Here is a 118027-nt window from a genome sequence, read left to right as displayed (position 1 = left end):
ATAAAAGCAAGAGACAAGCTGTTTCCAGCCCTTTTTGGACCAGCTTCCTAAGCTGGGCGGTCTACAGACCGACAGCGTGCCCTTTCGAACAGGCACGTGCCTCATGCCACTTGCTACTATGTGGGACAAAAGGCTAACAAACAGTACATACACTTTATACGCTTTCTCTCTCCATGAACTGGATTGACATTCTCACTCTTTCTCTCTCTATCTACTACTTGTTCCAGAGAACACCACAGCATAGCTGACGGCTAATATGGCGCACAGTTTAACTGATGTCAGCCCTCTATCTTTTTCTTTGTCTACACGCTGGACTATTATTCCCATTTTCCACTACATCACTCACTTCTCTTCCCACACGCGAACAAACGATAGTGACCCGAACGTGAGATGAACACACATTTCCTTTTTCCTTCTATACTACCAATCCCGCAACAAACAATGGTTACACCCACGCGGACATGAACACGTGTTATATCTAAAACATTCATTTTTTCAACAATAAATAAACGACACGTTTATCTATTCCAGCAATTGAGTCTTTGTTTCCTTCATTCCATTCGTTTCATTATTTTTCTTTTGTAACGGGATTAGGATTTATATATCCTAGTCCTCTACACATTCATGCCAGCGAGGAAATTATTAAAATCTTGCATATAAAATTAATGCGAAATCTGTAATTTAAATAAAAAAAAAGTAGAAATATTTTTGCTATTATAATTTTTTTTTTTTAAATATTAAATAAACAATGCTTAATTCAATGGTAATATAGGTAATTCAAGAAATTCATTTTTCTTCAAGTTATACCGAATTTATTAATACGGACTTTAGCGGCCTTTTTTGTAATGTTACTGGAGAAATTAAATTTTTTTTTTTTTTAAATTATAATTTACGGTGCTTTATTTTCATAAAAAAAGCAAAAATAAATTCTTTCATTTTTTTTTTTACTACAGAAAACAATAACTTTAATAAAGGTATTTTTTGTTTAAACAAAATAATACATTTCCACTAAGACTTAAATAAAAATAATAGGTTCATTATATTCCGTGATCATTATTTTATAAATACTGAAAATTTCATTAAAATTGGTTAATTTCCCGATTTTTGGTGAATTTTTAAGTAAAAGGAGGGGTCAAAATGTTTATACATTTCGAGCATCGGCATTCATTTTGTCCGAACCTAAAAAATATTACGAAATATCCTTGAGTAGAAATTTATTTGTTGCTTGTTAAGATATAGTCGACAAAGAGATTTTTTTTAATATATCGTTTTAAGCAAAAACAACAGTACGTATTTAATTGTCATGTGGAAAATAGTAATATATCTAAAAATTACGAAAATTCATCGAGTAGAAAAACTGCTATCATGATTTTAGTAATAAAAAAAAAATCTATAGCTACAGACAACAAATTTGGCGCCATGACACAATTGAAATATTCTTTTTGGAGTTATGTTCCATGTGTCTAGGCTTTTAGTGTCTACAAGAAAAATGTAATTTTAGCCAATTTTCCATAAAAATTACTTTTAACTATAAATAATTTTTTACTTGATAGATTTTCGTAATTGTTGGATATATTACTATTTCGTAATTGTTGGATATATTACTATTTTCGACATGTCAATTAAGTGCGTAACATTTAAAACAATATACTGAAAAAATCCATTTGTCGAAGTCTGAACTTATCCGATGTACCACGTCAGTGAGTTTGTGGTCACACTCACACGCGGTACACTTTAGAAGAGTACTAATAAAAAAAGAAGAAGAAGAAGAAGAAAAGCGCACACACACACGCACGCGCGTCGTCATATAATAGTACACTTTAAAACAATGACTGCTCCCTTTCACGCAATTTGGTCGAGAATAACATTTTTTTTTTCTTACAAACGAATTCGGAATAATGTTCAGATATTACTTTTTTTTTTTTTTAAATAAATAAATAAATTTAAACTTTTAATAAATTTCTATATTGATAAATCAATCAGAAATAATTATTATTTCGATAATCTCGCGAGAACGTGATCCAAAAGAAAACTGCTTCCGGTTTGTTTTCTCGTGTCTAAGAATACAAATATTGTTTTTGAATTTACTGAACCTGTATTTGGAGTTTTATCATATAAATATATATATATTTGTTTAAATTTTGCACGTTTAACACCTGAATCTTTTTATAATTTTCGAGTTTAATCTTGGAAGAATATGCCGAAGGTACGCAGAAGTAAAAAGCCTCCACCAGAAGGTTGGGAACTTATTGAACCGACTTTAGACGAACTGGATCAGAAAATGAGAGAAGGTTTGTACAAAATAATAATAATGCCAGGGAGAAGTAAATTGATTGAATAATAAAAATCTAGGTGCTTATTCAGAATCACACTTATATTTAAAAAAATACAGAAAAGTCTGTATGATGTAGGTGTTCATTTCAAAACGAAGATGTCATATTCCAAAAATTACGTAAATCGATCAAGTATTTTTTTGTATTTTTTTTTTTTTTTTTTTTGCAACTAAGAAAATCAAAATGTATGATTTTACTATTAAACTGTACTAGCAGTTCAGCCCGGATTTGCTCAGGCTCTATGTTCTGTTCATAACTTTATGTGCATATATTAAAAAATTTGACTCGTGTCCAGGTAACCTACATCTAAAATTTCAAGTGTTTAAACCCAAAATTGGCGGAGGAGTTTGGTAGAATCTACAAAGGTAAACTCTTTCAATTCTGACCTCTTCTTGGCAGCCAAATTTTCGTCCCCAAAACTGATTAAAAAGCTTGCTGCCTTCCTGAATACGTATTATGTAAAATTTCAAATGTTTGGACACAAAATTAGCTGAATAGTTTGCTAGAGACCACAAAGGTCAAATCTTTTTCATTTTGAGCCCTTGGCAGCCAAATTTTCGGCCAAAACCCGATAAAAAAGCTTGCCTCATGTCTGAATACACTTTATGTAAAATTTCAAATGTTTAGACTAAAAATTGGCTGAGAGGTCAAATTTTTTTTTAAATTTTGACCCCAATTTTGACCCTTAACATTTTTTAAATTAAAAAGTTTGATCCATCTAAAATTTCAAGTGCTTAGACCCAAAATTGTCGGAGAAGTTTGGTAGAGTTTTCAATGGTCAAATCGTTGAACTTTGACCCCTTGACAGCCAAATTTCTGACTAAAAACCGACTAAAAAGATTTTCCTAAATCTCAATACCCCTTAAGTCAAATCTCGAGTCTGTAGACTGAAAATTGACAGAGTAGTTTAGTAGGGAAATGTACACACAGACAATTTCACTTTAGATATATAGATTGAAGTCTTCAGGTACCTCTCCACCGTACTGTATACCGATACTCTATGGCTGACTGGGATAGCTTCCGTACATTCATATCCAATCTATCTCTCCATTCCATGTTTAAAAAGGATGTGTCCTCTCTAGTATCAGACCTGACTGAATGGTTAATTGTAGGCATATACCGATTCATACCAAAAAATTCCAACAAAAACCTAACAGCCAGCCATGGTTCTTCCCAGAATGTGCTGCTGCCATCGCGCACAGAAATCACTTTTTACATAGCTACCAACGTAATAGATGCACTGAGACTAAAGCTGCTTTTAGGACCTCCAGCAACCACTGTAAAAGAGTAATAAAAAATGCAAGAGAGCTATATGCTCAGTCTGTTAAATCCAAAGTAGCTGAGCAGCGGCTTGGTTCCCACCAGTTCTGGCAAATAGCAAACAGGATTCTGAACAGAAACGTGCGTTCTATCCAAACTATCATCAATGAACCTGAGGTCATCTCGTCAGCATCAGACAAGGCCAAACTATTTGCCAAGAACTTTGCAGCAAATTCTACCCTATGCGATGAAGGCCATCAACTCCCCGTATTTCCTCCTATAACACAAAACACGCTAGGTAACATACAAATATCTGTGCATGAGGTTGTCAAGCTAATCAAGAACCTTGATTCCAGTAAAGCAACTGGCCCTTACAGTATTCCAATTATAGTTAAAAAAGCTTCAACCAGAACTTGCCCCCATACTTACAAAACTGTTTAAGCATTGCCTTAAGGAGAAGTGCTTTTCAACACCCTGGAAAACCTCATCAGTATGCTCTGTATTTAAGAATTCAGGTGATAAGTCATCTCCCTCTCAGTACAGACAAATAAGTCTCCTGTGTGTCATGAGTAAATTGCTGGAATCCATATTAAATAGAGAAGTAGTCAACCACCTCAGCAGAAATAACCTTTTTAATGACATGCAATATGGTTTCCGTTCTGCTAGATCTACAGCAGATGTGTTTACGGTTATGTCTCATAGGATTAGCGAATCTCTTAACGACATATCAAAGGCCTTCGATAAGGTATGGCATAAACGCCTACTTTATAAGATTTCCAGCTATCGTATAACTGGAAATGTTTTCTCAATCATTAAATCATTTCTCTCTGATAGGCTCATAAGAGTAGTGGTTGATGGGCAGAAATTAGAGGCCCTCAGTATTAATGCTGGAGTCCCTCAAGGGTCCATCCTGGGCCCAACTCTCTTCCTGATCTACATCAATGATTTCCCAAAACATGTACTTAAATCATTCGTTGACATCTATGCTGATGACACGACCATCTATGTCAACACATCAAAGGCCGTAAATGACAATGTCCTCTCTGATTCTCTCTCCTCTGATCTTGAGCATGTGGTACAGTGAGGGAAGAGGTGGCTGGTTACCTTTTAATGCATCCAAAACCAAGCTCCTATCTTTACATCATAAACACTCTGATCCCCATCTGGCATCGATTGAAATGAATGGCTCTCATCTAGGGGAGGCCCCATGTTTTGATAAGCTTCTGGGTTGGACCTTTACTCCTGATCTGAAATGGAACACGTACATCAAATCTGTTGCTAAGGTCGCTGGGAAAATGGTGGGATCCTTCTACCGCTCCAGAAGATATCTCACTAATGATGCAATTCTCTATCTATATAAAAGCCAAGTACGTCCAAAGATGGAGTACTGCTGCCACATCTGGGCAGGAGCTGCTAAAAACAGCCTATCCTTCCTTGACAGAGTACAAAATAGACTTCGTGGCTTAGTGGAGAATGCCCTTTTCTCTTCCCTGCGACCTCTCTCCCACAGAAGAGACGTTGCGAGCCTGTCTTTGTTTTATCGTTATTTCCATGGCAAGTGCTTGTCTGAGCTCCAATCTCTGGTCTCCCCTTGCCGATCTTTCACGAAAAGCACCCGTCTAGCTGAAACCACTGTCAATAATTTTCCCCACTCTTTATCCGTGCCTAAATCAAAACGTAGATTCCATGAACAAAGCTTCTTTCTTAGAACTGCACACCTGTGGAACTCTCTGGCGCTTGCCTGTTTCCCTCCCAACTTCAACTTGGATGTCTTCAAGTCCAACAAACAAATTCCTGATGAACCGCCCCCTAAGTAATGACACTTTATCAAATCTCCAATACTAACGAATAATACAACACTACCCCATTAATTACTGTACACACAATAACCCGTATCCCCGAGTGGCTTCTGGGCTTTGATAAGTGGTGACCTCTATGTAAAAAAAAAAAAAAAAAAGGCTGATTTTTTTTTTTACCTTGACACTTCAATTTTAGTTGTCTCCCACTTATTTCATCATGGTTGACAAAGACACTACGGCTCACTTTAGTCGTAAAATTTGATTTTCTTGAACAAAAACTATTTGATCGATTTACATGATTTTTTAAATATGACGTCTTCATTTTCTAATGAGTATATACCATCATACAGACTGTTCTGTATTTTATTTAAATTCTTACTCACTTTCCACTTAAATATGCACGCTTGCACGTACAACAATCGCCATCACTTAAGGAATTACATTGCTTTATGTCTGGAAAACTACTTGTTTGGGGAGAATTTAAATGCGACATACCTTGAAAGCCTTTTAATAGTCATTTTAAAGGTGATTATAAAGATGCAAAGTATGTAAAAATTTATCTTTCTTTACTTTTAATTTCTGCCATAAGTGCAATTCTGAATAAGCACCAAAATCTATAACCACTCGTGCACGTGCTGTTTCCTTTATTTTTCTGCAATTTTTTGTTTTATTTCTGAACTAGTACCTACTTAAAAAATTGTTATTGCTACCCTTGACTTAGGGTTAATGTTGGGGTTTATAGAGGATATTTTTTTCAGCACTCGCTCGTTTACAAATTAAGATACTTATCCAGTTTATGGCTTGATCTTTGGCAACTTCTAAATAGAAAACCATTCTTAACATGGGAAAGGGGAATGCTGCATTTTGAATTTATCGTCTGTCTTAGCTTTAGCATCTTTCAGCTGCTTTCGTAATCTGTCAGATGTCAAAACAAGATTGCCGAAGATTGGGTCGTAAATTGGATAAGTAACCAAATCAATTTTGCAAACCAGAAGGATGCCCAACTTGGAGTCTGCAATAAATGATGCCTGATCAGATTTGGTTTTGGATATTAAAATACTTCTGGATAGCTTACTTTTGTGATTTTCCAAGTTTTGTACTGATTTTTTATTTATTAATTTATTAACTTGTTAGATGAATGTACAGAATGTTTAACAAAGCCTCCTCTCTTCATGTTAAGTATGGCTTTCTAAATAATCTGCAGTTTACTTACCGCGTTGAAATATTATTTAGAAAACCATTCTTAACATGGAGGTAAACTTTGTTAACTATTCTGTACTTTCCCCTAACAATTTATTTACGTTTTTTTTTTTTTTTTTTTTTGTACACATTGAAGGCCACTTTTATCTTTGTTAATCTCTAGCATTAATTCTAGTTTAAAGGCAGCTGTGTATGGAGCAAGCAAGAACTAAAATATTAACTAGATGCGTGATGCAAGATGAACAGAAACCATGTAGAACTTATGGCAGCTATTTTGAAGTGCTCCGACACAAGTAAAACTGAGCCCTTGTTATTGGAGACCAGCGTAGCTGTTACCTATGAGGCCCAAACAAGATTCCAATTCCTGTGCATGCCACTTTCAATAGAACCCACCTAAAATGCATCAAGTGGATTGCATCATTTACCTCCCTGATCAAAACAAAGGGTATTCCACCTGATGAATGGATCTTGAACAATACATGGTTCAGTTGCCTCGAAAAGCAAAAAAAGTATACTTACTGCTAAGAACAGAGAATGCCTGGACTGGTGCAATGAATATGCTTGTTCAGCAATACAGAATTTTGTCCATAATGGGGGAACATTTGCAATGGGCATTATCTCATGGAACTAGGTTCATAAGGATGAAGCGCTTCTTGTCTGACATTGCTGAAAGAGACCCAATCTGTCTTTTCCAAATTTCCATGTGGCTGGAGGCAGGGTTTCTAGGACTAAATTATAGCTGTGATAATGCAGTATATCCTTTAAGTTACCCTTGTCTAACTCGCCTTCTAATTCACTTCTGGTACTGTTGAGATTTGTTCTTTGGTTGCAGCAAATGCATCGCATTGGTCCATAGATCAACAATAGCAGAAGCATTTAGCACAAAGCTAAATGTCTGGCCAAAAGTCATTGAAAAAATTCTTGAGTTTGGTCAATGTTGAGTAGAGTTAGAAAATAGTCCTCTCTCTCTCTCTCTGGATTAATGTATAGTTGAGGATGAATGCGAGTAAGGCTGGAAAAATCAGTTTTTCTTCTAGAAATAAAGCAACCTTTGATACTCCCAAAATACATTCATGCAAACTAGCATGTTATCATGCACCATCATGAGCTAATTACATTACTCTGCCTCCACTTACATGGAAGTTTGGAAAAGACTGATTGTGTCTATAAGAAAATTACTGGCGGACCTTTCAGCAATGTCTGATAATAGGTTAAGCGCTTCATTCATGTGGGGGCCCTGTCGGTGGGGCATTAGAATACACTGACTGCCTCCCTGCAGAGGGTAAAAGTCCCTCAATGGGGGTCCTGGATATGACCTTTTTTTTTTTTTTTTTTTTTTTTTTACAAGGGTGTCATCACTTATCAAGGCCCAGAGGCCACTCGAGGATAAGGGTTAATAGGTATACATTAGTCATTGTGATTTTAGCATAGTAAACAGTGGGAATTTTGAAACTTGGATTACTTAGGGGGACGATTCAATTAGAACTTGTTCACATTGGACTTTTTCTTTTTTTTTTTTTTTTTTTCATAGGTATCAACTCATTATCAAGGCCAAGAGGCCACTCAAGGATAAGGGTTAAAGAGTGTACAGTAGAAATTGGACAATATAATAATCATTAGTAATGAAAATTTGTTAAATTTGATAACTTATATGGAACGGCTCATCAAGAACTTATTTACGTTAGACTTGAAGACAATCATATTGTAGTCAGCCGGAAAGCAGGAAAACGGAAGACAATTCCACAGGCGTGCAGTTCTAATAAAAAAGCTTTGTTCATGGAATCTACGTTTAGGTTTAGGCACAGATAAAGAGTGGGGGGAATTATTGATAGTGTTTACAGCTAGACGAGTGTTTCTTGTGAAAGATTTGCGAGGGGGGACCATAGATTGAAGCTCAGTCGAACACTTTCCATGAAAATAACGATACATCAGAGACAAACTCGCAACATCTCTTCTGTGAGATAGAGGTTGCAAGGAAGAGAAAAGGACATCTCCTACGAGGCTACGAAGTCTATTTTGAACTCTATCAAGGCAGGCCAAGTCCTTTCTAGCAGCTCCTGCCCAGATGTGGCAACAGTATTCCATCCTTGGACGTACCTGGCTCTTATATAGATAGAGAATTGCATCAGCAGTGAGATATCTACTGGATCGATAGAAAGATCCCACCATTTTTCCAGCGGTCTTGGCAACAGATTTGATGTACGTGTTCCATTTAAGATCAGGAGTAATGGTCAAGCCCAGAAGCTTGTCAAAACTTGAGGCCTCCTGAAGACGAGAGCCATTCATTTCAATTGATGCCAGATGTGGATCAGAATGTTGATGATGTAAAGAGAGAAGCTTGGTTTTAGATGCATTAAAAGTAACCAGCCACTCCTTTCCCCATTGTACTACATGTTCAAGATCAGAGGAGAGAGAATTGGAGAGAACTTGGTTGTTTACTGTCTTAGATGTGCTACCATAGATGGTAGTGTCGTCAGCATAAATGTCTACAAATGATGTAAGGATGTGATTTGGAAGATCATTAATGTAGATCAGGAAAAGAGTTGGGCCCAGGATGGACCCCTGAGGGACACCGGCATTAATACTGTGAGCTTCTGATTTTTGCCCATCAACTACTACTCTTATGAACCTATCAGAAAGAAATGATTTAATAATTGAGAAGACATTTCCAGCTATACCATAGCTGGAGATCTTATGAAGTAAACCTTTATGCCATACCCTATCAAAGGCCTTAGATATGTCAAGAGCAATTGCCCTAGAAAAGTTGCCTCCGTCGAGAGATTTGCTAATCCTATGAGATATAACTGTAAGCACATCTGCTGTAGATCTAGCAGAACGGAAACCTTAAACTATATCCAGTGGTGAGGCCCCAGCTTGCGGGCTTTGGGGAGTGTGGAGCCACCCTTTAATTATCATTGCTCCCAGGTCCACTCTGACCCGGAGTGGTAGTATCTGTTAGGGTTCCAACTATAGGTTAAATAGAAACCGACTTGAAAACAACAAATATATTCTATTAAAAAAATTTTCTTCAAAATCTTTGGATTCGGCATTAAATAACCCGAAGAGGGTTGATATGCCGTAAAACAAAAACAACGAACCAAATCATTCGTGTGGGCCTTGTTCAATGAGATAATGTCTACTGCAAATAGGTGACCATAAAAGTGATTCCAGTGATCTTTTCTGTTTTCTCAGATCAACTGCTGATTATAAAAAATAGGAATCATACTGCCTCCCCATGAGGGACTTGGTAAAGGAAAATAAACAAAGAAGAAATGGAGACAAGTTTAATCGTTGCGAAATCAGTTTTGAAAAAGATGGCAAGTAAAATACTTGCAGATCTACATAAATGCAGGAAATGGATATCAAACCAATTTCAAGGAAGACAACATCAGTATTCTCAAGGATTATCTCAAAGTCTGGAACCTAGCAAGAATCACTGATATCTTTTGAAGCTCCAGTTGACAGGAAGTAGTTGTCTTAATGGGAGAGCCTGTTGCTGATATCAGCAATCTTTTGGACAAGCAATTTCATAATTTAGTATTGTCGGTTTACTCTGCGGAAAGGGGAAATGTGTGACAATTGTGCTTATGTTTACATATTTGTAGATACAGGATTCATTTCTTAACTAACTGATCAATCATTATGAATTTTGGAATTCACTAAGCTTAATTATTTGTAATGTGGGATATATTTAGTTTTATGTAAAGAGGGTGGAAGCTGTCATGAAGATTGAGGTATCTCCAATTTTGTGAAATTTTCACCATAGGTATGTGTTGGACATTAATAAACATTCTTCAAATTTCAGTTTCTTTTGAATATTTTAAAGGCTTTTTAAGGGACATAATATGAGAACTAATTTGAAAATTAAAATCCATTTTCATTAGACACTAATTAAACAAGGTTTTCTAAGACACCTTAAGCTTAAAGCTTGTGAGACATTTTCTAGAAGCAAAACCATGTCATGAATTTTTATGAAAATTAGAAGAAGGATTCTAGATATAAATTTCAGTATCATTGTATCTTGATTTTCATCTTTGTAAGGGAACATAAACATGATGTAAAACTGTGCTTATTTAGAATTGCATCCTTTAACATTTCAAGAAAATGAAAATAAAAACCTGTATAGAAATGCACCTACTTGTCACGGAATGAAGATGGCGTATTCCAAAAATCACCCAAAATTGATCAAGTAGTTTTTTTCTCTTTTTATTTAGGAAAATCAAATTTAACGATTTTTACCGATTTAAAAGTTTCCATTATTTTGAATACAAACAAAATCTTTGTAATTTTTTTTTTTTTTTTAATTCCATTTTCACCCCAAACAAAGCACAGTGCCACTTTGATGTAGGGGGCTACTATCAGGGGATATAAGTTGCAGGGATACTATGTAGGGAGTTGAGCAGCAAGATGTCTGTTCACATTACTCTTGAACTTCTGCATGTCAGTACAGTTGGGAAAGCAGAATCCCGGAAGGGAATTCCAAAGTCTAGCAGTTTTGGGGAAGAAACTATTGAAGTAGAAGGCTTTCTTACATCTAGGAATCTCTACTGTGAAAGGGTGGGATTTTGCTGCTTGTCGGGTTTGTTGGGGATATTTATGTCGAGGGGGTACAAGTGCTTGTAGTTCATCAGAGCATTCACCATTAAAATATTTATAGAACAGGCAGAGGGATGCAGCATTTTGTCGATGGGACAGAGGCTGAAGCTTAGTTGACAGTTCAGGACCTATCAGGTGGGCGACTCTCTTTTGAACCCTGTCTAGGAGTGAGAGACTAGTAGCAGATTCACCAGCCCAAATGTGACAACAATACTCCATACATAGGTGAATGGTGGCCTTTTAGAGATACAGGATACTTTCAGGTGTAAGTAGCTTTCTAGCATGGTAGAGAGAACCTACCTTCCTTGCAGAATTGTTGCTCTTGAATTTTGGCAAAATTTAAAACATAGCGGCCAGTATTTTGTTTCATTCAGCTTGTAAAATTTGATTTTCTTAAATAAAAAAAAGAACTACTTGGTCAAATTGCTTGATTTTTGGAATATGCCATCTTCATTCTGTGACGGGTACGTACATCATAAAGACTTTTCTGCATTTTGTTTTGCTTAAAATTTTCATTATGAGTGCCAATCTGAATAAGCACCTGTAAAACTGTTCTGTTTAATGTTAACCGCCTTGAAACAGGTATTCTTTTTTAGCGTTAAAAGATGTTGACTATTTTTCGCTTTTAAGCAAAGTAAAATAATTGGAGAGTTGTCGTGCAGAATAAGGTCACAATTTCTTTTTACAAAGGAGATAACTGTCAACTTTAAAATGTATTTTTTAACGCATAAATGAAATGTATATTGTTTATGATACATATAATCATTTTGAAGAAGTGATTCTCGTGTTGCCTTCTCCACCCAATCATCTTGAGAAATAATTAAGACAAGCAGGGAGACCCGCAGTTGTCTGGGATTGAACAAGGATCAACAAATATTTCACCCTTCCATATTTTTATTGTTGTCAAAATCACTCATTTTTTTTATCAAATCGATTGATTGCTCTAGTTAAGGACCTCTTCCCCCCACGGTATAACAGGAGGAAGCTTCACATGCCTCTCTGCAGTGACTTTTTTTTATATGGTAGTCACCACTTATCAAGGCCCAGAAGCCACTCATGAATAAAGGTTACTGCATGTTCAGTAATCAATGGGATAGTACCGTAGTAATCGTTAATATTGGGTGTTTGATAAAGTGTCTTACTTAAGGGGGCGGTTCATCAGGAATTTGTTTATGTTGGACTTGAAAACATTCAAGTTGCAGTCAGGTGGGAAACTGGCAAATGGAAGAGAGTTCCACAGGTGTGCACTTCTAAGAAAGAAGTTTTGGTTTCGGCACAGATAAAGAGTGGGGAAAATTTTTGACAGTGGTCTCAGCTAGACGGGTGTTTATCGTGAAAGATTGGCGAGGGGGGACCAGTCCACAATACATTGCAGTCTCCATTGTATTGTAGAGAATCTACTGTTTATTTTATAAAATTATTTGTAAATAATGCCTTGACTTAGTTTAAAATCCAAAAGTCAACTATCTTGGTTCAGTTGTGCTCTAAACATTCAATTCAAACGCGCCTCTGTCATATCAAAGAACCAACTGTTAATTTTATGAAATTATTTTATGTAATCACTTGAATTAAAGTTAAACATACAAAAGTCAAGTATCATGGTTCAATTGTGCTCTAACAAGAAACATTCATTTTGGACACTACCCTGTTTTATAAACGAATCTAGAGTTAATTTTATAGGCTCGGTCTTTCTGCTTGTGCGATGATAAAACTTCTCAAATGCACTTGTGATGTTAGATTATATAAAAGTAATAACTGCGGTCAAAATCGGATTTTCTTTTTTCTAATCGGATTTTTTCGATTATGGATTTTCGATACTTATCAGACGCATTCCAATACAAACGCTACATAAAAACACTTCCAGATACATCAAGTACCTTTGTGTGAAATTTAAAAAAAAAAATCAGCCCAGCTGTCTCAGAGCCCATAAGGAACTCTCTCTCTCACACGCATGCACACACACACACACACACACACACACACACACAGAATTCCTTTTATAATAGTAGATAGATATAATAAATAAATGTAATGATTAAAGTGATATTGCCTTTGTTTTTCATTAAAAAAAAAATAATTGGACCTATTAAATTTAGAAGTCAGTGCTCAACTGTCTGACCAATTGAGCTCAACTAGAAAGCTGAGATAGAAACCTAGAAAGTTGGTTTATAAGGCAGATGGGATATTAGATTTGGTAGTCCATTCTCTTGGTTTTGATTGGTTGCTAGTTCATGTGGATAATCTATGATAAAAATATTGCACATTTGTGTATAAAAATTTAGTCAGCAAAAATCACTGTTAGATAAAATGATTACATGAAATAGAATGTGATGTGTAGTCCTCAAACACCACCATTTTGAATTTATCAGGGGAGTTTACTCAAACTTCTAAAATAAGTATGATGTTCAAAACCATTGTAAAATAGTCATTCCCAAACATGTGCTTTTATTTTTTTCTTAAATTATTGATAATTTCCTGTAATTTTCGGTGTCAGCTGAGATTGTTTGCTACCAAGTAAATTTTTCATGGCATTTTAAAGTCATTTTATCTAACGGTAATTTTTGATGGCTGGGTTATTATGCACACATGCCCAAAATTGCTTCATTCAAGCAAAAACCCATCAACTGTTTGGAGCAAAATCCTGTTGAAACACTGTTCCTCATTAGATTACTGAAGTTAAGCTACTTAGAGCCTCTCCAGTACCAGATGAGTGACCATTTGGGAATACTAGTCACTGTATGCCATCTTCCTATGTCCAGGATATACATGTGGTTGGAGACTGCTTGTGAATTTTATATTATCTGTAAACTTCCTCCAAAGGAGGAAGCCAACATAACTCTCACGGGGCCAATGCCACACTAGGTATTACCAATTTTTTTTATGTTTTGTTTTATTTGGACGCCTATATGCTGGTAATTGTCAATTTGATTTCACAGGACACTATTCTTGTAGATAGTTATGTTTTTATATTATCTTTTTTATGGGGCAAAATAATGGCTCATAAATGTTGTTTGACACTGTGATTGTATAATTGCAATTTTTACCATCACCATAACAAGTACCTGAAACTGGTTGATTGTATTTCATTAAGATTTTCACAAACCAGAAGAATATCCAAACCAAAGTCAGCAACAAATGGTGTTTGGTCAGGTTTAGTTCTTGATATTCCATTTCATTCATAATATAACTACTTGCAAGTATTTCAAGTTTTCAAAATTTATTTATTTACTAGCATGGGTGCCCGGCGTTGCCCGGGTGTTTGGATGTGTGTGTTGAGCAAAAAAAAAAAAGTGGTAGTAGTAGGAAGACAGATTTGAACCCGTACTGCGAAGGAGGAAAAGAATGTGACAAAAATGTGACGTCTTTGCTGTTACGACCACCACCAAACCAGAAGTGACGTAGGTTCAAATTAAGGCTAGTCAATCGAAAAGAGGGATGACTTTTGAAAATATCAGCGAAAAAAAAGCAACCCCTTCCTGTAGAAAAGTGCCTAGTTGAGAGTGAAGAAATTAATGTTTTTAGCCAATTTTTCAGTATTTGTTATCTGAAGGGTCGAGCTTCAAAATGATACTGATCTTGTGAAAATCCGTCGCCTCTGTCGAAAGTTTTAGGCAGACATGCAAACATACATACATAGATTTTATATATTTGTAGCTCAAATGTTCGACCCAAACCGATTAAAAAGCTTGCCCTATCTCTGAATACCCTTTATGTAAAATTTCAAATGTTTACACCAGAAATTGTTTTTAGTAATTTGGTAGAGACCGCAGAGGTCAAACTTTTAAAAACTTTGACTCCTATTGTGATCCCTTAACATTTATTGTTTTGGGTTCAGATCAAGTTATTAAGTTAGATCCATATCCAAGGAACCTATATATAAAATTTCAAGTGTTTAGACCCAAAATTGTTGGAGGAGTTTGGTAGAGTTCTCAAAGGTCAAATCGTTGAACTTTGACCCCTTAACAGCCAAATTTCTAGCTGACAACCGATTACAAAGATTTTCCCAAATCTCACTACCCTGTATATCAAATTTCGAGTCTGTAGACTGAAAGTTGACGGAGTTATTGTGTAGGGAAATGTACACAGACCCACAGACAGACACTTTCACTTTTATAGATATATAGATTAAATTGTTAGGTAAAAGTACATAATAGTTAACTCTGTGTTAAGAATAGCTTTCGATGCTTCTACACTATTCGGACAAGATTTTGTAGTCGATAGATGAAGTTTTCAGATAAAAAAACAATGGTTTCAACTGATTTTTTTTTTTTTTGTCAATTCTTATAAGTTACAATGGTAGCTTCCAATTATGCAGTCAAAATGACCTGAATATTAACTGAATTATTAAAAAAACAACTTTAATCATGTTAGCAGGTGAAAAATTGCCGCCATCTTGTTTAATTCGAACAGAAAATTACCTCCTTGTTGAACTCTCCTGAGTTTTATGATCGTTTTCATCAAATTCTATTTTTATTTCCTTTAATAAAATTTTTTATACCTTATCAATTTTTGTAATTTTTGGATATAATCTTCTTAAAAATACAAAGAATACATAGATACCATTGTTTTCATGTGAAATTCAGTTTTACGATTTCCGAAAATCACACTCCAATTATGTAGAAGCGCCTAGCTTTCTAAATAATGTTATTTCAGAACTGTCTGTAAACTGCAGAAAATTATTTAGAAAGCCATTCTTAACATGTTTAACTGTTTTGTACTTTCAACTAACAATTTAATCAATGAATAAATGAAAATTAGTATGAACATAAGAAACCAGAAGAGTAAGTGACTCAAAGCCGGAAGTCTTAAATATCAGGAACTAAATCTGATCAAACACAGTTTGCTGCTGAGTTAGAGTTGGATATACTTCTGATTTGCCTAGATTTCGTTTGTTTATTGTGGAAGAAGGCAATAAGCTAATGTGGTTGAAATATTTTGATGATTTTTGGAGTGAGAATATCCGTGAGAGTGTTGCTATAAATAATGTTAGATTTTTGTTATGAAAAGGAGAAATACCTTAAAATGTCTTTAAGCATTTTAAATTTGCTTTAATTTCAGCGGAAACTGAGCCCCATGAAGGTAAACGGAAAGTCGAAGCCTTGTGGCCCATATTCCGAATTCATCACCAGCGATCTCGATACATATATGACCTTTTTTACAGACGACATGCTATAAGTAGAGGTAAGCATTTCCTTTTTCCAAGTCGATTATTTATCTTTTTCTTTTCTTTTTTTTTTTTTTTTTTACAAGGGAGTCACCACTTATCAAGGTCCGAAGGTCACTCAGCGATAAGGGTTAATGAATGTAATGTGGTAGTGTATTTAATTATTAAAGGGGACGGTTCAGCAAAAATTTATTTTCATATGCAGAAACTCCTTCAACTAGAACACATTACACATGCCACTATGTTTGTTTGTTTGTTTGCCTAATGTTCACATCGTTTGACCAATCATCACCGTCACCAGATCTCATGTACAATATGAAAATGAAATTGGAATCTTAGGGAGATATCAATCATACCAAGGTGCCACAGGACTTATGAAGAAGAACCTGAAATCCTACCTAACTAATATTCCTGGTGAACCAAGTGCAAAAGAGATCCAGACAATTGCACTTAAGGGAACAGCGAGGATACTAAAAAGAGCTCTCGGTTGGTTTCAATAAAAAGCAGGGAATGTTGGCAGCTGGTTTGGCTGCCCCATACCCAGCGTTACAATCTTCAAAGAAAGAAAATTTAAAAAAAAAAAAAGAAAAGTGAAATTCCTGATTTTAACTTTTACTTTTACAAACCTGCATCTTAATATTACAACTCAATGATATACGTGAAAGAAAGGATTGATAAACAAACAAACCAAATGCCCCAATTCTGATGCTATCAGATTAGTCTGTCTGAAGATACTGGCTTCTGTGGGAAGCAAAGAGCAAAGATCTTTCTTGTGTGCACATGAAAAACTAGATGCAAGAATTTAACATCCAGTATTTTTATGGAGTGATTCCAGTTTCTGATTGGTTACTAGCAGAACATGGCTCCATTTTATTGGTCAGTTCCTATTGCCAGTGTCTTAAAGTAGAACCTTCTAATTTTCTTTAATCGTACCCTTCTATTATATCAAAAGTATTGCACCCCACTCTTATTTTTTATATAATGGGAACGTTTTAATGTTTAAGTAGAACCTTCCAATTTTCCTTAATCGTACTCTTCATTATATTGAAAATATTGCAACATTCAGCATTAAATAACTCTATATGCCGTAAAACAAACCAAAACAAACATCCTAAAACACCAGAAAAAAAAAAAAAACAATGTAAATAATTTCTCATCTCAAAAGCTTGGACAAAAATTTTGTTGGATTCTGATTTTTTTTCTTTTTTTTTTTCTTTTCTCCAGAACTTTATGAATATTGTTTACGAGAAGCCATTGCAGACAAGAATCTGATTGCCAAATGGAAGAAACAAGGTTATGAAAACCTGTGTTGTCTACGCTGCATCCAAACAAGAGACACCAACTTTCAAACAAACTGTATATGCCGAGTGCCAAAAAGCAAGTTAGAAGAAGTGAGTAGTTTTGTAATGTAGTGGGGGAGCGGGGGATTTTGTCTGTTGCATGTACAGTGATGATCATATTTATTGGCACGGTAAAATAAAAGTTAAATTTTGTCTAATAAATTCTAAAAAAGGGATTAAATTAAAGAAAATAACAAAGTATATTATGTATTTTTAACTGGCCTTTCCGATGCAGCAATCGGATTTTAGAAAAAATATAATATATAGCTGTATATAAATAGGTAAGTAAAATATAAATAAAATAAAAATATAATATATAGCTGTATATAAATAGGTAAGTAAAAATTACAAATGAATAACACCAAACATTAATTTATTAGAAACTGTTTAAAAAATACTTATACAAACTAGGCATACAAATGATTATGTTTGGGTCTTTGCTCTCTACTATATATGCAATACTTCAAAACTATGTTGTAAAAAAAAAAAAAAAAAAAGACTCCGTTTAGTCTTGTCAGACTATTGAAACCCACCGAAGGATGCCTGTGCTTGAAGTTTTGCACAATCTCCAACCACACTTCTCTTGAGTCGGCACTGTTTCAATGTCAATTGCAAATATATAATTTCATGACAACTGGAAACGATGCCTAGATAAGCAGAGAGCACATACAGTACCTAGCATTCTCAAATAATCACCCGTCTGGAACTGGCCAGGTTTAACTTTGGTGATTTGGTGAGAACTGGTATGTCAACGTGATTATGTTGTATATAAAACTGTTACATTACTGGTTCAAATAAACGAACATCCCAATTATATGCATATTCACAGAGTATATAAAGCTTTTTAAATCTATTTCTATTGAATTGTAATTTAAATTCTTTGGTTATTTAATTGATATTTTAAAATTGGAAAAATATTCAATATAAAGGTACTTGTACAGTTTAATCAAGACATTAAAAAATGAAAATATCGAAAAAAAAAAAAAAGGTTATATTGTACGTATCCGTTTTGGACTGAAGATCTCTGAAAAAAAATTTAATTTGATTGAGTATTTTTTTTTTTTTTACAGCGGAAAAATACGTTCTTATGAGAGCGCGTTGAAGTCAGCCATTATGGAGTTTGTTAAACATGCCACGGGGAGATAACTCCAGTTAAAGCACCGACACTCCCTCCCCATCTTTAATACTAGTTTTTCTTCTTAAAAATCAAACCTTTTGCTTGCTATCATAACAAATTGTTTTTTCGCTGTAAAAAAAAAAAAAACTACTTGATGAAATTAAGTGAATTTTTTTTTTTTTTTGGAGAACTTCGTTCCATAATGGATACGTGCAATATAACATTTTTTTTTTTTTTTTTTTTCATTTTTTAATCTCTTGATTAAACTGTACAAGTACCAATGTAAACTTTTTTTTTACATGTTTATTTTATTTCCCATCCCCTTTTTATATTTGGACCATCTAACAACTATGATTTTTGATATATTATTTTTCAATGTAGAACTTGCATTGTATTGGATATTAGCTAAATCTATTATTTTAAAAACTAATAGTTTTCATTTAAATTACTTCCCTTGAATCTTAATGGACATAATACTCTAAAAAAGGTTTTGGTAATTTATCCTTTTTTTTTTTTATGAAGTCACTTTAATTAATTAGAAAATTTTAGAAAATTAAATAATGGGATAAAATATTTTATAAAATGATTAAAATCGCTTTTTTTCTTCTTCTTTTCTCAGCCTTACGGTATAAGACACCTTTTTTGAAGAAGATTGTTTTTTTTTTTTATCATCTTAATTTTGTTGATCGTCCAACAAAAACAAAAAAAAATCTTTGAAAAAAAAAGGTGTCTTACACTGAAACTTTCAGAAAATAAAAATGATTTTAACCATTTAATCAAATATTTTGTAACTTTTTTTTTTTTTTAATTTTCAAATTAACCCTGCAAAATAATGTGCCTAAATTCTTTCTATCAATTAATGACTGTTAATATTGACAAAATCATACCATATATATATATATATATATATATATATATATATATATATATATATATATATATATAATCTCTTCTCTACTATTATATAAAAGGAACTTCTTCTTAGTTCGTTCCCTATGGACTCCAAAACTGTTGGGCCAATTTTTATGAAATTTCGCATGAAGGTACTTTATGTGCCTGGCAGTCTTCTTGATAGGTTTTGTATCGGAACGTCTTCGATAAGTATCGATAATCGAAATGATCCAATGAAAGAAAGGACAGTCGATTTTGACCCAAGTTAACACCTTACACAGCCTATTTGTTTACAGTGTATTTGAGAAGTTTGATTACCACGCAAGCTGAAAGGCTCGACATAAAGTCAACAGTAGGTTCTTTGATATGATGGGGGCACATTTGAAATGAATGTTTTTGTGTAGAGCACAATTGCAACTGACTTTTTCATTTTAAACTTTCATCAAGCCATTATATATAAAAAATTACAAAATCCACAGTAGGTTCTCTACAGTGCAATGTAGACTACAATGTATTGTGGATTAAGTCACTGCGTGGAGGCATGTAAAGCTTTTTCTTCTTGGTGTACCTTGATGGGGTCCGAACTAGAGCAGGCAAGCAATCTATTTGATTGAAAAATAAGCAATTTCACCGATTTCGATGACAATAAAATATGGGAGTGTGAAAAATTTGTTGATCTGCATTCAATCCTGGGCAACATCTGGTCTTCCTGCTAGTCTATATATCTATAAAAGTGAACGTGTCTGTCTGTCTGTCTGTGTATCTGTCTGTCTGTGTACATTTCCCTACGCAATAACTCTGTCAATTTTTAGTCTATAGACTCGAAATTTGAAATACCGGGTACTGAGATTTGGGAAAATCGATGTGACGGGTGTCAGCCAGAAATTTGGCTGTTAAGGGGTCAAATTTCAACGATTTGACCTTTAAGAACTCTACCAAACTCCTCCGACAATTTTGGGTCTAGACACTTGAAATTTTAGATATAGGTTCCTTGAACCTGGATCTAACTTAATAAAGTGATTTGAGCCCGAAACAATAAATTTTAAGGGGTCATAATAGGGGTCAAAGTTTTAAAAAATTAACCATTTTTTTTATTTTTTTGCTTTTTTTGCACAGCATACACCTCCAAACACCCGAGCAACGCCGGGCACCCCTGCTAGTATTATATAAAAGGAACTTTGTATGTGTGGGATCGTTCCTTATGGACTCTAAAAGGGCTGGACCGTTTTTTATGAAATTTCACATAAATGTACCTGCAAGCTTTCTTAGTTTGGTTTTGTATTGGAATACCTCTGATAAGTATTGAAAAATCGATAATCGAAAAAATCTCATTAAACTAAATACAGTTTGATTTTGACCAAATTTAAGTTTTATACAGCCTAACATTACAAATGCATTTGAGAAGTCTGCACAAGCAGAACAGCCCAGCATATAGAATCAACAGTAAGTTCTTTGATAAGACAAAGGTGTGTTCAAAATGAATCTTTCTGTTTAGAGCACAACCAAACCATGATACTTGACTTGCATTTTAAATTTTAATTCAACTTATTATATAAAAATAATTTCATAAAATCAACAGTAGATTCTATACAGTGCAGTGTAGACTACAATGTCTTGTAAAATAAGTCATTGCAGGAAGGCATGTTAAGCTTCCTCCTGATGCACTGCGATGGGTTCCTGACTAGAACAGGCAATCAATCAATTTGATGTAAAAATGGGCAATTTTACTGATTTCGATAATAAATGTGTTACAAGTGTGGAACATTCATTGATCCTCATTCAATCCTTGGCAACTTCAAACCTCTATGCTAGTATATATATATATATATATATATATATATATCAAACCTCTATGCTAGTATATATATATATATATATATATATATATATATATGTATGTATGTAGGAAAGTAAAAATTACAAATGAATAACAGTGAACGTTAATTTATTATTAAACTGTTTAAAAAGTAGTTATAGGCATACAAATAGTTATGTTTATATCGTTGCTCTCTACTGCATATACAGTATTTCAAAACTATATTGTATTGATTTAAATAAGTCGTTTTCGTGTTAATTGAGATATGATAGATGAAAAAGAACTTTGATATGCGTTTAGTTGCAATATTTATTGGTCCTCCGACTAAGGAGGGATTCGACATAGTAATTCATACCTGTCCGTCTGTTTGTTTGTTTGCACTTTTCTCAATAACCATCTGTTGAATTTTTTTAACTTTTGCACAAACATTAGTGATGGTGAAAGTAAATTTTTGCCAGAGCATATTTTCTGGGAGATAACTCTTGTTGGCCCCTCCTAGGGGCCATTATGAGGGTACAATTGCCCCTAAATCATTCATCCATTCATTTGTTTGCACTTTTCTTAATAACCACAATTTGGATTTGTTTGCAATTTTGCACAAACATTAGTCATGGTGAAAGTAAATTTTTTCACTCATAGATGGGGACCCTGCATGTTCAGCTTGTTTATTAATAATTTTGTCTTTGTAATCACTAATTTATTTAATTTTTTTTTTTCTTTCTTCCAGGGTAAAATTGTAGAGTGCGTCCTTTGCGGTTGCCGTGGATGTTCAGGTTGAAAGCTCAATATGATATCATATGCTGGAAAATACATAACATTGGATGAATGATTACCCTTGTACCAAAAAAGACTGTATATAAATTACCAAGCTGAATACGACTTTCTCTGTCGACTTTTGGCTGGCAGGTGCATCATAATTTTTGGGACATTGTCATATAATTTTTTTTCTTTGTATATCACCAAAAGTAATGAAACTTTTATCATCATCAATACGTCACAGGATTTCAATTTCTTTTTGGGGTTCTTGTCCAGAATTCCTCCTATATTAAAAACCAAAAATAAAAAAAATATCTGTATGATGTCTGTACATATGATGAAATGAAAATATAATATTAAAAAATCATGCTAATTGGTGAAAAAGTTTTATTTAAAAAAAAAAAAAATCAAATTTTATCAGAATCTGAAAAGTGACCGTCTTGTCTGCCATTTTGAAAAAAAAATTTTGGGAAACAAAGGGGGATAATTAATAGTTGGCCGAAACGTTGTGAGTAAACAAACCAATAAAAGATGAAAAACAACAACTAATTAAGATGAGAATAATAGTCCGAAATAAAAATAAATTAATATATATAATGCTCATCTCAAAAATGAATTCCAATTAGGAATAATATATAAAGGGGGATAACTCAATAATTTATACTTACTAGATTTATCTTGTAATGCCTACAAATTCCCATTAATTGCTTAAAAATAATTTTCTTTGAAAATAAAACTACTCCAAAAATCATGTAGATTGATCAAGTTTTATGATATATATATAGTAGTATAGTTTCTTTATTCAGTAACAAGGTTGTTAGTGGTTAAAGTACTTGGCTGATCACATTTGGATATGACTGACAGATTAAAAGAAATTTAAGCAAGAAAAATTGCTGATGAAAAAAATAGAATTTTTGATGGATTAACATTAAAATTTATTCAAACAAGAATATATAACAAGATTAAAGAAAATACTTAACCCATGTATTTTCAAAGATAGGCTTTTTTCGACAGGATAAACTTTAGTAAAACATGTATCACTGATTAGCACAAATTTAAAAGTACATAATGAAAAACTTTTTTGTGAACTAAAAGGCATTTTTAATAGAATTAAATAAAATCAAATTAATGTTGTACTTTTTAAAATTGATTCTATCCAATTTTATTGAGAATGCCATCTAAAAGTTTTTTTTAATTTTCAAATTCATGCTTATTAGTGATACAATTTTTACTAATCTTATGAGCAGAATGTATCATTGAGAATCCCTATGTTCAAGATTTTTATTATAATTCCTTGCTTGAATGTTTGATGGATTAATAAATATTGTAATTTATTTAATTTTTATTTTCATCAATTTTTCTGGATTTTTAATTGCTCTATCTAGTATATTGAGCTTTTTATTATCTCTTTATGTTCTAATATAAGGATAATATTTATCGCTGTTTTAATTATAAATTATATATTATGGAAATAATATTCCAACATGATGGAAAAAGGAAAGAACCAAAATTATTCATATATTTACTAACGTTTTGTCTTTATTTCAATACTTTCTAGAAATGATTGATTTGAAAAGAAAAAAAAACACTGATTCTAAGGAGGACTTGAAATATAAACAAAACGTTAATGAATATGTAATTTTGCGTTTTTCTGACTGAAGAGAGCTTGATATTGGTATCTAAAACGTTCCCTATTATCAGATTTGAAACCGACGGTACTGATGACTTATCTAAACTTTCTGTAGATAAAAATATAAATAATACGCTCTTATTTTCGGAATTTTTTCCTTATAATAGAGCACTCTGCTGGAATCCTTTTTTCAAAAAAAATATAACTAAGCATATATATATATATATATATATATACTTATTTATTGTTAAATAAACATGTTTACATCCCGCATTGAACATTTGAATAGTCAAGTCGCTGCCTGATGATATCTGTTGTTTGATTGAAACAAATGGCTGTTTGTAGCAGCAGGATGTAAACATGTTTATTTAACAATAAATAAGTATTATTAGCTCTTTTTTATTGAGCACTATCTAACAACCTCGTTGAATTCATTAGTTTATTACTTTTGAATAACAAAAACCCGAGTGTGTATATATATATATATATATATATATATACCATTTCGATTCATGTTAAATACGATTGTTTTCAATAACTGTTCCAAAAACAAGGCATTCAGTTGACCTTGTGAAGGACGACGGCAAAAGGCTCAAGAGACAAAATTTGACACATGTCAACAAAGAGACAAAATTTGACACATGTCAACAGAGACAAAATTTGACACATGTCAACAGAGACAAAATTTGACACATGTCAACAGAGACAAAATTTGACACATGTCAACAGAGACAAAATTTGACACGTGTCAACAAAGAGACAAAATGAAAGTAACAATTAGAATGCTGAGAGACTGAATTAGTTTAGAAATGAAACAAACTCATGTAAAATGTGATTCTTAAAAATAGCCAGTGTTAAACTCTCTCTCTCTGCCAGAATAATGTACCTAAGATATAATAAAGAAGTATATTTTTTGGCAGTAAATCTTTTTTGTGTCAATTGTAATTAATGGTAAACTAGCAAGACTCCTTGATACTACTAAGACAAAGATCCTTTCCTTCAACAATTACAAAGAACCTTTCCAGCTATTGATTCCCATCGATAATAACACCATAGCTGAGATTCTTACATTCAAATTCGTCAGCCTAAAATTCACAGGTAACATGAATTGGAACAAATGCATAGAAGACATTGCCAAAGCTGCTGCAATGAAGATGGGCTCCCTCTACCATGCTAGAAAAATACACCTGGCAGTATCCTATATCTCTACAAAGCCATCATTCGCCCATGCATGGAATATTGTTGCCACATATAGGAAGGTGTATTGGCCGGGCAATGCTGAAAGGTGTGCTAGTCGACGACTATTATGATTATTCAAGCCAAAAAATTTTGTTAGCTAAAATATATTTTAGAATAATCAAAAATATTTAGAATAAATATTTATTTACATTTAATATTTCCAAGGAATGTTAACTTGATAGATGGAATTTAAGCTAACAATAACAAAAACAAAGATACGTGATAAAGACTGCAAGGATCTTTAGGCTACATGTAGTGATGACATAATAAAAAAGATAGATTTTGGGACATGAGAGTTTCGTTATGAGGGAGACGATGGGGTTTTTAGACTTTCTGACCTGAAAAAGTCAGAAAGTGGTGACTTAGCAAAATGTACTCTTTTTTTTTTTTTTTTTTTTAAATTACATTTTCACCCCAAACAAGGCACATTGCCACTTTGGTGTAGGGGACTACTATCAGCGGCAGCAACTACTGGGGCACTATGTACTGATTTGGGCAGCAAGATGTCAGTTCACGTTACACTTGAACTTCTGCATGTCAGTACAGTTGGGGAAGCAAGGACCTGGAATGGAATTCCAGAATCTAGCCGTTCTGGGGAAGAAACTACTGGAGTAGAAAGATCTTTTACATCTAGGGATCTCTACTGCGTGGGGGTGGGATTTAACTGCCTGTCAGGTTTGTCGAGGGTGTTTATGTCGTGGGGCACAAGTGTCTGCAGTTCGTCAGAGCATTCACCATTAAAATATTTGTAGAACAGGCAGAGGGATGCAAAGTTTCGTCGATGGGACAGAGGCTGAAGCTTAGATGCCAGTTTAGGGCCTGGCGACTCTCTTTTGAACCTTGTCTAGGAGCGAGAGACTAGCAGCAGATGCACCAGCCCAAATGTGACAGCAATACTTCATACATGGGCGAATATACATACACTGACGATATTGTTATACACACAGACTACATTACAATATCAACTACTAATCTCAATTAGACAGAGTCCAATATAATAGGTTCCACATTGTTAACCAAGCTCCAACTCCTGTTCCATCATCCAATGTTGCATCTCTGCAGTTTGTTTTACAAGTACTTTAATAGAATGTGCTCTGACAAACTTGTAGTACTGGTGGCTTCTTGACACAGATGCCCCTGACAAACAACAAAATTCCACTTCTTCACTGTAGAGATCTCCCGATGCCAGAGAGTATTCTAACTCTGAATGCTTCTTCCCTCAAACTACTAGACTTGGGAATTCCCTACCTGTTTCCTCTACTGTACTAACATGTAGAAATTTAAATGTCATGTGAACAGATATCTAATTTAGGGCATCCATGTAAGCATAGTTTGTACAGTTTACAGTAGCTCTTTACATCTCGGTGGCAATATGCCTTGCTTGGAGTGAATGTGAGTTAAAAAAAAAAAAAAGACATAACTTTTGGAGAATCAACACCAGGTATATTCAGTACAGAAAAGCAAAACCACCACCACTGAGAGACAAGGCCTGTTAACTGCAACATGACGTCACGCAAAATAGGCAAAGTAAGCAAGATCTGACAAGCAGTCAGGCAGGTGATAATGAATGAAAGCTTTTTGAGAAAAGGATGAAAAAATGATTTTAAATATATTGAAAAAGAGAAAAATAATGAACATGATTTATCCTTAAGTTTAATTCAATATTAATTTTTAAAAAAAGAATTCAAAAAGAAGAGTTGTACGTTGTACTTGCGTTAAAAAGATAAACATAGTTTATCATGGATTCCAATATTATTTTTATTGTGAATATTCTGAAAACTATTTTTACATATTTATTCAAATAAAAACAAACAAGAAAAATCAAGCAATGGCAATTATATAATATATATATATATATATGTATATATATATATATATATGTGTGTGTGTATATATAAAGTTAAGGTAAAAATTTGGTATTAAAAAATTACAATCTTTCAAAATACACTGAAAAGTTTTATTAATTTTTAAAAGAATTGACTTTAAAAAATTCTCATGTAAGAATTATTTGTTTTACAATTTAAAAGAAAAACTAACATGAAATTTTCAACTCTCTATTTTGACAATGTTATTAGTTAAGGTTATGAAAATACTTCAAATTTTAATTAAATACATTTTTTTTTAAAAAATAACTTACTTTACCATTCTTTAATTGAAAAATAAAAATAACCCCCAAATATTAAACATACTTGATGCTCAAGTTAAAATAGTTCATTTTGAGCCACATGGAGACAGAAAATATTATGATGTTAAAGAGATCCCATTTACCTAGATGCATGCACTACATCATGCGTCATGTGATTCTTCAGTTCACTAATGTCTTCCTAGACATGACAGAACCCATAATATGGCCAAGAAAGTTTTTCAGAGACTTTGTCTCATGAGATCATAATCCATCATCATCCTCATCATCAGAAGTCTTAATGAAATTCAACTATTTTGCTTTTCCATTTAAAAAATATCAGTTTTTGTGAGCTTCTGGTTACATATTAATTTATTTATTGCGGACTATTATTCTCATCTTATTAGTTGTTTATGAGAATAATAGTCCACAATAAATAAATTAATATAAATAATACTCATCTCAATAATGAATTCCAATTAAAATAATATATATTCTGGTTACATGTAAATATTAATTTACTTTTTTCTATGTCGTGTCACAAAAAACCATCATCATCACAAACATTAATTAATGAGAAATGAATTACCTCCCTTTATAGTTGCTCTTTATCGGTTAAAAATCATTAAAACCATGTCCTCTCCAAAACTTTACAAAAAACAAAAAAACATGGCTGTCTTTTTACAGTTTCAAATTGACTATTTTCTTTTATAATTTAAAAGAAAAGTCATGTTGACAGGAGACTTAAGTTTGTTGGTTTTTTATTATAAATTCTTTTAAAAATTAAAAAAAAAATATGTAAGTGAATTGACATCTGTTCCTTTATGATTTATATAAAAAATTATTCAAATTATTGAATTTTCATTGGAAAAAAAAAATTGTAAATTTTTTTAATCAATTCTTTTTAACTTTAAAACGTTAAAAAAAGAATTTACTAAAAAATTGTTTTAAATTTGTTGTTATTTGTTTTATTTTATTTTTTTAATTCATTTTATTTATAATGCGTTTGAAAAATTTTCAAACTATCATGGAATGTCTACGGGTTTCACTAGTTTTCAATAATTATCATAGTGCTGTTGCCACTTCGTTATTTCAAAACCAAAGTGTCCATGTTTTTAATAAAAAGTAAATTCGATACTTATGCAGAAAAGGTACCATGCTGAAATAATAACGTTATTTAGAAACCCATTCTTAACATGGGAAGGGGAGAGTGTCTTGTAACTATTCTGTGTTTTCACCTAACAATTTAAACAAAAGATACTGTAAAACTTGAATTTAACTTGAGAATACTATAAAAACAAAAGCACGATACCTCTGTATCAGCACTGTAAATTCCTATGAATTAGCATACACGGCTGGCTTGTTTCTGTTGTTGCCGTTGGTTTCTCTGATTCTTTTTGATACCGGAGAGATCACATGAAGGTTGCCAACATCCATAAGTGAAAATGGTGTGATGGAGCTGACTGGATTTGAACTCTGCATACCCATGTTGTCAGTTCACATTGTTATCCAAAATAAAGAGTTTGTAAAGAATGAGATTTCAAAGTGTTCAGGAACGTTCTGGTGAAAAAAAGTTAAAAAAAAAAAATTAAGTACACGTGTTTGTTTCATCTGCTACTGCATTCGTTTAAATGTAATCTATATATCTATAAAAGTGAGAATGTGTGTGTGTGTGTGTGTGTGTATAAGGACACTTCTCACTTCTCAAATACTGAACAAATTTTTGATTTATAGAATTGAAATTTGGTATATAGAGTATTCAGACATGTGGAAAACTTTTTAATCAGTTTTCATCCGGAGAAACGCCTGCTATGAGGTTAAAATTGAAAAATTGGTATGTGGAGGGGGTCATCAGATTTTTAGCTGTTTATCAACTGTTTCACAACTGCGCATGCATGAATGGTTCACGTGACAGATTCCTTATGTTAAGAATAAGTAGGTTTGAAAACACTTTTTAAAGATCTTGTCAAGCTGGCCTAATGGTTATCATACTTTACTCACTGTCTTTAGGTTTTGGTTTCGATCTCATCTCAAGTATTTTTTTTTTTTTACTTACAAAAAGTGAACTTTTTAGAAAAAACATAATACTCACATGCACGTCTCAGTTTTTTTCTGTTATTTTTTACTTCATTTTTTTTTTTAAACTAGCATGGATAACAGGCGTTGTCTGGGTGGACATGAAGTTTGGTTTAGACACAGCTGCTATACTAAGGATATTGCGCAACCCCCAGAAAAGAACGGAAAAAATAGGTGATAACTTCCCCAACAGATATTTTGGCAGTACGTGCGCTAAAATCCCCTCCACCTAAAAAAAGAATAAAATAAATGAATCAAAACAACCTTTCTTTCAATCACAATAGCAGCAAGTGCCCGTGTGATCGCAAGTAAAAAAAAATTAGCCGTAGTAGGCAGGCTCGAACCTGAAACACAAAAGACGGAAAAAAGGGAAAATATTACTGGCAAACACTTTTGCCCATCGGACCACAATGACTTATGACGTCACGACCCTGAAAAATAACGTTTTTAAACAGTTTCTGTTTGATACGCATGCTTAACTTGTAAAAATGGCATCATGAAAATTGACCCTCCTTTCAAGAAATGGTCCAGTTCACCACCACAGTATTAATCTTTTTTTCTATTTTTCACATATTGTGCATCTGAGATATTGCTCTTTCAGATGGATCCAGATTCGAACTGGTCAGATGTGGCTGGTGAACATTTTTAGCGGACATATGAACACACAAACACAAACTAACCGACGTTTGAGATTTATATAATAAAAGAAGGAATTTACCATATAAGGATAAATTTATGGTATTTCTGTTTATAGTAAATAAGTAATCTGCATTAATTAAAATATAATATTTATGCATATTTTATGACTGGGCAATGCTAGGCGACCTGCTAGTGTGTAAATGAAATAAACATGAAAATATGTGCATCAATGCGAGCTTGATAAACAGTATATATACATATATGTTCCAGCTCGCCTGATTGAACACGACAGTTCTTTTTTCCAATTTTGTTGGATAACTTTTCAATTCGCCAAGTGCTCTTTTTTATTTCGGCTGACATGTTGTATATTATGGCACCCAGTGGTTGTTGTTCGACCATATTCTTCTCAAGCACTTTCAATCGGTGCATCCGATTGTCATTAGGAGCGATTGTTGTTGTCATTTTCTTTATTGGGAAGAACTCAGTCGTGTTCAATCAGATGTGCTTTAATAATGACTTGCTGCCAAAAATATATATATATATATATGCAGACGTTTGTGCCTATCTCTCATTGCATTTATTGAGAGCTTTTGCCCCAGAATTTGGCAGAATCGTGTCATATTCATGTGTGTTGTCATTTTACAACTGAATTTTACCAAGTACTTTATCTGCTATACCATGGATAAAATACAGTTGTAAAGTGATACTCTTATGGAGGTTGAAGGTTCAATCCTCAACGTGGACGATACTCATAATACAATTGCAAATTATGTAAGACTTCTACCTGGCCATGGTTGACGGAACGAGAACATACTACCTCTGTGGATTAAATGAGTTCTGTTTGGGATTCCGTGCGGATTCCAATGTTCAACAGAAAGATTCCCCGAGTTCAACAAGATAAACCTGAAGATAACCATTGGTTACATGGTCCGAAACTTTGTGAAAATAATATTCAAGATAAATAATTCAAATAATATGAAGGCAAAGCCGTGTTACATCGCCTCACATAGTAATATTTTATTTAATATTTTATTTAATATTTTATTTAATCAAATTACATCTGCTTTTTTGCCAAAAAAAATTAATTCAACAATTTTATAATATGCCGTTTTAGAAATTTTTAGAATTAGAATTCCCAGGGTTTTTTTTTCTTTTTTAATGGAAATTGCTCAAGACAAGGTGTGAAAGCACTTGATGTATATAAGAGCAAACAAGTATAAAAGATGGTGAAAGATTGGCGAGGGGGGACCAGAGATTGGAGTCCAGACGAGCACCTGCCATGGAAATAATGATAAAACAAGGATAGGCTCGCAACGTCTCTTCTGTGGGAGAGAGGTTTGTATTTTCCCCTTGGTTGTTTGTTGACCTCTCTGTTAATAAATAAACTATACCAAAAAAATTAAATTTAACTGGAAAATCTTATTTAAAATATAGTATGGTTTATGTTTATACTCCATTCTTATGGTGTCAGTTGTGAGTAATGACAGAGAATCCTGAGTCAGACCCGGAAATGGCTGAAGTAGTTTAATATTTGTAAAACACACACACACACACACACACACACACACACACACACAAAAACAAAAACAAAAAACAAAATGCAGACAACACTAATTATTTGAAGGTTAGGATTTAGGTTAAAAAGAAAACTTTTTAGCTTAAAAAAAATCCAAAATCATCCACATTACATTCTGAGATTATGTTTTTAAAAATGGCAGACGCTTAATTTAAGTCAATTTAAATTGAGATATAGTCAATGTTTACACATTGACATACAAAATCAAAATGCATAAACACATTTGTGTGCATGTGGTCTGCGCATACACTATCCTGAATAAAAACAAATAATTATATATTGGACCAATCAGAAAACTTTCTAAATTTATTCGCCACCATTTATGGGATTTCGATCACTAGTTTTAGGGATGTCAGTTCTTTTAGTTTTTAGAGATGTTGATCAGTAGTTTTTAGAGATATATTCGTGCTGGTTTTGGAGTGTTACTTTAGGGTATTTTATAATGGGCAATGTATTTTTGTTTAAGCTAGATTCAGTGAAATATTTTCAGTGAAAAGGATTCGCATGTTTTTTTATAAGAGTTATAAGAGTTAATGTTCATTTGTTTTTATATTAATAAGATATTTAAATGAGAAGATTGGAAATATTTCAATGAATAAAGTTTATACAGATTTGCAGACGATAATAAGTCAATGAGTTGTGTGTGCCTGAGTGTTCGTTATTGTTTGTGTGTGTGTGTGTGTGAATGAAGAGAGATGTTGCAGAGATGGGTGCCCACAGTGGAGAGCCCAACGACACTGATTCGGGTCAACTGAGTTCCACTGATTTATTGAAGAAAAATCTGGCTTTTAAAAGGACCATTTCAAATACATTCAGAAAATGTTCTGATTGGTCCAAAATATAATTATTTGTTTTTATTCACATGCGTACAAACACGTTTATACCTTTTGTATATTGTACGTCACAGAGATAAGTCAGTTTGCCATATTGAATTGGTCTCACAACTCTTCGACATTAAAATGTGATAAAACTTGATGATTCGATAAATTCTAGTTTACTTGCAATTATTTTTCCACTGGGTCATTTGTTTTGTTTTTTTCTTGTAATTTTTGTAATTTAAACTAATTTCGACATGACAATAATGTTTTCATCTGAAATGTGTTGACTTAAAAAAATCACCAATCTACATAAACACTGAACTGAAATTCTCTGGATGGCCATTCCTTAAAAGCACCCTTTTAGCTTCTTTCTTTATTTATTATAATCAGAGGCGATGTTTCCACAATAGATACCATTATATAGAAGTCAGTAAACTTACTTGTATTTCAAGTCAGGCTAAAATTAGAAAAAACTTTTAATGCCACGTCATTTTTTTTAATTGCGGTTGCCTCCCTTACGGATCTTCAATGCGAATTACTGAAAGAGTTATCTCCCTTGCACACGCTAGTTCACGGGAATATCGGAATTACATTTACGAACGGTGCGTTTATAACGCGACGATCCTTTCAGGTGTTGGTTCTTTTTTAAAACATTCTAACCATGTTGGTCGACTGTCTATTAATCGTCTTTATTTCCATTTGCACGGCCTTATTAGGCGAAGGTAAGTTACGAATAAGATTATTCAGAGAAGATTTAAGAATATAAGTATGAAAGAAATGAGTTCCGTTAACATTCGGAGACGCTGCACATTTTTAAGGGTCCCTTCATGCAGGATGCGTTTTTCGTTCGTAAAATTCATTTTTTTTTTATTTTAAATAATAAAGATCTATCTATCTATTTATTTATTTTTTAAATTTAATAACATGTTTTTCAGGGATCAAATAGTGTGTTTAATAGAGAAATTTATATCAATATTTTTTATTTATTTATTTATTTATTAACCTAATTACGTTATAAAATATCAAAACGTTGACCCATTTTTACGTTTTTGTCATAAAAAAGGCGAAAATGAGAATAATTAAATTAATATTTACTATATATTTTTCTTGTTCATAGTATTTAATATTAGCATATATAAAAAAGGTAACTTGAAATGTATTTATAATAAATAAAAACGCGAAAAATGAAAATATACGTTGGGGTGTCTTGTCATTGCTTCTTCTCCTTTTTTTTTTTTAATCTCTCACATGTGACGTAAACGCACGAATTGTTTTTTTTTTTTTTCAAACAAAAGTGTTATTTTTTTACGACCTACCCCAGCGTAGTATAAACACCTCCAACCTCTCCATGTTAAGAACGGGTTTCGGAATAAACACCCCCAAACACCTGTAAAGAACGGCTTTCGAAAGGTTGGGGGTGTTTATTCCGAAAGCCTTTCTTAACATGCGGAGGTTGGAGGTGTTTATACTGCACTGGTGGGTTGGGTAGGTCGTAAAAAAAATACCACAAAACACCCGGTTATCCTGACGCTCCGCACTTCTTTATTTACATTGGAAGTGACGTCACACAAATCTTATAATACGGATGGCTACAATTGTAAAAATAATTTGTTTTATTTTTCTTTCATTTTGAGCTCCTTTTTTCTCCCGTTTTTTTTTTTTTTTTTTTTTTTTTTTTCTACAATTAATAAACCAGTTTACAAGTAAATTCAATCTTGGAAACTACTCGTTTGCCGTAATTTTAAACGTTATTTTCATTTTCAGCGACCCCGAAAACCCTTAAGAGTGGTAATTTTAAAGGAATTTGAGGGTCGAGTAATTCTTCATATTTACCTTTTTTTAATTGAATTGTTAGGTGAAAGTACAGAATAGTTACAATACACCCTCCCTTCCCCATGTTAAATAATAGGTTTCTAAATAATAGCGTTAAAAAATAGCTCGGATCGTAAAGTGCAGGACTGCAGTGCAGGTGCAGGGGAGGGGACTACCTATAAAAGGTAACGCCAGATCGGAAAAAGAGCTCAAAATGAAAATAAATTCTCCGCTCAAAATAAGAAATGGGAGAAAAAGAAAAAAAAAGTTAAATTCTCCGCTGTGTTAGTAATTAAAAACTAAAACAAATTCTCAAAATTAAAAGAAATACTCAAATACTAATGATAACAAATGGGAGAGAGAGAGAAAAAAAAAAATTAAATTCGCTAAAACAAATTATTTTTTACTCGTAAACTGGTTTATTAATTGTAGAAAACAAAAACAAACGGGAGAAAAAAGGAGCTCAAAATGGAAGAAAAATAAAACAAATTATTTTTACAATTGTAGCCATCCGTATAAGATTTGTGTGACGTCACTTCCAGTGTAAATAAAGAAGTGCGGAGCGTCAGGATAACCAAACACCCTCCCCTCGCCATGATAAGAATGGCTTTCTAAATAATAACGTTATTATTTCAGCACGGTGTCATAAAGTTGTTCTCTCTCTCTCTCTCTCTCTCTCTCTCTCTCTCTCTCTCTCTCTCACACGCTCGTGCGCAAATAAACGAACGTTCATTGATTTTAATTTCCCCGCGTATTCGCACAAAAATAAATTCTTTTAGCAACGACATAATTTCAAATAAGTCCACGCGCTTTTCTCACAACAACAAAAGCAAAACGGACATATTTCTGGCGGACGTAGGCGAAGAGAGTACCACGTGACAATGTCGACCAATGAGAAATTTTAGAAGATTGTTTTTTAACGCTTTCCCAAACCAAATATCAGCAGCAGCAATTTTGTGCTGGAATCCGATTCAAAAAGTATTTAAACGCAACAAACATTCTTTCTCTCTTCTCTTCTCTCATTTTGCTCCAACTTGACACGAGGACATGTCTCTTGTTTTCATCTCATCGTCGTTTTCAAATCTATCAAAACCATAATGACACACGCCACGCAGGCATCCAAAAAAAACACACTTATGCACACACGCACCCATTCCATACATTTTCTATAAGAATTACTAACAACGGACTACTTTCCTCATGGGATTTTCGAATAAGGCAAACTTCGCCAGTTAAAGCAAAAATCTTGAAATAAGGACATTATTTTCACAAAAGACTCGCCTTCCAATCCTATTATTTTAACTAAGGACTTTCATCTAACATGACCTTTTAATCTTAGTAGGATTTTCACCTAATTTGAATATTCTAACCTCAATGATTTCACAAGAATTCTTACCGATTAGATTTTGCTTGTTCATCTTGTTATTTTGTTGAAAAATAAATGTGACACATTTTAAACGAGAAGGAGGTGTCTTGTGTTTTATTTCTTTTTTTTTTATTATTATTATTATTTTGTTTGTTTATTGTGAAAAAAAAATTTTTCAATTTCTGTTCAGTAAAACAAAAGTTATGAATTTTTTCGTGTTCAAAATCGTAAAAATATGTAAGGAGATGAGCAACGCTTTTTATGACTGGTTTCCATAGCAACCATGTCACTTCAGTGACTACTGTTGCTACTAATTCACTGCTGTCTCGAAAAGAGAAGTAACAAATGAAACGGAGAATAAAAGCATGGAAGAAGATAATTAGGGAGATTTTATTAAGAGCAGACGAGTGCTGTACATTGTTACTACATGTGTTTATAGGGGCAAAAAAATAAGCAAAGAACAAGTGAATTTATTGGAAGCCTGGAAAAATCATGGATTACAATAGAAAAATGCGAGCACGAAAAGTAATATGGTTAAGCTTGAAAAGTAAATGACTAGTTGTTAAAACTGGAAAAGAAAAGAACAAGATATTCTAGTAAAAAATATAATAAATTTATAAGTTAAAATATTGCAGCATTAAGAATTTTTTTTTTAAAATTCAATTTATAACATTATATAATCAATTCTTAATGCTGCAATGTTTTAAGTTATAAATTTAATATATTTTTTACTAGAATATCTTGTCCTTTTCTTTTCCAGTTTTAACAACTAGTCCTTTACTTTTCCATGTTTAAGCTTAACGATATTACTTTTCATGCTCACATTTTTCTATTGTAATAGATAAGCTGGATTTCTATTTTTGTTTGGTATGAAGACTCTTCGTTACAGTACTGACAGTCGAACAACCACCTTTGACCGGCACAATGGATGAAATGATTACGGCCAGTGCAGTGAACGCTCACATGATGTATATTCACAGAATTATTTTCTTGATTAAAGCAAGATTTTTATAGATCAGATGTTCTTCCAATCGTTGATGGGAGCCAGCATTTTTATCACATCACCATCTTTAGGTAATTTGCTGACCACGGCTAAAAAGCACTTCACCGGCCCTTAATAATATTAATAATAACATTCTTTTTAAATAGATGAACTGGATTTTTAATATCCGATGCCTCTGTTCAGTCTCGAAAGACAAAGGATACCCCTTGTAGCGGCAGCTGCGCTTGTAATTGTGAGGCAAGGGTTGCACAATCTCCAACCACATACCTCTCCTGAATCGGCACAGTTTGAGTTCAGTGGCAAGGAAAAGTCCAAGACGACTGGAAACTATTGAGATAAACGGAGAGCACATACAGCACCTGGAGGTTCCAAATGGTCACTCATTTAGTAATGACCAGGTTTTAATTTTTAATAAGTCGCAAAAAAATTTTTTTTTGTTTTTTTTCAATTTGTTTAATTAAATTGCTTTTATTTTTTTTTTCTACTCGTAGCTTCTAGTAAAATTACATAGTAATGTTTTGTTACCTCAATGCACCAGTCATTAGTACAGTCATTTAAAGAGTTAGTCTTTTTTTTTTACCTTTTAATAAAAGAAAAAAAAGATGAGCTTCACAAGAAAGTGATGAGGAATGATCTCTCTTATTTTCTACAACTCACCTATCACTGAAAATTGTTACCATTTTTCTTTTACTCTATCGTTATTTACATACAAAGTGCTTGTAAGTTATCAAAATTTCATTGCATTCACTATTTTCAATCCTCTCATGATGTTCACTATCATTCAACTGACAATCCATCATCTCATTAACTCTTGTCCTCAAGTTGCTTTTGGTGACTCATTCATTAAAATAATGATGAATTTGATGATTTATAATAGATCATAAATTGTGGCAAACAGGACCCACTCTCACCACTAAGCAAGTACCGTTTATACAGGTGCATTGTGTGCCATGTTTCAGAGACCTATCTGGTCTTGGGTGTTATTTCAGACTTTTCTTTCTCCTAGTCTAGTTGCCCTCTCAAGACTTCAGACTAATTTACTGTACTAATTTCACTCATAACTGAAGAGATTAGAAATGAGTTCACTGTTTTTCCAAAGAAATTAGAGAATGTGACAGTACAGCTCAAATTGAACTTGATGACACAATGCCAAATCCACTGATATAACATCAATAACCATGACATTGTTTCCTCTCTCAATCTGTGTTACTAATATAATGCATTTTGATTTTTTAGAAACCAAGAGAAATGAAACCAATTACCATTTCTTTATTTGATTTTCATTTTTTTAGGTCTAACATGGCTTATGGTGTATCGAACAGACAAATACAAGAAATTAAAATCTGAAGTAGAAAAACAAAGCAAGAAATGTAAGTATGACAGTCTTTTGTTAATATAATTTTTTTTTTTTTGTCATTTTATCGGAAAACATTTTACAAATTTCTATATGACACTTGATTTGTTAGGTAACATGTTTCTTGGAATTAATTACAATTTATCTCTTAATTAGTCATAATTACTTTTAAAATTTCTTCTTACATTATTGATTTGCTCTTTTGCAAAGTCTCTTCTTTTGTCCGTCTTTTTTTTGTGAAACAGCTCTCATTTTGTCACCCTCTTTTACAAAGCATCCTGCATTCTCTTTAGCAAAGCATTTTGCCCCTGTTTTGGCAAAGTGTCCCTCATTTTTCCCCCCTCTTTTGCAAATTGAAGTCACAATCGTATTTAAATACAAGCAAAAAAAAAACTATAAATGAAGAATATATGTGAACAAAATACAAGTTCATGTCTGTAGAAACAAAGAATTATCAACGTTGATGATACATGCACATGTACGTCTTAACTGGGTTCAATAAAAAAAAAAAGATCCACACTTGATACTGATGTTAATATTTATTGCTGGATCAACACAAGTAACACATCATTAAAAACAAAAAGCATACAATTTTTTTATAAATAGTAAATGAACAAAGTACATTAATTAATCATTAACAGTGTCATCACTTTTCTATGTCTTTACATACTAAAAAAATGTGATCTGTTGTTGGAAAGATAATTACCTCAGATTAGATTGTTCGAATCAAAAGGTGAGTTTGCAAAACCAATTAAATTAAAAAAACAAATAAAGATAAAATTCTCAAGCTATGGATTAAAATACTATTAATACTTGTGATACTCCCTGTTGTGTCTGGTGTGTGTATATGTATGTATGTATGTATATATATATATATATATATATATATATATATATATATATATTCAAGCAAACATTATTAAATGCAACGGCGACACTTTGCTTTATGATTCTTTTTTTTGGTTTTCCATATAATCTTTTTTTTATATCAAAATCGAAAATATTAATAACGGTTCCATAATTGTCACTGTCACAAGTGCTTTCGATTCGTCCATGAATCATTTTTTTCAGGTGTTGAGGAAATAAAAGTGCAAAGGAGCGAAAATGGAAATTAAAAAGTGAAAAGTAAAATATACATTAAACCACGTTAGATGATGGTAAATTAAAATATACTCGAAAATATATATATTTGTTTTTTAAAATATAATTATCCATTGACATGTGTTTCGTCTAGCGAGATTCGAAATCGGAACCCCATGGAAAAAAGTGTAAACTTCTACAACTGGGCTATCTCACTCGACTGCTGACTATATCGCGATTTACGTAGATGCTATTTATTTGTTTTTGCAACACATTTTGAATAAATTCAATTATTTATACGAAAGTGCATTTTTACCTAAATAAGAGTTGGGAATAATTTTCCCTTCTACCAATTTGGTAGCCCCAAATGGGGAGCGGCATATATATTGTTTCTTTTTTTTTTTTTTTTTTTTTTTTTTTAATATATATATATATATATATATATGCTATAAGTATTTCATAAGCTCACTCTTGTCATTATAGTTTAACAGCTGAACAGTCTCCTCATTCCTTTCTTCAAAAAATCTGTTATGGTAGACAACTCTGTTGCTTATTTGTTATTATCACAAAGCTTTTAAAGAGTTAATGTTTGTTTTTCTAATTTTCTTTTTCCTAGTTTAATCACAAAAATTTACATTTTTTTTTATTTTTTTATTAAAGTTAAAATATTCTTTGGTTTTGGGATTGTTATGTTTCAAAAATAAAAATTCGTGTTAATTGTTCTAATTAGATATAATTTAAAATTTATTCTCCAAATCTTCCATCTTTTGTTGAGTTTCTGTCTATCGCACTCATCCTCTCACTGTACGCCGTTTGACCACTGGACAAAGTAAAAGTGATGCTAAATGAATAGCGAGAGATAGCTTTAAAATCACATATCGTGCACAAACCTCTTGTTCACAAAAATCAATGCAAGTTATGTTTTACTTGGCCTTTTCGTGTGATCTGTACTTGCTATCTCAACTGTTCTACATCTGCTAACTCAAGAACTCTTATCCATTATTTCAATGCGGCCATACCATTGAAGTCTACTCTTCTGCACACATCTCCACGTACTGTCCAGATTTAATCTTCATCTAAGATTATCAGAACTCAACCTGGTTTTATGACTCCCATTACACATCTGTCATATCTTTTCTCTTCATGCATTTTATATTCACACTCATCACTCATCAGGTTTCACTTCCATCTATTATCACACTTTGTATACACGCCTGACATACTCTTCGCTTAACAGTTCTAACACGTTGGGTTTGTATTACTGTACATATAGATTCGAAAAAGTTGTCAAAAAAAACAAATATATAACAAATAAATGTCATCAAAGGCAAGATAAGTTACTTTTCTACCAAATTGGATATATTTTTTGTGTTTTTATTCAATGTAACATGTTTATTCAGCTCGAAAAACATGCATTGTTTACCGATGTATTGGAAAATTCAAAATGGCGCCAGACTCTCTCTTTAACATGGTAAGTTTGGGAAAAGGTGTTATAAATAATAAACTAGACAAAATACTATTAAAAAAACACCGAATATATGTCAGCCTATGTCACGGTAACATATATTGAGCGAGTTTCTAACAGTATTTTGTCTAGTTTATTATTTATAACACCTTTTCCCGAACTTACCGTGTTAAAGAGAGAGTCGGGCGCCATTTTGAATTTTCCAATACATCGGTAAACAATGCATGTTTTTCGAGCTGAATAAACATGTTACATTGAATAAAAACACAAAAAATATATCCAATTTGGTAGAAAAGTAACTTATCTTGCCTTTGATAACATTTATTTGTTATATATTTGTTTTTTGGGTTTTTTTTGACAACTTTTTTGAATCTATGTGTACAGTAATACAAACCCCACTTTGCTAATTAGTAATTGCAGAAGTTCCATGAACTCGCTCGATCCATTTCTAACTCTTGCAATCACAGTAGCACCGGCTCCACTCACCATCACATTACATACACATGCCTGATAGACTCTTCCCTGAGCATTATTGAATCCCTCCACCCTATGCTAATTCACCTAAAAATAAAACTATTTCTTCTTGGTGTTTGCATGTAAACAACCTGAAAATGTTGGCAGTAAAAAGAAATTAACAAAAAATATCAATAGTTTCGACATTCTGATATGAATTTAACATATAATGACTTCCCACTTTTAGACCAGATGACTGCCAATTAATTCCAAATTAACCTTAGGAAGAAAAAAAAGGGGCTAGCACAGTTTCTGAATTTTTAAGATAACGATTAATTATTCGTATTATTTGGATTCTTCGGAGTACTTTTCACAAAGATCCATGGCATAGTAAATAAAAATATTTGTTAAAATTCAGTTGTAAAATACATCCTTGTAGAGGTTGAAAGTTCAATTCTCAGTGCAGATGACACTCAAAAATATAATTGCAATTTAAGACTCCTATCCAATCATGGCTGATGGAACAAAGGCATGCTATCCCCAGGGATTAAATAAAGGGGTCTGTTAAAAATTTTGTGCAGATTTCCATGTTTGACTGAAAGATTCCAGAGTTTGACAAGATACACCTAGAAAAAAGTCGGGGTTACATCGACCAAATCATTGTGAAAATAATTCGCGATGAGAACAGTAGTCTGAAGAATCCAAATAATAATCGATCATATTTCGTATCTCGTCGTTACTGTGTATCATGTGAAATTTTACTCCCTAAATATGATTTTAATTAAAGAAAATATATTTTATTTCCTAGTGGAAAAACAACGGGAAGCTGGCATGGATGTTGCTGATAGGAGCCAAAAGAAAAAATTGGGTAAGTTCATAATGGAATCAAAACTAAAAAAAAAATTGGGTAAGTTCATAATGGAATCAAAACAAACAAAAAAATTGGGTAAGTTCATAATTGAATCATTTGTAAACAGCTTTGATGCACAAACTATCAAATTGGTTCTTTTCTTCAGCTTTACTATTAATCTTCTAGCGGATTAATATTTGTATTAGTGGGTCTCCATCAGTCTGTAGAATTTACTGTCAAAAATAATATTGCTTTTGAAATAAATGTTTGTCTAGGTCAATACTATTGAGAAAGAAATGACTCTTTCTTCTGTAAAAAAATTGTCATTTTCAGTTATTTATTTCTTTTATAAATAAAGAGGGTGAATATTGCGAGAGCTATTCCAATTATTATTAAGCCTCCCACTGAAAAACCGCGCATGTGATTACATGCTGGCAAAAACACTGCAGTGGGGTTCGGAAGGAGTATAATTAATTACTAGGATTACTGGCATATACTGAGTGCACTAACTAAATGGTGTTTTCTGTGTTATGATCGAGCACTAGGTCACTCTTTAACATTTCCAAAAACATTACCTATGTATAAAATCGACCCCCAAAAAATAACCTTAAAATCATCTCCCAGAAATTCAACTTATACACAAGTATATATGGTAATCTGATTTTGGAACAATTAATTTTAAAATATGTAAAATCAAAATCATTTATCGATAGCAACATTTAGATTAATCACAAAAACCATCTTTACTAATTGGACAAGCCCATTTTTTAGTATGTGTGTGTGTGTGTGTGAGTGTGGAAGATAACGTGTGTACATGAAATGCCTTAGCGCATCAAATAGAACATGAAATGCTTTCATGTATCATATAGATGAGCAGAAGTATCAGTCTAGATAGCATTTCTTGAATTTTTCTTTTTAATGAAAAAAAGTGGGGTTTTCTTTACTTCGAATTGTACTAATCCTCTCATATTATTCATTATCATTCAATTGACAATCCATCCATTTGTTAGCTATTATCCTCTGGTGGATTTTGACCTTGATAAGTGATGACTCATTAACAAAAAAAAAAACAGCATTTAGAGATTGGTTTAGGGGCTGATAGAAGGGGAAGCAGAAATTGTACTCCTTAAAAATAAGAGCTTGAAGGCAATGATGACTAAGTACAATTTTTAGATTTTGCGAAATTTGTTTTCATTCATAAATGTTGATATTGATTCTATAGTAAGTTAAAGGTGTGTAATATCGCTTGAACCATTTTCTTTGTACAGCTAAAGCATCCTCCATCATCTGGATAGCTGTACTGGGATATCCGTGGGTGGACATCAACTTAGTAATTTACGATATGCAGACGATACCGTTCTTCTTGCAGCATCCATAGAAAATCTCCAGAAGTTTCTTGAAATATTAATAAATGAAAGTGAAAAGCTTGGTTTAAACCTGAATGCAAAAAAGAATTTTAGTATAGCAAAGAAGTCATACCTACATGTGATTTAACAATTTGAGCTGCAGCAGTTACTCAGGTGGATAAATTCAATTATCTTGGATCATAGATTACATTTACATGATGATTGTGGTGCGATATAAGATCGCGTATAGCTCAGAATAAACAAGCATTTATCAAACTTTAACTCGGTATCATGCTCCAATACCATCACGCTCAAGATTAGACAACATATTCTTAAGGTGTGTGTTTGGTCTGTCTTATTATATAGTTGTGGAAACTGGGCTCTCTGCCTCAAAATGCAGAAACACATTAATGGCACAGAAATTTGATTTGTGAGACAAAGGTTAGTTGTTTGGAGAGATCACATTTCTAACGAGAAAATATAAACTAGATTTGGATGCACTAAAGGATTGCTGATCGAAACTATCGCGAAAAGACAAATGACTTTCTTAGGACACATTTGCAATCAAAGAGGCAAAGAACATCTCGTATCGACTGGTAGAATGCCAGGATCAAAAAAGCAAGGTTGACTAAGATGCACTTTGATAGACTCGATCGATTGAACGGGATTATTGTCAAAAGTTGAGCTGTTTTGAGCTATGGGTAGCTGCCTGCATTGGAGAGCTATGGTTGCCAATGTTGTTAAACGGCAGGGATGGAATTTATTTTATAGCATATCAACCCCTTTTGAGTTATTTAATGCAGACTCGATTTATATTGATAAAAGTTTCTTGTATCTAAGATTCTTGATATTTTCAAATATTTAATCGATTCTATTTTGTATATAAATTATTTATGGATTAATTTCTTTCACTTATGTATATTTTGTAAATAAATTGCTCACAGTCAATAAAATCATTCTCTTTATCGACTCATAATAATATAACATTTTACAAAAATTGATAAAATGTCATTTCCTGTTCTTTTCTCTCTTACTTTCCCTCTCTATCCTGCTCTAACCAAGTATGCCGACCTGTTCCACAAATCCCAAAACCTCAACATGAAATATCTCCAGAAAAAAAATTTGAATAAACCTAGAACCCCATCTTCCAACATAGATCCCTACTACCATGTCTCCTTCTTCAACATCAGGGGTCTACGTTCCAACCTTCCAGAGGTTGAAACCCAATTACAGGAGACGAAACCGAACATATTCTTTCTAAGCAAAACTGGAATAGGGCCGACACCTTCTCTAGATGAGTTCGTAATTAACGGATACTCTAACTTAACAGCTAAATCTGACCCCCAAGATCGCCATGGGAATGGAATATGTGCCTACATTACAGATGGCTTCCCGTGTGGCAGGGATATCTCTAGAGAAGATCCTAATTTACCTTATGTGCATCCAGGTTGCACTTGCTTACACCACTACATTTATATTTGCCCTCTATCGGCCCCATAACAGCGGAGTTACTATCTTTAAGAGTATATCTGAGAAAATAGACCACATCCCGTCTGCACATCCCTCGGCTAACATCCACATCGATGGAGACTTCAACGTCCATAACGTGGAATGGCTGACCCACACAAATAAGACAGATGATGAGGGGAGGTTCTGTCATGATTTTGCCATTGCTTATGACCTCACTCAGATTGTTTGCGAGCCCACCCGTGTGCCCGATACTACAGGTCAATATGCAAGCCTCCTAGACCTTTTTCTCTCAACTTCACCTGAGCTATGTTCATGTTCCGTTCTTTCTCCTCTAGGATCCTCCGACCACTCCGTCGTATCAGTTAAGATAAAAATGAAATGTAATAAGTCCCCAGATGTACCCCTCCACCGTACTGTATACCGATACTCCATGGCTGACTGGGATAGCTTCTGTACATTCATATCTGATCTACCTCTGCATTCCATATTTAAAAAGGATGTGTCCTCTATAGTATCAGACCTGACCGAATGGTTAATTGTAGGCATAGACCGATTCATACCATCTAAAAAATTCTGACAAAAACCTAATAGCCAGCCATGGTTCTCCCCAGAATGTGCTGCTGCCATCGCACACAGAAATCACTTTTTCCATAACTACCAACGTAATAGATACACTGAGACTAAAGCTGCTTTCAAGAATGCCAGCAACCACTGTAAAAGGTAATAAAAAATGCAAGAGAGCTATATGCCCAGTCTGTTAAATCCAAAGTAGCTGAGCAGCGGCTTGATTCCCACCAGTTTTGGCAAACAACAAATAGGATCCTGAACAGAAATGTGTGTTCTATCCCAACCATTATCAATGGACCAGAGGTCATCTCGTCAGTATCAGACAAGGCCAAACTATTTGCCAAGAACTTTGTAGCTAATACTACCCTATGCGACAAAGGCCCTCAACTCCCCGTATTTCCTCCTATAACACAGAAACACGCTAGGTAACATACAAATATCTGTGCATGAGGTCGCCAAGCTAATCAAGAACCTTGATTCCAGTAAAGCAACTGGCCCTGACGGCATCCCAATTATAGTGTTAAAAAAGCTTCAACCAGAACTTGCCCCCATACTTACAAAACTGTTTAAGCATTGCCTTAAGGAGAAGTGCTTTCCAACACCCTGGAAAACCTCATCAGTATGCTCTGTATTTAAGAATTCAGGTGATAAGTCAGCTCCCTCTCAGTACAGACTAATAAGTCTCCTGAGTGTCATGAGTAAGTCACTGGAATCCATATTAAATAGAGAAGTAGTCAACCACCTCAGCAGAAATAACCTTCTTAGCGACACACAATATGGTTTCTGTTCTGCAAGATCTACTGCAGATGTGCTAACGGTTATATCTCATAGGATTAGTGAATCTCTTGACAAAGGCTTCCTTTCTAGGGCAATTTCTCTTGACATATCAAAGGCCTTCAACAAGGTATGGCATAAAGGCCTACTTCATAAGATTTTTAGCTCCAGTATAACTGGAAATGTTTTCTCTATTATTAAATCATTTCTCTTTGATAGGCTCATAAGAGTAGTGGTCGATGGACAAAAATCAGAGGCCTGCAGTATTAATGCTGGAGTCCCTCAAGGGTCCAACTCTCTTCCTGATCTACATCAATGATCTCCCTAAACACATACTTAAATCATTCGTTGACATCTATGCTGATGACACGACCATCTATGGCAACACATCAAAGGCTGTAAATGACAAAGTTCTCTCTGATTCTCTCTCCTCTGATCTCGTGCGCGTGGTTCAGTGGGGGAAGACGTGGCTGGTTACCTTTAATGCATCTAAAACCAAACTCCTTTTAATGCATCTAAAACCAAACTCCTATCTTTACATCATCAATGCTCTGATCCCTATCTGGCATCAATTGAAATGGATAGCTCTCGTCTAGGAGAAGCCCCATGTTTTGATAAGCTTCTGGGCTTGACCTTTACTCCTGATCTGAAATGGAACACGTACATCAAGTCTGTTGCCAAGGTCGCTGGAAAGATAGTGGGATCCTTCTATCGCTCCAGAAGACATCTCAGTACTGATGCAATTCTCTATCTATATAAAAGCCAAGTACGTCCAAGGATGGAATACTGCTGCCATATCTGGGTAGGAGCTGCTAAAAACAGCCTATCCTGCCTTGACAGAGTACAAAATAGACTTTGTGGCTTAGTGGGGGATGCCCTTTTCTCTTCCCTGCAACCTCTCTCCCACAGAAGAGACGTTGCAAGCCTATCTTTGTTTTATCGTTATTTCCATGGCAGGTGCTCGTCTGAACTCCAATCTCTGGTACCCTCTCGCCAATCTTTTACGAAAAACACCCGTCTTGCTGAATCCACTGTCAAAAATTTTTCCCACTCTTTATCTGTGCCTAACAAAACGTAGATTCCATGAACAAAGCTTCTTTCTTAGAACTGCACGCCTGTGGAACTCTGTTCCGCCTGCCTGCTTCCCACCTGACTACAAGTTGGATGTCTTCAAGTCCAACATAAACAAATTCCTGATGAACTGCCCTTAAGTAGACACTTTATTAAATCTCCACACTAACGTACTGTACTTACAATAACCCTTATCCCTGAGTGACTTCTGGGCCTTGATAAGTGATGACCACCGTGTAAAAAAAAAAAAAAAAAAACTTATTGACTAAGGCCCAATAAGAATTTGATTTTTGACATATTTTACAAATGAATCTGTTTTATGACAAAAATATAGAATGCCCCTCACCCCTACCCAAACACAATAAAATTTCAATCTAAATATACCCAGTCTTAAATAATATACAAGAAAGTTATTTTTAATGGTGGGATAATTTCCAACACAATTACTCATTTTTTTCTAAATTTCTGATTCTGATACAAATTACCTGTGATTACAATTGTTTATATCTCTCTTGCATTTTGTTAACCGGGTATATTTGCCAGGTAATTTTTGAAATTCTTTTTGCATGAGTCTGGACGAGATTTAATTGTGCCAAGTTAAATGCTGAAACTATTTTCTTTTTATTTATGTAAAAATATAAAAACAATAGTAAAAAGATTTATGTAAAAATATAATAGTAGAAAGATTTTTTTATTTATGTAAAAATATAGAAAGATTTTTTTATTTATGTAAAAATTTAAAAAGATTTTTTAATTTATGTAAAAATTTAAAAAGATTTTTTAATTTATGTAAAAATTTAAAAAGATTTTTTTATTTATGTAAAAATTAAAAAAAAATTGTAAAGCTATTTTTGTTTATATTTTTATATAAATAAAAACTTTTTTTTACTATTGTTTTATATTTTTACATGAAAAATAGTTTTACTATTGTTTTTATATTTTTATATAAATAAAAACATAGTTTTACTATTTTTTAAAATATTTTTACATAAATAAAAAAAAACAATAGTAACTTTTTTGTTGTATTTTGCAAAAACAATTTTTTTTTTAAGTAAAAATACAAACATTTTTATTTTTAATTAAAAAAAAAAAAAATTTTTATTTACAACAAATTCTGATTTGATTGTATGTCCCAGGAATTTCATATCAAATTAAATTCTTTTAAACAATGAAATTAATTTTGTTTTATTTTTATGATTTTTAGAACGGCAAGAAGAAAAATTGAAAAATAACAGTCGAGATTTGTCCTTGGTAAGTTACTTTTTAGATGACTCAAAGGTTTTGCAACATATATATATATATATATATATATTAGTACTTGTGTTGTTGCTTCATATATGTTAATCCAATGAAATCTCCACTGTTTATAAGAGTGCTCAATAACAAGTAGATCTGTATTATAGTATAAATATTTTATTTATTCAAACAGTATTATCTACATATGTGCACATATGTTTCAGCCGAATTTCATTAAAAATTCGGCTTCTTTGTGTTGCTCAAACATAATTCAATCGAAAAAATAAAATATGTGTATTTTGATGATTAAAATTTATAGGAAAAAAGCATTAGGGAAGCAAAAGTTAATTAACAGTATAGTGTTTGTTATATATATATATATATATATATATATATATATATATATATATATATAATGTCTTGGAAGTTTTTTTTTCTTAGTCCCAAGTCTTTTGTTGGAAAACTTGTTTGCTTTTAAGTCAATTAATTTCTTCTAATCAGTTTACTTCCAAGATTTAACACTAGTCCTAATATTATTTCAGGGATCACCAATCATTTACCATGAAAAATTGTTTTGAGGATTTAAAAACAAAGCAGTATTTTATTTCATGGCTCCCCAGCATTGTTCATCAAACGCCACCTCTCTTAAAAAATAAGAACAAAACCTTTCCAGATATCTGATTTAGTTTTGGATTCCAGATTAATTTTTTTTTTTTTTTTACCTGTGTTTTTCATTTTTGCCCATGAAAAATGTGTTTTTAATTTTATAGTTTCAATGAATCCATTATATTATTTATACTCTTCCCCCTGCACCTTTTGGTTATTTATATTTTTATGTATGCGTATTATTTACATGATAATATTTTTATATTTATTATAGTTTCATATTCATATATAAAGGAGCCCCAATGGGTCATGCATTCAGCTCTAGTTAAATTGTTTGAGTCACGAAAAATATTTGAAAGCTAGTTAAATATAACAAAATAAACAAACAAAAAGTCTCTTTCTGCTTGCTACATCTCCCTTTCTTTTTTCCTCTGGTTTTTCCTCTCTAATTATGGGTTTATAAGTATTACTGCTGATTGTGATATTGCATCTCGTTTATTAATGGACTATTGCAATCTTTCTATTTTCTTAATAGATAATGTATAGAATAAGAGTAAGGATTTCAAGCAACATGCAATAAAAGTGATAGAAAGTTGATAAACGATGAAGCATTTAATCAGATAATTGTGGACTATAGATAATTAGAACAGTTAAAGCAGAAGTATTTTTTTGGGGGGGGGGAGTACTCATGTTGATTACGGATCACATCATCATTTTCCGTACAGGTTATCTAAACTGACAGAAGTTGCCGAACAAAAACTTTCTTTTTTTACTGAAAACGATGGCTAATGTTTAAAATGCTAAAAGACAGTTGAAAATTCAGGGAAAAACATGATCAAAAGCAGTCATTTTATAATAATAATTTCAATGAAAAAAAGTACTTGTGCAGTTTGCAAACTATGCTGAAATAATAACTTTATTATTTAGAAAGCCATTCTTAACATTTAGAGGCTTTTTAATTATTTTGTACTTTTACCTAACTATGAAATAAATAAAAGAAATGGTAAAAAACAAAGAAACAGTACGATGTGCCAAGTATCGCTTGTAATGATTCTATTGATTAAGCATTTTGGCACCTTCTGGCGACTGGCATAACCTGCCTGGAATATGCCGACGATAACACTACTAGTATTCTGCATATTTTTTTTTTTTTTAACCAAACTAAAAAATATTTGAGCATATATTATGAAAAATAGTCTAAGGAAAACAAACGTTAATTAATTCAGTTTAAATATAATAACAATCACTCTGTAAATTATGCAGCTTAACTCTGAAAGCTTAAATAGTGTCTGATCTTTGTAAACTCTATTTTAACACTTTTCACTAGAACAGTGTTGACTAAGTACATTCAGGACTAACTTCTCCTGAATTATACTATGCAATAAGAGAATGTCTCTTCAATTTGAATTTTCACTATATGTTCATTACTTTAAAATGTTTTTGTAATCTAACCCTTGCACATTAAAATATCTGAAAAGGGGTGGAAGCTCAGAGCTATAAAATGTGAATCTATGCTAGGATGAGTACTCTATTTAGTAATAATGAAGCTTAATATCCTCTTTAATAAAGTTCTCTAAGGAGAGATCAGTTTATAAGATTATATTTATAATCTTTTTATCGTTGTCGTAGCTGCTTCAGTTTGTATTTGATTAATCCCGTTTATGAGATCCTAACAGGCTTTGTTGACAATTCTGATTTAATGCTAATATATGTAACCTTTTAAGCTTGACAAACACAAGTTTAGGAATTGGTAAATTTTGTAGGCATCAACAGTTAGTGGGGTCTTTCTGCAGATTTTGCAAGTGTCAAAACGTTGGTGTTAGTCTGCAGTTTTTGCAAGTATCAGTCAGAAGTCTGCCTGTGTTCGTTTTTTTTTTTTTTTTTTTTTTTTTTATTTCAACTTTTCAACTGAATTGGGAGTAAGATTTTTATTTATATATATATATATATATATATATATATATATATATATATATATATATATATATATATATATTTCAAAAGGCTTCCTTCAGTCTTGACAGAGTATGGATACCCACTGTAAGGGTACCTGTGCATGTAATTTTTGTGGCAAGAGTTGCGCAATCTCCAACCACACCTCCCTTGAGTCGACATTGTTGAATACCAGAGGCAAATGATGGTTCAGGACGACTTGAAACAATGCCGAGATAAGCGGAAATCACATACAGCACCTAGAATTCTCAAATGGTCACCCATTTGGTACTAGCCAGGTTCAACATTGCTTAACTTCGTTGATCTGACGAGAACTGGTGTGTCAACGTGATTATGCCACATATATATATATATATATATATATATATATATATAGCATTTCACATTTCAGCCCGGCGTTGCCCGGGTGTTTGGAGGTGTATGTTGAGCCAAAAAAAAAAAACCGGTCAATTTTTTTAACTTTGACCTCTATTATGACTCCTTAACATTTATTGTTTTGGGCTCAAACCGAGTTATTAAGTTAGATCCATGTCCAAGGAACCTATATCTAAAATTTCACTTAGACCCAAAATTGTCGGAGGAGTTTGGTAGAGTTCTCAAAGGTCAAATCGTTGAACTTTGACCCCTTAACAGCAAAATTTCTGGCCGAAAACGGACCAGAAAGATTTTTCCAAATCTCAATACCCTGTATATCAAATTTCAAGTCTGTAGACTGAAAATTGACAGAGTTATTGTATAGGGAAATGTACAAAGACACACAGATACAGATACGTTCACTTTTATAGATATACTAGCATTTCAGCATGGCGTTGCCCGGGTGTTTGGAGGTGATATTGCATTTGCTGAGCAAAAAAAAAACAAAAAAAAACGGTCAATTTTTTAAACTTTGACCCCTATTATGAACCCTTAAAATTTATTTTGGGCTCAAACCGAGTTATTAAGTTAGATCCATGTCCAAGTTAAGTTAGATCCATGTCCAAGGAACCTATATCTAAAATTTCAAGTGTTTAGACCCAAAATTGTCGGAGTTTGGTAGAGTTCTCAAAGATCAAATCGATTAACTTTGATCCCTTAACAGTCAAATTGCTGGCCGAAAACCGATCCCAAAGATTTTCCCAAATCTCAGTGCCCTGTATATCAAATTTCGAGTCTGTAGACTGAAAATTAAGAGTTATTGTGAAGGAAAATGTACACAGACAGACACACAGACACGTTCACTTTTATAGATATACTAGCATGGGTGCCCGGCGTTGCCCAGGTGTTTTGAGGTGTATGCTGAGCAAAAAAAAAAAAATGGTCAATTTTTTTTAACTTTGACCCCTATTATGACCCCTTTAAAATTTATTGTTTAGGGCACAAATAAAGTTATTAAGTTAGATCCATGTCCAAGGAATCTATATCTAAAATTTCACGTTTTTAGACCCAAAATTGTAGGAGGAGTTTGATAGAGTTCTCAAAGGTCAAATCGTTGAACTTTGACCCCTTATTGATTGAGATTGTCGGACTGACTTGCCCTCCGGCCTTCATCAGGTGTTTTGTATCGAACTGGGGAACCGTTTGTTAGGAGTCAAAACGGCCAAAACGTTGTGACTATAACAACCAAGATGAGGAAGTCAGTCCGACAATTTCAATCAATGAAAACACTTCATCTCAAAAATACAGACAATTACTATTTGACCCCTTAATCGCCAAATTTCTGTCCGAAAACACATCACACTGATTTTCCCAAATCACAGTACCCTGTATATCAAATTTCGAATCTGTAGGCTTAAAATTGACAGAGTTATTGCGTAGGGAAATGTATACAGACACACACACAAACAAACACTGACTTTATATATATATTAGGTTATTGCAAAAATAATGTTTTTATATATATAATTGAACGTCAATAAAACATTTTTGCACCAACCTAATATATATTTTATTTATTTATTTGTTTTTTACAACTGATTTTCTATCTCCGGAGTGATAAATATTTTACAAAGTTGTTAAAAAAAAATATTTGCTTAACACCTGTTAAGTAATAAGTTTAAGACAACATTTATTGAATGAATGAATGTCTTTTTTTTTATTATTGGTTCCAGCTGGTAGTAGAGTTGATGTCTAATATAGATTATTCATTCAGTTTTATTTTTGTATAAAGCATGTATCCATATTTTAATTTTTTTTTTTTCTTTTTTTAAATTTTATTTTTTAGGTGAAAATGAAATCCATGTTTGCAATTGGATTTGCCTTTACCGCCTTACTCAGTATGTTTAATTCCATGTAAGTCAATTGCGATTTTTCGTTTCTTTGTAAAATAATATAACTCTAGGTGCAAGTCCATACTCCCTCCTCCCCCTCACAAAAAAATCAAAAATGCCAAAAGTAAAGAAAAATATTTATGTTGAACATACCTGTGACAGAAAAAGAAAATATCATACACCAAAAATCATATGAATTGATCAAGTAGTTTTATTTTTAAAATAAAATTTTATGGCTAAATGATGATCGATGATTTCTCAATGCAATTTTGCAAGACAAGGGAGATAATTCTATATTATTCCAACTTTTGCAGGATTTTAGAAAGCCATTCTTAACATGAAGAGGGGGGGTTATTAGAAAAATTCCAATTCACTTATAAAAAAAAATGATTTTCTTCATAAAACTACAACTCTTTGATCAATTCACATGATTTTCAGTGTACAATAAAACTTTTAACTTGAAGGATTAACAAGAAAAAGTATATAAGTATCATCAGAATTCTCATGAGTTTTGATTCGTATGGAATTGTTTATCAGATTTTTTTGTCTTTCTTTTTTACTTGTTTAATTTCTTTAAGCTTTTATTTAATCTGTTTAATTTTTTATCATTCTATTTTCCTCTCCCTCCAGATTTGATGGTCGTGTTGTAGCCAAGCTGCCCTTCACGCCTATATCTCTGATGCAAGGCCTCTCACATCGAAACCTCGGCGGAGATGACTACACTCATTGCTCATTTATCTTCCTCTACATACTTTGTACCATGTCCATACGACAGGTAAGATTCTAGGGACTGTGTCCGTTTAAATATTTACTGTTTTTTATTTAAATGAGCGTGGAAAAAAAACTGATTTCTGACAATGATATTTGTCTGGAAGTAAAAACGGAAAAGTTTAATTTTCCGGTAAGAATGGGTAAAGTTATATGTTACCCAACTATGTTACCCAGCTAACACTTTGACGTCAAATAACTTTCAAAATTTTTTTAGAAATGAATGTAGATAGGTAGAAGTTTATAGCTTTAAACTTTTTAGATTTTGCTTAGACATCTTCTCAAATGTCCAGGCTATGATGTGCAGACATCGAGCTCAGTTATCCTAGATATTAATTTTTTTTTTTTTTCATTAATAAAGAAATATTCTTTAATCTAAATAGAAATTGACAAAACTCCTTTTCACTAATTCTGTAATTCGCACCAACTCTTAACTTTGATGTGTTCTCCAAGCTGCCAAATACTGTCCTCCCTAATTTGTCCTTTATAACACGGCTATTCCCCATCATATGCAAATTAAATCCTTTATATTTTTAAACCACACGCCCACATGATCTTTTTACATTAAATAGTCCCGTGCTCAGATCAGCTTTGACATCTCTAACCCTTCAGCTAGAAATGGCTAGGCCTTGATACGCAGCCAGACATGACCAGGCCTTGATACGCAGCCAGACGTGACCAGGCCTTGATACGCGGCCAGACGTGACCAGGCCTTGATACGCGGCCAGACGTGGCCAGGCCTTGATACGCGGCCAGACGTGGCCAGGCCTTGATACGCGGCCAGACGTGGCCAGGCCTTGATACGCGGCCAGACGTGGCCAGGCCTTGATACGCGGCCAGACGTGGCCAGGCCTTGATACGCGGCCAGACGTGGCCAGGCCTTGATACGCGGCCAGACGTGGCCAGGCCTTGATACGCGGCCAGACGTGGCCAGGCCTTGATACGCGGCCAGACGTGGCCAGGCCTTGATACGCGGCCAGACGTGGCCAGGCCTTGATACGCGGCCAGACGTGGCCAGGCCTTGATACGCGGCCAGACGTGGCCAGGCCTTGATACGCGGCCAGACGTGGCCAGGCCTTGATACGCGGCCAGACGTGGCCAGGCCTTGATACGCGGCCAGACGTGGCCAGGCCTTGATACGCGGCCAGACGTGGCCAGGCCTTGATACGCGGCCAGACGTGGCCAGGCCTTGATACGCGGCCAGACGTGGCCAGGCCTTGATACGCGGCCAGACGTGGCCAGGCCTTGATACGCGGCCAGACGTGGCCAGGCCTTGATACAGCTCTTGAAGGCTCTGTAGTTGGGTATCATATTCTTATTGATTTTCAAATGCACAAACAATTAAATTAAAAAATCCAACTCTTGAAAGGTATTAACAATTCTCTAAAACAAAACGCTAACTCAATTGTTTCTCTCTTCTCTTGCTAAACACTTAATGATCCCAACTAATCACATCAATTTTACTCTTCTTGCTGAACTATTCTTTAATCTAAATAGAAATTGACATTACTTTACACTGATGCTGTAATTCGCACCAACACATAAATTTGATGTTTTCTCAGCTGCCAAACACTTGACTCGCTGTTCTCCTCAATTCGCCCTTTCCCCCCTGTATGCAAATTACTGCCTTTATATTTTTAAATCACACATTCTTTTGTATTTGAATATCTAAAAAATTTGAAAATCAGAATAAACAATATGAAATTATTTTTTTAATAAGTTTATTTTATTGTATTATTAGAATCCGTTGAGATGAGTAATTTGTATATTTATTTAGTTGCTGTTTCACGACGTTTCGGCCAACTATTCCTCTGGCCTCCTTCATCAGGTGGTTAACCGCAACAGGATAGAAATGAGTCTGAACTGCATCCTCAGTAATTACTGCCTTCCATAGCTGTTGCTGTCTCACCACGTTTTGGCCAACTTAGCCTCTGGCTGGTTTTAGGTAGGATTGAAACTGCTATCGTCAAACAACTAGAGCCATAGAGATGCAATACCTCTATCCACTGCAGCACAGGCTCCAAAAGGCGATTAAGGTTGAATTATTTTGGTCTTAGGATACAGTTCAGACAGAGACTCAGCATTCCTATCCCGTCGCGGTTAGCCACCTGATGAAGGCCAGAGGAATGCTTGGCTGAAATGTTGTGAAACAACAACTATGAAGATGAGGATGATAGTCTGCAAATAAATAAATATACAAATTACTTATATCAAAAGATTCCAATAATAAATAATATACCATTCAGACGATGGAAGACCAGATAGAATGAAAAACTTAGATTTATAAGACCAAAGATTAAAAACATAATTGTATGAGTTGTCTGTCATGGGAAACAAGTGATGTGTAAGTTTATTTAAAGGTAGTTTTGACCTGTTCTGACACTTTCATATATCGTTGATTATCCAAAAGACGCAGGAATCAAAAGAAACTATCGTTTTTTAGTGTGGATGTCTTTTAGAATTTTTTCTCATGTTCTCTCTGCCAAGACATCTGTTTGTCGCTGATCGCCTCAGGGATTACAACTAATCATAAAAAATAGAGGGAGGTTTTATCAAGATTTTACTTCTCTAGATCTGCCATTTGTGAATGGTATGACTTGTCACCATACATGGATGATCAGTCGCTATAGACAGACTAACAACCTGTAACTGCATTTGAGACACATTATATAGTGTGCTGGGTATATAGGGGATCAGTCAAGGATGCCATGGAAGGTTATCTTGGAAGGGTACCAATCCTCTGCATTAACCTCTAGCTATGGACTTGTTCAGGACTGCCATGCATGGGCCATCATTATTCAAAGATGATTTTTTTCCCATACTTAACGAATAATGTGCTACAAGCTACACATGAAAAAAAGAATCGAAGAAGTCTTAATACTGCCATCCACATCACTAGCAACTAATGTAATAAAGCACATTTTTTTTAATTTTTTTTTTTTGCATATATTCATTGATGGAAAAGAGTGAAAGAAAATCGTGATTGGTTCTTAATGAACATTTGACTCTAAAATGTGTTTTTCCCCTTTTTTCTCTTTTCTCCTTTCTCCCTTCTTTTTTTCTATTCCTATTTTCCTTTTTCTCTTTTTTCTTTTCATTTTTCTTTTTTTTTCATTCTCTTTTCTTTCTTTTTTTTCTTTCTCTTTCTTTCTTTTTTTTCTTTCTCTTTCTTTCTTTTGTTCGTTTCTTTCTCTTTCTTTCATTTCTTTCTCTTTCTTTCATTTCTTTTTCTTTCTTTCATTTCTTTCTCTTTCTTTCATTTCTTTCTCTTTCTTTCTTTTGTTTGTTTCTTTCTCTTTTTTTCTATTTTATACCTAAGTACATGTTTATAACTTAAATTTACCTTTTTTATTTAAAAAAATTTTTTTTTAACAAAATCATCTTTTTTCTTTCTTTTCCAGAACATTCAAAAAATGCTTGGTCTGGCTCCCTCCCGCGTTGCCAGTAAGCAGGGTGTTGGTTTCTTTTCTCCTCCCGCTCAATTTGGAAAATAAGGTTTTCAAAATAAAAAGCCATAAAAACTGTCTGGATGTGTGTCTCCCATTGATCATTCAACCGACTCTTTTTGTCCTGAAGATGGTCTCATTATTTTCCGTCAAGGAAACACAATCCAGAATCCCATTTTCTTTTATGAAATGAAAATTCACAGATTAAAAAAAATGCACCATTACAATCATGATCTTTTTTTACCAAGAAAAAAAAAATTATTTCAACTTTGTGTCCTTCCATCCTCAATCATTTTTAATAACATTTTATTTGTGGTTGGGGAGCAGTGTTATTGGAAATGAATTGGAAACAAAATTGTTCAAAAAAAAAAAAAAAAAAAAATGACTCAACTTTATTTCTGTACTCCAGTTTTTTGTTTTCCTCTTAAAATATCTTTTAATTTTATTTATTTCATTTTTTTTTTTTTTCTAATTTTACATTTTTTTAATGTACAATTTTTGTGTGGCTTCATTGGAGAAACAGAAAAATAAAGTTTGGGAATAAATGTTTTTCTCTATATTTGTTTGTTTTTGTTTTATTTAAACCACATTTAAGCTTCTGTACCTTTATGAAAGATTCTTGAAGTAGCCGTTAAATGTTGCATCCATTTTAGAAGAATAATGAAAACATTAAATTATGGACCAACCAGGAAATACGGATCCTAACCAGCTTTACTTAGAAAAGGACAAATTTCGGGTAACACTGCTTTAACCTTCACCTTAGTACATTCCAGTGGTTTTTGCGATTGAGAGTGTGTTTTTTTATATATTTACACAACTTTAATTTGTGGATTGATATTTTTATTTGAACAAGAAAATAATTTTTTTAACAAAACTTTTTAACCCAAAATTTGGATTGATATTTTTTTTACCATGTTTTTAACGAATATCACATTTGAACTTGTCGCTGGCAAGTAGTTGTTTAAAAGTAATATATTTATACAGTTACAAAACAAATAATAATAATAACCAGTGTAATAATTGAAAATTTAAAACCTTTTAAATAAAACAACTTAAACCCAAGTTTTTAAGGGCAGAAACAAATATAAAATAACCGACTTGTTTAGATGTTCGCAAATACGTTGCGGATTTTCGCAACCAAGATTGATTTTTTTTTTTTTAATGTAGAGTGTTTTTTTTTTTTTTTTTTTTTTTTTTTCTGTGTGTGTTTTTAATAAAACAACTTTTGGAAGGCCCCATGAAAGTCCTCTTGTGTGAGCATATCAATGACCCTCATCACAACCTCCTTCATCTCCTCAATTGTTTCATCATGACAGCCTCTAAGGTTTTCTTTGAACTTCGGGAATAATATACGGCATAATCACATTTGATACACCGGTTCCCATCAGATCACCGAAGTTAAGCAACAATAAGCTTGACTAGTATCAGATGGGTGACCATTTGGGACTTTCAGGTGCTATATGTGCTCTCCACTTATCTGGATATTGTTTCCAGTTGTCCTGGACTTCTTGCCACTGGACTCAAGCAGTGTCAATTCAGGAGAAGTGAGGTTTAGGATTGTGCAACCCTTGTCACAGAATTACACGCGCAGCTGCCCCTACAGGGGGTATCCTTTGTCTTTTGAGACTGAACGGAAACATCGAAAGGGAATAACCAAAAAATCATGGGGAGCAAGGTCTGGACTATAGGGAGGGTGAGGAACTGTCTTGATGCCCATTTTGGTCAAATAGTCTGTGACAAGGATGGAGTGGTGAACTGGTCCATTTTAAAAAAAAAAAAAAAAAAAAAAAAAAAAAAAGATTATCATAAGTTTTGGGGTGGATTTGCTCTGTCTGGCCTTCTTGGGTCTGTAATGCTTCCTCTGGGAACTCTGTAGCAGTAGATCCAGCTTTCATTGCAGGTCGCCAGAGCATTAAAAACTGTGGGATCTGAATTGATCAGCTCAACCATCTCCTTGCTGTCATGACGTCTTTCTTTCTGATCTCTGAGCACCCTTCCAACAAACTTTGCGCAAATCTTCTTTGCAAATAATTGTGTGTACAGTTCCCAGACTGACATCAAATTGTGCACTTATTGTCTCTATAGACACACAACAGTCCTTATCCATGAAATTCTTTATTTGGTCAATCAACTCTGGTGTTCTAACTTCCTTACTCCTCCCACACCTCTCATCATCCCTCACCTCACCTCACCTCATCCCTGCTTTCTTTAAATCTCTTATGTCACTCAAAAACTGATGCTTGATTCATGCAAGCCAAAAGAAGTCTGAAGCAGTCCATACTTTCTGTGGCATTTTATCGAAGTTTAAAACAGAATTTTTATTGCATATTGTTCTTCTAAAGTGTCCTCAGGTCCAGATTACATTTTTGTAATTCATCAGATGTGACAATCGGGCTTTAGTAGCATGTATTCCAATTCCTGCTGTAGCTGTTCATTTGAACCTGAAATCATAAAAATTGATCAGTCATTTTATAAAATGTATAGCAAGAACATACTGAATTTTCAGGAGTCAACAACAATTTTAAATGTTTGTACAAAAAAGTCTAGAAACTTACTTAAGGCACCTCGTATTTCCATGACATCCCAACTCTTGGAGTTTGCACACTTTTCTCTCTGTTTCTACATCATTTAATGTATCTACTGGAATGATTCCATGGACTCTAGAGACTAAAAATCTTCCCCAAACCAATCTCTAGTCAGTTTTGACTACCCTATGTCCGTTAACCAACTCTCTTTCTGCCCAACTCTGACTCTTTCTATCTATTTACACGCACACACACATATAAACTAGCAGGCCACCTGGCATTGTCCAGTCATAAAATACGCTTAAATATGATACTTTGATTAATGCAGATTTTGCATTTATTATTGCTAGCGGGATCTGTGGAAATTCCACAGCAGACTCTTTCATATGTTGATGTTGGCATTCTGTGGATGTTCAGCGTAAATGGAGACGCCCTCCTTATAGAAAAGTGCCCAGTTGAAGGTGAAGGAATTAATGTTTTAGTCAATTTTTTTTAATATTTGTTCTCCGAAGGATTGCGCTTCAAAAAGATATCGATCTTGTGAAAATCTGTCACCTCTGTTGAAAGTTTTAGGCAGACATACATACATACATTTAAACAAACAGGTGAGATTTATATTATAGATTATATTGAACCCAATATATAGTAATGATAAAAAAAAAACAAAAAAAACTGACTAATGTGCCACTACCAAGAATTGAAACCAAAACGTCTAGTTTACGATTTACTTTTTCCTTTGATGTTAATGCCTGAGCTATCAAGACATATTTTCTGCAAGACTAAAAATTAAAATATGAACCAATAGCTATTAGGTTACACATGCATATTCATAATGCCATCATTGGACCTTCAACTGGCAAATTTCATTTAAAAAAATTTTCACACTTTGCACCAATTTTCCCTGGCTAAAACCCAAATGTAAAGTTTTGCATGCGTTCAAATACCTTAAATATTAAGTGTATGTCTGTAGATAAAAAACTGATAGAGGAGTTTAATAGGCAACATTTTTTAAACATATATATATATATATATACACACGCATGCATAAATATATATATATATATATATATATATATATATATATATAAAAAGTTTTTACACAAATATTATACAAGAATAAATCATGTAGAATATCTGCATAAATATAATTACATGCAATCTATATAATTATTTGTTTATGTATGCATGTGCAACCGGAAGTTGTAAACCGAATGTTGGGTTACAACACCCGTTACAAGGTCACTTGAGTTTTATAATCAACACAACAATAAAACGTATTGTTCTACTGTGTATGGTTTCAGCATCCCAATTGTTTTTTTTTTCCTGCATTGAAATTATCCAAATAAACAATTGTTAATAGTTTCTGCATTTTTTTTTTTTTTTTTTTTTTTTACATCGTTCATTTCCGTATTATGTTTAAGTTATTTAATGTAATTTTCTTACAAATAAATCTACTTTAATCCATTGACAACCATAAGAGCATTTTACAACGGCGATTTACCCACCGCCTTCATTTTTTACAAAATTTATTCTCCATTTTTTAATACCTTTCTTAAAAAACATTCATACATTTTCTTCTACACTACCAACATAAATAAATAACCCGAAAATGTTTTTTTTAATTTGTGTTACAAATAAATAATCAATGCGACAATAAAACGTATTGTTTTACTATGTACGTTTTCAGCGCACCAATTGTTTTTTTTTTCGCATTTAAATTAAAAGATTTATCAAAATTTGAATTAAACTTCAAGTATTATGGTATCTGTTTAGTGCACATTTACCTATAAGTATGGCAAACCACTTATAATTCAATGGCTGTAAGTTTTTTTTTTTTTTTCAAAAATAAACAATTATAAACAGAACGACTCATAGAAATCTATCTATATTCTTTTTCATTTTAATATACTTTCATAGAAATGTTTCTGTTATGCCACAAAAAACGATTTTCTTTACGTCACAAGTGTCATTCTCGTACATTAATTCTATAACTAATATAACATACTGACCCAATGGGTCACGAGTAGTCTAGTAGTTAACTAAAGATGATCATCCCATAAGAAAACTGAAAAAACTAATCTATATATATTAATACTATAGCATGTGTGTTATTTTTTGTGTCACGCTTACATCTGGGTTGTTTGTTATGTACTTCCATTTCTTGTAATAAGTAATTTTACCAAGAATTCTTCATAAGTTTTGGTTTCGGGTTCGATTTCGATTATAGCTGATGGCACTCAAGTCATTTAGTTTTTTTATAAATAATTTTACTAAGAATTCCTCATAAGTTTTGGTTTCGGTTTTGATTATAGCTAATGACACTCCAATAATCTATTTTTTCAAAATAATTTTATCAAGAATTCTTCATAAGTTTTGGTTTCAGTTTCGCTTTTAGCTGATGGCATCTTAGTAATCAATTTTTTTAAAAATAATTTTATCAAGAATTCTTCATAAGTTTTGGTTTCAGTTTCGATTATAACAGAAGGAACTAAAGTTATATATATATTCATAACTTTAGGATTCAGTTTCGATTCAAGCTGATGAACCCAAGTCATATAGATATGTTTTTTATTTTTAAAATCGCAACTTTAAAATATATAAAAATTGAAAGAACATTAACTCTATAATAATATATATAAAATCTGCAAGAATTAAAATATCATATTTAAGTGTACTTTACAACCTGGCTACGCCGCGCATCCCTGCTAGCTTGGATAAATACTTTTGCAGTTTTAACAAAAAAAGCTACAATAATATCAGAGCATCTCCATTTATACTAAACATCTACAGAATGCCAACATCAATATATTAAATAAGTATGAGTCCTCTGTGGAATTTCCACAGGTCCTGCTAATAGAGAATTAATTAAAATGGATGTTTAAAAGAATATGCAAATTAACTAGATCTTTTGCAGATGAATGCAATTCTACAACCCATATATAACAAAGTTGCATTTTCTTTTTAAATAAATAATAAAAAAAAAAATGGGGGGGGGGGTTAATATGAATATCAATACACAAAAAACAAAAAAAAACAAATTTATCAGATTATAGATAACCCTATTTTTTTGTTGTTTTGTTTTTTTACTACATTATTTGTTTTTTTTGTTTTGTTTTTTTTACTACATAACAGGTCAATTCCATTATTTGTTTTGCTTCTCAATTCATATTATTTATGAAATTAAATTCCAAATCTATTTATTGCCACTCGAAAATTGATTTGAAACAATTCTACTTTGCTTAACTTCCATTACCGTACTTTGTTATTGTTCTCAAATTATTTTTCTAACATTCTTCCCTTAGTGAAATATTTTATATTTTAAAACATTGAACAATCGCTAGGTTATCTCTCAGCCTTACTTTTGACAACCTGCTGCTGTCCGGGAGTTCAATGTTTTTTTTTTTTTTTTAAATTTTTTTTTTTATTACATTTTCATCCAAAACAAGGCACATTGCCACTTTGGTGTAGGGGGCTACTATGAGGGACAACAGCTACCGGGGTACTATGTAGGGAGTTGGGCAGCAAGACGTCAGTTCACGTTACACTTGAACTTCTGCATGTCAGTACAGTTGGGGAAGCAGGGACCTGGAATGGAATTCCAAAGTCTAGCAGTTCTGGGGAAGAAACCTCTTTTGCATCTAGAGATCTCTACTGTGTGGGGATGGGATTTAGCTGCCTATTGGGTTTGTTGAAGGTGTTTACGTTGTGGGGGCACAAGTGTTTGCAGTTCGTCAGAGCATTCACCAGTGAAATACTTGTAGAACAGGCAGAGATATGCAATATTTCGTCGATGGGACAGAGGCTGAAGCTTAGATGACAGTTTAGGACCTATCATATTGGCGACTCCGTTTAACAGAAGGAGAAACGAATATCTAATTTAATTACTTCTTAACTCAGTCTTGATGATGATGATGCACAGGCAGCAACATTCATTTAGATTACTACATTGTTGGGTGCATCTCGTCTATACAGCTTCCAATGAAGGACTAATTAGAAACTCTTTTGTTCCTCCTGAACATGTAATGTCATCTGTGTCATATCATTCAACACCTCTTATCGAGGCCCAAGGGCCACTCGAGGATAAGTGTTAATGTATGTGAGGTGGTAGATTAGTAATCTGTAATCGTTAATGGTGTAGATTGGGTAAAATTTGGATTATTTAAGGGGACGGCTCAGCAAGAACTTGTTTACATTGGACTTGAAGGCTACCATGTTGTAATTGGCCGGGAAGCAGGCCAATGGAACAGTGTTTAACACGCGGGAAGTTCTAGGAAATAAGCTTTGTTCATGGAATCTGCATTTAGAATTAGGCACAGATAGAGAGTGGGGAAAATTGTTGATAGTGGTTGTAATTAGACGAGTGTTTTTTTTTTTTTTTTTTGTTTTTTTTATAAAAGTTTGGCAAAAGGGGGGACCATAGACTGGAACTCAGATGAGCACTTGCCATGAAAATAGCGATAGAGCAGAGACAGGCTTGCAACGTCTCTTTTGGAAGGGAAGAGAAAAGAGCATTGTCTACTAGGTTTCAAAGCTGGCTTTGAACTCTAGAGATTATTGCATTTTATTTAATTTCTAGTGTGTTTTGTCTTGGGATCTAACCTTTAACACCCGTGTCAATCACGCCACCTACAGCTGGATATATTTCTGCCAGGTTACTCTGATGTGTACTAATGTGACCCTCGCCAAAATTCATACTGGTTAACATAATTGCTACTTGCTGGTGTAGGGTCTCCAATATATAACACATGTACACACTGCTAATCGAATTCATGTGCTCAGTTCATGCATGTACTCTCTCGCTAACAAAACAGACACGCTTATCCACACATTGCAATACTATTCTTATATATGGTAAATAGTAACAAAGGCATTGTGTAAGTTTACTGGTTTATTAACGCATATACAAAGATATATGAAAACGCATGCGTTAGCCAAATCTCAGCGTCAAGAGTTCTGCAGTGTCCTGTGCATTCCTATGCCAAGGGGTTACATTTCTTGTGTGTAGGAAAGTAGTTCCAGTGATATTATTACACATATCATCATGCCTATCTAATGTACGCACAAGTAAATGCAAACGGCGCCAGCCGAAATGAACACGTGTACTTAGTTTCTGCTTGTAAAACCAAACACCTCCTTTCACCTAGAATGTTCTCGGACATTTTGAATTGTGATTTTTTTTATTTTTTTTTTTTATATTGCCTTTTCATCATAAACAAAGCATAGTGCCACTTTGATATAGGAGGCTACTATCTGGGATCTAATTGCAGGGATACTATGTAGGGAGTTGAGCAGCAAGATATCTATTTACATTACACTTAAACTTATGCATGTCAGTACAACCAGGGAAGCAGAAACCTGGGAGGGTATTCCAAAGTCTAGCAGTTCTGAGTAAGAAACTATTAGAGTAGAAGGCTGTCTGGCATCTGGGGATCTCTACTGTATAGGGGTGGGATTTTGCTGCTTGTCAGGTTTGTCAGCGATATTTATGTTGAGGGGTACAATGGCTTGTAGTTGGTTGGTGCATCTACGATTAAAATACTTGTAAAACATGCAGAGGGATGCAATATTTCGTTGGTGGGAGAAAAGGCTGAAGCCTAGCTAACAGTTCAGGACCTATTAGGTTGCCGACTCTCTTCTGAACCGTGTCCAGGACTGAGAGATTAGTAGCAGATGCACCAGGCCAAATGTGACAACAATTCTCCATGCATGGACGAATGGTGGCCTTGAAGAGGTACAGGATATTTTCAGGCGTAAGAATTTTATACACACAGATTCGAAAAAGTTGTCAAAAAACAAATATATAACAAATAAATGTTATCAAAGGAAAGATAAGTTAATTTTCTACCTAACTTGTAGAGGACTAGGATATATAAATCCTAATCCCGTTACCAATGAAAAATAATGAAACGAATGGAATGAAGGAAACAAAGACTCAATTGCTGGAATAGATAAACGTGTCGTTTATTTACTGTTGAAAGAATGAATGTTTTAGATATAACACGTGTTCATGTCCGCGCGGGTGTAACCATTGTTTGTTGCGGGACTGGTGGTGTAGAAAGAAAAAGGAAATGTGTGTTCATCTCACGTTCGGGTCACTATCGTTTGTTCGCGTGTGGGAAGAGAAGTGAGTGATGTAGTGGAAAATGGGAATGATAGTCCAGCGTGTAGACAAAGAAAAAGATAGAGGGTTGACATCAGTTAAACTGTGCGCCATATTAGGCATCAGCTATGCTGTGGTGTTCTCTGGAACAAGTAGTAGATAGAGAGAGAAAGAGTGAGAATGTAAATCCAGTTCATGGAGAGAGAAAGCGTATAAAGTGTATGTACTGTTTGTTAGCCTTTTGTCCCACATAGTAGCAAGTGGCATGAGGCACGCGCCTGTTCGAAAGGGCACACTGTCGGTCTGTAGACCGCCCAGCTTAGGAAGCTGGTCTGAAAAGGGCTGGAAACAGCTTTTCTCTTGCTTTTATAGTTGTTTCCAGTGTTTTTTTGCACACGTGTGGATTTCCTTTGAAAGGGGAAGTGACGTTGTCCATGTGTGTCGTTTATTTACTGTTGAAAGAATGAATGTTTTAGATACAACACGTGTTCATGTCCACGCGGGTGTAACCATCGTTTGTTGCGGGACTGGTGGTGTAGAAAGAAAAGGAAATGTGTGTTCATCTCACTATCGTTTGTTCGCGCGTGGGAAGAGAAGTGAGTAATATAGTAGAAATGAGAATGATAGTCCAGCGTGTAGACAAAAAACAAAGGATAGAGGGTTCACATTAGTTAGCAGTCAGCTACGCGAAGGTATTCTCAGGGACAAGTTGTATATATATAGAGAGAAAGAGTGAGAATGTCAATCCAGTTCATGGAGATAGAAAGCGTATAAAGTATATGTACGGTCTGTTAGCTTGTGCCCCCTACATAGTAGCAGGGGACGTGACGTGTGCGGGCGCCCTGAAAGGGGGGGGGGCGAATGGTCCGACGACCGCTCAGCTCGAGAGCTAAGTCGAAAAGGGCTGGAAACAGCTTGTCTCTTGCTTTTATACTTGTTTCCGGTGGTCTTTTGCGCATGTGTGGATTTCTGTTGAAAGGGGAAGTGACGTCGTCCATCTGTGCGTGTATGTGAGTACATGTGTGTATGTTAGCGTGCGTGTATATACACGTGAATGTGAGTGTATGTACGCGAACGTGAATATATGTGTGGACGTGTGCGCGTATGTATGTAACAAGTAATATACCTTGAAATGTGAACGCGTGTTTTTGTGTGAGACTAGAAAAGGCTTGCGGAAACTAGATAATTTTTTCGTGTTTTATTTAATGTAACATGTTTATTCATCTCAGAAAAACATACAGTCTTTACTGATGTATTGGAAAATTAAAAATGGCGCCGGACTCTCTATTGAACACAGTAAGTTTGGGAAAATGAGTTAAAAATAAAAAAAAATAAAGAAAATTGTTGCAGGACTATGGGTGTCGATGTTAGTCCCGCAAACTAAAAAAAAGCAAAAAATAAAAATGTGTAAAATGAAATTGAACAATCAAACAAAGATGACCGAGGCGGAGAATAAATTTTATACAAAATTTATTTTCACAAAATCGGAAATAAGTGAAAAGAGAAGACCAGAAAGTTTCTTCTTAATTGAGAATCTCTTCCTACGACAGAGGTAATAAATGAAACGAAGTAAAAAAAATAAAAGTTCTAGGTTAGAAATAACCAGTCCTTTCCAGAAATATTTAAGCAATATAAAAGTCAATTGCTTACTTAAGCAAAGAGTAAGAAAAGGTTAAAAAGTCCATCTACACGTCGCGAATCAAATGATGACTGCACACGAGTTAAAACGTCCTGTGGACAGAATCGATGTTGATGTTTACCGCATGCTGGCTGGGGTCGACTGATTGGTTTTGGCACAAAAGGCCCTTTTTATAGATTTCAAACCGGCTCCACGAACACTGTCAGAAAAAATACTTTTGAAATTTGTTTTCTTCGTATTCCAATGGGATGAAAAAAATGTCTTTGTGATGTAAGGTGCTTTGGAAGACCTCCACGCGAAAAGGCAGAGTTTAAGTTTTTATACCCACTGAATTTACGTGGATGTAGAAAGGAAATGTGCGTGCAGCTGAAACGATCTTTACACAGCCGTGCATGCAATTGGGTTTTACAGTTAGAGAGCACACACGTGCTGCTGCGCGCCATTATTCTGTTTGAGTAGATCCCGCCACCGTTTGCTGAGTCGACGGTGGGGCTATGATAAAATACTGTTAAAAACCCACCGAATATAAGCTCTAAATCTTTTTGCGATGACGAATGATTGTTTCTATTATTTGGATTAATCGGACTAACGTTTTCATCTTGAGTGTCATTTGTACAACGTTCGCCTGTTTCAAATCCAATAGATAACATACTAGATGGATGATTTAAAACCTTGATATACATTGCTGAAAACAAAATAGGTATTTACCTCCCTCCCACCACGAGAAGATGTGACACAAGAGGTGGTGCATTCTGGCCCCAAAGAAAAAAAAAAAAATCCGAGCAGACCCGTTGGCATTCCCCAGTAGAAGCGCCTCAGGTCATTAGCAATAAACCAATACTCTTTCAATGAGAAGAGGTAAAACCTGGGAGGACGGACTTACCATCCTTATCCCCCAGAACTGCTCAGAACCAAACTTCAGCCTGATAGACGCAAGGTCATTCCGTTTCTCAAAAAATGGCCATGACTCTAGCAGACTGATTGTCGAGGACACATCTTCGAGTGGTATGAACGTAACTAACTCAGGTTGTGCTAGACAAACAAAAACCAAAGCACCACTCTAGAAACTTGTACAGAGTCCTAATATTCAATAATTCTCTTTCAAGCTTATCAATAGATTTAAATGGGTTTGTTTTACAATCCACAGCGATTTGAAAGCGTAGTCAAAAAACAAATATATAACTGTATCTTCAGTAATTACTGCCTTTCATAGTTGTCGTTGTCCCACTATGTTTTGGCCAACTAATTCTCTGGCCGGCTTTGGGTAGGGTTGAAACCACTACCTTCAGACAATGCTCACCTGGAACTGTAGAGATTCAACGTCTCTATCCACTGCACCACGGGCCCCGAAGGACGATCAGGTTGGATTTTATGGTTAACCACCTGATGAAGGTCAGAGGAATAGTTGGCCGAAACATTGGGACACAGCAACTATACAGATGAGGATAATAGTCCGCAAATAAATAAATAAAATGTACAAATTACTCATCTTAAAGAATTCCAATAATTAAATAATATATACCATTCAGTACGGAACCGACAATGGAAAATTAGATAACAAACAACTTGCATTTATAAGACTAAAAAAGTCCAACCTTGATCGCCTTTCGGAGCCCGTGGCGCAGGTGAGCATTGTGTGAAGATAGCGCTTTAAATCCTACTCAAAAATTCTTGGCCTTCGGGTCAGGATTAAAGTGTAGTATCTGTTCCGGCAGACCATATGTGGGGGCGACCCCACATATAAGACCTTGGTCAATGTAGGGGTAACCCTTCATACCAATTGTCACTATCCAGCTCCCCTACTCCCCGGGGAGTTGTTCCCCATTTCCCCTTCAGTCCTCACATTAAAAATCGGCCTTGTGCCTAATCTGCTCGGTGGGGGAGCAAATAAATACCATCTGTTCCGGCAGATACTGCAAGCAGGGACCATATGTGGGGGAAACCCCACATATAAGACCTTGGTCAATGTAGGGGCAACCCTTCATACCAATTGTCACTATCCAGCTCCCATTTCCCACCCATCGGGAGCTGGTCCCCTTTTCCCTCCCCCTCCCTCTCTCTCTCCACATTAAAAAACGGCCTTGTGCCTAATTTGCTCAGTGGGGAAGCAAATAAATACAATCTGTTCCGGCAGATACTGCAAGCAAAGACCATATGTGGGGGAAACCCCACATATAAGACCTTAGTCAATGTAGGGGCAACCCTTCATACCAATTGTCACTATCCAGCTCCCCTACTTTCCGGGGAGTTGGTCCCCATTTCCCCTTCACTCCTCACTTTAAAAATCGGCCTTGTGCCTAATTTGCTCAGTGGGGGAGCAAATAAATACCTCAAAGTGTAGTATCTGTTCCGGCAGATACTGCAAGCTATGACTAGCAAAGACCAGATGTGGGGGCAACCCCACATGCCTGACCTTTAACCAGCTCCCATTTCCCACCTCTCGGGAGCTGGTCCCCTTTTTCCCTTCCCCCTCCTTTCACTCCTCACATTAAAAATCGGCCTTGTGCCTAATTTGCTCGGTGGGGGAGCAAATAAATACCATCTGTTCCGGCAGATACTGCAAGCAAAGACCATATGTGGGGGCAACTCCACATATAAGACCTTGGTCAATGTAGGGGCAACCCTTCATACCAATTGTCACTATCCAGCTCCCCTACTCCCCGGGGAGTTAGTCCCCATTTCCCCTTCACTCCTCACTTTAAAAATTGGCCTTGTGCCTAATTTGCTCGGTGAGGGAGCAAATAAATACCATCTGTTCCGGCAGATACTGTAAGCAAAGACCAGATGTGGGGGCAACCCCACATACCTGACCTTTAACCAGCTCCCATTTCCCACCTCTCGGGAGCTGGTCCCCTTTTTCCCTTCCCCCTCCCTTCACTCCTCACATTAAAAATCGGCCTTGTGCCTAATTTGCTCGGTGGGGGAGCAAATAAATATCATCTGTTCCGGCAGATACTGCAAGCAAAGACCATATGTGGGGGCAACTCCACATATAAGACCTTGGTCAATGTAGGGGCAACCCGTCATACCAATTGTCACTATCCAGCTCCCCTACTCCCCGGGGAGTTGGTCCCCATTTCCCCTTCACTCCTCACTTTAAAAATCGGCCTTGTGCCTAATTTGCTCGGTGGGGGAGCAAATAAATACCATCTGTTCCGGCAGATACTGTAAGCAAAGACCAGATGTGGGGGCAACCCCACATACCTGACCTTTAACCAGCTCCCATTTCCCACCTCTCGGGAGCTGGTCCCCTTTTTCCCTTCCCCCTCCCTTCACTCCTCACATTAAAAATCGCCCTTGTGCCTAATTTGCTCGGTGGGGGAGCAAATAAATACCATCTGTTCCGGCAGATACTGCAAGCAAAGACCATATGTGGGGGCAACTCCACATATAAGACCTTGGTCAATGTAGGGGCAACCCTTCATACCAATTGTCACTATCCAGCTCCCCTACTCCCCGGGGAGTTGGTCCCCATTTCCCCTTCACTCCTCACTTTAAAAATCGGCCTTGTGCCTAATTTGCTCGGTGGGGGAGCAAATAAATACCATCTGTTCCGGCAGATACTGTAAGCAAAGACCAGATGTGGGGGCAACCCCACATACCTGACCTTTAACCAGCTCCCATTTCCCACCTCTCGGGAGCTGGTCCCCTTTTTCCCTTCCCCCTCCTTTCACTCCTCACATTAAAAATCGGCCTTGTGCCTAATTTGCTCGGTGGGGGAGCAAATAAATACCATCTGTTCCGGCAGATACTGCAAGCAAAGACCATATGTGGGGGCAACTCCACATATAAGACCTTGGTCAATGTAGGGGCAACCCTTCATACCAATTGTCACTATCCAGCTCCCCTACTCCCCGGGGAGTTGGTCCCCATTTCCCCTTCACTCCTCACTTTAAAAATTGGCCTTGTGCCTAATTTGCTCGGTGAGGGAGCAAATAAATACCATCTGTTCCGGCAGATACTGTAAGCAAAGACCAGATGTGGGGGCAACCCCACATACCTGACCTTTAACCAGCTCCCATTTCCCACCTCTCGGGAGCTGGTCCCCTTTTTCCCTTCCCCCTCCCTTCACTCCTCACATTAAAAATCGGCCTTGTGCCTAATTTGCTCGGTGGGGGAGCAAATAAATATCATCTGTTCCGGCAGATACTGCAAGCAAAGACCATATGTGGGGGCAACTCCACATATAAGACCTTGGTCAATGTAGGGGCAACCCTTCATACCAATTGTCACTATCCAGCTCCCCTACTCCCCGGGGAGTTGGTCCCCATTTCCCCTTCACTCCTCACTTTAAAAATCGGCCTTGTGCCTAATTTGCTCGGTGGGGGAGCAAATAAATACCATCTGTTCCGGCAGATACTGTAAGCAAAGACCAGATGTGGGGGCAACCCCACATACCTGACCTTTAACCAGCTCCCATTTCCCACCTCTCGGGAGCTGGTCCCCTTTTTCCCTTCCCCCTCCCTTCACTCCTCACATTAAAAATCGGCCTTGTGCCTAATTTGCTCGGTGGGGGAGCAAATAAATACCATCTGTTCCGGCAGATACTGCAAGCAAAGACCATATGTGGGGGCAACTCCACATATAAGACCTTGGTCAATGTAGGGGCAACCCTTCATACCAATTGTCACTATCCAGCTCCCCTACTCCCCGGGGAGTTGGTCCCCATTTCCCCTTCACTCCTCACTTTAAAAATCGGCCTTGTGCCTAATTTGCTCGGTGGGGGAGCAAATAAATACCATCTGTTCCGGCAGATACTGTAAGCAAAGACCAGATGTGGGGGCAACCCCACATACCTGACCTTTAACCAGCTCCCATTTCCCACCTCTCGGGAGCTGGTCCCCTTTTTCCCTTCCCCCTCCCTTCACTCCTCACATTAAAAATTGGCCTTGTGCCTAATTTGCTCGGTGGGGGAGCAAATAAATACCATCTGTTCTTCAGGTCTACACTTCAATTTCTTGTTCTCTGTCAGTGGAGGAGAAATCCTTCACGACTGAGACAATTTTTATTTTTTTTCCTTTTTCTCCACATTAAAAAACGACCCTGGTGTCTAACTCTGTCCCGTGGGGAGGCATTGTAAATAAGGCCAGAGGATTAGTTAGCCAAAATGTGGTGAACCAACAACAACTATGGAAGGCAGTAACCACTGAAGATACAGGTGAAGATTTAGCATTCCTATCCTGTTATGGTTAAATATATAACAGTACCAAAGGAAAGCTGGATAAGTTTTAAGTGTTTTTACGTAATGTAAAATGTTTATTCGGCTTGAAAAACAAGTAATGTTGAACGGTACATGAGCACAAGGAAAAACGGCCGCAATGTATTTGTTATGCAGACATTTTTTTCTTGCACTCATGTACCACTCCACATTACTTTTTTTCCGAACCGAATAAACATTTTACATTAAATGAAAACACTAAAAACTTATCCAACTAAGTAGAAGAGTAACTTATCTTGCCTTTGGATTGTTATGTATTTGTTTCTTTGACCACTTTTTCAAATGTCTGTGGATTGTAAAACAAACCCATTTAAATATATAAATACAGGGTCGAACGATAAAATTATCGCCCTAGAAAAGACAACATGATTCCATTTTCGTTTGATGAAAACCAGGGTTTGTTTTTTGTTGCAGATTATCTACTATTTGACCAGTTGTGTACAAATCCCAGGAGCGATAGGAGTGTTCTATCATGTGTGAAAATGATACAATGTTCAACGAGTGAAATCGGAGATGCGCCGCTGTACAACTCATGCTCTCTACCGATTCAAGTTATGACAACAGGACCATTGCCAGCACCCTCAAAATGCATCGTTGGATTGCCACGAATAATAGGGATGTGCCCAAGGTGATGAAAATAAAGTTTCTGGCCACGGTTATGGTTGGTGTGGTTTCAAGGGAGGGCCACATCATGCCACCTCACATCTTCAGAGTTGGCTTGCAAGTCAATACGAAAATGTACCTGGATATGCTGAAGAGTGTGGTGATCCCCTGGTGCAATCAGGTGGCCGCTGGCAAACCCTGAGTGTGGCAGCAGGACTCGGCACCCACACAAAAGTCCAAAGGTTTGGCTTCAGAGGGAGTGCTACGACTTTGTATCCTTCTCTCACTGGCCACACTCCTCCGACCTAAACCCACTGGACTACTGTTTGGTCATACGTTGAGAACATCACCAACATGACCCTCCCACAACAGCAAAGCCAGCCTGATCACCGCCATCCACTGAGCATTCACCGAGCTCCCGCCAGTACTTATGGAAAAGTTATGCTCCCAGTGCTGGACTTGTATTGAGGCGGTGATTGAGGCTGAAGGCGGCTGATATTGAATAGATGTCAGCTCCACTACATAATCAAGTTACCTGAATTGATTTTTTCAATGAAAGTTTTAAAATAAAGCTGTTTTCTTTAGGGTGACACTTTTATCGTTTCACCCTGTAAGCTAGAGTTTTAGCTTGTTGAAAACGGGCAAAAGTTATCTCCTGTTGACTAAGAATGAGTGCTCTATGTTATGTTGATGGATAAATATGATTTTTTTTTTATCATAAAAAGTCCATCAAAATTTCAGCCAGATCGGACCAGTAGTGACAGTAGTAGACAAGTGAAGCATGCATGGTCCCCCGTGAGTGCACAGTGAATGAGGCATAAAAAAATGACTAAGTTCAGCACTGCCCCCCCCCACCCATTTAGCCCCCAAAGTCCCCAGGGGACGTCAAATCTTGGTGAAAATGAACAAATGGTGCAGCGTTAGGCCTTCACATGAAAATTTGAGTTCTGCACCATGCAATAAAAAGAAACGACTAAGTCCATCATTTGCCCCCCCCCCATTTAGCTTCAAACGTCTCCAAGGCCTTAACATATTTAAATTTGAGTTCAGCACCATGCAAAACTGCTGAATAGACATACACAGAAAATTTTGGACAATTATGCTAAAATAGTCTCAAAAATGGAGTGTTTTTATTAGCCCTAAGAGCCCCCGTGGCACACCGAAGAGTTATTGCGAAGTATAGACAAACAAAATTATGCAGAAATTTAAAAACAAATTTTTTTTTTATTACATTTTCACCCCCAAACAAGGCACATTGCTACTTTGATGTAGGGGGCTACTATCAGGGACATAAGCTACAAGGACACTATGTGGGGAGTTGGGCAGCAAGATGTCGGTTCACGTTACACTTGAACTTCTGCATGTCAGTAAGGTTGGAGAAGCAGGAACCCGGAAGGGAATTCCAAAGTCTAGCGGTTCTGGGGAAGAAACTACTGGAGTAGAAGGCTCTCCTACATCTAGGGATCTCGACTGTGAAGGGGTGGGATTTTGCTGCTTGTCAGTTTTGTCAGGGGTATTTACGTCGAGGGGGTACAAGTGCTTGCAGTTTGTCGGAGCATTCACCGTTAAATACTTGTAGAACAGGCAGAGGGATGCTACCTTTCGTCAATGGGACAGAGGCTGAAGCTTAGATGACAGTTCAGGACCTATCAGATTGGCAACTGTCTTTTGAACCTTGTCTAGGAGCGAGAGACTAGTAGCAGATGCACCAGCCCAAATATGATAACAATACTCCATACATGGGCGAATGGTGACCTTATAGAGGTACAGGATACTTTCGGGTCTTATTAGCTTTCTAGCACGGTAGAGAGAACCTACCTTTTTCGCAGTGGTCCAGTTAGTTACAACTTTTCAGAAAGTTTTATAAAAATCCAAGACATTGTGGGAACATGATGAGAATTAGCAGCGAACCGGATGTTAACGCATCCACCATGAGAGACAAAATAAAAAAATTGTTGTTTGCACATGGCTCCATGCATCACTTCCGCTTGGAAAGAAAAAATAAGATAACCACAAAATAATTATCGACCAATGGCAGGGCTCTGCGCCTAAAATAAACACCTCAAATATCACAGTCGCTGAGAGCCGGTTTGCCACTATAAAATGAGGGGACCAAAAAGAGGGAAGAGAAGAGATTCGCCCTGCTGCGTCAGTGAACGCACAGACGGACTAAAGAGATGAAGAAGAAAAAGAAATAAGGCACCAGTGAACTGAAGCCGACTACGCTCTCATGTTATGGGCCAAACGCCTTCAATTCTAAACAATGCCTAATTCACACAAACCAAAGAAGAGAGGAAGAAAAGGAAGACGAAGACGCCGGGCTGCTAGCTGCTGATGAAAAAGTCACTCGCTTTCCAGTTACAAGCCAGGACATGCATCACTAACAGCAGGATGACCGGCCTACCCTAACTATCTCCATCGTCCAAAAGATAAGTTACATTTTACGAACATTCATTCCTTGTCAATTCATACATATCTACAAACATTTTACGAACATTTATTCCTTGTCAATTCATACATACCTACATTTACATTTTACGAACATTCATCTCCTTTGTTAAATCACATTCCATCCTACGAACACTTTGCCTCTCCTAATACAAATTGTTGGTAGTAAATAAAATCGGTTCTCAACATTCAACATTCGCCTGTCTTTAATTATATGGAGTCAGAATCTACACACTTCCAACGTTATTCATTTCATGTATTCTTGGTTGTGGCCTCTATGGCATCCTGACCCACCTCTAAATCCCTTTTTTATAAAAACATAACATCAATTTTTTTTTTTTAATAAGCACAAAAGTGTCAATTTTAGCCATTTTAACCCAAAAGGCACTCCTAGGGGGACAACCGTAGTTTTCCTTGAAAATCCGTTCTGTTACTTTTTTTTACTTATATCATGTTTAATGTTTGTGCAAAATTTCAAAAAAATCCCAAGGCATAGTTAATGAGAAAAGTTCGTACAGACGAACGGACGAGGGTGAATTTTGTCGAGGGGTGGGGGGTGCAAAAAAGTGGAACAGACAAAAGGAAACATAATATCAATTTGGGACAGAACTTTGGACTTCTTTAGTTTCAGTTTATTATTGTATGTCCTCTGAACTGTACAAGCAAATTTACATTGAGTATTTGTTATCAGTCGATTTTTTTTATGCAAAACAAAACAACAAAACAAAGCAAAACAAAACAAACAAAACAAAGCAAAGCAAAACAAACAAAACACACAAACACACACACAAAAAAAAAAAAATAAGTAACTCTTGCTTAAAAAGATACAAATACTTCCTGCTAAACGGTCAAAGTACATTTTTAGCAGATCCATTAAAAACCCAAAAAACATTGGATAACATCTAAAAATAAAACTGATTAATAAAAAACATTAAACACAAGAGAGTAGATTGTTTATCAAGATATCGACCTTTTTGTCAAGATTTTATAAAGAAAAATGAGTTAAGGGCATTAACTTGCCTTTCAGGACCAAGGAAAACTTTCCTTATATATATAAAAAAAAAAAAAAGTAAGTAAATTGATTATTACATTTTTTGGTAAATTTTCAGATTATGTCCCCCTCCACAATTTTCTTTTAAATGACGACCTCTATAGGTTTTCAACTATGCTGAATACGAAAATCGCGTTGTAATTTTGCAGAAATAAGTAGTTATCGAGATATAAAAAGGTGTATTATGCATTGTATTCTTTGGCGGCCATCTTTTTTACGCGCGTGCGCCATAAACAAATTTACTCATCTATGACTGACACTGCACGCGCGTATAAAAGATGGCCGCTTAAGAATACAATGCATAATACAACTTTTTATATCTCGATAACTAATTATTTCTGCAAAATTTCAATGCGATTTTCGTATTCAGCATAGTCGACGGTGGTGTGGTGTGGTGTGCTCGTACAAAAAAAAAAAAAATGCGACAGCCCAAACAAGGGAGATAAATCGTGAAATGGAGTTTTTTAAAATTATTATTAAATTGCTAGGTGAAAGTACAGAATAGTTACAAAACACTCTCCCCTCCCCATGTTAAGAATGGCTTTCTAAATAATAAAGTTATTATTTCAGTGTTGTACCAATTTAGTTAAACAGCAAACGGCAAAAACACTATTTTAATTAAATAGAAATTTGAATAATTTCCAGTTCTGTTTTCGTAAATTTATATCAAAGATATTTTTTTTAAATAAAAAAAAGTAATTTAATTAATAAACAATAAGCAAAAATTTAAAGTAATCTAAAAGAAGCAATCTCAGTTATGCCCCCTGTTTCTGCAACCTTATTTTTAAAAAAGTCAATATGTCACCCTTTTTTTTACCAGCAAGTGAATGAATGAGGTTTAATGGAAGCCATTTTGGCAAAGATGCAGTGCAGTACTGCAGTATAGATAACAACTAAGAAATCGAAAAAGAAAAAAGAAAGATAAAAAAAAAATATATACAAATAACTTTCACCAAACGCAGTAGAATTAAATTTTCTACTAGCCTGTATACTTGAGAATTCTGAAACTGTTTTCAAGTTTTTTTTTTTTTTTTTTTTTGCACTTTAGCATTAATGTCTTTTAGAACAATTTTTTGCTATCACTTTTGAAGAACTCCTTTGAGAGGGGGGGGGAGACAATTAAAAATAACCTTCCCGAAAATATCAGATTATATAGTTTGCCACTATAAAATGAGGGGACCAAAAAGAGTGAAGAGAGGAGATTCGCCCTGCTGCGCTAGTGAACGCATGGACAGATTCTCCCACCCGACCTAAAGAGACATAATGAAGAAAAAAAAGAAATAAGGCACCAGTGAACTGAAGCCGATTACGCTCTCATGTTATGGGCAAAACGCCTTCAATTCTAAACAATGCCTAATTCATACAAACCAAAGAAGAGATGAGGAAAAAGAAGAAGACGCCGGGCTGCTAGCTGCTGATGAAAAAGTCACTCGCTTTCCAGTTACAAGCCAGGACACGCATCACCGACAGCAGGATGACCGACCCCCACCCTAACCATCTCCATCGTCCAAAAGATAAGTTACATTTTACGAACATTCATTCCTCGTCAATTCATACATACCTACAAACATTTTACGAACATTTATTTCTTGTCAATTCATACATACCTACAAACACTTTACGAACATTCATCTCCTTTGTTAAATCACATTCCATCCTACGAACACTTTGCCTCTCCTAATACAAGTTGTTAGTAGTAAATAAAATTGGTTCTCAACCTTCAATATTCGTCTATTTTTAATGATATGGAGTCAGAATCAACACACTTCCAACGTTATTCATTTCATGTATTCTTCGTTGTGACCTCTATGGCATCCTTCTCCACCCCCTAAACCTTCTCATAAATATCAAGAGGCCATAAATGTAAACAGGGGGGAGATGCACTATTATTGGTACAAAAAAATTCCAACAATCAATATATAAGTATAAAAACATTTATTTAGAAGTAAACATTTTTTATTTTAATAATTGTTTCCTCAAAACATTTTCTTCCACTTTCTTTGTATATATCTCAGACTTTGGGGTTGTATTACTGTACACATAGATTCGAAAAAGTTGTCAAAAAACAAATATATAACAAATGTTATCAAAAGCAAGATAAGTTACTTTTCTACCAAACTGGGTATATTTTTCGTGTTTTTTATTCAATGTAACATGTTTATTCAGCTCGAAAACCATACAGTGTTTACGGATGTATTGGAACATTCAAGATGGTGTCTGATTCTCTCTTTAACACGGTAAGTTTGGGAAAAGGTGTTATAAATAAAAAAACGGATAAAATACTGTTAAAAACTCGCTCAATATATGTTACCGTGACATAGGTTGACATATATTCGGTGGGTTTTTAATAGTATTTTGTATAGTTTTTTATTTATAACACCTTTTCCCAAACTTACGGTGTTAAAGAGGGTGTGAGACGCCATCTTGAATTTTCCAATACATCGGTAAACACTGTATGCTTTTCGAGCTGAATAAATATGTTACATTGAATAAAAACACAAAAAATATATCCAGTTTGGCAGAAAAGTAACTTATCTTGCCTTTGATAACATTTATTTATTATATATTTGTTTTTTGACAACTTTTTCGAATCTATGTGTACAGTAATACAAACCCCAGACTTTATTTTTAATCGCGCGTGAATTTATTTTATTTTTTTGAATTTTTTTCTTTGGGTAAATTTGATTCATACTTTTATTTCGTGCTTGTTTTTATTTTATTTTTATTTAATTTTATTTATTATTTTCTTTACTAAATATTATTGTTTTGTTAAATTATTTTTTCGTACATATTCAAATAATGCTTTTGCCCCACCACCTTTTTTGGCCTCAAATAGTACTTTCAAAAAGTTTTCGTGATTAAATAAACCAAAACCAAAGAAAACCTTTTGCGCATGCGATTTGAAGGAGTAATGATTAAATAAAAACACCAGGGCTCACGTTCCTTCTGAAGTACCAAATTTTCTAAATAAAATATTTATTTTATCATTTGATAATACCAGAAGTGTTTTCTTTTTTTGTTTGTTTCGTAATAACACAGGAAATGTTAAAAACTAGAGTATTTTTTTTTTTTAGAAACGTATAGTTTCGTTTTTCGTGTCTTCCGTTTGGTTTCGTTTTTCGTGTCTTTCGTTCGGTTTCGTTAGATAATCAACCGTATCCACCTCCGGTAGCTTGATTTTTTTCCGAGCAGTGATCTTGGACATTACCTAAAAATATACAAATTTATTATCGGGGGGGGGGGGGGAAGCTTGTTTTAAAACTATATCTACATCAGTATTTTCTTTCATTTTCTATTTTTGAGTGATTATCGAAACTCCTAAGACGTGATTATCTCATGTCGGACATTTTTTGTACAAAAGTAACACTCTATATTACTTATTTTTTTGGGTTTTTTTTTTTTATTAAATAAACTCTTTAAAATAAGTTGAACCACCAAAAACTTTCAAAGCTAGGAAGAAAACGAACACTTATAAAAATCAATTTAATTTTTTTGAACAAGTAAAAATATTATGGGATGTGTATTCATTTTAAAAGACAATATCTTTTTCAAGAACGGTCATAAAATGTGTTTTCAATCGGTCTTTATTCAATAAGGGACCAGTTTTCCTACCTAGCAAAAGGGGACGAGTTTTCCGGGGTCGAGGTTTCCGGGGTCGAGTTTTCCGGGTACGAGTTTTCCGGGAACAAGTTTTCCGCAGACGAGTTTTCCGGGGACGAGTTTTCCTAAATTCGAATTTGTGGGAATTTTTGACACCCCTAACACGAAACTGCGAATAAAATATAAAAAATTTGTAATTTCTCTTTTAAAAGTGGGGCGTTTATTTTCTTTATGGAATATACTTCCAAAATAAACTATTAAAGTTGTTTAAAAAATAATATAAATATTCTTTTTCATTTTTTAAAAAACAGTGTTTACAAAGTGCCGGCGCGCCTTCATGCAGCCATTTTTTTACCTAATGAAATCAATTGAATTTTACGAGTTTTTTTGTTTTTTTTCAATTTTTAAACTTTAAAAATCTATCAAGATTTTTCTATTGGTTAAAATTTTACGTTATTTTCAGGGTCAATGTGAAATTTTATGCTCTTTTCAATGAACCGAATATGATATTTTAGACAAACGTTTTATTTTAAATTTACCCCCCTCCCATTTTGTAATAATTAGTTTATGTACCAAAGTTTTACATATCACAAATTGAAGATAAAAGATCAATAAATAATATATTGTAAATTAAAACAACAACAAAAAAAAGTGTTTTTTGGAAATTTACCTGTAAAGTTCAAAGTGTAAAACCTTTTTTGTTTTTAAAAACCACGTTGATTTTGCTTTTTTTAATTTGAAGCCTATCTTCTACTTATATTGTCCAGTAAGTAATGGACGATGACGACAATTTTTTCTATTTCATTCAATGTTTTCTTCTTTTAGATATTTAAAAAGATATTTCACTTGACAAAAAGGAATAAATCAAAAATTCATGTATTTGAGAAAAGAAAAAAAAAAAAATTCCTCGAGTGTCTTTTTTTTTTAAAGGCAAAATTTTATAAGTAAAATTTGACTATTTTTAAACTATGGGAACAGGTATTTCTTCACGGACAAGGCTAGATGACTAACGCGAACGTGTGGTTTTTACTTCCTTCTGTCCATCCATAGTTCAAAACAATAAAAAAAAAACTTCTGGCTTTCGATAAAAATGTAAAATTCTTGGGTCATGGCGCCTTTTTCAAATAGGCATTTAAAAAATTCTTTTATTTAAAAAATAAATGGATTTTAAAATATAAATATGGATAAATTCTTAACAGTGAAGAATGGAACTACACATTGAATAGTAATTTTTATAGGTAAGTGATTTTTTGGAATTTATATCGAATTTTTATAAACGACGTAAGTTAAATTTCATTTATTTTCTTCAAATCTTTTTTAAAGAAAATCGATTTAAAAAAACAAATATTGCATAATTTGCTATTAAACCTGTTATTTTTTTTAAAATTTGGTCTTTGCTCCTTTTATTGAAAAAAAATTAGGGTCTGAATTACATTTTTCAAGTAGTTATAAAAAAAAAGAAAGATAGAGGAGAAAGATAGGAGGTCGAATTATTCAATTTTTTTTTACGCATTTGTAAGGTCGGTTTCTGACACACCTAGTCGTAGGTTGCTAGCGTATCGTAATTGCATTTTTTCGAATTTAAGATCCCACGAGGATCAGGTACATTTTATAATGGAAAAAAAAACCCAAAAAACTCCGGTTCAAATTCTGTAGACGTATTAAAAAAAAAAAAGCTCACAATATTTAACCGTTAATGATTTGCAATTTAAATGTTAATTGTTAAATTAACTCCTTGAATGTGTTACATTGATTAATTCTAATTAATTGATTAATTCAAATTGAGATTACTAATATTTGATTTGTATTTGTGATTCAAAAAAAAAATAAAAATAAGATAATAAAGGTACTTGTACATTTTACGGACCGTATTGAAATAATAACATTATTATTTAGAAAGCCATTCTTAGCATGGGGAAGAACGGGATTTTTAACTATTCTGTACTATTTTCACCTAACAAACAAAACATACCGTAACAAAAATTTTGTATACAAAAGCTGCCATTTATCAGTTATCAGCTGATGTGATTTCATTAGTTAAGCCTTTCAGCGGTTGACATAACTTGTGTAGAATATATCAGCGCTAATGTGGTTCGTAGTCTACATAAGTATCCTTTTTCTTTGAAGCTGTTTAAAAACTTTTGATATTCCTGTGATTAAATAATAAATTGTCAACTATTCTGTACTTTTCAAAAATTTTCAACAATTTTTGTGGTTACATTCATCACACTGCCGTGCAAGCCCACAACTCCAAACTCGCCTCTGTCTCTGTAAAACAGGCTTTTTATTCAGGCCAGCAGCATCTCATTTGCATATGAGGTAATCGGCCTTGTGCCTAATTTGCTCGGTGGGGGAGCAAATAAATACCATCTCATTTGCATATGAGGTAACGAGAAATTTCGTTACTTCACGAGACCTGCAAACATATAATTAGATGCAGCGGCCATTGTTTTCTTCAGAAGTTTGCACCAATTTTTATTTGTTGACGACCGGAGTCATTTTATCACCGTTCCATCACCATTTGCATAATTTTTACCCCTTTTCTTTGAGGTTGTTTAAAGACCTTAAATGTTTATATATAATTAATTCACAAGAGAAAGAAAATTAAAACTGTAAGTTGAACTTTACAATTGGGATTAAATTCTCTATATATAGATACTGTTATTTAAATTAGTTTGAAGTTTACCATTGTGTATATCAGGTAAACACTACATCCCTTTGTTTTCATTAATTAATTCATATATATTTAATATGTTTTCATTAATTAATTCATATATACTTAATATACAAGAGATACTGTTTGCTGGTTGTTGGTTGCTATGATTTGATTGACTAAATGTTTTGGCAGTTTATATAACCTGCCTGCATTATGCTGACAATAATGCCGTTCATATTCCGCATAAGTACCCTTTTTACTTTGACGCTATTTAAAGACTTAATGTTGCTGTGGTTAAATAATAAATTGTTTACTATTCTGTACTTTCAACTAACAATTTTTGTAGTTAAAGTCGTCACAATGCTGTCCAAGTTCACCACTGTCTCTGTAAAACAGGCTTTTTATTCAAGTCGATTTGCATATGAGGTAACGAGACCCACCAGCATATAATTATATGCAGCAATCATTGTTTTTTTTTTTTTTTTTTTTTCTTTTTTGGCCATGACTGGATCTTACATGCTGCACAACATCATTGGTTTGTACCAATTTTTATTTGCTTATGAGCAGTGATTAGGCCGTTTATCACAGATCCTTCACTTTAAATAATCTCTACCTTCAATTTAAGAAACTTAATTGGTTTGTTTTATAAAATATTATATATCTAAATGAAAATTTAAAACTACATGATTTTTGGTTTATTTCTACAGTGTTTGGCTTATCTCTCCAATTGTTATTCATTCTGCTGTTGGGGTACCATCTGCACAATGTCTTGAATCGGCCTTTACCCAATGACATCGAAGACACTACATCTTTTCGCCTCCTGGATGAAAGCCTAAATATCGCAGACTATTTGGTAAGTTCTCCACCTTCTATTTATAAAATGTTTAATGATTCAAAGATTTTAGGGAAGAGCGAGAGGAAGCCTCATGGGACGATAATTTTGCTTTGTATGTGCTTATATATTTGTAAGCACACGAGGTACTACTCCATAGCTAATTATGTTATGTATATTACATATATTACATAATTATGTTATGTATATTACATATATTACATAATTATGTTATGTATATTACATATATTACATAATTATGTTATGTATATTACATATATTACATAATTATGTTATGTATATTACATATATTATATATATTACGTTATGCATTTACTGTTTGTCCAGTCTTGTACAGGATTCACTACTCTTGAACTAATTACGTTACGTATTTGCTGCGGCCAGTTGTTCAAAATGCGTTTGTCCAATCTATATAATTCTTAATATTTACTTTTGTTTCTGGTACACACGGACAGCGAGCAAAACCACAACACAGTTGATCTATAAAAAAAAAATGTTCTTCTTATTTCACACCAACAAATCTAAGCTTTTGCTTATAAATTATTACAGGTTTCTGAAAGGCGCGTAAGGTGGGGTGCATGGTTGTGTCGGATATCAAGCACTGAAAAAATGTGACAGCCTTGCTCTCTCTCTCTCTCTCTCTCTCTCTGACCGACTAGCTGCTTTCTTTTTGTGACCATTTATTTATATAAACGTTCTTTTCCTATTGGAATGTTTAATATTTCCTTTGTCTATTGTTTCAATCCTTTCACCGATATCCTCTCACATATTTCTGGGTCAAATTATGCATTCCGTTAGACAATGGTGGAAAGTGTCACATTCTTCACATGGAATTCATTTGTGTGTGTACAAACCATTGAATGTTTTTCTTTCCATGGTTACATGCCAATACCTAACAATTAGCGTATCTTTATGAATGTTGGAAACTAGATGGAAGTAGTCATAATGCGGGCTATATTTATTTTAATTTAGTTTTGTGCAAAGGGAGTAAAAAGGAATGGAAGCTCTCTCTGATTTTTGTGAAATTTTAACCATAGTATACTGTCTCCGGAATGTGTATGTTTTTGTGGAAATGTGTGCCAAACCTTGAACTGTCAGCAGAAATTCTTACTGGCAATCAAGAGTCTGAGGTGTGATATATTTTAGAGACAGGTTTATGGATCATTAATAAAGGTAAAACCGAAAAGAAATAAAAATATTTTTTCAGAAACACATAAATATAAAGACAAGACAGAAACGAGAAATTTACTAAAAATGTCAAAGAGCTTAATAAACTTAATTTACTTAAAATGTCAAAAGAGACCTATTTATTAAGTCTCTTTTGACATTTTACTTACTTTTGACATTTTACTTACAGAACAGAAAGCATGTTGAGCATAAAAACAGAGCTAAGAAAGCAAAAAATATAAATCATACTTGGAGATCGTCAAGTTACAAGAAAAATGTAGACTACTATCATTACTAATCACCTAAGGCGCCCCTATAGGGGAATGCCGACAGAATTACCCAGACATTTTTTTTTTCAGGTCAGAATCCTCTTTATCTGGAATGATTGCTCTTCAATCCGACTTTCCTACCCTTGTGTCACATCTTCCAACCATAGGAAGGAGATGAATACAGTAAACTCAGTACAACCACAAGGGTGAAGGCAGCATGGGTAAAATTTCATGAGCTGTTGCCTCTGATAACATCATGAGCTGTCCTTCGCTACATCTATGATAAGTTGTTATTATAATAGCTGTGGCAGGAGCACCATGTTATACAGCAACGAGTGTCCTCTCTGCTTTGATCACAGCATAATGGCAGATTTATGATTACATGCATCTGCAATGTGAAATCTGACCCATACAACATTAAAAAGAACAAATTGTATTTATAAGTTTAAATCCCCGTTCATTAATAATAATAATAATAATAATAATAATAATAATAATAATAATAATAATAATAAAGGTAATAGATACATTGGTTTTGCAATCATTATCCTATCCTGCTGCCTCATCATACATCTTGTAAACTCTAAATCAATTTATCAACATCTACAAAAACATAAATACCCTGATTTAAAACAAATTTTAGTTCAATATCCTGATTTAAAACAAATTTTAGTTAAATACCCTGATTTAAAACAAATTTTAGTTAAATACCCTGATTTAAAACAAATTTTAGTTAAATACCCTGATTTAAAATAGATTTTAGTTAAATACCCTGATTTAAAACAAATTTTAGTTAAATACCCTGATTTAAAACAAATTTTAGTTAAATACCCTGATTTAAAATAGATTTTAATTAAATACCCTGATTTAAAATAGATTTTAATAAAATACCCTGATTTAAAACAAATTTTAGTTAAATACCCTGATTTAAAACAAATTTCAGTTAAATACCCTGATTTAAAATAGATTTTAATTAAATACCCTGATTTAAAACAAATTTCAGTTAAATACCCTGATTTAAAACAAATTTTAGTTAAATACCCTGATTTAAAACAAATTTTAGTTAAATACCCTGATTTAAAATAGATTTTAATTAAATACCCTGATTTAAAACAAATTTTAGTTAAATACCCTGATTTAAAACAAATTTTAGTTAAATGCCCCGATTTAAAACAAATTTTAGTTAAATACCCTGATTTAAAACAGATTTTAGTTAAATACCCTGATTTAAAACAAATTTTAGTTAAATACCCTGATTTAAAATTGATTTTAATTAAATACCCTGATTTAAAACAAATTGTAGTTAAATACCCTGATTTAAAACAAATTTTAGTTAAATACCCTGATTTAAAACAAATTTTAGTTAAATACCCTGATTTAAAATAGATTTTAATTAAATACCCTGATTTAAAACAAATTTTAATTAAATACCCTGATTTAAAACAAATTTTAGTTAAATACCCTGATTTAAAACAAATTTTAGTTAAATACCCTGATTTAAAATAGATTTTAATTAAATACCATGATTTAAAACAAATTTTAGTTAAATACCCTGATTTAAAACAAATTGTAGTTAAATACCCTGATTTAAAACAAATTTTAGTTAAATGCCCTGATTTAAAACAAGGTTTAGTTAAATACCCTGATTTAAAACAAATTTTAGTTAAATACTCTGATTTAAAATAGATTTTAATTAAATACCCTGATTTAAAACAAATTTTAGTTTATAATAATAGAATAATAAAGCTAATTAAAAAAAATTCATAGCTATCTTTATTAAAACCAATTTACAATTAATAATATCACATATGAAACCAGTAACAACATTTTAAAATACTTATCATAATACAATTTTATCTTGTGAAGCTAATTCTGAAGCCACTAAATGTATATTATTGTCTTTCCTGGAACAATGTGAGATTGTTTTTTTTTTTTTTTTTTTGCTATATGCCTGACTTCACATACGTGTTTCTCAGCTATCTTTTGAAATTCTCTTTTTTCTTCATCTTTTTTGTTCATTTGCTTTTCTCACCTGAAGGCAATTCGATAAAGAATCGAAAACGTTTGTGATACATATGGAATATATGATACATCTTTTTTTTATTCTAACATAAAAAAAGATCGCTACAAAATTGAAAAAAAAAAAGATATAATTAAGCTGGGCAATTCTGTTGTTTATAATATATAATAATGTATAAATATATAGCATAAATATAATAGTATATAAATATATATCATTTTTTAATAAATATAATAATAATAATAATAATAGTATATAATAATGTATAAATATATATAATTGTTTATAAATATAATAATAATAATAATAATAATATAATAATAATGTATAAATATATATAATTGTTTATAAATATAAAATAATAATAATAATAATAATAATAATAATAATAATGTATAAATATAATAATAATAATAATAATAATAATAATAATAATAATAATAATAATAATAATAATGTATAAATATATATAATTGTTTATAAATATAATAGTATATAAATATATATCATTTTTTTAATAAATATAATAATAATATCTAAATACCGTATATATCAGGTGACCGTCAAATAAGACGAGATACAAAATTGGAGCAAATTTTAATAAATTTATCAAATATCGATTGTATAAGACGACTACTAAATCACAAAACCATGTTTGTTTAGCCTAGGCTAGAGATTGCAACACTCGGTATCTTATGAAATATTGTTTTTTAATGATGATTTTTTAACTTTAAGAGTCGTCTTATATGCTGAAATATATGGTATATATAATTGTTTATAATAATAATAATGATATATATATATATATATATATATATATATATATATATATATATATATAATTGTTTATAAATATAATAACACAATTTTTGTGAAATTTTATTTTTAGATTTCAAAAGGATTTCAATATGGTGTGAATTTGGCTGCATACCCAATTGCTCATTATTTTGCAGACACGGCATTATACCTGTTCACCTCTCCTAAATGGAATGACAGAATTTCAAATGTACAGATATGTATATAGTAGAGTTTAATAAGAATAATAATTCGTTTCTACATCCATGTCCATCTAAACTTGTATATAAGTATAAATTTGGATGGACACAACATTAACCATCTTAGGTATGCAGACGACACTGTATTAATAGCAGAATCCAAAGAGACCCTCCAATACATGCTGGATACTGTGATGGAAGCAAAGACTTGCTTTGAACATCTCAAAAACGGTAAGCATGGCAGTATCCAAGAACACCCAAGCTCCATCATGCAAACTACAATGTCGCAATGTACCTGTAAATAGTAGAGGGAATGGCTGCAAAGATATAATGAATAACAATAATAAACGCAACTGAAATATTAAGGAAAACCCTTGAATGCGGAAACTAATACACATGAGCAGACCAGACGAACTGCCGCAGAGACAAAGCATGAAGAAGCATTGCAGGGAACCAAGAACATTGAAGATACATATCTATGCGTTTTCTATCCCCTCCCCCCTCCCCTATCATCTCCCATTACCCAATCACCCCCCCCAACGAAAGAATGATGCCAGACAGCCAAGAAGGGTTAAAGAGGATGGAAAGACCGAGGAGAGAGCACTAACCAGACCTCCAATGGACAAGTGTGAAGAGAACTGGGACCTTGAGGAGGCTTAGTGCTGCTCAAATTCTAGTGGAGACCAATGGCCGCTGCTAGCAAGAAATCGATGGTAAATGACGGTTGCAATAATGCAAATTCATTTGAAAATATTATCAGAAGAATTGAAGAGCACTGGAAAACTAGGGATACTTGCTGTCACTCAGCTTCCAGAGAACACCACAGGCTGTTCTCAAGAAGAGATCCTTTATAACCTGTGTGAAAAGCTCCTTATGAGCCAATAATAATTTGTTTCTACATCCATGTCCATCTAAACTTATACCTATATATAAGTTTAGGTGGACACAACATTAATCATCTTAAGTATGCAGACGACACTGTATTAATAACAAAACCTGAAGAGACCCTCCAACACATACTGGATACTGTGATGGAAGCATGTCAAAGTAAAGGACTTGCTTTAAACATCTCAAAAACGGTAAGCAGGACAGTGTCCAAGAATATCCAAGCTCCATCATGCAAACTACAATGTCGCGATGTACCAGTTAAACAAGTTGATACATTCAAATATCTGGGATATTGGATCGCATTTGATGGAAGGTGCACGACTGAAATACAAAGTCGCATAGCCGCAGCCAAAGTCACCTTCAAGATATTGTCAAATAGACACCAAATTCAGAATACTCCAAACGTATGTATTGTCTGTTCTATTGTACGGTTGTGAGTGTTGGACAATCACCAACACCACTAGAGGCAACTGAAACATGGTTCCTGAGGAGAATTTTGAAGATATCCTTGACAGAAAAGAAAACAAACCAAGAGGTATTAGAAATGGCAAACACAGAAAGGTCTCTAATTACGAAAAAGACAAATGAGATTCATGGGTCATGTCTACAGAAAAAGCGGAATAGAACAGATTAGCTTGACAGAAAAGATCATGGGTAGAAGAAGCAGAGAACAACAGTGAGAAACATACATTGACAGTCTCAATACCTGGGAAATATAAAAAATGATGAGCAACAATGAATTCATGAAGGCTTCAAGAGAGAGAGAGAAAGAGAGAGAGAGAGAGAGAGAGAGAGAGAGAGAGAGAGATGGAGAGCCATAGCCATCAATGCCTGTGCCAGGCAGGGCACCATGTGATGATGATGATGATGATGACATTCATGTCCCATAGGAGGAAGCAGAAATAGAAATAAAATCCTGTGGGACATGAATGTACAAATGGATAAACCCAGCCAAGCAAGGAGATCAGATGCCATAATCGTTAACAAGAAGGAAAAATCCTGCCAGATTGTAGATTTTGCCATTCCGTCAGTCCACAGGGTGAACATTAAGGAGACAAAGAAGCAAAGCAAATACACAGAACTGGCCAAACAGCTGAAAGGGATATGAAACATGAAGAAAGTTAAGATGACACCAATAATTGTAGAAGTAGTAGGAATAATCCCAAAAAACTTCAAAAGAAGAATGGGAGAAATTGGAATCAAGAGGAAGGCTGAGAAGATACAATGGATAGCAATAATGAAAACGGCTGAAATGTAAAGGAAAATCCTTGAGTGTATGCACTCATCCATATGAGATACAAATGTTATATAAAAACTGCAACAAACATAAAACAAAAGAAGAACAACACAAGAATCAAGAAAACTGAAACTGTATAATTGTAAGTTAACTCTTCCCGAATAATAATTTTGTAGTGTCATCAAATAGTCGTAAAAGATCAAGGAGGCTGGAAAAATCGAGGAGAAAAAGCACTAAGCAGACCTCCACTGAATGAGTACAAAGAGGACCAAGACCAAATCCAAGTCCCAGTGAAAGCCCATGGTTGGTATCAGTGAGAAGTCAATGGTAAACAGCTATTGCAATAACGCAAATTCATTTGTAAAAGTTATCAAAAGAGGTGGAGAGTACTGGAAATCTGGGGAGACTTATTATCACTCAGACTCCAGGGAACACCACAGGTTGTTGGCAGAGAGAAATCTTTGATTATGGCCTGTGTGAAAACTCCTATTGAGTCGTTGTCATTGTCGCCGTCGTCATCGTCAACAACAACAACCACCACCACCACCACCACCACCACCACCACCATCATCATCATCAATTACTAATTTAAATTTTGTACCAGCTTGTCTAAAATCGAAACTATTACTTCAATTAATGTTCATGTAATGTTTTCATAATCACAACTTTTTAATGTGTATGTTAGTTTGATTATTTTTCTTCAAATTTTTGGCGAGGATACTTATTTCTGCATAATAGGTAAGTACATCAAAGAGATTTTACTTGGAATGTGATTTTCACTAGTGACTAATACTATAGATGTACCCAGGCGGGTGGGTGGTGTTTTTTCCGAATCCTGCTTCATGGGACCAATTAGTGTAACCAGGCCGTCTCCCGTTCCTAAACTCAGGGGCTAACCCTAAGTTTCAGTGGCTACACTCTTATCTTCATCTAGTGATGGACCTTTCAAAATATAATCAGATACTTACTTGTAACTCGAACCACCATTCTGATGCTCAGAGCTAATAAAAATCCTAAGTCTGTGTGGCAATAACTTTAACTAGTTGGTTGACTGTTCGTCGTCAGGCGCTATGGTTTGAGTTCTTCTTGTAGGTGTTCTCGTGAATGGCTGGTATGTTGCTTCTCTCAGCTACAGTTCTGTGTTGGATTTAAGGTAGATTTGAAATCAATTGCATTTCAATTCGGCAGGCAATCAACAATTAGGGATAACTTGGAGACCATTTTCTTATAGATGAGAATAATTATTCATGAGATATTTCAGGTACACTTTCTACAAAGGAAACCAGGCTCTTAACGATTTCAATATGCAGGAGTTTTTTCAACTTGGATTCCTTCAGATGATTTCTCAGCCAGAGGAAGAAGACCTTTTCAACTTAGCTCTTTTGGGGATATATCCAGCTCTGGGTGAGAGCCTAAAGCTGAGATGTACTCTTCAATGGCCAGCAAGCAAGTCCTCTCATCTGTCAAACACAATGGTTTTTATGGAACACTAATTCTGACCAACGTCTTTTTGATATTAGCATTTCCTTCTCTGTCGTTCAGAAATTAGCATTTCCCCCTCTATCTCTTCTCTTCTCTTCTCTTAATCCGTATCTCTCTTTAATTCTTTTGTTCCTTTTTCTTTCTTTCTCTCTCTTAGGCCCCTTTTTCTCTTTCCATCTCTTTCCCTTTGTTCTAAAGAAATTTATTCATCAAGTCTCTTGGGAGGTCTGCTCGTGACATGAGATATGTGGTTTATTTTTATGATTACAGCCGACATCTCTAAGTGTATCAAGCCAGACTCCATGGTGCCAAATGTCCACTTTACTTTGTTGAGAAATTACTTTTTTCCTACAATAAAAACATACATATCATTTCTCTGAAGTCTGGGCTCTCTTAAACTTTGTGTCTAACACCCCTCCTACCCTTTAGTCCGTAAGCAAGGTAATTTGATACTGCCTAGCACATGCAACAGCCTGGCATAGAAGCACTCTATTAACTTTAAGAGTCTTGTAAAAACTATTCCTTTTTTATTTTCTGTTGTTAGGTTTCTGAGTTAAAAATATTTAACATTCGTGTCAAAGTGTTTCGTGTCCTAAAGAAGGATGGTTTCACCAAAGAACGCCCTCTTCCAGCAATGGTATACTTTCATGGAGGTGGTTGGACTTGGTTTTCTCCAGGTAAGAACATTTTTTTTTCACCCGTAACTATTGGCGAATTATGAAGAGCAATTAAACTGATAGCTTAAAAAAAAAAAAAAAAATCAATGGGATTTCTAAATAAGTTGTGGTTAGTTTTTTCTTAATTTTCTCAGTAAGGATCGTGTTTGAAGGTTTGCTTCACTTTTCAAACTTTCAATAGTGGTAGCAAAACAATAGTATCTTTTTTTCTGCAACTGACCACGGCCAGACTTTTAACCCTTTAATATTTTGTTTTTTGGGTGCGAAAGGATGATACAGGGTTCAGGACCTTTTTTAAGACTCTGGTTAGTCTCTATCATAGCCATAGTGTCACTTTCAAGGTTTTCACCATAACTTACCTCTTCCTGCCTGGTGTATAAACAGGTTGAGTAACTCTTTTTATCCTGGCTGCTGGACTGCCAGTATGTAGATTTATTTTTATTCATTTTTTATTAGTTTCTCATTGTCCATGGCTTCTTATTTTATACTAGCCTTAGTGTCAGGCGTTGCCCGGGTGTTTGGACGTGTAGGGGAATAAATAAGAGCACCGGATTACCTGTGTAGGGTAAGGAGTGAGGTCCCTTGAGAAAAGAAGAGGAGAGTCCGTACACATGAGGCACGGACGCAAAAAGTTCTTCTCCTAAAAGACAATGTTGGACAGGCAGAGTACAACTCTAGAATACAGTCCTCACTCCTCCCGTAAACCCCACTATTGAAGTGAGTAATCTTTTTACCTTAATGTTCTGAGTTGCAGTGTTGTCATGTTTTCATGTTTGTTAATAAATTCTTGTCGTTTATACTTGTTGTACGTTTAGTAATTATTAAAGCTGGTCGGTAGTTTTGGGACTTGGAAGAACCTAAACCCGTACCAACAGACGTGTGTGCTGAGCAAAAAAATAAAAAAGTGGGTTAGGGTTAGGCAGACAGGCTTGAACAAAGGGGGGGGGGGTTCCGCGTTTTTTAAATACTTTTCTAGGAACCGCTGCTTTACCCCCACCGGGAGGGAGGTGTTACACCCTCAGCCATCTGGCCTCAACCGATATCTGTCAGCGTCAACCAGACGTTGCCCGACTCTCACCACGTAGAAAAGTGCTCAATTGACAGTGAAGAAATAATGGTTTTAGCTAATTTTTCGATATTTGTCGTCTGAAGGGTGGAGCTTCAAAACGATATCAATCTCGTAAAAACCCGTTGCCTCTGTCGAAAGTTTTAGGCAAACATACATACATACATTTAAACAGACAGGTGAGATTTATATTATAGATTAGAAGCTGCCATCTGACCCTGTTTGCAACCTATGAAACATGCAGGCTGGCTTGAGCAGATAGCACACAATGTTTTTTTGATATTTTGTCAAAGTTTACTTCCGATGAAAAGTATACTCATGTCAGAGTCAGACAAACTCGTGTACCGAGAGACCGAAGACACCTGACCTGAGGATAGTGTTTAGTAAGCATTCAGTTTCTTTTTCAATCGTGGTAGATAAGAAATCGATGTGTGAGACGAGACGAACGAGTATAAATAAGCTACCTCTTTTTTTCTTTTCTGGTTCGTTCGGCTGCAGCAGTCATGAATAAAAAATTAATAGTAATGCCTCTGATAAGTGATTTGACCACACACTGACCAATCACTTTGCGAGGCGCATTGACTCCATCTGTTCTCTAAGCAGTTTATTTAGGAATCACGGTCGGTCAGCAGAGAGAACCCAACAAGTATCAAAGAAAGAACTCTCTCTCTCTCTCTCTCTCTCTCTCTCTCTCTCTCTCCTGTACCTGTCCACTGGACACTCCAGTATCGACGATCTTCACCTGAAGATAACTGCTGGTCGAACTTTGACAGCCCAAACTACTTTTAATTCCACCCTTTTCTCACTGTTCAACTTTCTGATGCTGAAATAAACTTTTTGTTGTTTTAATAAAGTTTGCTTGAAGCATTGTTTAATCTATAAATATAAAAGCGAAAATGTATGTATGTTTGTATGTGTGTTCGCTTTTTCTGTATGTCTACAAAAGGCTTCTTTCAGAGAAGCGGTCGCTTGCTTCACAACTTTTTAAAACTTTTTATATCACATATAAATCATAATATCTCACAGTTAACAACGAAGCTCGCCTGTCTATTTAATTTGCTTGATTTCGGGAAGATAAATATTCAACATTTGTCGCTCGCCGCATGTGGGTTAGTCTTTTTCCTGTAATATCTTGGGAAAATAAAAATCCCGCAGTCAAACTTGACCTCACTAACTCATTAAAACGGGCACCTGCCAAATCCAAGTAATTAAATAAATTCAAACGTGTTTCCGTTAGCATGTTGTGGTGGGGCAATGGTTAACGTCGCACGTTTTTTTTTTTTTCACACTTTAATTTACAACTCTGCCTCAACGGTTCGGGTTCGATCCTCATACTTACTTTTTTTTTTTTAACCCTCCCCACACACCTCCAAACACCCAGGCAACGCCGGGTACCCCTCGCTAGTGAGTATATAAAAGAAATTTAGGTTTATAGGAGGCAATACAATGTAACGAATAGACACAAACTGAAGCAAATTAAGTGGAACAAGCTATGCATTTTCACCTTTATTGATTCAATACTTGCATGTGTGTGTGTGTGTATATATATATATATATATATATATATATATATATATATATATATAGATGTTATTTATTTGTTTTTGTTTTGTGATACTTTTGAATGAAATTAAATTATTTACACAAAAGTGCATTTTTACCTAAATGCGAGTTGGGAATAATTTTCCCTTTTACCAATTTGTTAATGGAGAGCGGCATATATATTGTTTTTAAAATATAATTATCCACTGACACATGTTTTGTCGACTCATCAGCGTGGCTGAATCTAGCGAGATTCAAAATCGGGACCCAATAGTTTGAAGTCTAAACCTCTACCACCGAGCTATCTCGCATGACTGCATTTTTGTATAAATAATTGAATTTCAAAAACAAATAAATAACATCTACATAAAACGCAATACATCCAGCAGTCGCATGAGATAGCTCAGGGATAGAGGTTTAGGCTTCTAACTATTGGGTCCTGATTTCGAATCTCGCTAGATTCAGTCATTCTGATGAGTTATAAACTATATATATATATTATTTTTATTCATATAGACAAGTGCTACATACTCGCAAAGCTAAACATATTAATGATTTGGAACAAATTGGTTTATTAAAAAACAACGGTTCCTTGTCAGGCGAGAGAAATAAAGTTTATATCTGTTATTCCGAGCACCTTGTTCTTAAATGAAATATGTGAAACATATTTTTTTTTATTCATAAAAAATGAAATATTAAAACACTAATTTGTAATAATAATAATAAATAATAACAAATAATATTCTTAATGCTAAAGATAATATATATATATATATATATATATATATATATATATATATATATATATAATATTTTACATATAATGTGTTCTTATTTACATTAGTTGGTCAGATAGACCCATCATATACATCTGAAAGTCAAACACAGGCCTGACAGATAAGAAGCAAGGAAATAATGTGGCGAGTCACCTTGTAGCCTGAGGAAAAACACAACCATTTTCAAATCAACACATATGATTCATTGGTGAAATCTTTTCCAGAACAAATTTGACTTCATCATATTTTCCTTTGAGGGTCGTTCATTGATCTAAAGAAACGGATCCAAATAAGTTGTCATTGTGAAGAAGAACACATTTTAAACTTCTTTTGGAACTGTCTATATAATGGCACGGATATTGAGAATAATACTGTTCGACACATCTGGGCTGAGACATCTGCTACTAGTCTTTCGCTCTTAGACAAGGTTTTAAAAAAGAGTCGCCAACCTAACAGCCTCCACACTATCAACCAAACTCCAACCTCTGTCCCATCACCGTAATGTTGCATCGTTGTGCCTATTTTACCAGAATTTTATTGTCACTGCAACATTGTTGTAATATGCTTTGTCATTTTCCTGAGTGAGATATTGCAAGAATTCAATATGGCGTTTTTTTGTAGAAAGTTATGAGAGTTCCAAGCTGAAGTAGATTTTTGTCTTTGAGTCTTGAAGCTAAAAGCTCAGAAGATTTTTTGGAAAGGTTGAGATCTCTAGCTGTGATAGTGAAGAAGGAGGAAAACCGACATCTGAAACAGTCGACAAAACAGGGACGTGTTCTTTTTCAGAACATGGCAATTCCAATTCGGGCAAGCCTTTAAACACTGGAACAGGAATTTCATTGCAGTGTGGAATTGGCCTTATTGCAGACCTGAGGTTTGGATAAACTAATGAATTCCTGTTCTTCCTGTTGATTCCCTTTGTTTTGACTGCACAGAAATAGCAGTCATCGAAACATGTTTTTAGTTGACGCCAGACCATTGTGTAGTGACTTTCTATCCTTTTTTGTCCACTGTTGAAGATGTTCAACACATTGCTTGCATACAATATGGGGTGCCTATGCCTTATCTTGATCACCCGCATTACTTTGAAGTAAGCAAGATAAGACTTTTCCTGTTGGATTGCAACGTATATTCCTTGTAAATATAACAAAACATGTCGCCTAGGAGATGATGTAGCCATGCTTAATTTTTGTTCCCAAAATCTGCAACGAAAGTAAAATAATGCAGCTTAATCATTTCCTGTCTGACTTATAAATGAACTCCTAACATTAAGAAAATAAACTTTGTTTTGACTCAGAAATCAACAAAAACATGCCATAATTGGTAAGCCTATTTACTACTCAGTGTCCACTTCTTATCAACTACATACCTGATTGTATAGCAAATTTAACTTTTACTATAAGGTTTGTGATGTCATAATCAATTAACATACCTCACAATAACAACCTACAATTGTAATTATGAAGCTAGAATGTATACACATAATATACTGTTGTTGCACGCACCTACGCTTCACAGTCAAATAAACTGTTCTAAAAAATAACAACTCTGAAGACTGGTACATAATCGACAGGTAGATTTATTTAAGAAGAAAAAGTAAAAAGGGTAAAGAAATCGAAAGACTTAATAAGTTTGTATAGAAAAGGAACATGAAATGTCATGTTGCATGACAAAATAAACAAACAATAAACTTGAAGAAGAAATGAGTAAAATATACTGTTGATACTGAGGATGGGAGCGAATAAAGAAGAAAGTGGCACCAGTGGCTGCAAAAAGGAAATAATAACCAACTGGAAGAGAAAATTAGGAACGAAGTAACTTTTTAGTTAAGAGTAACTTCAAGGGAGATAATGCGTTCAAAGCAGGGAGGAAGAACATCTAATTTTAAGGTTAAAAAAAGGTATAAATAGCAAATCTCTCAACAACTTGACTTGACAAGAAAAAAAATTTCAGAATCAGCACCTCCAATACTAAGGCACTGCATCGAATTAACTACATTGGAGTTTTATTTTTAAATAAATTAGCTTAGAAACCTTGGGCATCAAAAAATATGTTGGCCAGTGTTCTACACAACTCCTCTCAGATTAGGGGATAAAAATTAATAAACATATGAAAAAAAAAAAGAAAAGAAAAATGACTTGGTAGTGTGGGAGCCTTTCCTAGTCTCACACAAAAACACGCGTTCACATCTCAAGCTATATTGTCATATACATACGCGTGCACGTCCGCACACGTACATATATTCACGTTCGCGTATATGCACTCACATTCACGTGTATACACACACACGCTAACGTACACACATGTACTCACATACGCGCACATGTACGCACATAAGGGCAACGTCACTTCCCCTTTCAAAGGAAATCCACACATGCGCAAAAGACCACCGGAAACAACTATAAAAGCAAGAGACAAGCTGTTTCCAGCCCTTTTCGGACCAGCTCTCGAGCTGAGAGGTTTGGCGAACCAGCTGCCTTCCTTTCGGGAGGCGCGCACTCGCGTGCGTCACATCTCCTGCTACTATGTATGGGGCACGAGTTAACAGACAGTATGTGCACTTTATACGTTTTCTATCTCCATGGACTGGATTGATTTTTTCTCATTTTCTCTCTACACTACAATAGACTTTCCTCCTCACCAGCTAACAGCGAGAGATGCACACCAAACTGGATTGACTTTCTCTCTTTCTCTCTCTACGACAATAGACTTTCCTTCTCACCAGTAAACAGCGAGAGACGAACGCGGACATGAACACGTGTTGTACCCTTTTCTTTCACTTGTTTCTTCATGAAATAAATTCTAGTTCGTTTGATTCAAGTAAACGCGTTGTTCGTTCCTTCCTCAAAGCAATTCATTTTTCCTTTCTCAATTCAATTCATTTTTCCTATTTTGTACGACTGGGGGATATGTATAATATATCAACCAGTCCACTACAATAGCTTGCTCGTCTGAGCATAATGGAAAATCCCAGCCTTCTTATAATCTGGCTTTCTAGAATTATTTTCAATTTATTTGTTCATAGCTTAATTGCTCAGACGGTTGAGCCTTGACTGCTAAATTCAGTCAGAGAATCAATTGGCTCATCTGAGCATAATGAAACGTTCCAGCCTTTATAAATCCACTCACAGAACGAAGATGTCTAATAAATTTGATATGAATGTTAAAATGAGACTTTGTAATCTATTCTACACAACTTCCTTCACATTAAACAATAAGAATTTTAAAAAACATACAAAGAAAAAGAAAAAAATCACTGTATATTCCTGTTTTGACTTTTCCAGATGCATACAGAAATTACTTAACGTCACTAGCCAATAGGACGCAGATCACAATTTTTGCAGTTGAGTAAGTAAATGTTTTATTTGAAACATAATATTATATTCATATTTTATTAGCAGGACCTGTGGAAATTCCACAAGGGACTCATTCATATGTAATATATTGATGTTGGCATTCTGTATATGTTCAGCGTAAATGGCGATACTCTGATATTATTGTACCTATTTACTGTGCCTCCCCACGGGACAGAGTTAGACACCAGGGTCGTTTTTTAATGTGGAGAAAAGGTACAAAAATAAAAATTGTCTCAGTCGTGAAGGATTTCTCCTCCACCGAAAGAGAACAAGAAATAGAAGTGCAGCATCTGAAGAACAGATGGTGTTTATTTGCTCCCCCACTGAGCAAATTAGGCACAAGGCCGTTTTTAATGTGAGGTAAAAACCAGCTCCCCTTAAAGTAGGCAAAAAGGGGGCACTCTGGTTACCAAAAATAATAATTGTCCCAGTATAGAGGGTCTCCCCTCCATTGACCGGCACAAACCATCCTAAGTGCAGCATCTGAAGAACAGATACTACACTTTGATCTTGTCCCGAAGGCCAAGTATTACATCAAAGATATTATATTATTGTATGATATTATTGTAGCTCTTTTGTTAAAACTGCAAAAGAAAGAATTTATCTTAGCTAGCCTAACCATAAGTACGCTTAAATATAATATTTAAATTCTTGCAGATTTCATATATATTATTACAGAGTTAATGTTCTATCATTTTTTATATATTATAAAGTTGGAATTTCAAAAATAAAAAAAAATATATCTATATGACTTGGGTGCATCAGCTTGAATCAAAACCGAAACCAAAGCTTATGAAAAAAATATATGAATAGATATATAACTTGAGTTCCTTCAGCTATAAAAACTTATGAAAAAAAAAAAAAAAAAAAAAAAAAATATATATATATATATATATATATATATATATATATATATATATATAATTTGAGTTCCTTGAGCCATAATCGAAATAGAAACCAAAACTTATGAAGAATTCTTGATAAAATTATTTATAAAAAAAAAATAGATTACTGGAGTGCCATCAGCTATAATTGAAACCAAAACTTATTCTTGATAAAATTATTTATAAAAAGAAAAATAGATGATTTAAGTGCGATCAGCTATAATCGAAACCAAAACCAAAATTTATGAAGAATTCTCGGTAAAATTATTTATTACAAGAAATGGAAGTCTATAACAATAAAATGGCAGTCACTCAGATGTAAGCATAATACACAAAATAAATAACACACATCCTATCCTATTAAAATATAAATATAATTAAATTAAATTGGAAAAAAATCAGTTGTCATATGCTTCTTGTTTGGATATGTAAATATTATACTATGACTGTGTCTGTTTTCCCTTGTTTCATAGATCAAGTTCAGTGTTGAACAACTAGCAGTTTCTCATCAGTCAAGAAAAAAAAACGCGCAACCAAAAAATCGTTTGTTAGAAAAATATAAAACACTCATTTATTCCTTGCTTTGTGTTGTGCACTGCTGTGTTGACAGGAGGATAGTGCTGGAGGTAGATGGATTTCAGGGCCACAGTGATGTGACTCATGCCTTACCATCGCTCTTTGAACCTCTTCTCTCATTTATGTCAACCTGTTCTATTGCAGGTATTTAACCTGGGCAGCTGTAAGATCAACTACTTGACCTATTCATCTCTGGCGACGTCAGTTTTGAAAGGTCTGCACTCATCAGTCGATTACTTTACCCTACAGACTGCTTCTATATGTGTGTGTGTGTGTGTGTATGTGTGTGTGTGTGTGTGCACACAGTCTCTACACGACACAAAGAGACACATTTTTTTTCTTCTTACTTGGAAGGTCATCACTTATCAAAGCACTGAGACCACTCTAGAATCAGGGTTAAATATTAGGCAGATGGTGAGTCCACAAGACCAGTCATGGTGGAGTTTGATCATCTAAGATGACAGCTCAATAGGAATTTATTCACATGAGATTTGAAAAATGCCAGGTTATAGTCAGTCGAGAAGCAGCCATACGGTATTGCATTCCACAGACGGACAATTCTAGGAAAGAAACTTTGCTCATGGAATTTTCATTAAATTAAACTTATTAAAGTTTATTATGTACATGCTTCTAAATGCAGTTATTTATCATTTCTGAATTTTGGGGATGAGGATTCGTTATTCGTATTATTTGGATTCATCGGACTACTGTTTTCATTTTGAGTGCAATTTTCACAACGTTTCGGTCGGTGTAACCTCTGACCTTCATCAGGATCCGTGGCGCAGTGGTTAGAGTATTTGGAAAAATTAGTTGCAAAAAGTGATATTCTCTTGAAGGTTAAAGGTCCAGTCCTCAGTGTGGGCGACTGAAAAATACAATTGTAAATTACTTAGGACCTCTATTCCAGTCATGGCTGACAGAACAAGAGCATGTTACCCCTGTGAAGTAAATAAAGGGTTCCGTTCAAAATTCCGTCCAAATTCCTGAGTTCGACAGAAACATTCCCGAGTTTGACAAGATACACCTGAAGAAGGTCGGAGGTTACATCGACTGGAACGTCGTGAAAATCACACTCAAGATGAGAACAGTAATCCGATGAATCCAAATAATATGAGTAGTTATTTATGTTCAATTTCTTGCGTTGCAGTTACCGCAAAAGTCCGGAACACCCGTTTCCAGCTGCATATCATGATTGCCTGAAAGTGACCAAGTATATTGTGATGAATGCACATACCCTGAACGTGAACTCCTCTTTGCTGATGGTTGCTGGAGATGGAGCTGGAGGAAACCTTGCAGCTGCAGTAGCTCGAAAAATGGCATCTGCGATATTTTTGCAGATACTTATTAACCCGGCACTTCAGGTAATAATGCGCACATATCCCACCTTATTGTTAGCATATTAAGTAAGACCCTTAGTTCAAAGTACAGAAGCTGGATTAAGACGTATTAAAAGTAAGAGGTTAAGGTAATTTGCTTGAAGCATTATTTAGTGTGTATATAAACGTAATTAATAGAAGGCCATACAATGCAGAGGTGTAACGGATCGATACAAACTGAAGCAAATTAAGATACGCATATATATATATATTTCTTTTTATGTTTTTAACATTGCATTATGTTACACCAGTGTTATCTATTAGAAGTTCCATATTGTATGATATTTCAGGAAAATTCCCTTCTTCATATCCCTGTCGGTGGGGCATTAGAATACGCCGACTGCCCCCCTGCAGAGGGTAAAAGTCCCTCAATGGGGGTCCTGGATATGACCTTAAACTATATCCAGTGGTGAGGCCCCAGCTTGTGGGCTTTGGGGAGTGTGGAGCCACCCTTTAATTACCATTTCTCCCAGGTCAACTCTGACCCGGAGTGGTGGTATCTGTTAGGGTCCCAACTATGGGTTAAATAGAAACCGACTTGAAAACAACAAATATATTCTATTAAAAATATTTTTCTTCAAAATTGTAGCAGACACAAATAGACCCCTTTTCTTCTCGCGCATTCGCTTCCTCTGAGTGAGTGATGAGGCGTTAAACTGTCCAATCTGAGGACTTGCACACGAATACAAATTAACCCCTAGGGACCAGACAGCTTCCGGTCCCAGAAGAAAACTCTCTCTTACGCTAACAGCCTTCGTCGGTGCTAGACGTCTGTTCGCTTCGCTGCTCCTACTAAAGGTATTGACGACAGCCGCGGGCTGTAACTACCTCGTAAGGCAGTGGAGACCCGACTCTACTTTCTTCCTTCAGTACGCTTTGCGAATAAACCTTTCCCTTGTTAAGTTGAAGAAGTTGTTTGTCATTGTTCATAGAATTGTGTCATTTTATTTTATTAGGGAAATTCCCTAAAAAATCTTTGGATTCGGCATTAAATAACCCGAAAAGGGTTGATATGCCGTAAAACAAAAACAACCAAACCAAACCAAACCTTCTTCATATATATGTTTGATTTTAGTTCAAACATGCATATGGGGCTGTTGTAAATGTAAGCAGTTTCTCAGTCATTGAAACGGACCTGAAATTAATTTATGTTTATTTTGCTTAAAATTTCTTTAAACCTAATTATGCATGGTCAGTGTTAATATTTTATATTATTTTATGTTTATTTCATTTATTAGGTTTTCGTGTGTTTATAACTTTATTTGCATTTGCATGGTTTTAATTTGATTTTTGTTTATTCGCTGCGTTCTTGCTTAGTTGGTTGGTGTAAATTTAACTATAAAAAAGGCAAGTTTGTTGTAATAATTAAAGGGGGACAATTTGTCATACAATTAATATATACTAAAAATAATATATGTATATAATAAATATATATAATTTATATATGCCTCTCACCATACACATACATGTGTGTGTACATATATATATATATATATATATATATATATATATATATATTGCTATAGGATAACAACACACTGACACAAACAAAAAACAACTATTATAAAAATGCTGTTCATAACAATAAATTAAAAAAAAGAACACTATAAAATAAAATGTAAGTGAAAAACAATGCAGATTAAAACTAGGTCAGTTCTTAACACAAAAAAAAAGCAATCCGATCCCTGCCAAAAAGGACAAAAAAATAGGTGAATTAGAGGTCAAATTACACTTGACTGATAAACATGCGCCTATTGGCTACGATAAGTGGGTGTGTGAATAACAAAGAGTGTGCTTGGATGACTAGCAAACCCAGTATCACGGGAATAAATAAAAAACTGTAGCAACATCGATTTTGTGCAATAGCCTGACAAATTCTCACAAAGATGAAACCTGGAAAATTCTGTGTGACTTAATTGCCATATATATTTTCAAAACTTACTATATATATATATATATATATATATATATAATGATCATCCAGTGATATCTTTAGTTTCATGGAAACATTGGAAACTCAACTCGCAGGGTTAAAGATATTAAATATGATAGGTTCGTCAATCAATGTAATGATAAAACACTCATTATATCGACTGATGGACTAGTCACATTTGATATCTTTAACCCTGCAGGTTGAGTTTCCAACGTTTTCATGAAACTTAAGATACTACTGGATGATCGCTTTATATAATATATATATATATATATATATTTATATGGAAGTGCATTTTTACCTAAATGCGAGTTGGGAATAATTTTCCTTTGACCAGTTTGGTACCCCCAAATGGGGAGCGGCATATGTATTATTTTTAAAATATAATTATCCACTGACACATGTTTCGTCGTTTACGACTCATCAGAGTGGCTGATTCGAAATCGGGACCCCGATTCAATTCATTCGATAAGAATCACTAACAAAAACAAACAAACAACATCTGACAAAAACATGCCCCTTCAAATTTTTCCACGCATCATCGTGGTGGAGGGTCCGTAATGGTATGGGGTGCTTTTTCTTACAGAGGGATGATGGAGCTCCAAGTGGTGCAGGGTCATCAGACAGCAGCTGGTTATGTTAGCATGCTACAAAAAGCATCTTTGATAATGGAGGGTCATCGTTTGTGTGGGGATGGATGGTTATTCCAAAAGAATAATGCTGCAATCCACACTGCAAGACGGACCTTGAGCTTTCTACAAGAAAATGGAGTCCATCTCTTGGGACATCCTGCATGCTCACCAGACTTGAACCCAATTGAAAATGTTTGGGGATGGATAACAAGAGAGATTTATGGAAATGGCAAACAATATTCAACAAAAAATGAACTTCGTGAAGCCATTTTCAGAAACTGGAGCAGGATCCCCGCATCTTAATGGAAACTGTGCGAGCCTTTTTCAAGTCTCACACAAAAACACACATTCACATTTCAAGCTATGTCATATACATACGCGCACACAAACATACGCGCTCACGTCACACATGTACACATATTCACGTTCGCGTACATACACTCACATTCACGTGTATAGACACACACGCTAACGCACACATATGTACTCACACACGCGCAAACGAATGCACACATGGACGACGTCACTTCCGCTTTCTAAGGAATTATACACATGTGCAAATGACCACTGGAAACGAGTATAAAACAAAGAGACAAGCTGTTTCTAACCCTCTTTAGGACCAACTCTCGACCAGAGAGGTTGGGCTAACCAGCCGCCTCCCTTTCAGGAGGTGCACGCTCGCGCGTGGCAACACCCCTGCGACTATGTATGGGGGCACAAGCTAACAGACTGTATGTACACATTCACACTCTTTCTCTCTCTATCTACTACTGGTTCCTGAGAACACCTTCGCGTAGCTGACTACTAACTAATGTCAACTCTCATATCCTCTTCTTTGTCTACACGCTGGACTATCATTCTCATTTCCACTACAACATTCATTTCTCTTCCCACGCGTGAACAAACGATAATGAGATGAACACACATTTCCTTTTCTTGCTACAACACCAGTCATGCAACGAACATTGGTTACATACGCGCGGACATGAACACATGTTATAACTAAAACGTTCATTCTTTCAACAGCAAATAAACGACGTTTATCTTATCCATCAATTGAGTCTTTGTTTCCTTCAATTCCATTCGTTTCATTATTTTCTTGTGGTGGATTGGGGTATTATTATTCTCTGGTCCGCTACAAAACCCTTATTTCTAGCATGCTCCAAAGAAGTCATCAAAAGCAGCGGAGGTAGAACTCATTATTAAGTTTGATTGTTGAATGTTTTCATACACTTTTCATACACCTTTTGTACAATTTAATAGAATTTTTGTCTCTGGTTTGATCATGCGTAAAAAGCCTCATTTAATAAAAATATAAATTTTAAAAATAAATCTTTGAAATGTAGCTTTTTGTTTCCATAATCTTTTAGATTGTAGTATTGGTAACCTTAAGTCAGAAGAGTTTAAAATCTATCCTTGAAAAAAATTTTTTTTTTTTAAAGATTTTTAAGTGGTCTTTAATTTTGGATCAAGTCTGATTAAAAATGACAAACTTTTTCTTTTTTATATTTTCTTAGTTTTCCTAACTCTGTAAGCTAGCTTTTGTCTCTCTAGTCTCAATTGATGGTACTAGAGTCCTGAAAACTACCCCACAGAGTTGAGAAAACAATTAAAAAAATAAATCAGAGAAACTCTGTCGTCTTTAATCAGACTTGCATTTATAACAATTTGCACTATATATATATATATATATATATATATATATATATATATATGTGATTTCGTTCCTTATAGACTCTGAAATGGCTGAACAGATTTTCTTTAAAATTTACATGTTTTTTTTTTTTGGCATGACATGGTCTGTAGATCCAAATCCTTCACGTAACTTTCTTAATGTTTTTTTTCGTTAACTGAAAAGAAGTTTATGTTGCAATATTTTGGACTGGTAATGGGGTAGTTATTTAATTGCCGCCCACATCGGCAATATTTGGCACAAGGCCTGGAAAGTGGGAACCCAGCAGGCTCCTCTAAAGGAGGGGCACTCCTGCAATTTTAAAAATTGCCTGAGTAACCCCGTTGGCATTCCCCGGTCGGGGCGCCTCAGGCAGCAAGCAATAAACTTGCCCCACCGGAAAGCCCGGTGGCAAGACCTGGGAGGGTGGACCTCCTAGGTATTACCCAGGCGGTGTACCTCAGTCCAACAGGTGCTGGGCCGGTTCCCAGTCCCTCACCAGTTGGGCTGAGTGTCAAGTGACGAATCCTTGACATGTACTACCCTGTCTCCCTGCAGCCGAAGCCGCGAGGAGACACATCTCATCACAAATCCAGAGGACTGGTAATGGGGTATGATCCCACACAGTCAGACGATTCTATTTATAAACGATGCTGCTAAGAATTGACGAATCAAATTAATTCACGTTCTGCTACCAATCAATCAGAAACCAGAATTGCTTCATAAATATTAAACCTTTTCTGGAGCAATTTCACATGTTCTTTTCCCGGGTTTCGACACGGTAAGAATATTTTGTTCTGTGGAACTGTCTACTACAAACAAGTCATCTCCCAGGACTTGTGTGTAACAGCGAACCATCTGAAACTGTTCTGAAAGTCAAAATGGCTTACACTTCTAGAGTTTATATAAAATAATTTTATAAAAGAAGCAGTAGAATAACATGTATTTTGGACTAATTTACTGCATGGAGGCATGTGAAGCTTTCTCCCTGGCGATTTCATGGATTTCGATGATAATAAAAATATAGGAGTGTGAAATATTTGTTGATCATCATTCAATCCTGGGTAACGTCGAGTCTCCCTGCTAATCTATATATCTATAAAAGTGAACGTGTCTGTCTGTCTGCCTGTCTGTGTGTCTGTCTGTCTGTGTACATTTCCCTACGCAATAACTCTGTCAATTTTTAGTCTATAGACTCGAAATTTGAAATACCGGGTACTGAGATTTGGGAAAATCGATGTGACGGGTCTCAGTCAGAAATTTGGCTGTTAAGGGGTCAAATTTCAACGATTTGACCTTTAAGAACTCTACCAAACTCCTCCGACAATTTTGGGTCTAGACACTTGAAATTTTAGATATAGGTTCCTTGAACCTGGATCTAACTTAATAAAGTGATTTGAGCCCGAAACAATAAATTTTAAGGGGTCATAATAGGGGTCAAAGTTTTAAAAAATTAACCATTTATTTTGTTTTTTTGCACAGCATACACCTCCAAACACCCGAGCAACGCCGGGCACCCCTGCTAGTATATATATATATAATTTGAGGTTGCTATTTTCCAAAGGTAGGTTAATCAGTGAAATATAACGAGGTTCATATGAGAGTGCTTAATACAGAAGTAGAGCAAGTTAAATTGGTTTTTACATAAGCAGTAGTTTGTTGCTACACAGTCATGAGCATGTTTCGGTCTACTAGTATTTACCAACTAGAGACCTCATCAGGCAACCAGGTTGCCTGATGAGGTCTCTAGTTAGTAAATACTAGTAGACCGAAACATGCTCATCACTGTGTAGCAACAAACTACTACTTATGTAAAAACAAATATATATATATATAAGATCTATTATGTTTAAAAAAAAAAGTTTTTTAGCGATTCTGTTCTATTTAATTGGTTTGCTTACTTAAGCAGTGAAGGAGTTACCCGCCCTTTGTTTATTTGCGGGGGGGGGGTATGTATTTATTATTATTATTATTATTATTATTATTGTTATTATTGTTAATTTTATTTATTAAATATTTTTTAGTTAGTACTTATTAAATATTTTTACATGAATAAAAATTAATAATATATATATAAGTTTTAAAATTACAATTTAATTTTCGTTTAATGTTTTCTTTTTTTTTTTACAAAACAGTCATTAGATTTCCGAACTCCATCATATCTGGACAATTACAGAATACTTGCTGGTATGACATCGTCCGAACGGAACATTCGCCATTGGCAGTTGTATGGTAACCTAACCAGTTTCGACCAATCAACTTTTCTATCAAATCGCCATGTGTTACCAGATACGAAGCAACGCTATTTCCAGTACGTCGACAGCCGGAACCACTTGCCCCAGCATCTGGATGTAACATCACGGGAATCTGACCCCAAGTTTGACATTCGTGTCAACCAGCCGATTGGTCAGTACTGGCAGCATTTACTCTCCGATGACCGTTTCTCACCATCTTTGGCTCACAATGTCACCGGCTTGCCTAATGCCTATGTTGTAACGTCGCAGTTTGATGTTTTAAGGGACGAAGCAATAATGTATGCGGACAGGCTGTTAAAGTCCGATGTGAAGATCCGGTTAAAACACTACCCGGAAGCCTTTCATGGCTTCTTTCTTTTCTCTTCAAGCTGGGTTTTTCAGACAAAAGTTAGTCAACAAGCGTTAAATGATTTAATCACCTTTCTCCAGATGCACATTAAATAATTTGACTAACAAGACTATACTTTTCCTCTAGTCGCATAGTTTTACTTGGCTGGTAGATCCACTCATAACATATTTTTAGAATTATATAAAACTAGTAGATGTACCGGTCGTTGCCTGGTGTTAAGCATAACGTTAAATTCCTTAAAAAAAAAAAATGAAGTAAAAAAAAAAAAAAGAAGCCGAGACATGTACATGCGAGTATTATGTTTTTTCTAAACAGTTCACTTCTTGTAAGTAAATGAAAAAAAAAATACTCGTGCTGAGATCGGAATTAAAACTTAAAGACAGTGAATCAAGTACGATAACCATTAGGCCAGCTTGCCATGAGCTTAAAAAGTATTTTCAAACCTACTTATTCTTAACATGTATGTGAACGATTTGTGCGTGCACAGTCGTGAAATGACAAACAGATAAAAATTCGATATCCGCCCCCCCCCTCCCATGTACCAATTTTTCAATTTCGAACCCTTAGCCGCCCTTTTTTGTCCCGGATGAAAACTGATTAAAAAGTTTTCCACATATCTGAATACTCTATATACCAAATTTCAAGCCTGTAGATCAAAAATTTGTTGAGTATATAGGTTGAGAGTTATCCTCACACACACACACATTCTCACTTTTATAGACAAGTAGGACTACCCATCATTGCCCGATATAAAAGTATAAGATAACTTCTATATCTCTCTCTTCCTCCTCCTCCTCCTCCTCCTCCATTTATGCCCTCCCTGTCCCCACTTCCTCTTTCTTCATCTAGCCCAATTCACTCTCTGGAGTCAATGTAGGAGAAATAACTCTGTAAAAAAAAAAGAAAGTCGGGCAGGGTGGTTTTGTTTTCATAATCCTACTTCATGGGGCCAATTAATGTAATCAGACTGTCTCCAGTCCGTAAATGCAGGTGTTATATTCTTATATTTATCTAGTGATGGATCCTTTAAAATGTAAACAGGCACTTACTTGTCACTGGAACTACAGCTCTGATTTTAAGAGCACACAAAATGCGCATGACACTAAGTCTCTGTGGCAACACTTTTAACTTGTGGGTTGGCTGTCCATCGTCAGATGCTGTGGTTGAGTTCTTCTTGTAATGCTTTAGTGAATGGCTGGTATATCGAACAGTCTGGGTTGATTGTGGCATCAACATTGTAAATAACTGTGTTTTTAAATCAAAGCAATTCAATAAACCATGATAACTCAGAGATCATTTCCTTATAAACAAGAATAATTATTTATAAGATATTTAAGGGTAAACTTTGTGCAAAAGAATTTAAAATTCTTTAGGGTCTTAATGGTTTCAAGATGCAGAATTTTTTCAACTTGGATTCTTTCAGATAGTTTCTCAGTCAAACGAGTAATAGCTTTTCAACTTTGCTCTTTTATAGAGGCTTCCAACTTTTTGGGTGACCAGCGGGCAAGTCCTTTTTTCATCTGAATCAAAAAAAGGTTTCATGAGATTTGAAATCTCTTCCCTTGCTTGGCAGTATCACCATTTCGCCCTCTATTCTCTCTCTCTTAATCAATATCTCTCTTTAATTCTCCTTCCCTTTTTCTTTCTTTCCTCCAAAATCCTTCTCTCTCTGTCTCTCTCTCTCTCTTTAATTCTCCTTCCCTTTCTCTCTCCCTGGAATCTCTTTTCTTTTGTTCTAAAGAAATCTATTCATCAAGTCTTGTGGGAGGTTTGCTCGTGACATAAGACATGTGGTTTACTTCTAAGATTTTTTTGGTCAAGCTAGAATCTGTGTCACCAAAAATATTTATTTTACTTTGTTGAGAAATTTATCTTTCCCAGCAAAAACATATCCTATCTCCACTCTGGGCATATGAGGCATTTTTGGCTAAGTGTCAACACTCCAGACTACACTTAACCCTTAGCCCACAAGCAAAGTAATTTTCTGCTGTCCAGGTGCATGAAAATATTGTTAAATCTTTACATGATAATATTAAAACATGCGTGTACATTTTCACAAAATGTAATGATATAAATGCCCATTTTACTTCTAAATAATGAATCATTCCTTTCTAAATTTGAGATATTATACATCTGGGGCAACACTGATCAAGAAAATATAACCTTTGTAGGTCTTTGATTAGTAGTTTTGCACTTTTAGCTGGACATACAAGCATACACAGAAACAGCTGCCCTTTATGAAATAAATTTATACAAATTATTTATTTTAAAATTACACGTTGATGCACTATATATATATATATTTAAAGAGTAAACAGGAAATAGAATGTTATGACTTATATGGAGTTCTTCGGGACAAGATCAAAGCGTAGTATCTGTTCCGGCAGATACTGCAAGCAAAGATCATATGTGGAGGCGACCCCACATATAAGACCTTGGTCAATGTCGGGGCAACCCTTCATACCAATTGTCACTATCCAGCTCCCCTACTCCCCGAGGAGTTGGTCCCCATTTCCCCATAACTCCTCACTTTAAAAATCGGCCTTGTGCCTAATTTGCTCAGTGGGGGAGCAAATAAATACCTCAAAGTGTAGTATCTATTCCGGCAGATACTGCAAGCAAAGACCATATGTGGGGGAAACCCCACATATAAGACTTTGGTCAATGTAGGGGCAACCCTTCATACCAATTGTCACTATCCAGCTCCCCTACTCCCCGGAGAGTTGGTCCCCATTTCCCCTTCACTCCTCACTTTAAAAATGGAGTTAAATAACAACAAAAACAGAAACTTAGTACTGAGTTTAAATTTGAAGAAGAAGAACACAACAAAGTTTTTCCTGGTGAATTTTGTTGATATCTGAGCACTGATAATGGCTTAACTAAGGAAAATAGAAATATGTATATGATAAACTGATATATATATATATATGTATGTATGTATGTATGTGGGTGGGGGAGATTCATAAACTCCCAACCGGAAGTTTACCCGTCAGATGTCACAGACAAAGTGTGTAAACACGTCACTACGCATAGGCTCGACGCTACCATACAGTCAAAATGAGAAAAATAATAAAAATGGGAGCGGAGCCCAGTAAAAATAAATTTAATAATCAACGTGTCTGTGCACAGCTCATCAGTGCGGCTAGACAGACAACTACCCCAAGCCAGGATTGAAACCCGAGCGCCTGTACGACAGTCAAGGCTCTTAACCATTACGCTAATCGGCAGCCGCTATGCGAGTCATGAATTAACAATGTTTTGACATCGTCCGAAATACCTAAGCTCGATTTGTTTACACAAAGAGCATCGCTTTATACGCTAATGGTAACTCGTGTATCACTTCTCAATATGCTCAACTCAAGATAAGGAGCATTATATAATAATTGTTTTGGCCTATACTAATATATATATATATATATATATATATATATATATATTAGCATATGCCGAAACAACTGCTTTCTCTCATGAACAATAAAATAATTTTTTAATTAATATAATGAGTTCCATGTATTTAGAACAGTTAAAAAATTTCAAAAAGTACATTCATAAGTATATGTTTTCAAACATGGCATAAAACCTACTCTATGACAGATCAAAGTTACAATAATTTTGTTATGGTAATGTTTGAAGATCTATTTATAAGAACATCTAAATAGCTCAGTTCGTAGAACGTCAGACTGTAGATTTCAGGGTTTTGGTTTCGATTTCCGGGCACAAATTCTTTATTTGTTGGAAATTTATTATTTAGTATTGATGCAATATTTTCCATTTCTTAAAGAAGTTAAGATATTTTGATATCGAAATAAAACAAATTCTACAATATATTTCTTATGTTTACAAAAATTGAAATTGACTAACAGACATACAGTTTTAATTTCAGAGTGAGAAAAAAAAAAAAACCAACAAAAAACTCAGCTTTAGTTGTATAAGATAAAAATGAACTGCGCTTACATTTTTTAATGAAATTTTAAGTATTTAATTTTAGTTTTATACAATTTAATTACGATTGAAATAATAAACAAGATGGCGGACCATAATGGATAGCGTTTAAAAACACACACAACCGGAAATGGATTTGATGTGAGGTATTTTGGTTCTTCCTGGATTTTTACCTGTTACATCACTATGCATATTTTTTTGAGAACTTTCTGATTCTCTCATGAGACCGGTTGTTTCCCTGTGAATAAAGCAGATCTGTAAAATGTATCAAAGTTATTATTTTGAAAAAAAAAAAAATTACTAAAATGAATAAAAATCTTGGACTTTGAAATCTAATAAAATTGTAATTTATTTATATATACTTTGTTGTTATATCTTAACAAATATTTCGCTTTTCACCTAAAAGGGATTGGTATGCATAAAGAATAGAAAATATTCACAAAAGTATACATTTTCACAAACACATATATATATATATATATATATATATATATATATATATATATATATATATACTCGAAGTTATCTTCATCAAAATCCAATAATCTGCAATTAATATTACATATGCAGCTAGTAAAAACATTTTAAAATGCTTCACGTAATACAATTTGTGACACTGATTATGGGAAAATTTAAATTCTTATGAATTTACACATTCATAAGAATTTAGATTGTTAATATCTTCTTTGGAGAAGTTTGAAAACATTCTTTTGGCATCCGACATCTCATGCCCGTTTCACATTTTAAGATACTTTTCTTTTCTCCAGCTTTTTTATTCATTTGCTTTCTAACCTGATGATGATTCGACAAAGAATCAAAAACTTTTGTGATACACACGAAACATCTTGTCTCAACAGTATTTCATTTTATGATATGTTGTGTAGTTTATCCTCATATCATCATCGGCGGTCACTCGTGTCCGAGTAAGACTGTCCTCCGTTGTGGCTTCTGTGGATCCTCAGGTGAGCATAGAGCCCAATCCTAGACCCAATTTGTCTTGTGCAGTTTGGGCAGATAAAGGTAGTGGTGGTGGGGTGGGGTTGGGTGTGTCTGGTTAATAATCTGTCCTTTCTGTGCTTGCGTTTATCCTCAGCAGCTTGATTTAGGTCACTACTATAAAGCGCAGCACCTTTGTGGACAGCGCTCCTCCATGCCAACCTGCTCCCAGCCACGTCCTCCCATGTCTCAAGGTCCATGTGAAACCGCTTTAGATTTGCTTTGATGTTGTCCTTATACCTCATCTTTTGGCCACCCTGGGCACGCTCATATATATATATATATACATAAACAAACATTGTTAAAAACCTGCCTTTAATCATATCAAATTCCAATCCAGCAAAAAAAAAAAAAAAAAAAAACAGTAAAATAATGAATAGCATCTCAGATCACCGAAAACCCATGTAAAAAAAAAAGTTAAGATAAAAAAAAAAATATATGATGTCGCTTTTAGGCCGTACGCGAAACTAAAATGTATCTTCATGGTCTTCTGGCTATGATTTAAGGGTAGTATCTGTTCTGTCTAAAGATGGTGTAATGATATTGTGGAGTTCCTGTTTGTGCCAGGCGTTCATACAATGGAAACATGTCACAAACTCATTTAAGAATATTGAGATAAACTGCAATAACCAGATAAATTCTGACACTACATTAATCAGATTATTTAGACAAATATTTTTACAGTTTTAACAAAAGGGCCACAAAAATATCGCAAGATCAAAGTGTAGTATCTGTTCTTCAGATGCTGTACTTCCATCTCTTGTTTTCTATTGGTGGAGGAGTAGTCATTCATGACTGAGACAATTTTTTATTTTTGTACCTTTTCTACACGTTAAAAAAACAACCCTGTGTCTAACTGTCCCGTGGGGAGGCATTGTAAATAGGTACACTAATATTGCAGGGTCTCCATTCATGCTGAACACATTCATACAGCAACAATATATTACATATGAAAGATGCTGCGGTGGAATATCCACAGGTCCCACTAGTTTTTATGATTACATTTATACAATCTCCCACCTTGTATAGATGGGTATGCCAACCTTGACAAAAAACAAAAAAACAAAAAAAAAAACCTCTCCCTGTTTATGACAATCTGAATAAGCAGAAGATGAATGCTATCAAATTTCGAGTTTGTAGGTAGAAAATTATTCATGAATACTCGTCAGATATATTTTTTTTTAATTCAATTTTCACCCCAAACAAGGCACAGTGCCACTTTGATGTAGGGGGCTACTATCGGGGACATAATTTGCAGGGAGATGAGCAGCAAGATGTCTGTTCACATTACACTTGAACTTCTGCATGTCAGTACAGTTGGGAATATGTCAACTATATATACATATATATATACATATATATATATATATAAATAATATAGTCTGGTGTAGGTTTTTGAATTTTTGAGGTGAGGATTGATACTCATTATTTGGATTATTTGGACTAAGGTTCTCATTTTGAGGGTTATTTTCTGTTTGAAATTCTGTGCAGATTCCCGGTGTTCAACAAGGTACACCTGAAGAGAGCAAAAAAGAGAGAAAGAAAGAAAAATAAAAGAGTAAAGAAAAAGAGGCAGAAAGAAAGAAAAAAAAGATAGAAAGGAAGAAAAAGTATGTGTGTGTGTGTGAGAAAGAGATAGAGGGAGGAGGAGGAGGGAAACAAATTTTAACTGAAATCTCAATGCTACCACTACTCCTAAAATTAATAATTCTCAGAAAAATCATTTAAAAAAAAAAAAAAAAAAAAAAAAAAAAAATGAACATAAAAAAATAAGGTACTTATGTAAGTTTGGTACTGCGCCATTCTTCAATTTTAAATAGTTTTTTTTTCATGTTAAATTCTAATTTCACAATATCTTTTTTATTATTAAATTATTAGGTGAAAGCACAGATTAATTACAATCCCCCTCTCCCCATGTTAAGAATGGTTTTCGAAATAACGTTATTTCCGTGCGGTACCAAAAATAAATAAAAAAAACAACACAAGATGAATGAACCTTTAAAAGTAAACAATGGTTTATATAGGTTGAACTAATCTATAATATAAATCTCACCTGTCTGTTTAAATGTATGTATGTATGTTTGTCTGCCTAAAACTTTTGACAGCGGCGACAGATTTTAATGATATCAGTATCCTTTTGAAGATCGACCCTTCAGATGACAAATATCGAAAAATTGGCTAAAAGCATTAATTCCTTCATCGTCAACGGGGCACTTTTCTACAGGGAGGGTTTGCATTGTTTTGCCGATATTTTCGAAAGTCATTATCTTTTTTCGATCGTCTAACCTTAATTTAAACCTATGTCACTTCCGATTTGGCGATGGGTGCAGCAGCTAACGTGTCACTTTTTTTTTTTCACGTTCTTTTCCTCCTTCGTCAGTACGGGTTTGAGCCTGCCTGCCTACTACCACTTTTTTTTTTTTTTTTTTTGGCTCAACACACACCTCCAAACACCTAGGCAACGCCGGGCACCCATGCTAGTCTATCATATAAATCTCATCTGTCTGTTTAAATGTATGTTTGTATGTCTGCCTAAAATTTATGACAAATATCGAAAAATTGGCTAAAAACATTAATTCCTTCACCCTCAACTGGGCTCAACACGCACCTCCAACCTGGGTACCCAGGCTAGTAAGAAATAAAAGGACAAAGAGTAGATTCAGCACTGAAATTATGTAAGCAATTAAAAGGAATGATTTTAGCACAACATTTTGTGACACAAAATCCTACCACCCCCTTACAAATGTAAAACATTTTCAAATGAACTATCTCAGAATAACTTTTTTCCAGTAAATATACATATATACATATAAGAGAAAGAAAATTAAAACTAAGTTAAACTTTACAATCAAAATTTATTGTTCGACTGAATACTCCAAAACACAATTTACAAAGTAATTATTCTGCAGAGTTTCAAAGAATGCTAGTCGTATTATTCTTCTCATCAGAGGACATAAAGAAATCAGCAAATTTTATTTGTAGCAATGCTAGAATTTGCTAGTTAAGCCATTAAGTGAAACCGCAATTTATTGTAGGTATAAATTGCTAAACAAAAAAGAAGTGAAAAAATAAATGTTAGATATGTAAATAAATATATATATATATATATATCTCGGGTTTTTTTTATTCAAAAGTAATGAACTAATGAATTCAACGAGGTTGTTAGATAGTGCTCAATAAAAAGAGCTGATAATACTTGTTTATTGTTATATAAACATGGTCACATCCTGCTGCTACAAATAGCCACTTGTTTCAATCAAACAACAGATATCATCAGGCAGCGACTTGACTATTCAAAAGTTCAATGAATAATCTGAAGTCGCTGCCTGATGATATCTGTTGTTTGATTGAAACAAGTGGCTATTTGTAGCAGCAGGATGTGACCATGCTTATATAACAATAAACAAGTATATATATATATATATAAAAACAAACCCTGCATAATATTTCAGCTTGCATTAAAATCCTTACGGTTTCACTTAATGCCTTAACTAGCAAATTCTAGCATTGCTGCAAATATAATTTGCTGATTTCTTTATGTCCTCTGATGAGAAGAATAACAAGAATAGCATTCTTTGAAACTCCGTGGAATAAGGACTTTGTAAATTGTTTTTTTGGAGTATTCAATCGAACAATAAATTTTTAATGTAAATTTCAACTTACAGTTTAATTTTCTTTCTCTTATAATAAGCTCTACTCTCTATTGTGCATTAAGCTTTTTTATTCGGTTGGGATTGAATTTTCTATATATAAATACTGGTATTTATATTAGTTTGAAGTTTACCACTGCATATATCAGGTAAACACTACATCCCTTTGATTTTATTAATATATATATATATATATATATATATATATATATATATATATATATTACCAATTTTTCAATTTTGCCCCCTTAGCATTCTTTTTTCAGGATAAAAACTGATTAAAAATATTCCACATGTCTGAATACCCTATATACAAAATTTCAAGTGTGTAGATCAAAAATTTGTTGAGTATATAG

General features: G+C 34.4%; 3 protein-coding genes across 3 annotated transcripts; all 3 read left to right on the top strand.

Moving 5' to 3' along the window:
• The first annotated feature begins 2012 nt into the window (after positions 1-2012).
• LOC145254828 (protein BUD31 homolog) lies at positions 2013-22639 on the top strand. The gene is made up of 4 exons (XM_080113660.1): positions 2013-2291; positions 16247-16369; positions 17577-17743; positions 22244-22639. Exons 1-4 carry the CDS (start codon positions 2198-2200, stop codon positions 22292-22294), a joined length of 435 nt encoding a protein of 144 aa, XP_079969786.1. The 5' UTR covers positions 2013-2197; the 3' UTR covers positions 22295-22639.
• Positions 22640-32896: 10257 nt separating this feature from the next.
• On the top strand, positions 32897-57797 carry LOC145254827 (calcium load-activated calcium channel-like). Its single transcript, XM_080113659.1, has 7 exons — positions 32897-33094; positions 37846-37923; positions 41714-41773; positions 48188-48234; positions 52979-53046; positions 53655-53799; positions 57194-57797. Exons 1-7 carry the CDS (start codon positions 33034-33036, stop codon positions 57284-57286), a joined length of 552 nt encoding a protein of 183 aa, XP_079969785.1. The 5' UTR covers positions 32897-33033; the 3' UTR covers positions 57287-57797.
• An 18589-nt stretch (positions 57798-76386) lies between these two features.
• LOC145254518 (arylacetamide deacetylase-like) lies at positions 76387-113380 on the top strand. Its single transcript, XM_080113045.1, has 7 exons — positions 76387-76840; positions 83786-83931; positions 88277-88393; positions 92534-92666; positions 99335-99398; positions 102014-102227; positions 108615-113380. Coding segments are annotated over exons 1-7 (1239 nt in total). The 5' UTR covers positions 76387-76839; the 3' UTR covers positions 109179-113380.
• The last annotated feature ends 4647 nt before the right edge of the window (positions 113381-118027 follow it).

The sequence above is a fragment of the Euprymna scolopes genome, chromosome 30 (genome assembly GCF_053919585.1).
Source record: "Euprymna scolopes isolate OS-2025 chromosome 30, ASM5391958v1, whole genome shotgun sequence".
Taxonomy (NCBI): domain Eukaryota; kingdom Metazoa; phylum Mollusca; class Cephalopoda; order Sepiida; family Sepiolidae; genus Euprymna; species Euprymna scolopes.
Note: the sequence above shows the minus strand (reverse complement) of the source record. Positions and strands in the feature narration are given on the sequence as shown.

Bases quoted from the DNA above. Each gene is read 5' to 3' on its own strand.
- LOC145254828 (XM_080113660.1), top strand. From the start codon at position 2,198: ATGCCGAAGGTACGCAGAAGTAAAAAGCCTCCACCAGAAGGTTGGGAA. The intron at 2,292-16,246 runs GTTTGTACAAAA...CTTTAATTTCAG, and splicing joins GGATCAGAAAATGAGAGAAG to CGGAAACTGAGCCCCATGAA. The intron at 16,370-17,576 runs GTAAGCATTTCC...TCTTTTCTCCAG, and splicing joins ACGACATGCTATAAGTAGAG to AACTTTATGAATATTGTTTA.
- LOC145254827 (XM_080113659.1), top strand. From the start codon at position 33,034: ATGTTGGTCGACTGTCTATTAATCGTCTTTATTTCCATTTGCACGGCC. The intron at 41,774-48,187 runs GTAAGTTCATAA...TATGATTTTTAG, and splicing joins GAGCCAAAAGAAAAAATTGG to AACGGCAAGAAGAAAAATTG. The intron at 53,800-57,193 runs GTAAGATTCTAG...TTTCTTTTCCAG, and splicing joins GTACCATGTCCATACGACAG to AACATTCAAAAAATGCTTGG.
- LOC145254518 (XM_080113045.1), top strand. The intron at 92,667-99,334 runs GTAAGAACATTT...TGACTTTTCCAG, and splicing joins TTGGACTTGGTTTTCTCCAG to ATGCATACAGAAATTACTTA. The intron at 102,228-108,614 runs GTAATAATGCGC...TTTACAAAACAG, and splicing joins TTATTAACCCGGCACTTCAG to TCATTAGATTTCCGAACTCC.